This window comes from Marmota flaviventris, chromosome 10 (assembly GCF_047511675.1).
Source record: "Marmota flaviventris isolate mMarFla1 chromosome 10, mMarFla1.hap1, whole genome shotgun sequence".
In the NCBI taxonomy this organism is placed as follows: domain Eukaryota; kingdom Metazoa; phylum Chordata; class Mammalia; order Rodentia; family Sciuridae; genus Marmota; species Marmota flaviventris.
Window position 1 is genome coordinate 18,041,573 of NC_092507.1, and position 143,726 is coordinate 18,185,298.

Here is a 143,726-nt window from a genome sequence, read left to right on the forward strand (position 1 = left end):
GCAAATTTTAAATGGGAAACGAAATTTAATGAATTCAAGGATGTTTTTCCTATCCAAGGAGAACCAAGACCTAGTAAACTTTAGATTCTAATTACATATTTACAGGAAACCTCAATCCTATCCTAAGCAAATAAATTAAGAACTAATTATTTGAACTATTTTGTATATGTGAACTAACCAAAAGAAGACAAATTGGCTTGGAATATATTTTAATGTCTTTTGTAAGGCAGCAAGGCTTTATTCTAATTTTTCATATGTGTTGGTTAAGTGTGCAACAGAGCTCAAAATTAAGGTTTATGTGATCCTCAACTGCATTTTAACCACATAAATCTAAAATTTTGGATCTTAACCCAGTATAGCTTTAGTAGTTGGACAGTTTTTGTCTTTGGGATAGTGCTGTTAGATAACAGTGTACAAGTGGATATGTATTCTTACAAATTAAGAACTAGGAGCAGTGATACCCGAATCTGGGTCTTAAGCCAAGTCTGTATTGGAGAGTTGTAAAGCAGTAGTTCCTAACAAGGAACCAAAATCACCTGAAGATTTTTTTCAGCAAACACCTGACTATATTTAGCCCATACCCGGTGAGCATAAATCTCACAGTTGTATTTTTCCAAATGATTATTTTTTGCATTCCAATTATAAAGGAGCACTCTGAAACAATCTTTTGCAAACTTTATTTCAACCTGTGTCATGTTAAGAATATTCTTTGTTGTAACCTAGAGCACCTCTTTTATGCCTGCAGCATATTTCACCAAACAATATTTATCCTTACCACAAATGAAACATTGGTTTTTGAAGAGCACTGCTCTAGAACATGTATAACCAAGTGCTGTCCCTTGGGCTAATGAAAACTGAAAGTTAGGTCTTCTGGGCACTTCATTATAAATGCCACTGACTCCAAACAACTTAAATTCTTCTTTGCTTTAGTGGTAGACGGAGGAGAAGTCCCTCCCCACCACCCGCCCGAAGGCGACGCTCTCCTTCTCCCGCTCCTCCTCCTCGGCGGCGCAGATCTCCCACACCACCACCACGGCGAAGGTACTTTGTCAGATATTTGTATGAAAAGCCCAGAACTCACAATCACAGAAAATAAAACGGTGTAAGGGGTAGGGTACAACTTTATGAATAAACTGAAACCATTAAATTGTATACTTTAAATGGGTGAAATTTTACAGCATGTAAATCACACATCAATAAAGATATTAGTTTAAAGGTGGTATGAAATTATTACAAAAAGAAAATACTAACTTTAGAATATAGAATCTGAGCAGATGCCTCTTTAATCAAAGCATCCTCACTAATACATATTGGCAGTATGTGCTTTCCAAATATACCTGTAATATTATTTACCAGTTATGCCAGACCATAGTCTAATTTATTAGCAAATGTGATACAAACTCAAATTGAAGGTCAATTCTACAAAGTAAGTAACCAGCCATGGGTGGTGTCGCACACCTGTGATCCCAGCAAGTTGGAAGGCTAAGGCAGGAGGATTACAAGTTCAAGGGCAGCCTTGGCAACTTACAAATAAAAAAGGCTGGGGTTGGGATGTGGCTCAAGTGGTAGCACGCTTGCCTAGCATGCATGAGGCACTGGGTTCGATTCTCGGCACCACATACAAAATTAAAAAAATAAAGATATTGTGTCCACCTAAAACTGAAAACTAAACATTTTTAAAAGGGGGGGGGGCTGAGGATGTAGCTCAGTGGTAGAGTGCCCCTGGGTTCACTTTCTTGTAACACATAAACACACACCAGAGTTATGTCAGTCATGAATTACTGAGGAACCATTGTAGACTGGTTGCAACTAAGGAGATCTAGGATCCTGGAACAGAAAAAAGGATGTGTATTAGTAGTAAACACGGAGAATATTGATACTTTAATTACTATAAAGTTAATGTTGATGTAGTACTATGGTTTGGGTAATTTTTATAGTTCCATAAGTTGTTAACATAGTAGCAGGTTTTCACTTGTTTTGTGACTCTTTAAAATCACTTAAAATAAAAATTAGAGGGGGAAAACATGGTTTATTGGTATAAAACACTAACAGGCAGTATAATGGCTGACTACCACTCTTTAGTACCTGTTATGTGCCAGGTAAAGTGTTAGATGCTTTTTATGTAGCTTACCTGTAGTCCTCAATGTAATCTTGCTTGGTAAGTGGTATTCTTTTTTAGGTGAGAAAGTGGAATAGGTCAGAATTACTATACCAAGTGCTGCTCTGTCACATTGCCCCCAAACTGGCTAATTGTAAATCTGATTTTGGATGAGAATTCCTCAGTGTTCAGTCTTACAAGTGTAATTCCTAAGAAGCACATAAGGATTGTATGGAAGTGAAGCATCAAGAGGAAGGCCAGGATGGGTGTTTGTTTACAGACATGCATGTCCACTTACAAATATATTTTCTGCCCGCTGCTAACTATAGGGTGCTAGTAACTTCTGGTTACTCTGGCCCCATGCATTTGATTTCCTGATCTGTTGGACGTTTTAGCTTATACTGGTGATGTATGTTTCTCCTAGGACTCCTTCTCCTCCCCCTCGTCGGCGCTCACCTTCCCCAAGAAGATACTCTCCTCCAATACAGAGGAGATACTCTCCTTCTCCACCTCCAAAGAGAAGAACAGCCTCTCCTCCACCTCCTCCTAAACGAAGGGCATCTCCATCTCCACCACCAAAGCGCCGGGTCTCCCATTCTCCTCCTCCCAAACAGAGGAGCTCTCCAGTCGCCAAGAGACGTTCGCCTTCTTTATCATCAAAGCATAGGAAAGGGTCTTCCCCAAGCCGCTCTACCCGGGAGGCTCGGTCGCCACAACCAAACAAACGGCATTCTCCCTCGCCACGGCCTCGAGCTCCTCAGACATCCTCAAGTCCTCCACCTGTTCGACGAGGAGCATCAGCATCACCCCAAAGAAGGCAGTCCCCATCTCCAAGTACTAGGCCCATTAGGAGAGTCTCCAGGACTCCAGAACCTAAAAAGACAAAAAAGTAAAAATATTCTGTACTTTTTGGTTAGGAATAATTAGTTGCATAGCTGTGTATATATGGAAATTCTCCCCCTGGCCCCCAAATCAAGAAGTTTTAGAAAGGAATAAGCTGTGAATATAAACTATTAAGGCATATTTTGGGTACTGGTGCTATTCACAAATCCTTTTTAATTTCAGGATAGTTTCTTACAGTGTAAATTAAATGCCACAGGATTTTGTTTGGTTCTTAATATATTGGGGGTTTGAGCAGTGTGCTTCCAAAAGCAAGCTCTGAAGTGTTACATAGAACATTTCTTCTGTGTGCATATAACATGGGTGAAGGCAGTCTTAACCCTAAGGAATGTGCGTTACTCATTTCCTATAGGAAGGATCGTTAATGAGGGAGGATTGTGGGGCTTGAGACCTAGATTATGTAAATTTGATGTGCTAGTAGACTCAACTAGTGCTGCAAAATGTTTGTAATCTAACCTGATTATATGTTGTAGTTGATTATTTTCTCTTAGAAGTAGATGTTTGTTGTCGGTGCTAAGCACTTTGTTTTGTCTTCCTCATGTAGGGCTGCCTCACCAAGCCCACAGTCCGTAAGAAGGGTCTCATCCTCCCGATCTGTCTCTGGATCTCCTGAACCAGCAGCTAAAAAGCCCCCAGCACCTCCATCCCCTGTCCAGTCTCAGTCACCCTCAACAAACTGGTCACCAGCGGTACCGGTCAAAAAGGCTAAAAGCCCAACACCGAGCCCATCGCCAGCCAGGGTTTGTGTCTGCCTTGTTTTGAACATCTTTTGCAAATTTTAGGTCTGGTCACTGAGAAGTAGAGAAAATATCAGTATTAAAATATTGGAGTTCAAACTCTTTCTCCTTTGTGAATCAAACCTAATCTTGGACAGATTTCTATATTAAATAAAGTCAGTGGTTAGAATTTATTGAATTGTATAAGCCAATTGGATTGTGAAGTATTTTATGTAATTGCTTTAAAACATGAAATTACAATTTATAGAGGCGGAACTGTAGCTTAATGCCCTGGAGTCAATCCCAGCACCAAAGAAAAAAAAATAGATTCAATTATAGCAGGAGCTTTTTTTTTTTCCCTTCATAAATTAATTTGATACACAGATAGTAAGTGACTTTTGATGAGTCAGCCTCTGATTTTGAGTTCACAATGGTGTGAAACTGCATTCAGTAGAGACTTTGAATTTTGAATGTTGATCTTTTCCTAGGTTAGTGATCAGAACAGTCATTCTATTTTTCACTTTCATATTATTCAGTAAGTTACATGAGATACTAAACAGTTGATTATAAAATAGACTTTGTATTTGGATGATTTTGCCGAGCTATAGGCCATTGTAAGTGTTCTGAGTTTACTCAAGGTATTGGCTAAGCTTAAGCCATAATGTTCAGTGGGTTAAGTGTATTAAGTGCCTTTTCAACTTCAATGCTTTCAACTTACAATGGGATCACAAAGTTTATTAGGACATAAACCCATCATAAATTGAGAAGTATCTGCAGTTAAGAGGAACAAATCATTCTTATTCTAATGATAGGCAAGGTCAAATAGTGACTAGAGATAATGACATTTCACACAGATGTGTTAATAGTCTATAGCTGTGCATTTATTAAAAAACCTGCTACATCTTAGGCAAGGGTTGTGGATAATTTACAGATATTTCTTACTTCTGTTTTCTTTCTGTAGTCGTATGGATCAAACCCACAGCCTCGTGGATGCTAGGCAAGTGCTCTACCACTGAGCCACATTTCTAGTCCCCTGACATTCCTATTTAATCTTCAAGTTCAGGAGCTGGAAATGAACTCAACTGTAGTTAGGCCCTGACTCGTTCTAGTCTTGGAGACCTTAAATTCTAAAGTTTGGAATCCTGGCTTAAAGTTAGTTAGGGAAAATTTGTAAGAATCAGTTACCTTCAAGGACATTCGCTATTAGAATTTGTGAAGTTCACCTTTGCTGTAACCGTGAGGCCCCTGAAGTCTGGAGATTGTCCATTTAGGTGTTCCCTTGAGGAAATAAAATGTTCAGTGGACACAATTTTTAATTAGATTGATTATCTTGCTGTCATTTTTCTGGATTTCTAGAATTCAGATCAAGAAGGAGGTGGAAAGAAAAAGAAGAAAAAGAAGGACAAGAAACACAAAAAGGATAAGAAACACAAGAAGCACAAAAAACACAAGAAGGAAAAGGCAATGGCCGCAGCTGCTGCTGCGCCTGTGACCCCTGCAGCCATTGCCGCCGCCACAACCACGTCAGCACAGGAGGAACCTGAGGCAGCACCGGAGCCCAAGAAGGTATCTACTGACTGTTCCGCCTTGTGGACAGATGAGAAGAAATCATTCGATTTTTTTATTTTTATTTTTTTTTTTTTAAGAAATAGCTAACTTATTTTTTCCTCTAATAATTGGCTCCCTAGCTGTTATTCATATTTTTGGTGACCTGCCAAGAATATGAACATAAATGGCTGCCCAAAAATCTTATTATTTTTTAAAATACTTTCTTTTGGGGGGCTGGGGATGTGGCTCAAGCGGTAGCGCGCTCGCCTGGCATGCGTGCGGCCCGGGTGCGATCCTCAGCACCACATACAAAGATGTTGTGTCCGCCAAAAACTGAAAAGTAAATATTAAAAATATCTCTCTATCTCTCTCTCTCTCTCAAAAAAAAAAAAAAAAAAAAAAACTTTCTTTTAATTTTAAACAAAATTTATATATCATACAGCTGGCCCATTAATTAAAGTGCATAGCTCATGGTGTTTAGCATATCCAGAGTTGTGCAGCCATCATCACAATGTAATTCTTTACTCAGCATTTCTCCCTCGTGTCTCAATACTTAATAGTGTGACTTTCTGGATTTTCAGGAGACTGAAAGTGAAGCTGAAGATAACCTTGATGACTTAGAAAAGCACCTGCGAGAAAAAGCCCTGAGGTCCATGCGGAAGGCTCAAGTGTCCCCTCAGTCTTAGGTGGAAATGTTTGTTACGATGTAAATTTTATTTGGTTTGTACTCAATTCAATTTCAAAATTGCTAAAATGTGTTTGAGCTTTAGACTATAACATTTGTTGTAATAATTGCTAGGTTGAAGTTCACCATGTTTAAAAAAAAAGGGCATGGATTTACATTGCAAAAGGTGTCCACAGTGTATTAGTGACATTCTTTCATTGACAGCTGACATAAATTCATTTAGAGTGAAATATTTTAAGCCAAAAATAATCCCTTTTTTAAAAAAGGGGGTTTAAGTATTGTTGGCATTCTCATGGTTCCTCTACACTCTCCTGGCTGTTCCCACAGGTTTGTTTTTTGTTTTGTTTTTCTTTTTTTTTTTCGCCCTCTCTTTTTCTTTACTTTTTCTCATTTGACTATTACCACCATTTAAGTTATGCTGCCAACCTTGTATGGTTTGTAAGCTTTCCCAGAAATAAGACCACTGCTGAACTACCACAAAAGTATAAATGAACATTTTAATGCCACAATCTTTCCTGTTGCCTGTGGAGCTTTTGCTGAAATGAATCAGGATTCGAGCTCTAGAATGAGACAGAAAAATGAACACATGCTGTTCGCCAGGACACTGGGTTTATAGTAATGTTACAAGTTGATTCGGAACACTGGAATTTCATCCTACTCTGTTCTTTTTGATTTTTCTCTTTTCATCTCCCCCGCCCCTTTTGTAAAGGCAGTTAAATAGTCCCAGGAAGGATCCTTCAGTTAACCTAAAATTTTGTTTTATAAAATGTCACAGCTCCATTCATATTTTTGTCTTGTTCTTCCAATTGGTATATACAGCTTTCAGAGCTCTTGTATTTGGAAGGCTGGAAGGGCCCAGACTTTGAAAATAGTGTCTTGGTTTCACTGTTTTTGTTTCTCTCTCTCTCTCTCTTTTTTTTTTTTTTTTTTTTTTTAAACTAAAGCTATATAAAGCTCGTGGATTAAACAGAATAAATTTCTAAATTTAAAAATGTTTGCCGCTTCCTCTTTCTTGTCTCAGTACTGCAAGAAAATTATCTTTCTTAGAAATCTCTTTACCCTTTTAATGGGGAAACAGTTGGGCAGGAAAAATAATGGCAATGAAACAAAGGTTTATCATCTTTATTTTAATGATTACTATAAAGACTATAAAATACAGGGTGTGGTTGGAACATAAAATGCTGGAGGGACAAGTTCACCAGGCAAAGAGAAGAATTTCAGGCAGACACATGGGTGTACCCCCTGAGACATCCTGGCTTGTTCCCTGAGTGAATGAGGTGTAGGAATGACTGGAGCATACTCTGGCCATCCACAGACATTTTTGCATTTAAAATTTAGCCGAGAAGCTGGGCACAGTAGTATACTCCTGTAATCCCAGTGACTTGGGAGGCTGAGGCAGGAGGGTCTCAAATTCACAGCCAGCCTCAGCAACTTAGTGAGGCCCTAAGCAACCCGTTCCCCCAAAATAATATTTAACAGAGCAAAATAATTTTGAGAAAAATTTGGAATTGGTAACAGCATAAGGTAAAGGAGCAACATGCATATTGAAAGAAGTAGGGAAATGTTGACACCAGGAACCTAAGCCAAACCTGTTGACATTTGGGTAGTTAATTTTATCATAATTTCTGACAGTTGAAGCAAAAAATGAAAAGAAAATGCTAACAATTTTTAGTTTCAGGAAAACTTTTTTTTTTAACCTAAAATACATGGATTGTAAATGTACCTTCACCACTGAGGAGAGATTTCTACGCTGGTTGTTTAAATGATTTGCTTGATGAAAGTCCTGTGGGCTAAAGTAGTACAGCAGCTTCATGGTGGAGGATAGAATTTTATATGTATAGGAGTTTGACCTCTTTTGAGGCTGTTGCACAGGGCTTCCTCTTAATTGTGTAATTTTCTGACTGAGGGAAGATATAAAATGCCAGTTTCTAAAATGGTGGTTGCTGACTTGCCCTTTCCACTATGAACAAACCAGTTAACACTGGAGTGTTTGCATCTTCTTCAGCCTTTCCTTCACTTATCCACTTGTTCTGATTATGCCCTAGGCTTACATTCTTCCCCTTGACAGCTCGAGTTACAGTCCCAAGCAACTTCCATTTTGCCAAATTGAGCAGTCTCAGTTGTTGTATTAGCCCCCAGCCTCTTGGTTCAGTGATGTATTAAATCTCTGTTGAGTTCTGAGAGGCAGCTCTGGCTTACAGGTTCACCTTTTTTGATGAACTAGTTGTCCTATCTCACTAGCTGCTATTTTGTCTCTAATGGATTCTTTTGAGGGGGGCGGTACTTGGGATGAAGCCAGGGCTTCACACATGGCTGGGCAAGGGCTCTACCACTGAGCTACATCCTCAGCCCCACCCAACCCTTTTTGTTTTTTTTACTTTGAGACAGGGTCTCACTAAGTTCCCCAGGCTGATCTTGCAAACTTGAAATCCTTTTGCCTCAACCTCCCAAGTAGCTGTGATTGTAGGTGTGTGCCACCATGCCTAGCTCTACTGGATCCTTTCAAATAATTTACTGTTTGTCCTTGGTGGCCTTTCTTAACTTCATCTCTAGTTCTTGATTTTTAGGAGTGTGGGGAGACTATTGGTTGGTTATTACTATACCATGGGCCAGGAGAAGGTGGCATAGAAGGGTAAGGCATGCTTTCGGCCCAAGAAGGTGGATCTCCTCTCCTTTTTGATCCCAGTGGGTAAGTTTCTTCAGAAAACCCCCAGAAGCAGTGAGCCCCAAGGTGAAGTGGACTGGGAAGGCCTGGTCACAGTTGCTCCATTCTTGCAGGCTGGGGTGCAGGTTGAAAGTGGCTATGACATACCAGACTCTCCATCTGACTCCAGGGAGGTCTGGTGGGACAGCAAACTCAAACCGGCCTCTGCCAGGAAGCCAGTGGTGTTATACAGTGTGGCAGGATGGGAGGCTAAGCCAGGAACAGGAGCAGGGACACCCTCAGCCCCAGCCGTGAGGCACTTTGGGCCTGAACACTGCTCTGCTGAACACCTGCAGCACAAGCAGGGTGCCCTGGCTACTGGCCATAACCCACAGCATGATAGGAGACACTCCGCATAGGCTGGCCTCCTGGTAAGGCAAGGTTATGGGAGGAGATGGCATTGAAGCCAGCCTCCTAAAAAGTTCATTGGTCTTCACGAAGTTCACATTTGTCTACTTGGAAGCTTCTTTAGAAGGCCAACCATGACTGGATTTTTAAGTCCCAGATTTCTTGTGTCACCCAGCTAGTCTACAGCAACCAGGCCAGGCTCACATCAGTGTCCGCAGAGCTTCTGTCAGACTAATCCAAGACTGAGAGTGGAGAGAAGGTGCTGAAAGAGTTTTATAAGAGCCTGGGCATTTACAATCCCTGCTAGAGAGTTCCCTTCACTGTCCACTGGCAGATCTGCCTGGCTCTGGGCCACTTTGGTGCTGGTGCCAGGTGAGGGCAACAGATGATCCACCAGGGCTCAGTCCTACAGCAGCTCCTCATGAACACATCTAGCAAAGATCCCGCTAGACTGTGGGGGCCCAGAGAAGGGTGTCTTTGTCCACCATTCCTTTGTGAGCACAGCTCACCATACCCTCTTGTGCTGGGCAGAGGTGCTGTTCAGCAAGCCTGTCCCCAGAGGCAGCTGAGCCGACCTATGCAAAAACATGAGTTGGAACCTATAATCTCGAAGGACTGCATCCAGGTAACCTCTTTCCCAATCCCAGCCAGGCCAAGAATTCCCAGGATCTTCTCATGAACTTGCACTTCCATTTGCCATCTTTCATTGTAGCTCTCTCCTGGAGATTCTGTCTGGCCAGACACATGGACATCCCACAGGTGAGCTCTGCAGCCCTGAGGATGTTCCCATTGGTGGTGTTTGTGACCAGGATGACCTTCCTTGTTGTAGCTTCAAGATCTGTATTATCCATGCCTATACCAGCCCTACCCACAGCCTGGAGCTTCTTAACATCAGTGGTCACCATGGTGGCCAAGTGGACAATAGGCCTTTGCAGTTCTACAGCTCCTTGTTATCTTTATACTAATGCATTAAATCTCCCAAACTCCTATCCAGCTACCAACTCCATAATGCTATCTGATATCTAAAAGGCATACCAAAATTAACATGTCCAAAGCAGAGTTTATTTAGACCATCCTCCATCTCCTAATCTCATCTCCCATTTCATACCCACCACCATCATTTATTGAAAATTGAGTAATTAGTATTGTCAGGTTGGTGATACTGACCACCGCCCAATACCCATCATGCACATGTGTTCAATTCCCTACAGCCCATGGCAGATCACATGTCCATTCAAAACCCTCAAATAGGGTCTGGGGTTGTGGCTCAGCGGTAGAGCGCTTGCCTAGCACATGCAGGGCCCTGGGTTCCATCTTCAGCACCACATATGAATCAATTAAAAAAAAAAAAGTACTGTGTCCAACTATAACTAAAAAGTAAATATTAAAAAAAGCCAAGCACAGTGGTGTGCTTGTCGTCCCAGCTACTCAGAAGGTGGAGGAGGGAGGATCGCTTGAATCCAGAAGTTCAAGACAAGCTTGGACAACACAGACTCCATCTCAAAAACAAAACTGAACAACAATAACAACAACAAAACATCTAATAGGATTGAGCTGAATCTGCTTTGGAATTTCATTGCCACTTAATCTGCTCAAGCCTCACTAGCTGCCTTGCTGTTCCTTTAATCCCAACAAAACTAATTTCTCCTTCAAGGCCTTCAAGCTGTGCCCACTGTTCCTTCATCCTGGAAGGTGCTCCATTGTCTTATGGTGTGTTTCCTTATTTGTTTTTTTTTTTTCAGACACTTCTCTAATTCCCTCTTCTTCATTTCTATTATTACCACCTAAAATGATACAGTTTTGGGGCTGGGGATATAGCTCAGTTGGTAGAGTGCTTGCCTTGCATTCACAAGGCCCTGGGTTCAATCCCCAGCACCACACATACAAACACACACACACACACACAAAAAAAAAATGATACAGTTTTGGTCCCCAGAAACTCAGTATTGTTCATAGATAAGGCACAAATATTTGTGAACAGATGAGTCAAGGAACTTAATTGATTGTCATTGCCTCTGGACTTGCCAGACACCACTAGGGTTTGAGATAAAGCACATGAAAGGGCAAAATAACTGCTTCCCTCAAGGAACAGTCACCTTCTGAGGATAGAGGCATGCAAACCCTTTACAGATTGGACAATGTAGAGTCTAGTAGGCCAGGATTTCTACTGTGTGACCTTGGGCAAGTTATTTTACCTTGAAGTGCTGCACTTTCCCTTGAACTTGGGATCTTCCTGCCTCAGCCTCCCGAGTCCCGGGGATCACAGGTGTGCACCACTGCAGCTGGCATGCTGTTTCCTTTTCTATAAAATAGAAATGGAATCACCTCAGTAGTTCATGAGGATTTATTTTTATTTACCTATGTATTTGTTTGGTACTGGGGATTGAACCCAGGACACTTTACCCTGAGTTATATCCCCAACTTTGTTTTTTTTGTGTTTTTTGAGACAGGGTCTCTCTAAGTTGCCAGAGCTGGACTTTGTGGTGCTGGGGATTAGAACCCAGGGCCTTGTGCATGCAAGGCAAGCACTTTGTCAACTGAGCTATATCCCCAGCCTGCCAAGGCTGGACTTGAACTTGCAACTCTCCTGCCTCAGTCTCTCCAGTCATTGGGATTACAGGTGTGTGCACCTCTGCCTGGCTTTTTTTTTTTCTTTCTGTTTTTGAAGATTTAAATGTGCTGGTTAATACATAAAAAGCAAAGACACCAGGCTGGGGATCTAGCTCAGTTGGTAGAGTGCTTGCTTCACATGCACAAGGTGCTGGGTTCAATCCTCAGCACCATGGGGGACTGGAGGGGAGGCAAGGATACCATGAAGAAGTTCCTCTTTTAACTGACATGACATTTATCCATTCCAGTAATTATAGAAATTTTCTGTTTAGATGATCAAGGATTTTAGATCATAGCCCTATTTGATGCCATTTCTGTCTCTTTTTTTTAGATCATGCAGTTTAGTCGTCTTTTTTGTCACTGTGACAAAATACCTGAGAAAAGCAAAGGAGAAAATGATTACTTTGGTTCACAATTTCGGTGGTTTCAGTCCAGGGTTGGTTGCCTCCATTTCTTTAGGCCTGAAGCGAGGCAGAGCATCATGGCGGAAGGATGTGGTGGAGGAACACTGCTCAGCTCACAGCAGCCAGGAAACAGAGAGAGAGGGGAAGGGGCTGGGGACGAGATGTTGTTCCCAAAGGCACACCACCAAGGACCCACTCCCTTCAAGCAGGTCCCAGCAACTCCAGTTTCCACCACCTCCCTGCAGTCGAGGCAGAGCCCTCGTGATCCAATCTCCTGAAAGCCTCGTGCCTCTCAACATTGCTGCACTGGGGACCAAACCTTTATCCCATGAGCCTTTGGGGAACATTCCTGATTCAAACCCTAACACATGCCATAAAAGTCACCAATTTAAAGTGCACAGTTCAGTGGTCGTCAGGGTTATGCAACCATCACACTCTGCCAGAACATTTTCATCACCCCAAAGAAACCTTCCCACTAGCAGTCACTTCCAGTTCCGACAGTCCCCCAGCCCCAGCCCTCAGCATCCACTATTTGTCTACTGAGGACATTTCATTGGAATTGTACAATCTGTGACCTTTTGTGTTTGACTTCTTTCACTAGCATAATGTGCTCAAGGGTCATCCGTGTTGTGCCTTGTCTCAACACTTATTGCATTTCTTTCTGTTGCTAAATAGTATTCTCCTTTGATCAGACCATGATTTATTTATCTACTTATCAGTGGATGGATACTTGAGCTATTTCCGCTTTCTAGCTGTTATGAATAAAACTACTAAGAACATTTGTGTCCAGGCTTTGTGTGGACGTATGTTTTAGATCCTCTCAGGACATATGTCTAGGAGTGGAATTGCTGGGTCCTATGGTAACTTATGTTTAACCTGTTTTTAGGAATTGACAGACTATTTTCCAAAATGACTGCACCATTTTCCAATTCTAGCAGCAGTATAAGAAGGTTCCAGTTTCCCAATGTTGTCGCCAATGCTTGTTATTATCTCATTTTGACTTCCAATCATCCTGGTGGATGTGAATCACTCTTCACTATGGTTTGACATAAGAAGGCTTGTTGAATCTTCTGGCATGGGCTGATAGATTCTGTTTTAAGCTCATTTGTGTCTACATGCAAATGTTCCTGAAGATGTAGCTCTAGTTTTGGGTCCAGGGTTGTGTCTCCCTGTCCACAGAGTAGAATGGATGGCGGTCTGTAAGGTGCTTTGTAGTGCAGTTCTCACTTGTTTGCTTCTGGGGGAGGGGGGAACCCTGTAGGTACCAGAATCTGAGGTATACATTGGAATTGTATGAAACAGCATAGTATTTGCATATAACCTACACAATCTTCCCATGTTCCTTAAATAAGCTCTAGATTACTTGTAATACCTAACACAATGTCAATGCTATGCAAATAGTCATTAGGAATAATGACAAGAAAAAGTCTACAATGTTTGGTGCAATTTCTTTTCCGTTTGCTTTTCACCCATGCTTGGTTCAATCTGTAATGAGAGACCACTGCTATAGGGATTTGATCCTCATACCTACTTGGGAAGATTGGGATTGGGGTGGGGGGAGACTATGGTCAAGCAAAACTTGGCCCCCATTTTATGAAGAGGATCAGGAGACTTTGGGAGAAGGTGACTTAGGGTCCAGTTAAGATGGTCCCTCCCACCATCTAATAAAGAACCCAATATTTTCCTCAATGTGCCTATCTAATGTCTAGTATTATGATAATCATACCAGATGACGAGAGTCGAAACGGCCCAAAGGGTTATCAGAAGAGCAGTGGGAGTCAGGGACTCCCTAAATTGCTTAGGGCCCACTCAATTGTTGAGGCTGGCTTTGGACTTGCAATCCTCCTGCCTCAGCCTCCCAAGCCGCTGGAATTACGAGCAGGAGCCGCCTCTCATTCTCTCTATCCCTCTGCTTCTACCGCCCTCGGGCCCTCTCCTGTCTAAGCAGCTTTCTCAGATTCTTCCACGAGGTGGCGCCTGGTCCCCAGGTGGCAGTCCATCCTACCTTCCCTTGGGATTCCTTTCTCTTTTTCCTCTTTCCCTTTCCCCCATTCCTCCTTTTCCCTGGAAGTGGGAGGCTTGATTCAGTTGGCAGAGGTTTGCTGTGGGATTTTTGAGCTGGAAGAACAGCCACAGGCCTCTTGCAGGCTACAGGCCCCGCGCTGTCCCAAGCTGGAATTCCTTCACGTCCACAGATGGCTCTGTTCTCACTTAACCCCTCAGGGCCAGGAAGGAAGCTCTGGAGGATCTGGTCTGAAGGGAGTGCCTGGGTCTGACTCCAGAACCCACAGCTCAGCCTCTCGTCAGAGAGAGTGCTCGGGATGGGGGAACCTCTGTCCCTGGGCATTCCGCCACCACACCTCCATGGCTTGGCCATTATGTGGCTTCCCAGCTGACCCGGGCCAAGCAGTGCAGCCCCCCTCTCCAGTCACAGAAGGGACTCATCCCTAACAGAGCCAGTGATTTACCAAGAGAGGTCAGAGGGGGTTTTGAAGGACAGAGTTGCTTCTCGCTTCTGCAGGAGCGTTTGGAAGAGATTCTCTCTTCCCCTGGACAGCAGGTCGAGGGGATGTGGGAGCTGGAAGGGCAGGGGCTCTTCTGCCAGAAGGGATTCCTTTTGAGGATGAAGTCAACAAACAGATGAAGGGAGGGAGAGAAGAAATAAAACTAGTCTGTGGTGGTGTTAGTTTCCCATTGATGTGTAACAAGTCACCCCTAATTAGGTAGCTAAAAATACTTATCAGGTGAGCATGGTGGCTGTAATCCCAGCCATTCAGGAGGCTGAGGCAGGAGGATGGCAAATTTGAGGCCAGCCTTGGGAACTTAGCAAGACCCTGTTTCAAAGTAAAATAGAAAGAGCTGAGATTGTGGCTCAGTGATAGAGTGCTTGCCTAGCATGTGCAAGGCCCCGGGTTTGATTCCCAGTTACCACAAAGAAAAACAGAAATCATTTCACACAGCTGAGGGTTGGGAATTGGAAGAGGCCTAGGTGGCTAGTTCTGGCCTGGGGTCTCTAATGAGTCTATGGTAAGATGTTAGGAGCTGGAATGGGGCTGGAGGATCCACTAGCAAGATGGCACACTCACGTGACAATTGGCAGGAGCCTCACTTCCTCACAAGTGGGCTCTCTCTAGCAGATGGCTTCCGCCAGAATGAGGACGAAGATGATGACTGGCCGAGCCGGAAGGAAGCCACGGTGCCTTTTATGACCCAACCTCTGCCATTGCACGCTGTCATTTCTACTCTTGTCTGGTCATTAGAAGAAGTCCCTAAGTCCAGCCCACATGAAAGAGACAGTAGTGTCAAAGAACTGGTGGAGCAGTTTCCAGCCACCACTGTGGTGACATGTGAACGGCTGGATCAGCCCACACTCAAGGACCCGTCTCTGAACTTTTAGACCCACAAACTACTGAGTCCCCTTGTTGCTTAAGCCACTTTGGGTGGAGTTTTCTGTTCCCTGCCCTTCAAGGAGCTCGCCGGAAGTGCTTCCATGTCCCTCGGCTCACCCTCCAGACCTGCCATGTGTCACCTTGTCCTTCTCCTCAGTGTGTTGGTGACAGCTGAGGTCCCAGGACCTGGGTCCCAGGTCCAGAGGGGAAGAATGGGCCATCCTCAGCCGTGGGTCCCCTTTCCCCCCTAGGTTTTTAGTGGTGCATCGTCATCACACACAATAGCAGGGGTCCCTGTCGCGTACTGGCTCCTGCACAGGATAGAACAGTGTAACTTGTGTCATCCCCAGGTTCCCCTCCCTCCTTCCCTCGTTTCCTCTGGTTTTTACTGGTCTCTCTTCAGTCTCCATGAGCGTCCACACCATCTTTCTTTTCTATTTTCCCCTCTGGTTTCCATGAGTGAGAGAAAACACGACCCTTGGCTTTCTGAGTCTGATTTATTTTGCTTAACCTCATGCTCTCAAGTTCATCCATTTTCCTGCAAGTGGCATGATTTCATTTTCTTCATGGCTGAATAAACACCCCACATTTTCTTATCCATTCATCCACTGTGGACCCCCAGGCTGGCTCCATAGTGTGGTTCCTGTGAATGGTTCAGCCTTTGGTCATTTACCTCACAACAAAGTACTGGCCACCCTTCCATGCCACTGTGCGGCCCACTATGGGAGACCACATTGCTCTGCTGACTCGGGGCCCATCGTGGTCAGCCTTCATCTGTTTACTCCGAAGACATGACTTTTCATCAAGGATTTGTCCGCAAATATTTGGCAACCATTTCCAAGTCTCTCCAGCCAATCCCCTTTGAGGTGTGGGGGACAGAGGAATCATGTGGCCAAATGGGAAGAGGTCGGGTTGGTTTCCACCCTGCCTTGCTGTGTGACCTTGAGCGAGTCCCTGCTCCTCTTTGGGCCTTGTCCTCCCTTGTGGATGCAGAAGGTTGTATCAGCGTTCCTGAGGATGTTTTAGGATTTTGGGGGGTCACTTCTGTCCAGAAGAGACGTGAAATCTGAGGAGCAGCCTCACTTTGGACAAACTGGGCCTGGCGTGGTCATTCATACCTTTACAAGATAAATCCACCTTCTTCACAGTCTTGGCCATTCACCATCTCACTGGGCCTTCCCAGCAGTCAATGAGGACCCGGGGGCCAGGCACCGGGGACAGAGAGGCTCAGCCGCAGTAGCCGGATGTGCAGAGCCACAGGACAGACGTGAACTCACCCTCAGGACCCTTGAGTAAGGTGCAGTCGTCATTTGCTGAGTGACTTCTGCTCACTCTGTGCCAAGTACTTTAGGTGTGGTCATCTCCTTCCACTCTCACGTCCACCCTGAGGGGTGGTTACTATAATTATCCCCCTTCACAGATAAGGAAGCTGAAGCCCAGAGGGAAGTAAAGAGGCCAGCAAAACTCAACAGCGGAGCTGAGACTCGGCCCGTGGGCAGTCTCCAGCCTGCTTCCCATCAGGCAACACTCCCGCTCGGCACGTCAGGAGGTCAGCATAGGAGTCGGATGGGAAAGAGCTCAGAGTCCAGAGACTTGCATTTGTGAACTGACTTTACACTTGCTCATTCTGTGGCCGGGCCAAAATGCCCTGCTCCCCGAGCCTCAGTTTCCTCATCTGTAAGTTGGACATAATGATTCCCACCTGAACCGTGGTGAGGTTAGAGGAAAGACAATTTTAGTGAGGGAACATCTGTGAGCCTCCCTGTGGGCTGCCAGAGCTATCTAAATGTAAGAGGTGGTTGTTTTTCTTAACCCCAGAGCAGGAGCAAGGGCAGGAAGTGGGCAGGCTGACCAAGCAGCCAAGTGTCCCAGAGCAATTGTTCCGCCCTTGGCGTTTGTGAAGTCCCTGGGAAAGGAGCTGGCAGGGCGAGAGGAAAGACCAAAGCTCTGGGTCCTTATCTAGAATAATTCCCTCCATGCCAGAGCCCTCCAGGGAGACAGAAACTTCTGGACTGTCACCACTGAGTTCCAAGCATTCCAGAGGGCTCAGCGGGGAGGAGGCCTGTCATCGCCTGACCCAGCATCTGCCAGAGAGAGGCCTGGATGGGCTGGCCCTCCTCCACCCTCAGCCTCTGTCTAGCCCTGGCCCGGCCTCTTGTCTGAGCCCCAGCCCCAGTCCAGCCCCCAGAGCAGGTCCAACCAAGAATCCCAGGCTCCAGCAGTGACAAGCACCAGCCAAAGCTGAGGGGCAGCTTTGGAGAGGAACTGGAGCCTGCAGTCAGGAGGCCGGGCTCCGCTCGGGTTCCATTCTCTGGGCCTCTCTGCCTCGCCGGATGACGGAACGTTATGAGCCAGGAGGCACAAGGGTTCTGGTGCAGGAGGCTCAATCTGAGCTAAGTCACAGTCTCCGAGGTGCCTGTCACGGCTATTGCTCATTCCTTCTTCCTGGCTGCCTCTTCCTGAATTCCAGCTCCCCGAAGACCAGGGACTTGGGCCTGCTTCCCCATCTGACCACGTCAGAGCTTCGCCAGGGGCTTGGGAAGGGTGACTGTCATTAGTGCTGCCGGGCCATCCCTGGGGCCCCAATAAACAGTCATGCGTCACCAGTGCCCCAGGAGAGGGTTCTGGCCACACGGAGAGGAAGCCCTGCCTCTGCTCTGGGCTGTTACACCTGGTCGGAGGCCCGGAGGCTCTGGAAGGCCGCTGCCGTTTTCCAAATGTGCTCGGTGGAGGCCCAGCGGGCTCTGGACATTCCTCAGTGGACAACCTGCAGGGCGAGGGCGAGGGCAGGAGCTGCTGTCCACCCTCCCGCTGCTGCCCAGACTGCTCCCTCCGACCTTCCGACTTGTACACATGGATTCCACACGACATTCTTATTTGTGACTGCAGCTTTACAGTGGGAAAAATGATGTACGACCAAGTGGCATATTTAACACGTACAATCTGAGTTTTGACACGTCTATATCCCAGTGAGTCCGGCAACGCAAGGTCACGAACAGATCCCTCCGCCTGGCTTAGCCTTCATCCTCTGCAGTTCTCCTCCCCCTCCGTGGTCCAGGAGCCACATTAGGGACACATTTTTTTTTTTTTTAAATACTGAGGATTGAACCCAAGGGTGCTTTACCACTGAGCTACATCCTCAGCCCCATTTATTTATTTATTTTAAAATTTTGAGACAGGGTCCCTCCAAGTAGCTGAGGCTAGCCTCCTGCCTCAGCCTCCTGAGTCTTTGGGATTACACACTTGGCTCAGCACGATTATTTTGAGATCCGTCTACACCGGCACATGTATCAATAGTTCATGCCTCTTTAACACCGAGTGGTATTCTATTGTGTGGGTTTTCCTCAGTTGGTTTATCCACGGACTTGTTGATGGGCATTTGGGTTGTTTCTAGTTTTTAGCTATTACAAGTAAAGCTGCTATGAACATTTGTTCACACAGATTTTTATCTGAAGAAGTTGAAATACTGGGGGGGGGGAGAGAACTGGACATGACAGTCCCCAAAGCTGCAGGTTCATAAGGGCCTAGCAGCTATGTGGATCAACGTGGAGAGTCCAGGACTGAGGGAACACCTTTGAGCTCCTACAGGTGCCAAGCACGTGACGGCGTTAGCTCACAGCACGTCTGTGAAGCAGGTGCCAGTCAGTGTTAGTCCCAGCTTATAGGCAAAGCAGACATGCATGGAAAGGTGCACACAGCTGTTCCATGACACACACCTGGGCCCTGACGGAGCCCTGACTCAGCCGGCTCATGACTGTCTTGTGAAGACAGCTCTGGCTCCCTCTGACTCACGGGTGGCTGAGTTACTCTGCACTGGCTCTTTGTGCCTCACCACAGGAGACACCCACCAAGCCTGGGAGGATGAGGAGCAGGGACAGAGGCGCAGCAGGAAGTGAGTGGGTCTGACCCCTGGCTGAGCAGAGAAAGCCAGGAGGTGGTCCCTTCTTACACAGAGGGCCCAGGGCTTGGGCTTGGCACAGGCACACATGCTCTCCCCTGGCTGTTGACAGTGACCCTGAGACAGAGGATTATCATCTCCACATTAGGGATGAGCCTCTGGAGCACAGGAGGTTCTATCAGATTTGGTCGGATTCAAGGAATGGAAAAGCCCACTGACAGCGGGTTAAATGATAAAGACAAGAAAAGCAAAGTTCTACGTGTAGGAGGTTCCAGAATGTTGATCCAGGGCCTCTACAGGCCTTTGGGATTCCAGCTCCAGAAGCTGAGGCAGGAGGGTTGGGAGTTCAAAGCCAGCCTCAGCAACTTAGCAAGGCCTTGAGCAACTCAGTGAGATCCTGTCTCTAAATAAAATATATAAAAGGCTGGGGATGTGGCTCAGCAGTTGAGCACCTCTGGTTCCATCCCCAGACAGCGCAGGCTGGTTGGGGCCAGGGAGGAGAGAACTGATGGGCTGAGGATGTGGCTCAGTGGCAGCACATTTGACTAGTATGCCTGAAGCCCTGGATCCCATCCCAGCAGAGGGGAAAAAAAAAGAAGGAGAAGAGAATCTTCTAGCAGCCGCATAACACTTCCCCTCACTTGCTATTGGCCAGGATCAGCTAAACCAATCTTGGGAGGGACATGAGACCACTGGCCTGGCTGTCCTGAGCTGAAGGCCTGGGGTACTGAGAGTAGGGCAAACAACATCCTGGTTTTGCTCATAAAGAAGAAGAGTTTGGCATCAGAGGACACGAGACTTGCTCAAGGACACTCGGAGACAGAGCGGGGCACTAGCACACACTGAGCTGCAGCGGGTCTGCCTGGCTGTTTCCCAACATCATTTTTTAAAATTTTTTTGGTGTTGGGGATGGAACCCGCAGCCTTGTGCATGCAAGGCAAGTGCTCTACCACTAAGCCACGTTCCCACCCCCTAATTTTTAAATGTTGAGACTGGGTTCCACTAAGTTGCCACACTGGCCTAGAACAATCCTTCTGCCTCAGCCTCCTAAGTAGATGGGATTAGAGGCTTGCGCCAACCCAACATCTTTATTACCTTCATTCCATGGAGAGGAAAATTAAGGCTCCTGTTATGGCACCCAGGAGCCTCCTTGGCCAGTCCCAATGCTCATTAGGAGTCTATGTGTAATAACAGAATTTGTCCTTCCTAGGTCAGATGCTCAAAGGGCCAGCCATCTATTATCCCACCACCAGTCAGATAAAATGCTACCATCATCCCCATTGTACAGAGGAAGAAATGGAGGCACAGAGAAGAAACTCGCCTGAGGTCATGAAGTTGGACGGCAGTGACACTGGTATTTGAACCCTGCTTGGTATTCCAGGGTTCATCACACCTAGAGGTCAAGCGGGAGGCCCAGACCAATGAGTCAGAGGCTCGGTGAGACAGCCTCCAGACCACATAGGGAAAGCAAGCAGGAGCAGGCCCGCTGGATGTTTGGGAGGCCCTGTGGTCTGGAACGGAGTTGGGGCCAAACCAGCTGGCAGGCCCAGCAGAGCCTGCAACATGAGCCCAGCAGCCATGGCCACCCAGCCGCCCGCTGCCTCTTGGCGCTCAGGTTCCAGGACTCTGCCCAGCCCCCTCCAGGAGCCTGAAGTAGGGAATCAGTTTTGATGGACAAATGCTCACAGGACATGAAATGGAAGCTGCTTCCAGTCAAAGGAACCTCAAGGTTCCCAGACAGGGACACTGAGGCCACTTAGGCATTAAGGATTTTGTTTGTTTTGTCTATTTTACTCCCTGCCTCCTCCGCCATTAGAACAATGTTTGGCACATAGTGCTCAAAAAACATTTGTAGGGTGCCTGGGTCACTGGATGCGCGTCGTTCTTCTGAAGCATTTAGCAGGCGGAGGCTCACAAGACAGAAAGCTGGCTGTCAGAGCAGTCTCCAAACCCTCACACCAAGCACCAAGCGGGAAGACCAGCAGCCAGAGGAAGACGCTTGTCCAGTCAAGGACATGCCCTCCCAGGGAGAATAGTCTCCTACAGACATACAACATTTAATCCATCTTCCCCCAAACTAGGACATGTGTGTGTGTGTGGGGGGGTGATGCCCGGTGCTTCACTTCAGTTAAAAGGACGGGATCCAGGCGGCCCAGCGCAGGTATGAACTGGGGAGTCGGGTCACTAGCATGATCCTTGTGCAACCCAAGGGGAGAAACTCAGGAAAAAAAAAAAAAAGCATTGCGGTCCACACCCAGTCCCTCTGTCTGCGCGCCCACGCGGTCCACCTCTTCCCTGCTCAGAGCTTTCCCAGGGCTCCTGGCTGCCTCGGGCCCTGCTTTCTGGGTCCTCCCGGTTCAGACGCCCAGCAAGAGGGGACTGAGTGGCCAGCTGGTGTGGGGAGTCACCACCGTCCAGGGCCCACGGCCCACTGCCCTGGAACGTGGGGGCGGCCTGGGTGGGTGTGGAGGGCGAGGAGAAACGGGGCCTGGCAGGACCCAGGGCTGGCCGAAGCCCTCCGGCCCCATCTTCCCGGGCAGGAAGCCTGGACGTCGTCCTCGGATGGAGTCCCCACTGCCCACTAGCGCACAGCCTCATCCACTGTCCCTCTCTACTCATTGTCGTTTGAGGGTTCTTAAGTCATCCTTTCTCCTTCTGAACCAGCTCATTCCTCACGTCTGTGGCCGCAGCTGTTACGCAAGTTCCCGCCACCGCCACCCACACGCCCCATCCTTCTGCTGCTTGGGCGGGAACAAACCCTTTTCACACGTGGTCAATCCGAACCCCATAAAAGAGAGGACCTGATTGGTCCTCCTACTCACCGACTTGTCAGGGCTGCTCCTATTGGCCAGATCATTCACACTAGGACCTCCCATTGGCTGACAGCCAACCTATAGACAGGCTGCTTGAGGGTCAGCCCGTCCCTGGGCAGCAACCCTTGGGACCATTTTTGGGTTTGGCTCTCGTTTTGCAAAGTGTTTTGTTTGCTCACCCTGGTTTTTCTGTGGGCCCGGGCCAGTTCCCTGCGCTCCTACCCCAGCCCAGTTCTTTGTTCATTGTTTACTGAGGCTTAATTCTTCTCCTTCCTCCCGTTTCCCCACCTTTTTCCTGCTGATTGCTCCTTTTGGACGCAGCTCTGCTAATTTAAAGCCATGGCCACCTAGATCGTTAGGGCGAGTCTCTGTTGAAGTCTCAGTGTCCCCTTGTGTATACTGGGGCTACTGATTCCCACCTCACCGGGTCACAGAGGGTCAGCTTTGTGTGAGATCCTGCCGCAGCAAACAGTAAACAAACTTAGGGGTCTGTCCTTTTGTGACTTCAGTCCTTACTTAAAACTGTCAAAGCCCGGCATGGTGATATACGCCTGCAATCCTAGGAATGGGAAGCTGAGGCAGGAGGATGCAAATTCAGAGCCAGCCTCAGAAACTTAGAACTGTTTTAAAAAAATAAAAAGGGGCTGGGGATGTAACTCGGCGAAGCCCTCCTGGGTTCAATCCCTAGTACCATAAAAATAAATAAATAAATAAGAATAAAAGAAGGAGGAGGAGGAGGAGGAGGAGGAGACTGTGAAAAGATCCCAGAAGCAGAGCTGGACTAGGAGAAGAGACTTAAGTCTGAGCCTCAGCTGGGTACCTAGCTTGTTGTATGATCTTGAGTAAGTCTCTTTCCCTCTCTGAGACTCAGTTTCCCCATCTTTCAAATGAGGATTGGACTAGAGGAGCAATTCTGGAGCTGAAAAATAGAGGTCATTAGCACACCATGAAGAGAGAGAAAGAATATTTTGGTCCAACATTTTGGGAAAGGTCACTAAACTCCTATGGTATATTGGCTCAGGCTGTGCGTCCACTATGTAGCCACTAGCTACATAAAACTTATTTAAATAAAAGTTAAAACCCATCTCCTTGTCTCACCAACCACATTTCCGGTGCTCTGCCGACATGTGCTGCTGATGGCTACAAAACTGCCCAGAACTTTATCTCTGAAAGTGCTACTTGGTGGTGCTACAGTTGGAAGAGGCCTGTGTCACTTTAATCCAGCATTTCTCTACCACTTGTGACCACCTGCTACTTCCACAGAACGCCTATGTCAGCGTAAGCAATGATGCTGTTCCCAGGAACATGGTCTGAAGAGGGTTGTGCTCCAGGATCTCGGGACACTTCAATCCTGAGAGTGGAGAGGGGGAACGTTCTAGCAGCAAATTCCTCTGTTCAGCAGGGGAGGGAGTTGGCCAGAAGGACATGATAATTGTGGGAAAAGAGCCCCTGGGATTGGGAAGGAGAGAAGACAGCGGAGGTGGAGAGAGGGTTGAAGGTCTAAGAGGGGCGGGCAACCTGGTGGGCAGATGGAGGTGGGCAGCAGAGAGGACCAGGGCCGGGAGGGATGAAGAACCCTCATTTTTAAATCATCTGCACACAGCCGCACTGCAGCGCCACTCCCCTCACCCTCACCCACCACCAATCTGCCCTTCTTGACCAGGACTTGGGGAAATGGAGAACAAAGGACTGGAGCGTCAGCTGAGGCAGGTTGTGTGGGAGGAAGCGAGGCAGAGGTCGGCTAGGAGAAAGGACCCTTCCCCACAAAGTGTCCGGAGGGACTGGGAGGTGTGGACGTACTAAAAAGGCCCCCAATTCTCGGACGCGCTCCTCCAATGGAGGTGTGGGGTTTTCATGTCATCCCCTGGAGTGTGGGCTGTGGGGCCACTTGGCCAATAGAACGTGAGGGAAGTGACCCCCATCTTAAGAACTGGTAGGTTCCACTTCCTGTTTCTTGGGATACTGGTTCCTGGAATCGGGCTGCCATGCCGTGCCCAGGGCACACCAAGAGGCCATGTGTAGGTGTCCCGGCCACTGTCCCAGCTGAACTCCCACTTGACAACTGATGTCAACTGCCAGGCACCTCTAGATCCAACCTCCACTGTCCAACTACAACCGCCCGAGACCCTGAGGGGGAGCACCTCTCCAAGCCCAGCCAACCTGTGGAGCCATGAGGATCCATAACTGATCTTGATTCAGCAATAGTTTATCTTGGAACAGGAGAGAACCAAGAAGCCAGTCACGGAGCAATGAGACATGGGAGCCAGTTGTTACCGGAGTCTCGCAGCACAAAGGCGCCTCAGCAAGCAGGACACCTGGAGAGTAACCGAGGCCAGCACCCGGATAGCCTTGGTGTCAGACAGAGTTCCTGCTGGGACCCTAAGGAGCTGGCCCAGATGCCATCCAGATCAAAGAGAAAAATGTCAATGGTGACTTGGAAATTTCTAGCAACTGTCTTCAGTGAAAACATGAGCTACTCATGGGAGGAGAGGAGGAGGAACGGTCTTGAGGATGATAGGGAGATTTGGACACACTGTTGCACTTGCCAAGTGTCTTTGCAAATCCCAGAACTTGCTGATAGATTAATAGAGGAGAAGCCTTCTTTCTGGAAGCATCCTCCTATGTTCTGAAGCAAAGCAGGAGGCTGAGCCTCCTTCGGCCATACCCTCATTCATTTCCTCTCCTTTAGTAAGTCCTGAAAGCGGGTGCGGTTACTGATCAGCACAGACTGCCTGGGTAGGGTCCAGCTCTACCTCCTACGAGCTTCGTGGCCTCAGGCAGGTGATTTAATCTCTTTGTCCTCAGTTTCCTTTTCTCTAAAATGGGGATAACAACAGTGCCTGTATCACTGGAAAGATCACAAGAGGACATACACGGGAGACTTACAACAGGGCTCGGAACACAAGACGCGTTATTTCTTTTCCTTTTCCTTTTCTTTTTTTGCACTGGTGATTGAACCCACCGGTGCTTAACCACTGAGCCACATCCCGAGCCCTTTTTATATTTTGTTTTGAGACAAGGAGTCACTAAGTTGCTGAGACTGGCCTCAAACTTGTGATCCTCCTGCCCCAGGCTCCTGAGCTGCTGGGATCACAGGTGTGCGCTGCACGTCTAGCTCACGAGACCTGCTTCATGCTATTCTTACTCAACAAGTAACTTCTGAGCACCGACTAGGTGCTGGACCCATGCTGCACTGAGGCTAGAGCAGAAAGAGGACAGTCACAAGCCCTGTCCCAGGAAGCCAGCCTTGCTTAGAAACCTGGCCTTGAGTTTCCCCAGGTCTTCTTCATGGGTCCTGTCCCCTTTGTTCCTCATGAAGTTGGCATGACAGTGACCTTATCCCCGTTGGGCAGAGGTGGAAACCCAGGCCTAAAGAGGAGAATTGATGTCCACTTTGCACAGTACCTCAGTGGCTGTCATAAATCAGTATGCCCCTTCAGCAGAGGGACATGAGTGGTCCAGAGGCTCTGTGTCTCTTATAGGCCTGGGACCCTTCTAGAGAATGAAATCTTTCTTTCTTTCTTTTTTTTTTGTACTGGGGATTGAACCCAGGGGTGCTTAACCATTGAGCCACACCCCCAGCCCTTTTTATTTCTTAATTTTGAGACAGGGTCTTGCTAAGTTGCTCACAGCCTCACTAACTTGCTGAGGCTGGCCTCAAACCTGCCATCCTCCTGCCTCAGCCTCCCCAGCTGCTGGGATTACAGGTGTGAGCCACCATGGTCGGCTGAGAATGTGATCCACCACTTGTTCCCCCAGCAGAATCTCCATGGCTGTCTTTTTCGCAGCGGTGACTCTGGAGGTGGGAGGGTGGGACATTGGGCCTGGGCTGGCTGTCTCCCTGCTCGTCTCCTGGAAGGAAGAAGTGGGTGTTTTTCCACTTGGCCCCACCACACAGCACCCCACCCAGCACCATCTTCATGGATGCCTGAAATTCCACTGTCCGTGATTCATTCTTTCGGGTTGAGCAATTGCTCCCGGGAATGTCCTTAGAGTTCCCTGGAGTGGGTCACCAACACCCCACACACCTTCAGGAGCCGAGAAGGAGCCCTAAAGCCTTCCTTCCAAGGGGGTGGGGGGGGACACGGGTCCTGGAGATGTGACATCAGCAAAGGAGCTGGGCCCTGAGACTGGCCCCGCTGCTCCTGTGTGTCCTGGGCCTCCGGGGACCTCCTGTGAGCCTCCCCACGTGGAGATCTCTCTGTCTCTGTCTCTGTCTCTCTCTCTCTCTCTCTCTCACCTGGGATTGAACCCAGGGGCCATTTACCACTGAGCCAGATCCAAAGCCCTTCTATTTTTTGAGACAGGACCTAAGTTACTGGGGGGCTTGCTCAGCCTCCGAGGCTGGCCTCCAACTGGTAGTACTCCTGACTCGGCCTCTGGAGTCCCTGGGACGGACGACAGGCGTGCTCCATAGCACGTGGCCCGCATGGAGCTCTCCGGATTCAGCCATCCCCGGGAGCTTTGCAGGGTCCCCTCCCACATCGGAATGTCTGCCACGGCCACTCCTCTTCTTCTGGCAGCAGGGCCTGGTCTGTAGTTCAGGGAACTAGCCCAGAGGTGCCCGTTCACTGGTCTCTGCTGCTGGATCCCTGGGGGTGGGGCTCCCGGAATTTCCAAGGCCTGTTTTAGCTCCTCTGTCCCTCTGTGGGCTGCTCCACACACTCCTTCCAGGACATTCCTTTTTTCCCTCAGCCAGAGTCACTTTTTCTTGCTTGCTTTAAAGAGCTGTGATTGAAACACTCACTTCACAGACCAGGAGACCCAGGGGTGACGAGGAGATGTGACGTGAAGCGGCAGGACCGGGTCTTCAAGCCAGGGCTCCTACCTCCCAGCCCAGGCCACCGCCTCAAGCCACACGCCCACTGTGAGCCTTGGGGTCCCGAGGAAACAGAAAAGCAAAGCCAGGCACAGTGGCACATGCCTGTGACCCAAGCGACTGGGGAGGCTGAGGCAGGAGGATCGCACATTCAAAAGCCAGCCTCAGCAACTTTGCAGGACCCTGCCTGGAAATAAAAAATAAAAAGGGCTGGGGATGTGGCTCAGTGGTAGAGCACCCTGGGTTCAATCCCCAGGACCCCCCAAAAAAAAACAACAAAAAAGGAGAGAGCAAAGCAGAGAGGAGTGCGGGGGGACAAGCCCGGATGTAGAGGGTGTGGAGGGGACTGAGAAGTTTTGGAATCAGCGGACCTTTGTTTGAATCCCAAATCTGTTACTTATTAGATGTGAAATCTTGGACAAGAGATTGCATCTCCTAGAGCCCAACTTCCCTCAACAATAACATAAGGTAGATAGGACCTCTGTATAGAAACAGAACGGCAGGAACACCACTGGTAAGTAGAGCGCTGGGTGGGTTTTAGCCTTCACATGCCCCACCCTGGCTGAATTCCTTTGTGCCACGAACAACCTGGGCAACTGTACATGGCAGCCGTGAGGCTAATGATAATATCTGCCTTCTATGGATATTCTGACTAAATATGGTCTATAAAGTTCTTGGCCCAGTAACCAAACACTTTATAAATCCTCAATTAACAGTATCTATGTTGGATGACACCATCACCACAGGCTCGTCTGGAAGGTTCTGGCAGGCTGTGGTGAAAGAGCGTGTCCCAAGCGCCTCCCTTTCTTACCACCCACGTCCAAACTTCATAACCTTTCCTGGGCGGCCTAGGCGCCGGCCTCTCCTCTTGTGCCGCTCCAGCCTTTCAGTCTGGTGGAAGCCCCAGGTATGCCAGCCCCCAGCCTCCTCAAGAGGAAGTCTCCTGAGCAGATGGAACCAGGGTGCAGCATTGCGGCAGCTGGAGCCCCTCGGCCTGCCCCCTCCTCTCCGGCAGGCCCAGGCAGCCTCAACCAGGAATGAGTGGCCTCTGGAAGAGCCACGTGGGCTGGCCCAGCGCCTGCAGCTCTCAGGCTGAGCTCACAAAGGCTCCATTCACCAGGGAGAGGGGCCTGCCTGCCCCACGGGGCGGTGCTTAGGCCCCAGGAAGACGGGTTCAGAAATGAAGGCAGGGGCTGCTGAGGCCCAGGGGCAAAGGGATCAGCTCCCCCTGTGGCCGCCACCTGATGCAGAGGTGACCACCCACAGTGGGGGACAGAGGAGACTTCCTGGGGCCCACGGGGGTTAAGTGTGGGAACAGATAGAGGAAAAAGTTAGTCATGGGGTTCTGGGGAGAAGGGAGGCTGGGCCCGCACCCACGCGCCCGCTGGCGTCTGTGGGACCATAGGCAGGGGGTGACGTGGCCTTCCCAATAACAACCAGGGCATTTCCACCAGACAGACGGCCTCGGGGTCTCCCCTCCTCTCTGCTCCCCTTGCCCTGGGCCTCCAGCAGCCCCTCCAAGGACATGCATCTTCCTACAGGTGTCCCTGCCCACCCTCCCCCCACCACTCCCAAACCCCAAATCTAGTCCCAGCTGCTCACAGGACCGGGACCCTCTGGCATCTGTTCCCTTCAGTGTCTGTGGTCTGGCTGGGGCTCGGGCAGCGGGAGAGGCATGTGACCCCAACCCGGCCAATCAGAGCACTCCACGACCCTCCTCACAGAGACCTGGTGGCCTGAACCAGTCCAGGGAGGTTTAATTCTAGAACCCGGGTATGAAATCTGGAGGGAGGAATCCCCCTCTGCACTGAGCTTGGGGCTGGGAGTGCATCAGCCCGGAGCCACCTGCCTTTGGAAAGGGCCTTCTCCAGGGTGGAGCCCACCCAGGGCCGAGGCGGAGATGGCAAGACCAAGTCCTGGTGGCGTCTTTGCACGGCTGGATCCACCTGTGCCTGAAGGCGAGGCACTGAGATTTTCTGTTTCTTGAGTTGATAAGTTTCCTTTCCATCTTAGCCTCTTGGAATGGGTTTTCTTGTGACTCGGGGACTCTGACCAACACAGAGGCCCTCCCTGTACTGGCCTTGAACTACACGTGGAACTCGCCATTGTCCTGAAGATCCCACGTGCCCTCTGTCCCCTTGCCCGGCTCCTGCCAGGCCCTCGGTCTTTTTTTCTTTTGTCCTTACTCAGTTTCCCTCCTCCCCGTCCTCCTCCTTTCTCTCCTTCTTCCCTTCTCCTCCCCTCTGTGCTCCTTCTTTACAGGGTCGGGACGCAGCCCAGGGCCTCTTGCAGGCCCAGCAAGCGCTCTACCGCTGAGCCACACCCCCAGTCTGGTCAGCACTTAAAGGTCCAGCTCCAAAGCCAGTTCTTCCACGGAGCTGACCGCTAGCCAGGGAGACGGCTTTTGGCTCCACCACTGCAGAGCCACCGTTTGGCCTGACAGTGATTTGCTTGCACATCCGTCTCCCCCACCAGATTGAACCACCGTATTACCATCGGGTGGGGGGCCTGGCTGGCGCTTCGCTGTCGGGGTGAGGCGCCAACTCTGGAACGACGGCAGTCACAGTGCCCCCCCATTCCCACCTGGCGCGTGCTGTCTTCTCAGCTGAAATGACCGTCTCCCTTCAATAGAACAACCCACTCACCCACCCGGGAACGTGGGTCCTGAGCGTGCAGAGGGGCTGCTCTGCAGCTGGAAGACTTGAGCTCAAGTCCCAGCTGTTCACGTGGTACCAGTGCCACGTGGGGCAAGTCTCAGGGCTTCCTTGGACCTGAACTTCCTTGGGTGTCCTGACTTCGCAAACACTTGGTGCTGTTTATGTGCAGCGCCACCAGGTCTTTCATGCACCCTCGGAGGTGCAGGGACCGCTATTATCCTCGCCCCAGTGACAGGCAGACTGAGGCTTCGTGCTGAAGACTCTGCAGGCCACGGCAGGGGCACAGCCTGGCTCTCGGGTGCATGCTCTCACCGCCCTCCTGTCCTGCCTCCCGGCGGCGGAGGGCACTACTAGAACCTTCCTCGGGGGTCCTTTGAAGACCCCTTCAGCTCAGGTGCGCGGGGGTCCCCGGGGAGCCGACTCCTCTTCTCCCTGAGTCCTAGGTTTCAGGGTGGAGCCGGAGGAGGCCCAGCTAGGCCAGGATGGATGTGTCCACTGGCTCGGCTGCTGGGCAGAGGGCCTGCTCATAATGCTCATCTGTCCAGTCGGTGCCTCCAGGACTTCTCATTCTCCACACGCACACCCCAGAGGGGACGGGGCAGGGTCGGCGGCTAGGGGGGCCAGCGGCTGGGGGGGGCAGCCCAGTTGGGGATTAGAGGTCTGGGGTGGCAGGGTAGCCTCGTGTCAAGGTCCCCTGGCTCCATCGATGCCTGGGCAAGACCCTGGGAAAATCACACACAAATCTCTGGACCTTGAGTCCCTCACCTCACCTTGGGACCCTCACCTGGTGGGCGTCAGGATGAAGAGGATGTCATGTGCAGGGTGTTGTGGGTCCTTAGTAAATGACAGCTCATTATCCGCCTGTGGTCAGCTCAGCCACGCTGTCTGGGGTTCCATCCCACCTCCCCCACGTTCCAGCAGTGTGACCTCAAGCCCATTACTTAACCTCTCTGTGCTGAGCTCCTCTATCACAGATTAGAGACCACGACAAAAGAGTGACAAGAGAGTCCCATGCCTGGCACACGGACAGTGCGCCCCAAGTTCAGCGAGTGTCATTCCTCTCAAGGGCGAGACCCCAGGGGCCCTGCTCCTCCTGGTTTTCCTTTTGCTAAGTGAGATGTCACTTCACTGTGAGTGCCACTGGCCCACACACCCCCGGGCCCCGCCTGGCCCTGCCCAGCAGGTTCCTCTGCAGGGAGAGGCCAGCATGGCCTTCCTCCAGGACAGCTGCTGTCCCTCCTGCTCACCGCCTGGCACATGATGGGCCCTCGGGAAACACTTATGGGGTCTGTGCCTCTCACGTGACGGGCCCTGACGAGGTGCTCGCTGTGCGCCAGGCGCTCTTCTGGGTCCCCCCGGGCCCTCTGGCAGGGGTGACCCCTCTCTGCCCATTTTCCTGACAGACAGGCGTTTGAGGCAGAGCATTGAAGGCCTGTGCCTGGGGACCCTGGGCCGGGCTCTGGGGCTCACCCTCTGGCCTCCTGGAACCCTGTCCCCTCTGTCCAGGACTTGGGGCACACCGTGTGCCTGTCCGTCCACTGACGGCCCCTGCTCATCGCCCGAGATGGGCCTGCCCATCCTGTGGGCAGCGGCAGGGCTGGCGGCAGGGCGTGGGCAGCCGAGCCTGGGCCCATGGCTCAGCTCCCGGGGACAGCTTGCCAACACCTGCCACTCCAAGTCCCCAAGTGGCCTGGGCGCAGCTTACATCCTGCTGTTCTCGGGAGCTGGAGCCAGAGAAGGGGACAGGAAGAGGCCAGGAGGCCGGGCTCAAGGCTGAGTCACGAGGGCGGAGGGCGAGGGCCGCAGGAAGGGCGAGGGGCTGGGAGGCAGCAGCCTTCCTCCTCAGACACCCGCTGGGTTGTGCCTGCGCCCTCCCAGCCCAGAGCCCCAGGATGCTCCAGGGCTGTGGGTGGGGGGTCGTCCCCTTAAAACCCAGGACAGAGCTTGCCTCTGGGAAGGAGGGGTCTGGGTCCAGCCTGAGACAATGATGGCTTCTGTGCTTCTGTGGCTGGGGAGGGCCTCCCTGTGGCTGGAGGCCGGCGGAGGAAGGGCTCAGAGTCAGGAAGCCGTGGGGAGTGGGAGGCTTCGGGCGAGGCCGGGAGCAGAGACAGGAGCCCGGGAAGCAGTGGGCTGCCTGGAGCCCCGGGAAGGGGCCCAAGAGAAGTTTCTGGACAGAGGTGTGGGCCCGATGTTCACCAAGGACATTTAATGTGGGATTTCACTTACTTAGCGGCGGCTCCCTTCAGTATCTCCACGACCTTCCTCTGCCACCCCTCACTGTGACGGTGGATCAGGAGGCTGGGACCTCCCTGGTTTGGGAGTTGATGGATTCAGGGGCTCCGTGAGGCACAAGGGCCCAGGATCTTCCCGCCTCCTCCTCTGCCTCCCTCCACATTGTCCTCCACCCTCTGGGTGTCAAAATGGCTGCTAGCACCTGGGGGACCAGGGGACCTGGCAGTTCCCCCTCAAGGAAAAGAGGCCGGCCCCCTAAGGCAGACAGTCAGGACCTCTTTTCCAGTCTGATTGGGTGACCGTGTCATGGTCACCCCTGGGCCAACAGGAGCACCCGTTGTTGGCTTGGACTCCCCTGGACCCAGCCTGAATCTGAGACGGGGTGACCTCTCCCAGAAGCAGGGGCTGGCGGGAGGAGGGTTCCGTTGGGAAGGCCTAGGGGACTGTGGGTGGGACTTTAGAGAAGCAGTGACCCCTGTCTGCTGGGACCTGTGCGGGCAGGAACCCCTGGGTCACAGAAATAAGTTCCACACCACATGCCACCGGGCATCCAGTGGCCAGATGCAGAGGAGGAAGCGGTTTGTTTGGACTGAGGGTGGAGGTGTGTTGCAGGAGATCCCTGGAGATTTGTCTCTGAATCCTGAAATATGAGAACGATTTCTTCAGCCAAAGAAGCCTGGGAAGAGGGTCAGAGGGTTCAGCCTGAGCTCCTGGGGCCGGGCAGAGGGCTGGCCAGTGTGGAGACCAGAGCTCACTGTCCCCACACCTCCACCTCCAGGCTGGAAGGACAGCCGCCTCGCTAGGTGTGTGCATGTCACAAGTGTGGAGGCCTCATGACGGCTCTGTCTATGGAGAAAGTACTGTTACTCCCCCACTTTACAGATGGGGAAAGTGAGACTCAGAGAGGTAAAGCGATTTGCCCTAGGTCACACAGCCGACAAGGGCAGAACAGCACCATGAGCCAGGCTGTCTGACTATAAACCCAAGGCTCTCAACCTGCCCTCTACTGCCCTGGTCAAGCCCCCACTCCAACAGGGGGAGGGCAGCAGGAGGAGAGAGAGAGACCAGTGTGTCATGCCATGAGTCACTGTAGCTGGTGGTGGCCTCCATGGGGGACACACATCTGGCAGACAAAGGCGGGAAGCTGGGTTTGTCCCCGGTGAGCAGGGAGGGGGTCACTGTTGAAGCCTGGCCCCTTCCTGAGGCCTGGGAGCTGGAGAGGTGGGCAAGTGACGGGCAGAGGGGATCCAAGAGCCGGGAGAGCTTGCCTCACAGGCCGAGGTCGCCAGGTCTCATTTTGAAGTCATAACAGCTCTCATTATTTCAAATTCCACGCCATCGGGAGGGGACGGGTGGATCGCACGGCAGAACACAAAGCTGCTTTCTACCACGTCATTCAAAGGTTCCTTGTGTCCCTTATTAAATCACGGTCGGGCATATAAGCCGCCTTGCCTTACAGTTGAATTTCTGTCCTGCTTCCCCCGCTTCGCAGTCTCCCCAAGATATTTTACTTTTTAACAGACTCCGCCCTCAAAGAAGGAACAATACGGCTCATTATCAAAATCCCTCCATGCAACACATCTGCATGAATCTATGCATAGGACATCTTTGGAAAGCCACCAGGAAAATGACTTAAGCCTGGTGGCCTTGGGGGAGGGGCTTGAAGGACAGGGAGGTGGCCGGTCACGCTGCCCTGTGCTGTAGGCTCTGGGGCTCGCTTGAAGAAGAATAACCGGACTAGAGCCCGAAGTTCCCACTGGGTCCCTCCTTGTCACCCTGGGGATCTGTCTCTGGGGTCCTTTCTCTTTAAGTGACACCTCTTTTGGGGAGTCCTTGGCTGGCCTGGAAGGCTGAGCCAAGGCTGGCTTGCCCTGGGCAGTCCAGGGGCTGTTCCCATGGAAGTGGGCGCCTGGCAGTCCCTTGCCAGCAGAGTGACCAAGTCTCCACCCCCTCATCACTTGGGAGGCAAGCGCTCTACCAACTGAGCTATGGCCCCAGCCCCTCTTGTTCTGTTTTTTAAATGTGTTTTCAGTCGAGGGACAGGGCTGGGTGTAGCTCCTGGTAGAGAGCTCACCTAGCAGGCAGGGGACCTGGGAGGTCAGGACGGTGACATTCCCTAGGGTGGCACAGGCCCTCCATGCTCCCTGGCCTGTGTGGCTTCACCTCTCCCCTCCTTGATCTCGGAGCCACGCCTGCCGCCCACTGGTCCACTCCCCCCTCTTCAGGCCTTGGCAGAGCCGTTTCCAGGGTCATCTTTGTTCTCCACCTGCGCAGCTCGCGTCCTCTAATCAGGCAAAGCTCCTCCGGGAAGCCCTCCTGCTCAGTCCTGCTGGGGCCCCCACCCTGAGGAGCACGAAACCCCAGGCTGCCTTAGTGCAGAAGTCTGTCACTTAGGGGGTTTTGTTGTTGTTAGTTTTTGTTTGTTTGATTGAATCCAGGGGCGCTTTACCACTGAGCTCCATTCCTAATCCTTTCTATTTTGGGATAGGGTCTCACTAAGTTGCAGAGTTTGGCCTTGAACTTGTGATCCTCCTGCCTCAGTCTCCCGAGCTGTTTGCAGGTGTGCACCACCACGTCCAGCTAGCTCTGCCACGTTTACGCTTACTGTGTAGCTCTGGGCTCGCAACCTAATTTCTCTGTGCCTCAGTTTCCTCATCTATAAAACAGTGCTTAGGGTCTGGGATTGTGGCTCAGCGGCAGAGCACTCGCCTAGCGTGGGCGAGACTCGGGTCGGATCCTCAGCACCACATAAAAATAAAGGCATTGTGTTGTGTCCATCTACACCTAAAAAATAAATATTAAAAAAAAACAGTGCTTATCTTACTAAGTTGTAATGGTCACATGATGCTATAGACAAGAGGCTCAGGTCACAGCTAGTATATTGTAAGCACAAGGAGAACACTCTGGATTCTTATCACAGTGGTTGGTATCACCTGTCCGTCTCCCCCAGCACTCAGCACTCAGCTTCACAGCTGGGTCGTGGCGTCTCCATGTGCACTCCAGGCCTGGTTCGTATTAGGCTCTCAGCAAATTATCGTCATCACTTTTTCCGTTGTACTGGGGATTGAACCCAGGGCCTCACACCAACTAGGCAAGCGCTCTACCACTAGCTTACAGCCCCAGCCCTGAAATTCTTGTTAAATAAATGAAACCATGAATTTAAATTGGGAGGGTGGGGCGCAGGGTTAATAGTAATAATAACCAGCATTTTTTAGTATGTGCCATGCATGTGCTAGCTTTTTTTTTTTTTTTGGCAGGGGGTGGGTACCAGGGATTGAACTCGGAGCACTGAACCACATCCCAGCCCTGGGACAGGGTCTCACCGAGTTGCTTCACTTTTGCTGAGGCTGGCTTTGAACTTTCGATCCTCCTGTCATAGCCTCCCGATCCACTGGGATTACAGGCGTGCACCACCGCGCCCAGCTGTGCCTCCTGTTTCTGAGCTGGCCAGCCTGGGAGACCCAGCCCTGATGGCCAGATTTAGCCAGTGTCCCAGGGAGGATGATGGCAGAGGGCTGGAGTGTCCTCCTGGCTATCAGCAGGAGGGAAAGTGGCCAGCCCTCACACAGTCCAGAAAAAGAAATAAGTCAGACCTTGAGCTCCACCTCTCACTCAAACCCCCAGGGAAATTCCCTGGGTATTAGTTGGGAATCAGCTTTTCCCTTCTTTTGAACCTCCCTGATGTTTATTTTAACTTGAAATAATTTCCAACTAACTGAAAAGTTGCAAGAATAATACAGAGAACTCTTAAACAGCCCTTACCAAGTTCACCATTTTATTTTAGTGCACTTTGCTACATTGTTTTCCTATTTAGAAGATATAGGAAAAGCGATGCAGAGGAATATAGATAGATAGACACGTAAAATTATTTTTTTCTGAGAAGAGATTGCAAACATCATGCTCTGCTTTTTTTCTGTGCTGGGGATTGAACCCAAGGCTTCACTCCTGCTGAGTAATGTCCTACCACTGAGCTGCACCCCACACCGGTCAGATTATGCTTCTACCCCTTAACACTTCAGCACATATTTTCTAATAACAAGGATACCCCCCTTACATAATCCAAGTACAGGTATTAGATTTAGGAAACTTAATATTGATCTGATACTTTACTCTTCACATTCTAATTCTGCCAATGAGTATTTATTTATTTATTCATTCATTCATTTTGCTGTTGTTTTGGTTTTTTTGTGGTACCAGGGACTGAACCCAGGGGCATTCTACCACTGAGCTTCCATCCCCAGCTCTTTTTATTTTATTTTGACCCAGGCTCTTGCTAACTTACCTAGGTTGGCCTTGAACTTGCCATCTTTCTGCCTCAGGCCTCCCAAGTAGCTGCGATGTCAGGCATGATCACTGTGCCTGGTTTCGCAATGTGCTTTTATGAGATTCTTTTCCCACTGGTGCAGGATCCCGTCTGCTGATATACGGCATCTAATTAAAGAGGCGTAAGCCTTTTTACTCTGATCTGGAACAGGAACTCTGTCTTTTATGACATTGAACTTTAGAATACAGACCAGTTCTTTTACACACTCTTCCTTGAGTGGGGTGTGTCTGGCATCTCCTCACCATCAGATGCGGCCACGCACCCTCAAGCTGGAATATGACAAAAGTGACATTGTGTGCCTCTCAGGGCTTTGTTTCCAGGAGCGCCTGACATGTGTCGGCCTGGGCAGGGTGATGTCAATTTTGGTCACCTGGTTAGAGTGGTCTGTTTTTACCACCAAATTACCATTTCCCCCTCACAAGTATAGGAGCAATCTGCAGGGACTCCCCTGGGCCGTGTAAATACCCTGTTCCTGCAGATTCTTGCAGTGTTTATTTCTGACCAGCAGGAATGGATGTTCTGTCCCTGTTCACCTTCTTTGTCCTTATCCTCACCTCCTGGGGGGACTGGGACCGGCCTCTCTTAGCATGATCTATCAGCCTCCTGCTAGGAGAGGCCATTGATGCTAGCAGAGGATAGGGGTTGGTTGTGGGGGTGTGGACCTTCTCCACTCCTCAGGAGCCTTCCTGAGTAAACCCAGGGTCTCTGGTCCCTGCACTGGTAGGGTGGACCTAGCAGCTGACCAGGGTGGGCAGGTTCAGGGGAACAAAAACTTCTTCTAGAACCTCACCTAAAAACTAAAGCCAATCAGGGGGTGCAGCTCAGTGACAGAGCACTCACCTAGCATGCACGGGGCCCTGGGTTCCACACCCAGCCCTGTGAAAAATAAAATAAACAAATAAACCCACAAACCAAACAAAAAACTAAGAGGCTAGCCAGATGGGGAAAGCCAATAAATGCTGGGCTCGCTCGACCCTCAAGCCCCTGGCCACATCTGCCATCAGCTCAGACAAGGCTGTTGTTCTGTCTCGGGCTGCTCCCGGTGGGCTGTCAGACACAGCAGGGCACGGCTCCGCGGAACACAGTGTTCTGCACAGAGAGCGCCAGTGCTGGTCCCCATACAGGGGTTGCAGTGGGAAGCGTGACTCTGGGAGGAGATTAGTGACGGCTTCACGGCTTCACGCAGGAAGCAAACAAACACACCAAGCCCGAGCCCTCCAAGTGTCACACAAGCCACCAGCGGGAGAGTGGGGTGGGCCGCCAGGCGGGCGTGGGATGCAGCTGGAAAAACATGAGATGGGCTGCCATTCCCGGGCCGAGCTTGCTGGGCCCCGCTGGCTGCCTAGGAGCGCAGCGGGTTCTTTTGAAGCGTGAAGGGCACTTGTCAGCCCTGAGAAACACGTTGCCTGTTGAATTCCAAATAGCTTCACACCCCCTCTGCTACCTAGCTGTGATTTAAAGCTCTAATTGTTCAGGACTCAAAGTACCCAATAAATGAACTGGGAGTGTTCAAGGATGGAGAAGAACTGTTCTTATTCAAACCACATTTTATGCCTGGGAGAGCACAGTCCTATTTGCTCTGACTTTGTGGGGAAGCAATCGTGGCCTGGGCCACCCCTTGGCATTCTCCCGGGACTGGAGCTGGCTGTTCCTGCACCCTCAGGCAGTAGGAAGTGGGCACCTCATCTGAGCCAGGGCCACCAACTCTGTGGTGAGAACCATTTCTCTATGTTAAGGTCATATTCACAGTCTGAGCTCAAAGGACAAGCAGACAGGCGGGAATCTGGAGGGAATGCTGGACACAGTTCACTGCCCACGTGGTGGCTAAGGGTGATGGGAGAAGGACGGGGCTGTGGAGTGCACCATTGGGACTGAGAGCAGACTTGGGTTCAAATCCCACCCCTGCCTCTTGCTTACCAGCTGTTTCGCTTGGGCAATCAACTTAGCCCAATTTCTGCCTCTGTAGTGTGAAAACAATTATGATGCTCAACTTGAGGACAGATGTTGAATGAGATGGCACAGCCAATGCATACAATATAGAGCATACAACAGGCACTTATTTATTTATTTATTTTGTACTAGGCATTGAACCCAGAGATGCTCTACCATGCAGCCATATCCTCCACCCTTTTTATTTTGAGACAGGATCTTGCTAAGTCGCTCAGGCTGGCCTCTAACTTGAGATCCTCCTGCTTTGCCCTCCAGAGTTGCTGGAATTACAGACACCTTGCCTGGAGCAACAGGCACATATTAAGTGTCCGATATGCCTCTAATAATAGCGTATGTTCTGATAGTAGTTGGCGTGGGGATGGGGGCCCATGGAGCCATGAGAACTCTGCTGAGGTCCCTGAACACAGAATGTTTGTCCCGAGGCTGACTCTATCAGTGCCTGTCCCTATCAGTAGCTCCGTCTTCAGCAGATTTCAACATTATTACTATTATTTTTTGGTGGCATAGGGATTGGACTCATGCGAGTTATGCGCTCTACCAATGAGCTGCATTCCCAGACCTTTTTATTTTGAGACAGGGTCTCACTAAATATCTCAGGCTAATCTCCAATTTGTGATCCTCCTCCCTGAGACTCCCAAATAGCTGGGATGACAGGTATGTATCACCACGCCCAGCTCAACATCATCATTTTTATTTTGGTACTAGGGATTGAACCAACCCAGGGACCATTTACCACCAAACCACATTCCCAGACCTTGTTATTTTGAGTCACGGTCTCTCCAAGTTTGGGCCTCACTAAGTTGCTGAGGCTGGCCCCGAACTTGCAATCCTCCCGCCTCAGCCACCCGAGTTGCTGGGATTACAGGTGTGCACCACTGTGCCCAGCAGGGATTATAATTTTTAACAGCTATAGAATATTCCAATGACAGTGTGATCCATACTTTGATAGGGACACAAAGTGGTGTATTCGAATCAGAACAGGCTTTGACGACAGACATGTTCAATCACTTAGTTGGGCCTGGTGTGTGCTACACCACCACTGAGCTGCACCCCTGGCTTAGGCAACATTTTCTGAGCACCAACTTTGGACCAGGTGGGGAGCTCTGTGCTGGCCACACAGATGGAGAAGATAAAAGCAGGCCTGACCTTATAGAGCTGTACCTGGAGGGGAGGTAGTCAAGAACTAGACCTGAGTTGAAGTCCCTAATTGTATGATTTAAAACAAATCACCTAGCTCTCTTGAGCCATACTTTCTTCAAATATGGAAGGTCCTTGTGGAGTATTGTAAGTACAGTCTATAGCCAACACACATTAGTTTTCTCTTCCAAGCACTGCTAGTTTGCTTAATCCGTGTTCTATTGTTCTAACTGAATGCCTGAGGCCTGGAATTTTATAAAGAATGAAGGTTTATGTAGCTCATGGTTCTGGAGACCGGGAAGTCCTAGGTTGAGGGACTACATCTGCTAAAGGCCTTCTTGCCGATGGGGACTCTGCAGAGTCCCAAGGTGGCAAAGGGCCTCACGTGGAGAGAGAGGTTTGCAAGAGACAGAACCAAACTGGCTTTGATGAAGATCCACTCTCAAGATAACTCATTAATCCATTAATCCATGGATGGATTAAGTCACTCCCCAGGGCAGAGTTCTTATGACTAATCACTTCTTAAGAGTTCCGCCTCATCCTACCTCTTAATTCCTGACAATGGGGATTAAATTTCATCGGAAGTTTGGGTGGGGACCTTCAAACAATAGCAGTTTCAAATCATTTTTTATATTCTCCTTTGCCTTTATGGATATTATAACCCTGAATATCTCCCTAAATGTCATCTTTTTCTTCTTTTGGGAGATGGAATGATTTATTCCTCGTGGGGTGAGTTATATGCTGCAGCTAAATAAATTTTCCTAAATCTTCTGCTATTCTTCGGTGTCCACCGGTCAGGGTGGTGGAAAGAGCCTCTGAATTGGTGGCCAGAGGTCTGAACAAACAAGCCACCCAAACTCTGCAGACCTGGGTCCCTCCTGGGGGTCTGTGCTGTTGGGCAGACACACCTGGGAAGAGCTGCCTCGCGTGACCTCCAGGCTCAGTGTTTGTTTATTATTCTTCTTCCCAAAGAGCCCTCAGTATGTGAGAGCCAAGGTGATGTCTGCTTGGGGCCTGGGACAGTGCCTAGCACATAGTAGGCTCTCAAAAAAATTCGCAGCATCAGTGATAGAGACAGGACAAGACCATTCACATACTTACCATATTTGCTGGTGTCTAGAGACAGCCACAAGCTCGTCTAATTAAGGAGAGTAATAACATTTGGAAACTTTATACCGCACCTTATTTGGGAGGTAGGCCATCCAGGACCTTGGCTGGGCTGCCTGCCGGTGGGGGCTGGGGCGGGGGAGGAAGTATTTCCTCTCTGCCAAGCTGCAGCAAGAGGCTAATGGCCTCCCCGGGAATCCAATCCAATTAAGAGCCTGGCTTCAAGTCAACTCGGGTTCCCTTCCTGGCTGGAGCAGCTTCCCAGTGACCAAATGTAACTTCCCCAAGATGAGACGGTCTCACAGGGAGCAGGGTCAACAGGGGCCCAGGGTAGGGTTTCTGCTTCCAGGGGATCAGACCTGCCTGGCTTCCAAATGCTTTTAATGCTGCGGGGCTGGGGGTGGTGGGGAGACAGACCTGGGGGACAAGGGCAGGCACACTGGGTGCAGAAGCTGGATCTTGGCGCTGCCCGTGAGGACAGCAGGGCAGGAAGCTGCCGGGTAGCGTGAAGGTGTCCCAGGCAGAGTCAGGAGCTCTGCTTCTGTCCTACAGGGAAGGACACCAAGTGGGTGGGGAGGATGATGGTGTGTGCTAGGCACGGGCTCTGGTGCTCTGTCACTGAGCTACACCCTTGACCTCTTTTCTTTTTTAAACCAATTTTTAGGTAGATATTACATACACGTGCCAAAAGTTACCAGTGACCTAGTTCCCCTTTCTGGGTGTAAGCACTGTTACCAATTTCTCTCTCCTCCAGAGAAATGCGGATTTGATATGCAGTTATTCCAAGGTGATATATACATATGTCAATGGCTGGGGTTGTGGCTCAGGGGTAGAGTACTCACCTGGCATTCGATCCTCAGCATCACATAAAAATAAATATGTGATGTATCCATCTATGCCTAAATTAAAAAAAAATTTAGATGAACAATAAAAGACCTAACATCGTTATATTTTTGAATTTCCCTGTCCAAGAATAGAAAATGGCTTTATGTATTTGTGTGTGTGTGTGTGTGTGTGTGCGCACGTGCAGGGTGCAGTGGCCCACGCCTGTAATCCAGCTGCTTAGGAGGCTTAGGCAGGATCGAGTTCAAAGCCAGCCTCAGCAATTTAGTGAGGCCCTACACAACTCAGTGAGACCTTGTCTCTAAATAAAATATAAAAAGGTCTGGGGATGTGGCTCAGTGGTTAAGTAACCCTGAGTTCAATCCCTGGTACAAAAGAAAAAAAAAATCTCCAAATTGTTATATTGTTATAAAGTTGTTTTTTTCTCCAAGTGAAACATACACATATTAATATATTTTCATATTTCTTAGATTTTATATATTCTTGATTGTTCTTAATAAATGAGATCTTCCATTATAATTGTTTTGTTTTGTTTTGACCGGTAGTTGGTTTTTTTTTTCCCCAAGATAAATTCAAAAGGTTTATGGCACCAAATGCCACAGAAAAACTGATCCAACTAATACATGAACAAGTTTTTCAGAAAAATTTTCCACATGTTGACATTGGAATCTATTCAGCTCATCAAAATTATAAAGTCCTATCAATCTCTCTTAACGGACTTTCAATAACAACCCTCAGAATTTTCTCCTTATCTACCTCAAATTTAAGCATATTGCAATCTCACTTCCTAGATCTATGGTTCATCACATTTCGACATTTAAAAGTTAACATTCAGGGGCTGGGGCTGTAGCTAAGTGGTAAGGTGCTTGCCTCGCATGCGTGAGGCACACATTAAGGTAAATAAGTAAAAATAAAGATATTGCACCCATCTATAGCTAAAAATATATTTTTTAAAAAAGTTAACATTCAGAGGGGATGTTTGATTTAAGCAGAAATTATATTAAAATATCCCCTCAAGTAGAATTAAACAAAACAAATGGTTCACATTAAGTAAGAGAAGCAAAGACTTTTTTCATTTAATGGTGAAAATATGCAAGAATGAAATGCTCCCCAAAGTACAAATTAGTGGAAAGATTCAGACATTTAAAAGAACTTGGGGGTCACTTTATATACAAGTAACTAGTGAAGAGAAAATACGGGGGTTGTGGCTCAGTGGTAGAGCGCTTGCCTAGCATGTGTGAGGCACTGGATTCGATTCTCAGCACCACATACAAATAAATAAAATAAAGGTCCATCAACAACTAACACAAATTAAAAAAAAAAAGAGAGAGAGAGAGAGAACATATGGGACTCTTCATGAATTTGCATGTCTTCCTTGCACAGGGGCCATGGTAACCTTTGTTATGCTCCAATTCGGGACCCCCGAAGACTACCAGAGACCCAAGATCGATGTAAGCAGCAAAGAGGTGTTTATTGCGAGCTAGCTCGGTCCTCCGCACGCACACACAGCAACTGGTGACGCTGAGAGGCCCCGAGCCCAGGGTTTGCAGCATTTTTATACATTCTTTGGAGAGGGCAGGGACTTCACATACATCATAGCAAATCATCACACACTGCGGGAAAATCAAATAACAACTCTAAAACATGATTAGCACATTCACTGGCGGGAACAAGTTGGATAGGGGTGATTGGTCAGTACAAAAGGGGTATTCGTTTGAACTGATTGGTTTGAGCCAAGAGGGGTATATGTGCTGAACTACATGGTTTCCCAACATGTTATCAACCACCATAAACTACTGGGGGGTCATCTGGCATCCCAGGTATTTCCCTGTCTCATGCTGATTGGTGGCTGCTAGGGGGCTACTATGGATCCCCACCTAGCCTGACTGAGTCAGGGACACCTGGCGCAGCAGATCTCTCCTGTTATTTGTAGATCAACAACTTAGCAGGGTGGGAATGTGCCTAGGAGTGCTCTGTGGGTTTTTCCAAGGACAAAGGTCATGTCCCTTCCTTGGACAGGCTTTGCTCTGAGGTAGAGGCTGGTTTTTCACCTTCTCTGTGTCATTCCAATTTTAGTATAAGGGCTGCCAAAGCAAGCACTGGTGGGGATTGACCCCATGGGTGGTTTACCACGGAGCTATACCCCCCAGAACTTTTCATTTTTTATTTTGAGGTAGGATCATGCTAAGTTACTGAGGCTGGCCTCCAAATTGAGTTCCTCTTGCCTTGGCCTCCCGAATTGCTGGGATCATAGGTGGGTGCCACTGTTGCCAAAAGCTCAGTCCTTGTCCCCAATGCCAATCCGATAATGAGGACATGGTTTTGAGAAAAAGGAAAAAGAAGGTTTATTGCTTGGCTAGCAAAGGAGAAACACAGCCCAAGCTGAGATTGGCCTTGGACATGAGATCCTCCTGACTCAGCCTCCTGAGCCACTGGGATTACAGGTGCGTGCACCACCAGGCCTGCCTGTACCGTCTTTTTAAATGCTTGTAAGAACTCTGTGAAGCTTGAATTACGAGCAAATGGCTAGCCAAGAGAAGGGCAATAAGGACAAAGAGATTCGGTTTTAATTATAGGTTCTGCCACTTACCAGCTGTGTGACCCTCAGCAAACCACTTAACTTCTCTGAACCTCAGTTTTCTCTATTCTACCCTTGTTATAAATGGTACCCAGATGGTCTTTCCCTCCATGAAATTTCATCTACAGGGGCTGGTGGCCAGAAGAGCATCTCTGTCCATGGGCACTCTATGTCTAGGGCCGAGGAAAGCAGAACTGAAACGTGTCTCCAGTTCTTGTGTTTGTTCAGTGACTCGTGTCTTCCAGGGGAGCCCAGATCTATAGGGAAGCTGGACAGGCTGATGCTTCTGTAAATAGCACAGCACGTTCAGGTTAAGCTTTAGCCAAACTTACAGGTGTGTCAATTAACAGAATTTTATAGGACCAAATTCATGTCACAAGCACACGGTTGGAATTCAAAGCCACATTGAATTTTCCACAGCCAAGTTGATGGCCATCACTAAAGATGAACCAAGCCCTGATTTCGTGATAGGTGTAGTGAGTGAGGGAAACCCCATCTGGAACCTAGGAGTGGGAGGCTAAGAGGCAGCGCTTGGGATCTATTCGTTTATTCCTTCAATCAGTCTGATTAGATGGAGCAGGAAGCTTCTTGGAGCAGGGGACTGTCCGGGTTGGGCCTTGAAGGATATGTGCGAGATTCCCTTCTCTATACCCACTTAGCATGCAGTACGGTGGAGAGCGGCAGGGCTCCCAGAGGGTCCTGGGTTTGAATCTGACTCCACCTCTGCCCAGCTGAATGACTGGGGTAAGTTTACCTGAAGTTTCCTTATTTGTAAAATGAGAACAGTGAACACTATGCTTGTGAAACACCATGACGAACAGACATGATTGGATATGAAAGCACCCGGCAAGGTGTCCGCCAGGCAGTGGGGCAGCGCAGAGACTGGTGGACAGGAGGGTATAATACCCACAGCGAGTGCTGATGAAGCTCTCCCTTCAGCCAGGGTCCTCACACACTTGACATTGATTTATCAATGATCCTATTAAATAGGTACTAATCTTAAACCCATTTTACAGATGAGAAACTGAAGCTCAGAGGATAAAATAACAGGCCCATGGCAGACGCAGGACTGGAATCCGAGCAGTTTGACCCTAGAGTCCACGAGCATAGCGCCTCCCTCCTCTGCTGAAATCACTGACACTGGGGTTGGTACCGTCAGTGCGAGGGACCACCTAGTCAGAGGAGGGAGCTGGGGGGTGTGTCACAATGGGAGGCTTATGGGAGGGGTCCTCTGTCTTTGGAGAACCTGGTCCCTCGTGAAGTGCTAATCATGAAGAAATACAACCTGTAATACAGCTTCTTGAGAGGCTGAGGCTGGAGGATTTCAAGTTGGAGGCCAGTCTGGGCAACTGAGTGAGACCTTGACTCAAAAATAACTGAAAAGGGCTGGGGATGTAGCTCAGCAGTAGAGCACTTGCCTGGCATGCGTGAGGTCCTGGGTTCAATCCTCAGCACCACAGATAAAAACAACACACAAACCGCCCTGGTTTCCCACGCTGCTGGGGGAGCAGGACTGTCCTCCCGTAAGCCAGGGGCAAATGAAACCAAAGCTCAACACGGCACAATCATTCATTTCTAAATTCGAGCTGTTCTATGAGCCAGGAACATAGAACATAACCCAACAAAATTCTCTGCCCTAAAGGAGTTTATATTCCTGTGTGTGGGGGAAGGCAGATAAGAAGCAGGCAAATAAGCAGAATATATATTAGAGGATGTAAATGTTAAGGAGAGAAAGAAAAGGGAGAGAGGAGTAAGAGAGAGCAGTTTGCAATGTTGCATAGGGTGGGATTTGGGAAGATCACTCTGAAAAAGGCAATATTTGGGCAAAAACCTGAAGGAGGCTACGAAGAGCAAACGCAAAGGCCCTTGCTTGGTAGGTTCAAGGAATAGCAAAGAGGCAGGTGTGGCTGGTGTGGAGAGCAAAGGGGACAGAGTAGAGATGAGGTAAGAGGGGTGTGTGGGGAAGAGAAAGCACCTCCACCCATCTTTGAAATTTCTGTGTTATAAAAACAAACAGGAGCATAAGATGCAAACTAGGCTTGCATTTCAAAGCCAGAGGGAGATGTGAATGCAGTGTTCTGGGAGCCTCCCTGCATCAACATCCCTTCAACTCTTCCCCAGACCAGCTTTCCCCATCTATCTGAGACACATGGGGGTGGAAATTGGAAGCCAAGTTGTGACTGTGATCAGTTTTCTAACAGGCTCTGAGCCTGAGTCTTTGCTCCTCCTGCTAGGTCATCTGCCCACCAGATGCCGTGAGGCCAGCCTGGGGCTGCAGACACAGACAGGTGGAGAGTCACTGGTCCAAGCTGCATTTGACAAACACTCAGCACACCTGAAGCCAGGCCAGCTGGGGTCTTCTTTGAGGTTCCAGAGGGATCCTTCCTTTTAGGCTTGGACCAACTTTGAACTGGTTCTCACTTTTCAGGCAGAGCTGAAGGGGAAGACAGGACAGAACTTTAAGGCAGTTCACGACTCCATGACAAATTAACACCAAGTTCAGTTCAGAGTCCAGCAGTCACTTCAGTTTGTTTTTCAAGCCCAGACCTAAGGGGTGGCCTCCTGGCATTTATTACTTTTTGACAAACAAGCTGATCATAGAGAGAGTCGATATGATGCCACACTAGTCCACAGGGGTGGATAGGGACAGCAGCACAAGGACCAGCGCAGGTAACAACTATTCCGGACAGCACGGGACACATGGGAAGGCGAAGTAACTCACCTACCATCTACTGGATAATGAAAACAAACTTAGGGATTTTAATGACATTTCTGTGTCAAGATGTGAATGTAAATAGTCCGATTTTAGAGGTGGTTTTTTTTTTCCCAATTACCTGGATATATCATCTCTTTAAGAGAGTCCTTCAAGGACATCTGGGCAACTTGCTTTGGGCTGGCAGAGGGGAAAGTTGGAAGGTTTCACTGTATTTTCGTGCACATATTCAATTTGTTCAAAGATTCTAATATGTGCTGTGAGCTAGGAATGTGGAGAGCCCCCACCTGCACCCCGTGTTTGGCCCTTCTGGAACTCACTGATCAACCTAACCTGGGATGTCGGGTACAAGAGCTGTGAGTCAAGCCTTATGGAAAGTCAGAAGAGAGCCCAAGTTTCCAGAGGAGGTGACATTTGCCCCAGGGGTTCAATAGCAGCAAACCAAGGCCAAGTGCCTATCACGTGCCTGTTTCAAAGAATTCTGGCCCTTGCCCTCAAGGCCTTAAGACCCAGTGCAGTTTTTCAGTTTGAAGACCACTTACTTCAGAATTGTTCAGGTGCTTATAAAAATGTTAATTTCTCTCCTCTCCTGAGAATCTGAGAATCAGATAAAGCAGGGCTGAGTGTCGTTCGCAGGTGTTTCTGATGTACACTCAAGTTTGCCAGGTGAAAGTGGGAAAGCAATGGGGTCTGGTCGGGGGTAAATAGGAGTCCTGGCTCCCGCACCAAGGGTGCAGTTCGACTGGAAGCTCTGGCAGGAGAGGGATCCTGTTCCACTGTCTATCCCCCCTCAGAGCCTGAACACCCTGCGACCTCACAATGCCTGTGAATATGCTGATTTCCAATACAGAAGCGACCCGAAAGTCAAAAAGGAAAAAAAGAAGTCGAAGGAAGAAAAAAGTATTTCTAAGGAGATGAAAACTCCGAAAAGTTTTCGTAGAAAAGGCAGCTCCACCTAACACTGGGAACAGGGGGGTGGCCGCTCCGGGAAAGGGCGATGAGTAGTGGAGTGCAGCGGGGGAGAGGCTGGCAGGCGCCTCCTCGCTGCCCCAGGCCGGCCGAGGCATGAGGTCACCTGGAACCGTCCCAGCAGCAGCTGCTCAGGACGCGCTGGCGCTCCGGAGGGAGGCGGTGTCAGGCTCCGACCCCGGGTGGAATTTCCCTCCCGCCCCTCAGGAGGCGTGGCTTGAAGGCCCGCCCACCGCCGGACTCAGCCAGCGCTGAGGACGGCTTCACCAAGGCCACACCCCGAGTCTAGGCCACGCCCCCTAGCCGCCTCCCAGCCTCCGAGTGGTCCCTTCGCCTCAGCTCGGATGAGGCCACGCCCCGCGAGCTCCGGCCGCCCCCATTTCCCTCGGAGAGTCCCGCGGCGCCGGGCCTTGGCCCCGCCCCCGACCTAGGCCCCGCCCCCGGAGCCCCGCCCCGTGGTTTGAAGCTGCCGGGGCAGCCGCCGCCTCCGAGTCGCGCGCGGGGCGTGGGGCGGTGCTGAGGAGCTGAGGCCGCGGCCAGCTCGACGCCGGGACTGTCCAGCGAGTGCAGCGCGGCGGGAGCCGGCAGTCAGAGTAGCCTCGGAGCAGGACCGCAGCCGCGCCGCCGTTCGCGGAGCCCAGCCGAGCCGGCCATGGCGTTGTCGATGCCGCTGAATGGGCTGAAGGAGGAGGACAAAGAGCCCCTCATCGAGCTCTTCGTTAAGGTGAGCGCTCGCCCGCCGTCCCGCCCCGCAGCAGCGGCGCCCGAGGCCCCCGAGGCCCCCGCCCCCGGCCGAGGCAGCTCTGCGGGTCCCGCGCCCTCGCCCATTGTCTCGGCACCGAGCCTTCCCGCCTCCGGGGGCCGTCGAGGGGGCCGGGCCCGGGGCGCGCGCGGGGCCGCGCGGGGCGAGCGGGCGCAGCCAGCGCCCAGCATCCCGGCGGTGGAGGACCCGCGGTGGTCCCGGCCTCCCGGGCGGGCGAGCGACCTGTCACCCGCCCCGCCCCGCCCCGCCCGGAGCCCCCGCTCCAGCCCCCGTCGGGTGGTAAACTTCCCTGGGCGCGTTTGCAAGGAACCTTTGCGCGCAGCTGGTGGGAAACTGAAACTTCCCAGTGTTCGGTGCAGTCTTTAAAAAAACAAAAATGATAAAGGGGACAGACGCTCCAGGGCCTCGGGAAGAGACCAAGATTCCCAACTTTGTTTTCCTGCCGTAGGTATTTTACCACCATCTGCTTTTCTTGTTTCTTAAGCGTAGAGTGTTCCGAATGATGCAACATTTTGGCTGCTCCCCTTGGTGTTGCTGCCTTGGGAAAGAGTGTGTGTGCCCTTTTGTCTTGAAAGAAAAATTGAGTCCATAACTTCTTTGGGGGCTTCAAAGGCTCGATTCCCCTCCCTCCCGGCTTGTCTCTTCCGCTTGTGTATCCTGGAACTACCATTTTTTGCTTATGAATAATATCCGTGCCCTTTCTTCCTTTGTTGTGTTTTTCAGTTTAGCCAAGGGGTATCCAGCTGCTTTTCCTAACAGTCCTTTAAAATCTTTTGAGATTCTCTCAATCACTTTAGAAGCCGGTGTCATTTGGAGCTAGGCAACATGCTGGAAAGTTAGCAGGAATCTAGAACTATTCTGTCCCTTTTTTCTTCATATTTTTTAAAGAAAAGACAATGAAGGGTGTGTTTAAGAGATGGGGAGAATACATGATCTGTTAGTGAGCAGAAGCAATGTTTGTTTTAGGATTTTCTTTCAATTATCGGCTTTAGGAATGTTTTGGGCCAGAGAACTGAAAGAACATCTGGGCATAGAACTCCCAGAATATCACAGTCTCAGTTACTTTGAGTGGCAGACAGTACTTTGAGGTGCAGACAATGTAGGAAGAAGCCTGGAGCAAGGGAAGAGAAGAGAGGGGTGTGGAAAGCAGCCCAGAGAAGGGAAGGTCAGATTAGTAATTTTTTTTTTTTAACTGAGCTAGGAATAGAAAGGAATTTCTATAAACTCAAAAAAAGTGTATCTACTTATAATGGTGAAAAACATAATACTTAATGGTGAAGCTTTAGAAGCATTATTAAATTTAGAATTGTATAAGGATAATATCAGTTGTGGCTTGTATTCAGTATTGTACTAGAGATCCTAGCCAATAAAATAAGCCAGGAAAGTATAGGAATTAGAAAGGGGTTGGAGGTGTAACTCAGTGGTAGAGCACTTGCCCAGCATTCTAGAGTACTAGGGAAAACAAAACAAACAAAAAATTGGGAAGAGACCAGTGCTTAATACTCTGCTCACTGCTGATTTAATCCTTCAGTCAGAAGGAGATGGGTGTGGCAAACTGTTTCCCAAACTTTGGTCACTTGCCTACCCATTCCCAGTTTTCCATATGTATGCTGTGAGCCACCTGCTTATTTATCTTAAGTCTTTCTCACTGGGTTTGCAGGTAGAGAAACAGGATTCAAGGCATAGTTGAGTGCTTATTGGCTGGATTACGCTGGGCAATTTGTTTTCCCTCATCAAACTTATTTTATTTTTGGTACTGGGGATTGAACTCAGAGGCACTCAACCACTGAGCCACAACCCCAGCCCTATTTTGTATTTTATTTAGAGACAGGGTCTCACTGGGTTGCTTAGCACCTACTTGTTGCTGAGGCTGGCTTTGAACTCCAGATGGTCTTGTCTCAGCCCCCCTAGCCAGTGGGATTACAGGTATGAGCCACTGTACAAGGCACCAAACTTTTATTAATGTGAAATGAGAAGTGAAATGCTTTTTGCTGGCCTGTGATTCACCATAGGCCAACTTTGCACTGATACAGACCTGGTTTGTTGTTTGAAAGGAAGGAGAACAACAAAAAAAGACAAGTAATGTGGTAAAGTTATTCTCAATTTCTTAAGAACTATGTGTGGGAAATGCAAATGAGGGAAAATACCCTAATAAATATAGTTGTTTTTCAAAGCAACAAGGCAGTCAGAGGCTGTGATTGTCCAGAGTAGTGTGTTAAACAGTGTTGATTATTCTGCCAAGAGGTATCCAGTTAGTAACAGAAAACTATCATTTTTTTAAACAGGAAAAACACACAAAATTTGTTCACATGTCTAAGGCATGAGACTATGGATTCTGTATTTGTATCTGAAGCATATAGTATGTGAAATAATGAGAAATCTGATGGTGAGTGGTATTAATGGAGAATTGACTCTACCTGTCTAGGACTCAGCTTGTGTAAGAGGAATGGCCTAGGTCCTTAAAGGGTATGAGTGGACTCGTCTACCTTTTCTTCATGAATATTATTTTTGGAGTTGTCTGCCTGTGAGCCCAGTAATTCTCCATCACCTATATAACAACATTCCTTTTTTTTTTTTTTTTTAAGAGAGAGAGAGAGAGAGAATTTTTTTTTAATATTTATTTTTTAGTTTTCGGCAGACACAACATCTTTGTTTGTATGTGGTGCTGAGGATTGAACCCGGGCCCCATGCATTCCAGGTGAGCGCGCTACCGCTTGAGCCACATCCCCAGCCCACCTTTTTTTTTTTAACCCTAACACCTAAAGGGTAGGAACCCTCCTAATAGTTTACCTTAATTTTTTTTTTTTTTTACCTGTTTATTTTTGAAGCGGGGTATCTCTTTATTGCCCAGGCTGACCTGAAACTGTGGGATTTAGGGCTTACATGATTCTTAGCCTTCTGAGTATCTGGGACTACAGGCATGCAGCTCAGCCCTCCCAGCAGTAAAAGGGGCTTATAGTGGCAGTCATCCTCAACAGTGGAGATGTACTCTCTGCCATTTTAGTTGGGAACTACTGTCCAGTAAGGTAAAAAGCAGACCCTTTAGCAAGGGCATAAAGCCCTTTATAATCTGACTACTCCGGGTTTCTAATCCAGTTTGTCCACTTAACTAATCTTGTGTCCCAAGATACATTACTTCAACCTCTCTGTGCCCTATCCCCGAGAGTTGGCCTATTAATAGACCAACCTCAGGGGAACAAATTAATACATGTAGATTGTAGTGATCTTAGAACAGTGTCTGGTACACAGTAAGCAGAGGCTAGCTGTGTCATTTTGGTATATTGCAGCAGATCTTTCCTACATGAATGCGCCTAGAGCGTAGGGTCTGTGTATTGTTGAGAGTGGCTGGAACTGAAGAGGGTACCAAATGTGTGAAAGGAGATTGCTTCCTCCTTTTAGAGTATTTTATGTCAATGTGTGTGTTTATCAGTCCTTGGAATTGGAAACCATTACTTAGATCCTGATGTTCTGAGTCACAAACCATAGTCCTTTGTCCTGATTTCTCTAGTCTCTGGTCTGCCACACCTCGTGTGACTTTTATCTCTTCACCTCTTCTGTTCTTTTTATTTAGTACTTTTAGTGTTTTCTACCATATTTTCCACCAATATTTCTTCTTGGTTATATCCAGAATTTGGGATTTTTTTTTTTTTTTTTTTTTTTTTTTTGATGGGGAGGTACCAGGGATTTAACTCGGGAGCACTCAACCACTGGAGCCACATCCCCAGCCCTATTTTTTATATTTTATTTAGAGACAGGGTCTCAGTAAGTTTCTTAACATCTCGCTTTTTACTGAGTCTGGCTTTGAACTTGTGATCCTCCTGTCTCGGCCTCCCCAGTCACTGGATTTACAGGGGTATGCCATGCTGCCCGGCTGTATCCAGAATTTGAGAATCGAATTTCTGTTTGGGTAAAGATACATATTAACTATTAAATCACAAAAATGAGAGAAGTTGAGGAGACTGGCTTTTTAAATTTTTCTTTTGCTTGTATAAGCCCAGCTCCTGTTGACATTGCTACCCCTTCTACCCTTACTGGTAGCTTTGGTATGATGTGATCTCCAGTCTTTGACTAGTTTAGTTTTAAGGACTGGAATTTACACTTCATGTACTTTTATGAATTTGGACAGTCACTGTCTACAGCATTCAGTAAGCTGCTGGGTTTTGGGGGTTGGTTGTAAGAAATTAATCTGGTTTTAGGGTGGCATAACATGTGAGAATAACTTCCTTTTGATACATTTGGAAGGGATTTCTAATATGCAGGGACCCAGGAGCCAAGACTGCTTTGCTTGTATCTGGCTTTTTATAATATGTCTGACAAGTTTCTTAACCTCTCAATGCTTAAGTTTCGTTACTGTCCCCCGCCCCTCCCCGCCCCCGCCTGGGGTGGTGGTGGTGGTGGTGGTGGTAATGGCACAAGGGAGTACTGGAGATTGAAGTCTGGGGAACTTAACCTCTGAGCCACATCCCCAGCTGTTTTTAAAAATTTTAAATTTTGAAACAGGGTCTTGCTAAGTTGCTGAGGCTGGCCTTGGATTTGCAATCCTCTTGCCTCAGCCTCCTGAATCTCTGGGATTACAGAATGCACCATCATGCCACCTACCTTACTTTTAATATTAGGATAATAGTAATTATAATATCAATTTTATCGGGTTGCTGAAGGATTAAATGGTAGTTTGTGTGGATTAATTAAGGTATTCTAAACTGCTGTAATAAGTAATACTCCTTCCTGTCCCCAAACAATGGTTCAAACCAGATGGAAGTTTCTTTTTTACTCAAGTAGCAGTCTGGGAGGGTATTGTAGATGTTGGAGTGGCTTTACTCCTCTGAGTCATTTAGGGACCAAGCCCCTGCTCTCCCAGCACCATCCTCTTCTGACTTGACAAAGCTGGTGACCAAAGTTCTGGTTACCATCAGTGAGAGATGGAGAATATGGAGGAAGCACATCTTAAGTGCCCCAGCCAGAAGTCTTTATTTGTAATTTCCTGTCATACGCTGGAGGAAACTTAAATCACATGGCTTTATCTAATTGCAAAGGAGGCTGGGAAGTGTGGTGGCCATGTACCTACCACACACTAGGGAAAGAATTAAGAAGAGTGCTCCGCACATAGTAAAGTTTTTGTCACTGATTATACTATATTGTTATTTTGGGCACTGGGGATTGAACTCAGGGGGCACTTGACCCCTGAGCCACATCCTCAGCCCTATTTTGTATTTTATTTAGAGACAGGGTCTTGCTGAGTTGCTTAGCACCTTGCTTTTGCTGAGGCTGGCTTTGAACAAATGATCTTCCTGCCTCAGCCTCCTGAGCTGCTGGGATTACAGGCATGCGCCACTGTGCCCGGCTACAATAATAGTTTACTCTTATTAAATGTAGATCTCATTAATAGGATTCAGGGGATGCTATGCTTGAAATTACATAAAAAAATTTGATGTGATTCCTAACCCAAGGGTACAGTTATTGAGTATTAAAAACAATTCACATAAACAAGGTATGAAAAGAGGGGATGGGCTAGATTCTGTTAGTTCTGATTAGCTGTGACTTCACAAATCAACTGGTATGAACCAAGTGCATATACTTTGGGAGATTTAAGAAATTATATTTAGGTTTATAAATTTTTTTGGCAGGAAAATTATACAAGAGGTTACATACTTAAAGAGTCAAGTGTGATTCACATTAAGTTGGGCTAAGAGAAATGAGGAAATATGAAAGTAGACTTGAACTTGGCCTTGAAAAAATAGGTGAATAGGCGGATTGGGAATAATCAAGAATGAAAATGTTAGTTTTGACATCATTTGTAAACTCCTTATACAGGAAACAGTTGACAGGTTGATATTTTTGAAAGAAGGAACCAGGAATGATTCAAATCTATAGTGCCAATTAGATCAGTTTTTAAAAAGTTGGATGAGATCATTAAAATGAACCTAGGTTTTTGTAAAGACATACGTTTTTCCAGCCTTGTTTGTTCTCCTTGTATTTCCTCATTTCCTGGATTGCTGTCTATTCAACTTCCCATTGGCATTTGGGAAGGTGTAAATGGATCCTGCAGATGGCAAACTCTCAGCTGTATGCTAGTGTGAACTGGGAGCTCTTTGTGTTTTCCTTCAGGGCCAACTTCATTCAGCCCCACTCCTGTGGCCCCCCCCCCCCTTTTTCTCTCAAACAGAACAAAAGAAATTTTCTATAGGAAGTGATGCCGAGAACTTTGTTCTAATAATTGAACAAAAACTAACTCAACATCTAGAGAATGTTACCTTGTATCTCGTGGGTTTGCCTTCTTTTGTGGACTCTAGAGGGGGAAATTCAGGAAATAGAAATGAGCGTAAAATGTGAAGTTAATAGAAACTGTTCTTGTTACTTTTTGCTGCAGCTGTTCCTGAAGAACTAATAATGCTATTTTGGCAAAGACCAAGGCAATGGTTTTGTTTCAGTATAAAATTCTGAGAGAAAGTGGTCCAGAGTGGGGAAGAGAGAGGCAGCTGTTGAGCCAGCAGGACTGAGGAACGCAGGGGAGACCCTCGGCCACGTGAATAGCGATAGGAAAGAGGCCCGTGGAAGACCTGCCGCCACTAAAAGTCAAGTTGGTTTGGAAAGGTGCTTACAGAGGTGCCTTGAAACAATCAGTTAAAGGATGGTGAGCAAGACTTTCCCACTTCCTGTTTCACTAGAACAGTGGAGCCTCAGTTTTCCGATATCTCCTGAATAGGGAATTTAGTCTATAAGAAGGAAACATGTTAGGCAGATGAGAAATGTGATTAAACTTTTAGTTAAGTTTTGATCAGGTAGGAGCTTAATTGAGGATGGATTTGCTCATTTTAGAGGGTGATATAGGGAATGGAAAGGGAGTTTCTGAAGGAAAAATAACATTTTGGTCATGATTACAAACCATCCAAGTATTTGGTTGTTTATAGTTTAACAGATATCTAATTTTAATTCATATAGTTTAACAGATATCTAATTTTAATTCAGGGCATTAGTTTGTGAATTTTCTTGGAACTTTTAATCCTGTTATCTTTTTTTGAGACTTGGTTTCTCTTCCTCAGTTGTCAAGTATTGGAAGCCAGGCAATGTTTGGCATGCCTGTAGTCCCAGCAACTATGGAGGCTGAGGCAGGAGGATTACAAGTTGAGGCCAGCCTCAGCAATTTAGCAAGGCCCTAAGCAACTTAGTGAGACCCTGTCTCAAAGAATAAAAAGGGATGGGGATGGGGATGTGGCTCAGTGGTTAAGCACCTCTGAATTTAATCCACAGTACCCACTGCCCCCTCCCTAAGAAATAAGGAATATCAATTAGTCTTAATTTGGTTTCTGTTTTTTCCTTATTTAAAACATAAAACTAGGAGACTCTATTAATCTAATTATAAGTTTGCAAAAGTGACAATGTGGATAAATAAGATCGTATTTGAGAATGGTGTTAAAAGATAGACTAGGAGTATCTTAAATTTGACCATTGTTTTAGATAAGTAGCAATAATAGAACTAGGGCTAGGTATTGACCTTAGAGTTCATTATGCTTACAGTTTGTACTTCTAAGCTTCCTTTCATAGGATTTTTTTTATCTTTCTTTTCTTAAAGCTGAAATATGGTGTCTAACTGTAAGCTGGTAATAGGTTTTCTTCTTGTTTTTGGCAATAAAATTATTACTTCCACTTCATATGTGAAGTAATTCATTCTTATGAAAAGGATTTCATTATAATAGAGTTGTAAAAATGTCAGTTACCTTTTATAATGCAAGTATTGACTCTTACCACTGTGCAAGCAGCATAGCTGTTTACTTGTATGTGTGGGAGAAGAATAAAAGAAAATTTGAACAAACTTTGAGTACAAAGCCAAATAATTAGAAGAAAGTTGTAGTAATTAAGAAGTTCTAAGCATTTGTGAATTCTCTGAATGTCTTTTTTCCCTCTGCTGACTACTGGTTACTTGACTTTGGAGATGGAGACCAGGTGGTAGATTACTAGAGTGAACATTCATTAAAAACTAAAGAGGAATCAAATTAGGTTATTGTGTCACTTAGGAAAGCTGGCTGAGTGGTGGCTGTGAGACCAGACGATACAGACTCACTGGGGAAAACAAAGGTGATTCAACTTAAGAAACTAAGCTTTGGCCTTGAATACAACACATATCCAAGACTGAGTTGACATTTTTGTAAAGATGAGGAGTGTATAGTTTCATATTTCTTGATGGTCTAGGTTACAGCATGTTTTAGTTAACACAGGAATCCAAAATTCTAGGTTGAAAGTTTAAGACTTGTTGATTCTTCATTAAGTTGTGTAAAAACTGTTGGTAGCCATCAGTAGCACAGATGTTATTTATACTTTGTAATTGTCAATAAGGCCCTTCTTTGCAAATATATCTTAGTCTTTTTCCTAAATTTGCATGAATCATTGATGAAAATTTATGTGTGGTATTTTTGTGTTCTTTTATGAGATCCGTGAATAACGAGGTTCATTTAAATGTAACATGTATTGAGTTGACTAAGTTGACTTAAAGACAATTTATTTATGCTTTGTAAAAGAAACTTAGACTGTGCCAGTATGTATCTTCCTAACAGCACTAAAAGAACATTTGTCCTGTTTGCTCTTTGCTGGAGGAAAGTAAGGTTTGATGTTGTAAAATTTGCCAACACCTAGAATTGCTCAAAGAGTAGATATTGATTAAATGGTTTGAAGGTAGGCTCTTCTGTGCGCTCTTTAATCTTTTCTAAGAATCCAAGTTATTTTTCAGAATTAATTTCTCCCTTCCATATCTGCATAAGTAAGATATGACTATTTTATAGTTGGAGGATATAAGATACAAGAAATTCTTGCCTAGGAATAATTGAGCACAGTATAGGGATCATAATAGTAGCAAATATAAATCGAATAATTTCCATGCAATTACTGCTGAAGAGATAAAGAAATAAGAACAGGCCCCTTGTCTGCAAGGAGCTCACAGTGGAGCTGAAGGGGACAGTCAGATGAGGAGTGAGTCCCCCAAGGTTGATGATAGTAGTCAGGCACTTAGCACCACCTTTTTCCTATGTAATACAGTGACTTTTTGTTTCATTCACTTATTAAAAATCCAGTTTTTAATAAGTTTAATAAGTTTTAGAGTTTAAGGGATTATTTATATGTGGGTTGAGAAATTGACTTAGAAATGAGTAAAATATTTATGTTGTATTCTGACAGTTGGAAGGTAGTTAGTATTAGTCAATTAAGTGGTTTAAAGAAGCTTTTATCTTTTCCCTCAATAATTGTGTTATGCTTTGTAATTTTTTGATTTATTTAAAATAAAACTGATAACTTCTTGCCTTAAATCTTTTTTTCCTTTTCTAATTCAGGTATTGTAATTATATACAGTACAGGAATTCGTTATGCTGTATTCACACAAGCACATAACACAGTTTGATCAGTCTCATTCCAAAGTACCTTCCCTTTTACTTCTCTCCTTCCTCCCTCTTCCCTCTCAAATCTTGAATAAATCTTACTTTTGCTATTTGTTTATCAGATATAAATTACTTGATCAGGCATTTATGATCCAACTTGTATTTCCGCTCTTAGCTCCCACTCTGGCTGCATGTATATTTTATATCCTAATTATATTGGTCTTGAATATGTCTTGTATTTCTTTGCCTTCCGGGGGAAAAAAAATAATTTTTTTTCTCCAGTACTCGGGATTAAACCCAGAAGCACTGTATCATTGAGTTACATCCCCAGCCCTTTTACAAGAAATATTTTAAATTTTTTAAAAAAAATATTTTTAGTTGTAGATGGACACACAATACCTTTATTTTGTTTACTTATATGTGGTGCTAGAATTAGACCCAGTGCCTCACACGTGCTAGGTGAGCACTCTACCACTGAGCCACAACCCCAGCCCAATATTTTTTTTAAACATTTATTTTTTAGTTGTAATTGGACACAATACCTTTATTCTGTTCATTTATTTTTATGTGGTGTTGAGGATCAAACCCAGGGCCTTGCACATGCTAAGCTAGTGCTTTACCGCTGAACCACAACCCCAGCCCCCACCCAATATTTAAAAAAAAATTTTTTTTTAAAAAGAGAGAGAGAGAGAGAATGAATCTTTTTTGTAGATGGACACAACATAATGCCTTTATTTTTATGTGGTGCTGAGAATTGAACCCGGTCCCACCCGTGCTAAGTGAGCTCTCTACCGCTGAGCTACAATCCCAGCCCATTTTTAAAAAAATTTTGAGACCGATCTCATCAAGTTGCCAAGGCTGGCCTCAAACTTGTGATCCTTCTGCCTCAACCTCCAGATTACTATAGATATGTGATTACTATAGGTGTGTGCCACTGTGCCCAGCACCTTGGAACATTTTTGTTGATATTCAAATCTCTTGAGATAGGTTTGGCTTCTGCAACCTTTCCCCTATCCCAAATTTCTGCCTGCCCAAATGATATCTTCTCTCTTTATTTTTTTAATAGATATCAAGGCAGTGCTGGGGTTGTGGCTCAGTGGTAGACACTTGCCTAGCATGGGTGAGACACTGGGTTCAATCCCAGTGAGCACTCTACCACTGAGCCACAACCCCAGCCCAATATTTTATAAATAAAAATAAACAAATAAAATAAAGGTATAAAAAATTAAAAAAATAAAAATAAATATCAAGGCACATTCCAGGTGCTTGGATATACACCAATGGATACATCATTTCAGTTGGGGGAGGAAATTAAACACAAATCTACTAATGATTTAGTGCTATGAAGAAAAGTAAAGTAGGGTAGAAAGTAGAGTGAACGATGGGGGGTTACTGCTTTCTGACTTGAGGGGACATTGGGCAACACTGTGGAGGACAGCAAATAGGGCGGCAAAGGCAGAGACTACCTAGAGGAGCCTTTTTCAGTAATTTGGGCATGAGATGTAATGGTTGGACAATGGTGGGAAGTAACCTAATTCTAGATATAGTTCCAACATGGAGATAGCAGGAGTTTGGATGGATTGGATGTGGGATATGAGAGAAAGAGGGTCAAAGATGATTTTGAGGATTTTGTTCTGAACAACTAAGTGATGGGATTGCCATTATTTGGTGTGAGGGGGGCGGGGAAGGTCTAGGTCTGATGAGGAGATTATCGAGATTTTTTTGAACTGGTGATTGAACTCAGGGATGCTTTACCATTGAGCTACATTCCCAGCTCTTTTTTATTTTTGACTGTGAGACAGGGTATTGCTAAGTTGCTTAGGGTCTCATGAAGTTGCTGAACTTGGCCTTGAACTTGCTATTTCTCTGCCTCAGTCTCCCAAGTGACTGGGATTACAGGTTTGTGCCACCACATCTGGCTGGGGTTTGTTTAAGATGGGAGGATCTTACTACAGTTTCCAGGCTGGCCTTGAATTCATGATCCCCCTGCCTCAGCCTCCTGAATAGCTGGAATTACAGGCGTGTGCCACAGTGCCGGGTAGGAGTTTAATTTTTGACATGTTGAATTCGAATATGTCAACACCTTATAGGATCTATTGTCTAGTGGAGAGGCTTATATTAAAGAAATACATAAATAGATAACTATGTAATTGAGGAAGAGAACAGAGCATCTTAAGAAAAGATGACAGGAAGCTCATTGTAGGTGGAGGTTCAATGAAAATTTATTTGAGAACCTGATTTATAGGATGAGTAGTAATTAGAGGAATAAGGGGGAGAGAGCCTTCCAGGCTGGAGGAATCAGCATATGTCAAGCCTGGAAATAGTCGAGAAATTGAGAACGTGATTAGAACACGGAGGGTATAACTGAGGAGTGGAGGGAGGAATAGGATGGGGTCAGGTCGTTGAGGTCCTCGTAACAGTGACAGTTCCCAGAAGGGTTCAGGTGAGGGGGCGTCAGGGTTGGGGTTGCAGTTCAAGTTGAGAATCCTGGCTGTCTGTGGGAAATGCACTGAGTGGAGGCAAGAGCGGAACAGAGGGAGACTCTTGGGGGGTCACTGCAGTCAGTGATCAGGGTGCCTGGGTTAGGCAGGAGGTGGCAGAAGAGAAGAGAATGGGTTTGGCGTATCTTTTAGTCAGCTTTCTTGCTGCTGTGATTAAAGGATCTGAACAGAACAATTATTTAAAAATATTTTTTAGTTCTACATGGACTCAACATCTTTATTTTGTTTATTTATTTTTATGTGGTGCTGAGGCTCGAACCCAGCACCTCACATATCGAGGCAAGTGCTCTGCCACTGAGCCGTAACCCTAGCTCTGACCAGAACAATTTTAAAGAAGGAAAGGTTTATTTGAGGGCTCTCAATCCACCAGAGGCAGGCATGCCTCAGGGCTCGAGGTGAGGCAGGATGTTATGGAGGAAGAGTGTGCTGAGGGAAATAGCTCACATATTGATCAGGAAGCAGAGAGAGATCCACTCTCCAGACACAGGTAGGCACCCCAAAGCCACGGCCCAACTCCCACCTCTAGCCATACGCCATCACTTCAGTTACCACTCCATTAATCCCTATCAGGGGATTAAATCACTGGTTGGGTCAAGACTTTCACAACCCAATCATTTCTCCTTTGAACCTTCTTGCATTGTCTCATATGTGAGTTTTTGGGGGACACCTGACATCCAAACCTTACCAGTGTAGATTTTGGAAGTGGAGTAAATAGGAAGACATTGAAGAAGGAGGTGTGTGTGAGAAACTGTGAGAAATGATGGGTCTCTGGTTGGACTCACTGGCCCAGAGGTGCCTTTTATGGAGACGGAAGAGGAGCAGACAGTTGAATTTTTGATTTGTTGAATTTGAGGTGGCTGAAATGTCAACTTGAGATGTCTACAGATATACAGATTTGTTCAGAAAGAAGTCTGGGAAGGGTGGAGAAATCTGGGTCTTGGGGACACATATGCATATATGCTATTTATGTGGTATTTAAAATGGATCTGTTCATTCTGTGGATGAGGGAAGAGTTGGGAAATGCCAAGTTCTTAGGAACTCTCAACACTGAGGCCTGGGTTATGGAGAAGCTAGAAAAGGAGAACAAAGAGGAGTTGTGAAACTGCCAAGTGAGGGGAATTAGAAGAGGTTTTTAAGAAGGAAGGAGTGACCACTTGTATCAAGTGGAATGTCTTTTGGATTCGTCAGCGTGGAAGTCGTGGATAACCTTAGCATTGTCAGCCTGGGAGGGGGAGGAGTGGTGAGGGGCTGAGATGATGGTGGAAGAGTGCGCAGGAAAGGCGGTAAGGGAGGGGGTCCTGGACAGTCAACTCTGTCAGTAAACTTGGTACAGGAGAGACAGGTTGATAGCTGGAAGGGGACAGACGGGTAGATGTCAAAGGAAAGCTTTTAAAATGTGTGAGCCTAAAGAGTTGGATTGAATGCTGATCTATTAGAGGAAGAGATGAAAGATTAAATGGAGACATGGTTTAATAGATACTATCAAGGAACCTCTCAAGTGCCATCTATTCCATGAAGTCCCTCACATGAACCTTCCTTTTTCGTGAACCTCCGTGCAATCCCTTTCCCCCTTTTTTCTTTGACCTCAAAGAAGGAGAGATTTTGTTGAGATTTGATGAGGGAGAGATTTTGTTCCTCATCTTTGTATACTCCAGAGGATCCAACACCGTATTTTCTTGAAGGACCAACCTAAGGTGGGTTCCTCTACTTCTTACCTCTAAATGCAAAAATTATTTTGTTGCTCTCAACTAAATAATCAAGTTCAAATCCTTACTCTGGCACTCAAGTCTCTGGCCTTCATAGTCTAGCTCCAGTTAATTGAACAAATCTATCTCCTACTTCCTGTGTCTTATATTCCAGCCAAATTGAACTCTTTGTTTCCTCTTCCATATGGGCTGTAATTTTTCTGAAGCAACCTTTATTATTCCATTACCATTTGTTTCAAACCTATATTGTATTTTAAGTCTCAATTTTAATGTTTCTTCATTTGTTGATCTTTTGGGGTTTGTTTTTTTAACTCTTTTATGGCTCTTCTATTATCTACTTTGTGGATAGTTTTGCGTGAGTCTTTGCTATAATAAAGGAAGCCCCGTGCAGTAGGATCCCTGTCCTAGTCATCTCTGTACCCACCCAATATTTAGTACATTGCTTGTCTCACAATAGATACTCAATAAGTCTTTTTTTTAATAGAGTAAGTGCACTTAAGTATGATTAATAGAACTTCCTTCTGCTACTGATTATAGTTGGCCAAAAGCTAAAAATATTCTTTAAAATATGCTGCCTTTGGAAAAGGAACATCTACTTAACAGCAGTATTTGATGGATAGTTGACAGAAAATAAAGCAAATACTAGCTGAAATTTCTGGCAGAAATTCTACCAAATTTGGCTACGCCACTGAAACACTGATGATTTAAAGTAGATTTGGAGGGGGAATTTTACATGATCAATTATCAGCCCAGTATTTCTCAGAAGCCTTCACTCACTTTTTCTGGTATCATAGTGCCTAGTTTGAAAAAGATTCCAATTCATGGGGACATAACCTTATTTGACTCTAGCTTTTTAATATGGCAGAGCACTTCTTACAAGTTTGTTGTTTTTGGCTTTGAAGATTCAAAGCCAAAAGCAGAGTATTAAGAGTTTTCTCCTAAAGCAGGTTCCCAGTTAGGCTTTGTAAGGTAAAAAAAAAAAATAAAAAGATACATCTTTTCTCTATTGCTGTAATTAACAGCATCTTCCCCTTAAATAAAGTGAAGTTCAAGCTTGAATAAAATCTGGCTTTCAACATTTATTTTGACCTCTTAAAATTTCCCCTATGCTTCTTGTATCCTCTGTCACGTCACAGAATTGGTAACATGGCTTCCTCCCTTTATTTCTGGCAGATATTCCTTTAACCGTGGTGTCGGAAGAAGACGATGATGCTGGGGCATCTGGATTCTGCCAAAACCTATTCCTTTGTCTTGTTAAAAATGATACCTTAAGCAAATTTAGGACTCACCAATAAAGCCCTAAATTCCTTTGTATTTATTTTGTATTTGGGTCCCCTCTCACTGTCTCCTCCTCCTTCTTTTGTTCCGTAAATTCGGAGAGTACAAATTAGTACCAGTTTAAGCAGTCATCCATTAAACAAGCCTGTACTTCAGTGTCTACTAAGTACCAGAAACTGCTCTAGGCCCTGGGGAAACAGAGAAAATATGCTCTCAAGCTCCAGCAGCCCAGATAGGAGCCATAATGTAGGAAGGAACACTGTACCATCACTGCAGCTGGGAAAATATTTTCCAGGGACTCATCGCAACTCTCTGCCTGGGAAGCTTTTTTACTTCTACCAAGATCTGATGTGTGTGTATAGATGACTGCTTATTCCCTCTGACTTATTTTTATGTTGCATTTCCCAAGTGCATGTTGCAAGAAATATATAGAACTAACATAAACATTTGTGGAGTACTTTCCATGTCTCAGATGCTGTGGTAACTGCATTATGTGTATTATCCCATTCAGTTGTCAGTAAAATGTTTGCTGAAGGAATGTACAGAAGCTTTCTTTCCCCCGTGCACAAGCTTAATTCCAGAAGAGGTTACTGGGAAAAGAAGAAATAAAAGATCATGCGATTGGAAAAGCAAATGCCTATTAAATTCACAGAAATACTAATACAAGAAGCCAGAGAAATAGGCCATGAGGGTCATGCAACTCCCTGGACTCAGTTCATATTTGCTGTTATGGTGCAGTGCCTCAAAAGGACTCTTATTTTAGATTGAAATGAACAGATTTTTCTTCCTTGTAAAGTAAAAAAGATTGACAGGAGAGTCCATGACTGTGCGCCTGCGACCTGCCCACCATTGGGATTTAGATCAGTGGTGGCATTTACTGTCTTGATAACTCAACAGGGACCCTGACTTGGGTTTATAGTGTTGCCTAGGTGTAGCTTGTAAAAAGGTTCTTTCCATCTTTGTGATGTTTGAGATCTAAGATCTCAAAGTCAAAGCCAGAGGATAGTTGTTGACCTGAAAGATTACTTATATTCTCCATGTAGACACTGAAATGGTTCATTTTAGAGTTCAAATCATTAGAATTACTATTTCAGGTTTGCAGATGAGCTGACATATAGAACACTGGATCCAGTGTTTTGCTGTTGGAGTGTAGTGGTGAATTTTCCAGCCAGACAGCTTGTTTGATCCTGGTTCTTTATACCCTTCATTTAGTGCCTTAGTGTCTCCATTGGGGTAATAGTGTCTTATCTCTTGGGTTTTTGTGGAGTTCAAAAGAGTTAATAAAAGAGAAGCACTTAGAGTCTGACACAGCCTTGTTTGTGTATGTTATTCCGCCTTTGGGAATGTGGCGCCAAGGCTGTGCTGGCCCTGGTTAGTTTATGTCTTCAATATATGTACTTTCAACCTCCAGGATGTTATGAAGTGCAGTATCTGCCAGGCTGCCGCCACACGATGTGGGGAACTTGCTACGCTTTCTCAGATACAGGGTTAGTACAAAAAAAGTCCAAGATTAGACTTGAACTTATTCCTGAGTTAATTTCAGTGGCCGTGATCCTGTTTATGCTTACCGGGTTGCTAAAGGACAGTCCAACTGAATCACTGTTTCACTCCATTTGCTTCAGCAGCTCTTTGTGGACTTGTAACCAAAGTAGAGGCCATTATTTTCTTTCCTTTCTTTTTTCTTTTCTTTTCTTTCTTTCTGAAAGCACAAAAGAAGTAAGCAGGAGTAATGTATGATATAGCAATAGCAACATATGATCTAGTGGTTCTGAAGAAGTATCTTTGAGTTATGGATTTTGGCTTCTTGTGCTGCTGAATTTCATTCTTCCTTGATTTTTGTGGTATTCATTTATAAAATTAAACGGGTCACATTTATCTGATTTTTTTTTTTGGGCGGGGGGCAGTATTGGGGATTGAACCCAGACTTGAACTATTTTTTTTTTGACTATTAAAAATAAATCTTTATTTCTCAGCAGAAGCATATGCTTATAGAAATTACTGCATATCTGAAAGACTTGAACTATTGCTAAGCTATGTTCAAGCTTAAATGTTTTTGTTTTAAGACAGGGTCTACGTTGCCCAGACTGACTTCCAATTTAGGATCCTCCTGCCTTAGTTTTCCCAGCCCCACTACTCTGGCTTATCTGATTATTTCTTTAGGGCAAATGTAACATGAATAGATATTTAAAATCTTCATTATCCCAGAAAGGGAGGAAGACTTTACTTTGTAACTGTGGTAATTGAAACAGTGTAGATTTATAGGTTCCAGAGCCAATTGATATAGTACAGATTTACAAGGTTTTATATTTGATGGTTTTAAGGGGTAAAAGTAGAGTCGAAGTCTCCTAATTCATGTATTTCTTGACCCTAAATTTATTGTTTTGTATGGTGCTGGAATTTGAACCTAGGGCCTTGCACATGGTAGACAAATGCTCTACTGCTGAGCTACATCCCAGCCCCTTTTTATTTTCTGATTTCAGACAAGTTTTCACAGAGTTTGCCCAAGTTGGCTTCACACTTGTGATCCTCCTTCCTCACCTCCAGAGTGGGGATTACAGGTGTGTGCCACTGCATGTGGCTTAATTTTTTTTTTTAACCTTATACCATGGTTACAATGGTGATAGAGCTTTAAAATGTTAGCATGGCTGTAATTGATAGATGAGATAAGTAAGGGTCATAAAGTGACTTTAAAAATCTTTATTTATTATATATATTAAGTTATAAACTTCTTAAAACTACATAATTTTGTCCCTAAATAGGATATAGTGAACTGATACCTAAAAAACGAACAGTAGTTGTTAATTTCCCTGTTAAAGCTAGGATAATAATCAAAAGATTATCCATAGCATTGGGTACTATTATGGGTCCGGTACAATATGCCAACTTTTTACATGTTAGCTAATTCGATCCTCACATAAACTCTGAAATAGGTGCTGTCGATTCTACTATATACAAGAGGTTTAGAGAGGCCATTGCTTGTGTATGGTCAGGGCCAGTAAGTAACAAATTGTGATTCCAGGCCTGAATCTTCTTTTTTGTGGTGCTGGGGTTGAATCCAGGGCCTTTGAGTGTGCCAGGCAATTGCTCTACCACGGAGCTGCCCCGCTTAGCCTCACTTGGTAAAATTTTAAAGGAAACTAAAATTTTATCATCTCACTTCTTTGCATTTTGGAGGCCTAGTTAATTAATATTTTAAAGCATTTATTTATATACTTGTTGAAGAAACCTGACTTGAATACCACATATTTTGATTTTAAAGTTGTTTTCCAATTTAGAAATGTCAGAGTAGTCCAAGTTCAGCAAAAATCACATATTAATTTGTTAATATTTTCCTCTGAGTTCTTTCTTCCTAAGCTCCTTCCCCTTCAGAGGAGCCTACACTTTCCATTGTTGATAGAAAAAAAAAATAGTAAGGAAGTTTCTTTTTGTGGAGAGAGGAAATGGCTGTTAGTTCAGGACTTCATCCATATTAGGTATAAACTAAATTTAGAGTTTTAATCCAAGAGTGAAGTCACATCTATAAAGTTTTTTAGGCCGAGCTAATGAGATCAGCCAGTACTTTTGAATTGGTCTTTTATCCCTCCTACTTTTGGCTTACTTAAAAAGTTACCAAACTGATTGTCCTGTGGTCAGCCTGCCTTTGCCCCTTTAAAAAAAATAAAAGCCAAACCATTTACAAGGAATCATTCTGTAAGGCAAATAATTAAAATTTCTTTTAGTTTCTTGACCCTGTTATTTTGCCCTCACTAATTTTTTTTAAAGTAGTCTTATCCTTCAGCTTTTGTTACAGGAATTTTTACCAGGAGGCTGGACTCATGTAAGAAACATGCTTCACTTAATGCTTTCTTGAGTTATTCAGCTTTTGACCATTTAAGTTAGATCCCATTGTGGCTAAGTGGTAAACAGGATTTCTTCTGATTGGCTGGTTTTAAAGATTGTAGTAGAAACAGAATGATGGATTAAATCTCCTGTTTCTGGCCAGAGCACATGTTGTTCTCAATAAGGACTTTTGAAAGCTCCCCAAAGCATTCTTACTCACAATAACGGTTTTCAGCTCTTGTGGTCCTCCTTAGAGCTCTTTGCGAGCTTGCCAGGGTTCTCAGCTACTTATGAATGTGCTGTTTCTGAAGGGAAGAATTCTATATGTTTATGGCAGATTTTATTAAAAGTAGTTTGAAATGCAACGAACAGTACAAAGTTTAGCTTAACGGATTTCAAGAGTTTTTTAGGGAGGCAGTTCATGAACCCAGATATCTTCAGTTTAAATAACTTCCGAGCCCTCAGCAGAGCTGGACCTTCCTGCTGTCTTTCTGAAGCAGTTGTGCGTTTTTGTTTTCTGCTACTCATCTGAATCCTCTTTTATCTTTTTCTCTGGCTAGAATGTGAATTCCAGGAGTTTTGGAATCAGACTGTTTTCTTTATCCTTTATATCCCCCACCTACCACAAACCTTGATAGATGAGATAGTTCATTAATTCAGTAAACATCTGTTAGCATTTTGGGGCAAATTGGTATGCACAGTACAGGAATAGAAGCATGTTAATAAAATAGTACGTCTGTTTCTAGTGTGGTGTTCTATATTACCTCATGGTAAAATACCAGAGGTAGAGGTAGTGTTCAATTTTCAAACTCAAGACATGTTATTTGGGTTTGGCTAGCTGCTCATTTTATAGCCATTGGTCTAAACTTAATAACAGATAGGTAGAGAGGATTAGAATCTTCAAATTACATAACTGGAAGGCCAGGTTCAACCCTGGCATGTACCTGGACCAGTTTGCTGCTGTTTTCCTCAGTAAAGCCTGCATGTTTCTTAGTGGTGGCGTCTGGTCTGGCCCACGTGGATGCCAAGGTTGCTAGCCTTAGGCCTGAGTGTGAGGCCCAGACAGAAAGCTTGAAAGCTTGAGACTTGAAAATTTGAAGTCAGAGCCAGAGAATTAAATCCTCATAGTTAGACGTAGTCTATTAGCAGACACATATAGAGATAGAGCCAATAAATGTTTAGTGATAATGGAGGCGTGTTGCCAGGGAAATGAAACTTGATTTCAAGAGTGAATTCTTTGAATAAAAAGATTATATTTTTCATTAACCAGGCTCAGTGGCCCATGTTTGCAATCCCAGTGGCTTGGGAAGCTGAGGCAGGAGAATAGAACAGCAAGTTCACAGCCAGCTTCAGCAACAGTGAGGTGCTAAGTAACTCAGTGAGGCCCTGTCTCTAAATAAAATATAAAATAGGGTTGGGGATGTGGCTCAGTGGTCAGTGCCCCTAAGTTTAATCCCTGGTACCCCCCACCCCGCCCCAAAAATATATTTTTTCAAATAAACTACTTGGACGATAAAGGGATGATTTTGTTTGTCTTATCTAAACTAAAATTGACACAGAACTATACTGTTTGAATTTGCCTTTATAATATTTAGAGCACTTATGCACTGAAATGATAAGTTAAAAAAAAAAATCTCAGTAGCAGACATGCTGTCTTGTGCTCTTCAGTTATGAGAAGTTTTAGGCCAGGCCAAAGATATACTATTATTCTGAATAATATTTTTTTTCACAGCTGAAATATGTAAGTTTAAAAGAAACTTATTTTGTAATACTTCTAATGAAAAAATTTTAAAAAATACAATACCTGAGAAATATTCTTTTGGTCATATGCTTGTCAAGTGCTAATATTTTACGTTAAAATATTCTGTAGTATTTGCATGATTGTAATCTTTTATTGTCATCATTAATCTACTGTTCTTAGTTATTTAGAGGTCCAAAATTTAGCTATTAAACTCTTGTACATAATTAAAGTCAATTCTCTGTGCATATCCATGTCATGTAGTTCTTTTTCTAAAGTGTATCCTTGCACTTTCATTTATCTCCGAATCCTTTATTTTTGCCTGGAGAATTTAGATTGTTCTACAAAAGGAGAAACTGGAATTTTGACTCCACTGCTGAACTCTTGATGGCATGTCTAGTTAAACTGGTCTGGAGCTCGGTGAGGGACCTAGCTGTTGCTCACTGTGTTTGGGTAGCTGCTGGTAGCACATACAGGGGAAGCGGGGTCTTTCTGGAACAATTCATTATTTTCTTTCATTCTTACGATTTTTTCTGAATCTAGTTTATACTAGGCGGGTGTATTTTTAAACTGCCCTCAGGGAAAACGGGTTGCTGGATTTTTGACTTGACAGAAGAATTTCATCTATCCTTCTAATGCATTTGTTTTTAGTTGATAAACAAAGGAAAACACCAGCAGTTAGTGAATTGATCTTAGGCCAGAAGATATGTTAAAAATGTGGCTTAGAAGCTGGGTGTGGTGGCAAATGCCCGTACTCCCAGGGGCTAGGGAGTCTGAGATAGGAGTATTGCAAGTTCAAAGCCAGCCTCAGCAATTTAGCAAGGCCCTGAGCACTTAGCAAGACCCTGTCTCAGAATAAAAAAAATAAAAAGAGCTAGGCGTGTGGCTCTATGATAAAGCCCCTTGGGTTAAAATCCCCAAAACAAAACCAAACAAAGAAGTTTAGACCATGGAAAAGTTTGGGATGCACTTTTTTTTGAATGTGACCAAAGTGAAGAATAACTAGTTATAAACGGAGTATGTTTCTTTATTAAAAACAAAACAATAATAATAAATACAAATTAATGTTCTGTATTCCTGAAAGTTACTTATCTAAATCCTGAACATTGACATTCTGAATCATTACCTGAAAATATCTTGACTTCACTTCTGTTCTTTAAAGAAGTTTATATAGGATGTGGGGTTTTGACTTTTTATGTTTTCTGGCTTTCATTCTTTTCTTTTTTTTTTTTTTTTGGTGTGGGAGGGTACCAGGGATTGAACTCAGGGGCTCTTAACCACTGAGCCACATCCCCAGCCCTATTTTGTATTTTATTTAGAGACAGGGGCTCACTGAGTTGCTCAGTGCCTCGCTTTTCCTGAGGTTGGCTTTGAAGTCGATCCTCCTGCCTCAGCCTCCCCACCATGCCCGTCTTGGCCTTCATTATTTCTGATGAGAATTCAGCTGTCATTCAAACCATTATCCTCTTGTGTGTAGTGTGTAATTTTTTTCCTAGATATTTTAAAGATTTCTTTTTCCTTTGCTTTTTACCTTGTTCCCCCTTTTTGGTTCTAGCAGTTGAACCCATTGGGCTCTACTACTGAACTACATCCCTAGTACTTTCTATTTTTTGGTACAGTTCTCCCTAAATTGCTGAGGCTGGCCTGGAACTTGAGATTCTCCTGCCCAACCTTCTATGTCGCTGAGATTAAAGGTATTTGCTGCTATGTCTGGCTGCTTTTAGCATTTTATTACATTAAACCTGGGTGATTATTTTAACCTTTTTTAATGTTCAGGAGAGTTTTTAAAAATTTTTTTTAGTTATAGTTGGGCACAATACGTTTAATTTGTTTTTTTGTTTTTATGTGGTGCTGAGGATTGAACCCAGCTCCTTGCACGTGCTAGGCGAGCGCTCTGCAGCTGAGCCACAACCCCAGCCCTTCAGGAGACTTCTTGAGTCTGTAACTTTGTCCTTATTTGGAAAAACTGGGCTGCCTGCCTGCCTGTCTCTTCCTTCCTCATCGTCTTCACCATCTTCTTTTAAAAATCTTTATTATTATTATTTTTTATTTTGCAGAACTGAATATTGAATCCAAGGGCACTTTATCACTGAGCTCCATCTCCAACCTTTTGTTTTTATTTTGAGATGTAATCTCACTAAATTGTGAGGCTAATGTTAAACCTCCTGCGTCACTGGGATAACGGGCATGTGCCACCTTGCCTGGCTTCCATAGATATTTTCTATCTTTAGTATAAGCGTATTTTTGTTTTTGTTTCTGAGCATAGTTGTGATAACTGCTTTATATTCTGTAGACTCTTGGTCATCTTAGGGTATGTCTCTGATTTTTTTGTTTGTTTGAGAATGGGTAATGTTTTCTTGCTTCTATGAGGAATAATTTTTATTGTTTCTGATAACAATAAGTAACAAGTTGTAGAAACTTTGGATTTTGTTATGTTCCTCTGAAGAGTACTGATTTTTTTCCTTCTTTTTTGGGAATACTGGGGATTGAACTCAGCCCTATTTTGTATTTTATTTAGAGTCAGGGTCTCACTGAGTTGCTTAGCACTTTGCCATTGCTGAGGCTGGCTTTGAACTTGTGCTTCTCCTGCCTCAGCCCCCCAAGCTGCTAGGATTATAGATGTGTACCATGCCAGCTCTTTTTTTTTTTTTTTTAAAGTAGGCAGTTAACTGAATTGAAAATGCAAAATGCTATTCCTTTGATAGATGGTAACTTAGATTTCATTTTCTTTTAGCTGAGCTACATGGAGTCTGCTGTGTGTGTGTGTGTGTGTGTGTGTGTGTGTGTGTGTGTGTGTGTGGTTTTTCAGAGATCAGCCAGAGATTTGGACAGAGTTTTATGCAGACTAGAGTTTTATGCAGACTTTAGGGTTCCCCTTCTTTGGCTTTCTTTTTATTTATGGCGCTCTTATTTTTCAGTGCCGTTGGCAGTTCTGGACTATTCTTTGGTTTTGCATGCCAGCGAGACTATGAGTTTCCCATTAGCTGCCCTGTGTGGCATAAGGGTAAAAGATGAAAATAGGAAACCTGATCAGTACAGCTCCTTCTTCAAAGTGTCAACTCCCTTCCAACATCTGCCTGCTCTTGTTCAATCTCCAGGACCTTCAAGTGGTCATTTTTATATAGACATTAAGCTGTTTTGAGAGGTAGAGGGTTAGTCCTTTAGTAACTGGTTGGCCATACCAGAAGTCTCAAAATAATTTTTAAATAAATTTTTAAATTTTAGATTTATAAAAAATTGCAAAATAGTATGGTTCTTAAATTGGTTTTAAGTAAAAATATTTCTAAAATATGTCAGTGCTTCACTGGCTTCTTAAAATGCTGAGTTTAACTGTTAATTAATGTCAGCATTCTGAATATAAATTCAGTAATGCACTAATAGTCTTAGTATGTGAGATTATTTTCCTTCCTCCTCAAAGGCCTCAGCCATAACACTTTAAACCTCTTTTTGTAAGAGCATCTCTGTGTGTATGTTTTTCTTTGCTAAATTAGCTCTGTTGATGTACTCTCTTTCCTTTAATTTTCTATTGCAACTTGTTGTGTTCAATAAAACAGCTAAATAAACTTGTTAAAATTTGTTTGAAGTAAGAGTAAGTATTTCCGAGAGCTTGAGTGTTGGTTTAGTGAGTCAGGCACCTGATCCTTTGTGTGTGGTTGTGTGACGGTTGTGCGTGAGGGGTGTGAGTTGCCCTGAGGCTGGTTCTCTAGACTGTGCCGGCCACCACAGTGAGCACCACCTGTATGTGGCCACTGAGTGCTTCAAAGTGTCTAGTCTGAATTGTGTAATCATACCATATACATCAGTTTTGAAGACTTAGTACAAAGAAAAGAATGTAATAACTTTTATGTTGATTACATGTTGAAATGATATTGTAGATGTATTGTGTTAAAAAATACTACTTTAATTACACTACCTACCTTTCTTTCATTTTCTTCCTCCCTCCCCCTCCCTCCCTCCCTCCCTCCCTCCTTCCTCCCTCTCTGTTTCTCTCTCTCTCTTTCTTTTTCTCTCTTTCTTTAAATTGAATACAGTGGCATTCTATCACTGAGCCACATCCTCAATCCTTTTTATTTTCTGTTTTGAGACAGGGTCTCACTAAATTGTCCAGACTGGCCCCAAATTTGGAATCCTCCTGCCTTGGCCGCCTTAGTAGCTGGGATTTACAGGTGTGAACTACCATGCCTAAACTTTTTTTTTTTTTTTAATGTGGGCTGTTTCATGAATTTGTGTCATTTTTGTACAGGGGCCATGATAATCTTCTCTGTATCATTTCGATTTTAGCGTATGTGCTGCTGAAGGGAGCACTCTTTTTACATTTTCAATGTGACTACTAGAAAAATTAAAATAACATTTGTGACCCCCATTATATTGAATATAGTTTAGGAAATTTATCTTGCTGATAATGATGTGAGTTATGCCATAAGAACTGTGAGACCAACCAGGTGTGATTCTTGCATCTCCTGAGCCTCAGGATAAGAACCCACATCTTGGCAGCTAATACTGTGGAACTTGGAGTTCAGACACTCAGTTCTGCCCTCCTCAGTTGTGTGACTTATGGCAGATTAATTGGCCTCACTAACTGCAGTTCCTTCATCTGAGCATGAGGAAAACAATACCCAACTTCATATGGCTATTGTGGGGTGAAATATATGTGGACAGTGAATATGGGGCATAGCAAGTGAGAAATAAACTGCTACCTGTCTTATTTTCACAAAGTTTTGGCAACATTTTGATTCATTCTGATTGGTATTTTGTAGGGAGTACAATCAAGGTCGATCCAGACAGGGACAATGACTGTATTCTTGTTCAACCCCCTCCCACTTTCTTCATGTCAGTCAGGTTTTGTTTTGTACCCCCCACTGATCCCCCCACTTTTTGGTGGTATTAGGGATTAAATCTAGGGCCTTGTGCATTGCTAGGCAAGTGCTCTACCACTGAGCTGTATCCCCAGACTAACAGTATCTGTACTGAAGAATTTGGAAGAAAAAAAATGTGCATCCTCTGTGAAAGGAGGAGATGTTACCTTTAAAGATCAAGTCTTTTAATTATATGTTTTATAATTTGTTCTGAAGAAATAGTAGACTTTGCTCCTCCTGGCTCAGGCTTTTGATACGAGCATGCCAAAAGCAGAACTGAGAGTTTTCATCCCGGTTCTGTTGTGCGTAGATGGGAAGTGCGCTCCTTGCACACCTACACTTTGGTTTTAAAAATGATTCCATCCGAGACATTTCAGATTCGGTTTAGTACAGATTAAAGCCTTCATTTTCATCTTTAGCATTTGCTTTAAATAAGAAATAAAAATACTTAAAATTTTCTTTTCTCAACTGACATTAATTTCTTCCATTATTTTCAGTTAGTAGTTTTTCATCAACTACATTCATTTTTTATTCAAGAAATTATATTTTATTTAAGAATTTTAATATTTTGGCAGCTATTAGGGACAGAATTGAGATCAAACATCTGCAGTATTTTCTTAAATCTTAAATAAAAACAAAATATGTTCATTTTAAAAAGGAAACAAATAAAAAAACCCCACAAGTGACGGAATTTCCCTTTCCACCCTTCAGCATCTCACAGGCACCTTGCTCCCATTTTGAGGCTTTCCTGGACTCAGTTGCTCAAAGCAGACGTTTAGGAGACATTGAATTTCTCCCCCGCCACCCCTCCTGTTCTGGGGACTGAACCCAGGGGCTTGTGCATGCTAGGCAGGCGCTCTACCACTGGGGTACGTCACTCGCCACCCCCCCCCCCCTTTTTTTTAAGACTTTAACCTTTATTTATTTGTTTTTATGTGGTACTGAGGATGAACCCAGGGCCACCTGTCCTAGGCTAGTGCTCTACCACTGAGCCACACCCCCAGCCTCCCCAGCACTTTTTACCTTTTATTTTGAGGCAAGGTCTTGCTGAGTTGGGGGGGGGGTGGTCTTGACCTTGCCCCAGGCCACAGCTTCCTGAGTAGCTGGGGTTACAGGTGTGAACTGCTTGGCCCAGCTTGGTTTCTTTCTCTCTACTTTCTTATCCAAACAATCCACAGTCTCTAGGATTGTACCCTCTTCATTTGAAGCCATGTTTCTCTCTCTCTCTTGCGTCTCCTAATCCAGCCCACGTTTCGGTGACAGCTGGCAGTAGGGCTTCCAGCCTCTACTCGAAGCAGCTCCACGTGCCTGGCCTGCCTGTCGTCTGAACGCAGAACAGTGTTTCCTGTCCTCACGTCCTTGTCCTTCAGTGGAAAGCTCTCGTCCTGTTCACTGGCCTTCTTCACCCTTCTCTCTACCGGGAGTTCTTGAAGTTGGAAGTGTTTTCCTGTGGCTCATTTTACTGAGAGCTCATCACATACTGGAAGTATTTTAAGAACTTTCCACATTCTTATTTAATATTCATAATAACTCTAGGAAGTAGGTATTCTTCCTCTGTTATAAGGAAACAGGCCCAGAGAGGTGAAATAACTTGCCCAGTACCCAGTACCACAGATGGGTAAGTAGAAGAACTTCCATGTCAAACCAGGCACTCTGCTTTCAGTCCTTGCTGTTAAACACATATTAAATGCTTATTTAAAAGTAGGCTTTGGTAAACATTTTCAAATGAATGAATAAATCGTTGTATCTGTGAGTGTAAAATTTGCTCTTTAATTTGATCTAGACAGTCTTTCAGGATCTGGCCCCTGCCAGTACCATTTCCTGTTGTACTCACAACAGTCTAGTCTCAGACTAGATTGGCATGGTGAAAAGGATTGTCTATGACCATCTTTTTTCTTGGCGGGGTGTGTGTGTGTGTGTGTGGTTACTGGGTACTCAGCCCAGGGGTGCTTTACCACTGAGCTGAATCCCCAACTCTTTTTATATTTTATTTTGAGGCAGTCTTGCTGAGTTGCTTGGGCCTCCCTAAATTGCTGAGAGTGGCATTGAATTTGTGATCCTCCTCCCTCAGCCTCCTAGTAACTGGGATTACAGTGCGCCAACACACCCAGCTGTGACATTTTATCTAAAGTAGGTGCTCCTGTCCTTCCTGTGAGTACTTTGTTTCCTTTAGACACTTAACCACAGTTTACAGTTTTTAACTTGATATGCTATTTTTTTTCCCACAAAAATCTTAAGTTTCATGAGTCCAGATCTTATCTTTCTCACTCCCAGTAGTTTCTTGTGGGCCAACTACAGTGCTTCGAAGATAGTGGACCTTCAGTAAATATATGTTGGATGTGGAGTATCCCTATCTGGGGCCTAGGTAAGGAGGTTTCTGTAAGGTGCTATGTGACTGAGGAAAGAAAGCCCATACTGTGAACTTCAGAGGAAAATACTGTCTTAAAATTGAAATCTATGGAGAATAGAATTAGTTATAGACAAATCAAGAGTCCTGGAATGCCGTTATTTCCCCTTTACTCATATAAAGAGTTTTCTTTTTTAGCCAAGCACAGTAGCACATACCTATAATCCCAGCAACTCAGGAGGCTGAGGCAGGAGGATGGCAAGTTTTATAACTTAGTGAGGCCCTAAGTAACTTAGGGAGGCAGATCCTTTCTCCAAAAAAGTGGGTGGGGCTGGGGATATGGCTCAGTGGTAAGGCATTTTAATCCCCAGTACCTGCTCCCACTTAAAAAAAAAAAAAAAGTTTGTTTTTTTTTTTTTAAAAAGAGAGAGAGAAAATTTTTTTAATTTATTTTTTTAGTTTTCGGCGGACACAACATCTTTGTTTGTATGTGGTGCTGAGGATCGAACCTGGGCCGCACGCATGCCAGGCGAGCGTGCTACCGCTTGAGCCACATCCCCAGCCCAGTTTTAGTTTTTTTTTTTTTTTGGTGGTGCTGGGGAATTGAACCCAAGGCCTTGTGCATGTAAGGCAAGCACTTTACCAACTGAGTGATATCCCCAGCCCCTCTTTTTTCATTCTTTACCACATTTAAATATTTTCATTCTTACTGCTTGATTTTCTTTTGTTTGTTTTTTTAAATGGTACTAGGGATGGAATGCAGGGCCTGGTGCATGCTATCTAAGCCAGCACTCTACCACGGAGCTACTGCCCAGCCCTTCCTGCTAATCTTAATTAGAGATAAATGACAACATTGGTTTGGATACTTAGGATTGTTAATAACAGAAAACCCCAATTCAGATCAGCTCTAATGACGAAAGAAGTCTAGGAAGAGCTCCATGTGCATGTTGCCTGCCAGGGTCCACTTGCTTGTGATTCTCTTGGCTCTGTCTTCTGGTGTTGGTTTTGTCCTCAAGCCACTGTCAAGTCTGCACAGGTTTCACATCCAAGGTTTTCCTCTGCTAGAATCCTTAAGAGTTAGAATTTTTTCCTGGGAGACTCTGTGTCTTAATAGCTAGAACTGGGTCCCATGATTATGTCTAAATCAGTCAATGGCAAGGCGAATGGAATTATCAAAACCGACTTAGAATCAGTCAGGAACTGCCCTAGGGTTGGGGTTTGGATCATAATCGCCTGCAGTCCTGGGAAGAGGGAGGAATGGATGCTGATCAAAAATAGGTGTCCTATCATCAAAAAATGATAAGAATGCATGGGTGTTGGGCAGGCAACTATCAATTTGCTGTAGTGCCTTCTGTGCTCTGTTAGTTCCCAGATGATTTGGGGACTTATGTATTTGAGAAAGATGATGGCTTAATTTTTTTAAATTATGTTTTTAGTTGTCAATGAATCTTTATTTATTTGTATGCGGTGCTGAGAATCAAACCCAGTGCCTCACACATGATAGGCAAGCGCTGTACCACTGAGCCACAACCCCAGCCCTCAATTTATTTTTGAGAAAAATTATTAATCAGGAAAATCAGGAGATAATATTTCAGTGGTACAATTAAAGTGAGCTCTAATATAGTTAGAAGCTATTAGGGCTAATGTAGAAACTAGATTAATAATTTAAAAAACACTTTATTTTGAGATAAATTCAAATTTACAGACAAGTTGCAAGAATAACAATTCAAAGAACACCCTTTACCTTTGTTTACATATTGTTAACATTTTACCACATTTGCCCTTATTATTGTTTCCCTGTCAGTTGCATACCCCATGGCTTTTTTCCCCCAAGTACTCCAGTAAGTAGGATGTGTCCTGTATATACAATGTTTTTACATTACAGTTATCAACTTCAATAAATCAGTCTCCCACCCCCCTCCTGGAATAAGAAACCAAGACCCAAAAAGATTAAGTAACTTACCCATGGTTAGTAGCTTCTAGATGGAAAGTTTAGCCTGTTTTGCAACAAGTCAGGTATTGGTTCCACCCCTATTACAACAGAATCCTTTCTCTTCCTGACCAGCTACAACATTTAGCAGTGTACATTATAGTATAAAATTTGTGATTGTTCTTTTAAACTGGATAGAACTATCCCACAGCACTTGATCTATAAAGAATTCTGGGTCCCCAAAATTGTCCTTGACACTATATTTAGTTTTTAAGCCAAAATTCTTAGAAACATTAATGTCATACTGGTTTGCATTAAAAAGTTCTCACTTTTGCTTTTTAGTTCATGTGAAATAAAAATGTTTTTGAATTTGACTGTCTGAATCTTACAGGGTACTAAGCTGGCTTGGTTTAGGTTTGGGTTTGTCCAAGTTTAAGGCAAAGGTAGGTTGACATTCCTTTAGCAGCAGGGAGGGAACTGTTATTTACCAAGCATGACAATGTCAAACAGCGATCAGGTTACTGGTCTATGAAGAGCAGAGTCCAAAAGACATCGAGAGGGATTCAAAGTTTAACCATGGAGCAAACCCTTTCCAGTTTTTTTTTTTTTTTGCATGTTTCCCTGTCAGTGTTTATGAAATATGGTGTTCCCACCAAATGCATCAGAATTAGAATTGTGTGAAGGGCTTGTTAGATTGCAGGTTCCTAGGCCCCCCCTCAGCCTACTGAAAGCAGGCATCTGAAGGGAGATCTGGTAGTCTCCATTTAAACCTGCTGCTTGAGGATTCTTCCATGTCCTATATAATTCTGTTACATAGATGCCCTTTATCTTTAGAGCTTTCCCATAGTCATTCTGTGACTTGTGTTTTCCTTCATTTTAATATGTTTGGGGTAGAAAGGTTTTTGTTTGCTTGCTTTTTTAAAATGAAAGATGCATGTCCATATTATAAATATCGGAAAGAATGAAAGAGTATGTGTACAGTGAGCTACACCCTCATCTTTGGAGCCTTGCGTTCTTCTAAGCCCTTGGTGTGTATTAGCTCCTTTATTCCCATACAATCCACTGAGGAAGGTACTGATATAGTCCCTGTTTTATAAGAAGAAAACAGCCCAGAGAGGCCAAATTACTTCTTAGAGGACTTAGCTAGGAAATGGTGGAGTTGTCTGAGTGGCTGGCTCTAGATCAGTGCTCTTAACTACCATTCCCCGCTGAGTGAGTGGAAATAAGGATTAACCAGATTAGTGCATGTGGGGAGCTTGTTGTGGTAGAGTGGAGAGTTCGTTAAGGTGAATATTCTACGTGGACTCCAAGAGACCCTCCAGAGCTGCCGCTCCCCCTGGTAGGTGGGATCCTTGGGTCACTTCACACTCATCTGTTCCTCTCTCAATTGCACAGGCTCTTATTTGGAGAGTAGATTTTATGAGTTGGTAATGCTGAACAACGAAATGGTAGCAACCCAAGTCTTTCCGTTGTCTTGTCCTGGACTGGGTTTTATTTACATGGTAAGAGCTTGGGAGGGTCATAATTCTTCTATTTCCTATCATTTGACTTTATTGAATTTTAATTCTTTGATATGGTTATGGTCAGGAAATATTGGTACAGTCTGTGCAGGATCAGAGATTTTTGACATCCTACATAAATAATATCTTTGCTCACTCCATTCAGTGGATGAAACTTTATGGACACTGTTTCTTAAAGCACAGGGTCACAACATACTTCATCAGCTAAGGGAGTTAAGTGTGGAATATACTTAGATCTTTCCCCTTGTTGTTTTCTGAAAGCTAAAGTAATGTAGGGATTCTAATGACCAGGGGTTTGAACTAACAAAACTGTTGATAGGCCCTGGGTTCCATACCTGAAGCATCTTTAAAGCCAAGCAACTTTTTTTTTTTTTTCCCCAAGCAACATTTTTTAAACTCTTACCATGTGCCAGGAGCTGTGTGTACCCTAACCCATGTGATCCCCATAATGATTGTATAGTGGTTTCATAGACGTTAAGTAACTTCTTAAAGGTGACATAACTAAGTTGTGAGGTCAGGATTCAAACTCAGAAATTTGATTCGAAACCTTGTTACTTCCTGCACACTCTGCAGACATTATAGAAAGACAACAGCTTATTAAATCTTTAGGCTCTACATGTTGGCTTCAGCATGTGTTTAACACAGATCCTAAAGAAATCAGTAATAGAGGCCAGATGAATTTTCCATTTACCCTGTTGGTTTGTGACTTGTAAGTTAATTAAGCCATTTTGATGATTCTTCTCACTTAAATCAACAGAATCCACATTAAGCGTAAATGGGGTATTGCAGTTTTTAGGTTATTCTTTAGCAACACTTTGCTCTGCATATTCCCTAGCAAATGTGTGCAGTTAAATAATTTAGTGGTCAGGAGCCCACTCTTACCTTTAGGTCCCAGCTTTTCTCTCTCTTTCCCCAGCCATCATCACCCCTCACCCCAGTCCCATGGGTGCAAAGAAAGAGATGAGCAAAGTTAAAACTCTCCCTCTTAGGTATGTTAAAGTCTCACTTGTCTGAAGACTGATTAAACTAGGTTTTCTAAGTGAGCAGTTCTTTAATCTTGACTTAGTAAAACATTAAAATATTTATGGCATTTGCCATTGACCTTGATTCTGTAATGTAGGAGTTAATCTAGCAGCTTCTCATTGAATACCAGAATTATGCAATTCCATGGGTAACAACAGAGGTCTGGAGCAAGGAGGATGAAGCTGGTGGTGAGGAGTAGTGAGTGTGTGAGAGGAGCCTCAGACAAAGCTGACAAAACGTTGCTTTCATCAGAACAAACCCACATGAATGCTAAGATTCAGTCTTTTTTTTATTTTTATTTTTTGGTGCTGGGGATTAAACCCAGGGCCTTGTGCATGCAAGGCAAACACTCTACCAACTGAGCTGTATCCCCAGCCCAAGATTCATTCTTGATCTGGAAATCTGTGGTTATATCTATAACAGTGAGAGTATTCATGTTTTCTCTGATTATTTGGATTTTCTATTTTTGGAGAATATATAGAAATGTATATTTTTCTAAATTACAATTTTAGAACTATTTATATTCTTCAAATTAAAATCTTCTCCAGCGTGTATTTATACTTATAATATGCCTGTACTTTTTTTGCTTGTTTGTTTTTGGTATTGGGAATTGAACCCAGGGGTGCTTAGCCACTGAACTAAAGCCACAAACCTTTTTATTTTTATTTTGACACAGTGCCTTGCTAGGTTGCTGAGGCTGGCCTCATTTTCCTGAGTTGCTGGGATTGCAGGTGTGGGCTACCACATCTGGCTACACATTTCAAAAACAGTTTTATTAAAGATATTATTTATATATCATACAATTCACCTATTTAAAAAAGGTAAAAATCAGTGGTTTTTAATACATGCAAGAAGTTAGCATCCATCATCAGACAATTTTAAAACATTTCTCCCACCCTCTCTAAAGAAACTGTGTACCCTTTAGTAGTTACTTCCCAACCCCTTACCCTCAAACCCTAGGCAACAAGTAATCTACTTTTTTTTTTTTTGTAGTTGCAAGTGGATATGATGCCTTTATTTTATTTATTTATTTTTATGTGGTGCTGGTCCAGTGCCTCACACATGCTGGACAGGTGCTGTGTCACGGAGCTACAGTCCCAGCTCCTAATCTACTTTTTGTCTCTATGAATTTGCCCATTTTGGACACTGGACATTTCATATAAATGTAATTATACAATATATCGTCTTTTGTGATGGGCTCCTTTTATTTAACATGTTTGTAAAGTTCATCGAAGTTATAGAGCATGTATCAATGCTTCATTGCATTTCTTTTTTAATATTTATTTTTTAGCTGTAGTTGGACATAATACCTTTATTCTAATGTGGTACTGAGGATCCCACCCAAGGCCTCACATGTACTGGGTGAGCGCTCTCCGCCGAGCCCCCACCCAGCCCCGGCTTCATTGCTTTTTGTTGTTGAGTCAAGTTCACTATATAGATGTACATTTTATATATTTTTGTTTTGCTTCTTAATTTTAATACTTCTTAGAGATTTTGCTTCTGGGATAATAGAGGAGATGGTAGTGAGTTTCTTGGCAGTTTTTTTTTTTTTTTTTTTTTTTGCCTTATATATTCCAAGCTTGGAAGCAGGCAGTTTGGGGGGAAAAAATAGGCTCAGACAAAAAAAAAAAAAAAAAGAAAGAAAGAGTTCCAAAAACTCCTGGTCCTGCTAGACAAAGATTCAAGAAAGGGAAAACCTAGCTGCTGGGGTTGTGGCTCAGTGCTGGAGTGCTTGCCTAGCACGTGTGAGGCACTGGGTTTGATCCTCAGCACCGCATAAAAATAAAGGTGTTATGTCCATCTACCACTAAAGAAAGGGAAAACCTAAGTGAGGCCGAAGTTTTAGACCATGATCACGGTGCTCCAGACTCCACAGTGGGATGTGGTGGCTCAATCCTCACCCATATGCCGAAGGCTGAACCAGTGGCCTAGGTGCCGCCTTGGGTGCTGGTCTGTTTGAGCAGAGCCTTTCCTGATGATCTTGGGGGGTCTCTAAGGCTTTCTGTTAGAAACATGCTTCAGTCACAAGAGACAAGTATCTTTGGATATCAGTGTAAGTGTTTCCACTAGGTTAAATTTCTAGATGTCTAATTGTTGGGCCAGCGGCATACAAGGAAAGGTTCACAAGTGACAGTTAGATGGATGACATCAAAACATGGGAATAATGGGGCATGGTGGCACACGCCTGTAATCCCAGCGGGGCTCGGGAACCTGAAGTAGGAGGATCGCAAGGTCAAAGCCAGCCTCAGCAACTTAGTGAGGTGCTAAGCAGTGAGACCCTGTCTCTAAATGAAATACAAAATAGGGCTGGGGATGTGGCTCAGTGGTCAAGAGTTCCTGAGTCCAATCCCCCCAGTACACCTCCTCAAAAAACAAACAAACAAAACATGGGAATATATAAGAAGTATTCAATTTTCAGCCTACTTTTTTTCTGTTGTTTACACTGAGTAAAGAATTTTTTTGTACTGGGGATTGAACTCAAGAATGCTTTTCCATTTAGTTACATCCCCAGTCCTCTTTATTTTGAGACAGATTCTCACTAAGTTGCTGATATTTTGAGACATATTCTCACTAAGAAGCTGGTCTCAAACTTGAAATCCTCTTCCCTCAGCCTCCTGAGTTGTTGGGATTACTGTTGTGTGCCACTGCACCTGGCTACGCTGGGTAATTTTTAAAAATGTATTTATTAGTGTGTTTTAATTATAGATAATAGTGGGGTTCATTGTGACATATATGTACATAACATAATTATTCCAGTCCATTCCCTAGTGTTTCTCCATTCCCTCCCCCTTCCCTCCTCTGGTTCTCCTTCCTCTATTCCTCTGGTCCTCCCTCTGTTTACTCACACGCACTTCCCCACCTTGGTACGTTGCGTTTACACATGAAAGAGGATGCATAATGGCTGTCGTACATGCATGTATAGTTTGGTTGATTTTATTCCTCAGTTCTTTCCCTTTCTCTCCCTCCCCTTGATGTCCTTCCTGTCCTCTCTACTTTCCCTTCTATTTCTTTTCTCTCTCTCTAGCTTCTGCACATGAGGGAAAACATTCCACCCTTGACTTTTGAGCCTGACTTCTTTCACTCAGCATGATGTTCTCCGGTTCTGTCCCTTTTCCTGAGATGACGTCACTTCCTTCTTGTTTATGGATGAGTGCTGCTCACTGGGTGATTCTCCAGCTCCTTGATTCTCCCTCTCTCCCTCCACTGGGCTCTGAGTCTATGTTATGAACTTTTCATCACTGCAACAAAATACCTGGAGTGATTGACTTATAAAAAGAGAATTTTTATTTTGGATCAGAGTTTGGAGGTTCTAGTCCAGGATCAGGCAGACCCGTTGCTTTGGGAATCTGGTGGGCCTGCTGGGTGGCACTTGCTGGAAGTGACCAAACATACTGCTCAGGGCCAGGGAGCAGCGGAGAAAGTGGGAGGTCAGGAGTCCCCTGGTCACCCTTTTATTTCAGCTACTGCATTTTTTCCATCTTCTGTTTCTCCGCTTGTGGTTTTTTTCAAGCTCAAGCTGCTGATAATTGCTCATTGAAATATTTTTTATCACACCACTTCAGAGAGACGCTTTGTCGGATGATCTGACATCTCTGTCATCTTGGTGCTGGCAGCTGCTGATTGCCTTTTCTCACTCAGAGATGGTGTTTGGTGTTTGGCTTTTTAGGTGACTTTCAGTGGAAACCCTGGCAGTTTCATAGTACAAGACCCTGGGTTTTGTTTAACCCTCGTGTTTCATCTTTTCTGATGGAGAGAGGTATAGGGTGAGGGGGGTGGGGACACCATTGCCTTGTTACAGACAGATGAAGGTGGAAATCCAGGTGTCCCCGTGGGTCTCCACTGATGCCCAAAGTGGAGGCACCTCATTACTGCTGGGCACGGGTGAGAGTCCACTTCCCCACGAGGCCTCCCTGATACTGCAGCAGAGGTGGCCTCACTACTGCTGCTTGGTGATCAAAGTCTCCTGTGACCCCACCCAGCAGGGAGGGAGGAAGCGGGAGGGGCCCCTGTTACTGGTCAGCAGGATTTCTGCTTCTAAAGGTCCTGTGTCCTTCCCATCTGAGATGATCATGGCCCCGGGCATAAGCCTCCAGAAGGTTGATACACTAAGTTGGAAACAAAGTACTCCATTCCCATTAAAGAATTAATGGCTTATTGTGGATGGAGCATTTTACTGAAATGCTTCTGAATTTTTTGAGCTCGATTTAAGTAGGATAGTAAGAAGTACTTTTTTAAAAATATTTATTTTCTAGTTATAGCTGGTCATTATATCTTTACTTCATTTTTATGTGGTGCTGAGGATCGAACCCAGTGCCTCATGCATGCTAGGTGAGCGTACTACCACTGAGCCGCATCCCCAGCCGTGCCCCCATCCCGCCCCCCGTAATATTTTATCTAGACACAGGGTCTCCCTGAGTTGCTTGGGGCCTTGCAGTTGCTGAGGCTGCCTCAGGCTCAGGCCCCTGGGATTACAGGCTGGCATCACCTCCTGACTTACCAGCGTCTTTGAATGACTTGTTGAAGAGTTATTTTTGGAACTCTTTATAGACTTCATAATAAAGAGGCTGTGTTGATTCCTAGCAAATGTCAGAATGTTTTCTTGTCTCCTTTTCAAGTTGGGGCAAACCTGATGAAATGAGGGAAATATGTCCCACTCAGATTTTTGGGAAAATTCTACCTCATTCTTGAGCTTAGAAAAGTCAGCTGCTCCATCCATTAAAAAGTTTATAAATAGCTTATTACAAAGGCATCTTTTGTTATTTTCTTGCTTCCTGAAGGAATGTGTAAGAGAGTATATAGGATTTTTATAATGAAAAAAAAAATTTTTTTTGTACCGGGGATTAAACCCAAGGGCACTTTACATTCTCAGTCTTTTTTATTTTTTTATTTGAGACTGGATCTCTAAGTTGCTGAGGCTGGCCTCGAAACTGCAGTGCTCCCACCTCAGCCTCCTGAGTCACTGGGATTCAGGTGTGTGCCATGTGCCCTGCTGGGCTGCTCTTTCTCATAAGAGAAGGAGGCAAATGAATGCCCCGAGTAATCTTTCTTTCTAGAACGCACCTTGCCCTGTCTTCTGGTAGCTTTGATGGAAATCCACAGACAGCCCTGTCATTCTGCGAATCCTCATGCTGACCTCCTTTTTAATGTTTCTTTCTGCTTTCAGGCCGGCAGTGATGGGGAAAGCATAGGAAACTGCCCCTTTTCCCAGAGGCTCTTCATGATTCTTTGGCTCAAAGGAGTTGTATTTAGCGTCACAACTGTTGACCTGAAAAGGTAAGACATGGTCGTAGTCTGGGATCAATTTAAATTGAGAGTATGTTACTGTCTTTCAGTTTCATCCTTTCCCATCCTTCACTTTGATTGCATTTCAAGGAAGTGTACTTTATTAAAGTCCTGCTGGTTTGTGGACAGCTTTACCGTGTGTCGTATCATGGACAACCTACGGTCAGGGAATTGCCGTGGCCGCTCAGTCTGTTTGCAGCCTCTTGTACACCTTAAGTTTCTCAGGAGCTGCATTTTAGCGCGATTACAGAGGAATCCTTGCACTTCGCTGGAAGCCTGGAGCAATGGAGAAGGGTCTCCGCACACATATTCTTCGTCTAAAATGTGCTAAACATGAAGATCAGAATGGCACTTTAGAATGCTGAATACTGTTCATTTAATTTTTTCTATTTCATTTTCTACTTTTCAGAGAATAAAAAGAAGTTTTCTATAATAACAATTTTAATCATATTTTGTTAAATGGAATTATAAAACAAGAGCAATTACCCATGACCCTATGATTGTTCTTGCTGAGTTTTTTTTTTGGTGGGGAGGAAAGGGGACTCATTGGGGACTGAATCCTTGGGTGTTTTACCACTGAGCTACATCTCCAGCCCCCCATTCCCTTTTTGTAGTTGTAGATGGACAGCATGCCTTTATTTTACTTGTTTATTTTTAAGTGGTGTTGAGGATCAAACTCAGTGCCTCACACATGCTAGGCAAGCACTTTGCCACTGAGTCACAGCTGCAGCCCTCCAGCCCCTTTTTATTTATTTTTATTTTGAGCCGGGGTCTCACTAAGTTATCGAGGCTGGCCTCAAGCTTGTGATCCTCCTGCCTCAGCCTCCCCAGTACCTGTGATACACACATGTGCCACCGTGCCCAGCTTGTTCTTGCCAGATGAAGAATTGTTTCTAGCTTTCTCTTCATAGGCCAGATTGAAGAAGATCCCTGACAAATAGAAAGCTATTTTTTATTCAGGAACTCTCTTCTTACTAGCAAATTCATACCCCTCTCCTCCCCAAGAGATTTAAATCAAGGGTTAAGAATACTTGCATCTGTGGTGAATTTAGAATTTGGCACTAGACATTTATTCCTCTGACATAAATGCCACAGCATCGTTTGCTGTTTATTTTTTAAGCATATCAAAGTCATGAACAATGTCCGGGGGAAATGTGGATAAACTGTCACTTGTGGTAGGTGGCAGAATTGATGTATGTTATCCCTCTGAACAGCACATCCTGGGAGTTATCTGAAAGCTGGAATCCCCTTCCCAGGGTAGGGTAGCAGACTTGGGGTCTGTCCATGCCTTAAATTTATTCTTTATTTGCTCCCAGTGCAGTTTCTTGAAATGGTGCAGACTTAATATTTATGAATCAAAAATAAGCCATAAAATCTTCTAGGAAACTTTTTAGTTAGGGGTATGAATGTGGAAGTAAGCCTTTGAGAGCTAAAACTCCAGGTTCTTGAAGACATTCCCCACTTCAGGTTGGAGAGTTATTTTAAGAATGAAGTAAGTCATGTAGTTACCCTTCCATTATTCCCCCCCCCCTCCACACACTCAGAGAGGAAGTTTCCCAATATAACTCCTAAAAATAGACCATGCCACTAGGCACACACCCTCACTCTGTCCTAAAATACATGGATTTTTCCTTTTCCATTTTTGGCTTTGAGCGAGTAAGTTGCCTGCCACGCTTTGAAAAGCCCTTGCTCCACACAGCCCTTGGTTGTGCCAGAGTCCAGCCACAGTGGGCCTGGTTCAGAAAGTGAGGGGAATTCCAGGGCTGTTTCAAAGTCATCTGTTTTTTCTCTTTTACAGGTTTTTTATGGCATTATTATTGTTAGTTGATTGATGCTTGAGGGTTTGTTTATGTGTCAGTAACATATGAAAGGCGAAGGCATCCAGGGCCTCAGGACCAGAAATACCCAGGAGGACATGTGTCTCCTAGGGCTTGTGTGAGATCAGAACCCAGAGGCCTGAAGTTGAAACCTGTATTTTTTTTGTTTTCTTCATAAATTTGAGGTCTCCAGTAAAAGCTGTTCCTTAAGGACAACTTTGGTGTACAAGTTGTACATGATACTGAGTCCTTTCCACCCCATCCCTGGGGGTGGATACTAGCTTCCCCTTCACAGAGATTATTAGCTTTTCAGTTTGGTCTTTGTCTTTCCAGAACTTTTCCATGAGTTTACTTACATAGAATCTTGAACCAAGCCAGGCCCCAAGCCTGTAACCCAGTGACTGAGGAGGCTGAGGCAGGAGGATCATGAGTTCAAATGACAGTAACTTAGTGAGCCCCTAAGCAACTCCGTGAAACCCTGTCTCGAAACATAAAAAGGGCTGGGGATGTGAGTTAAGTGCCCCAGGTTCAATTCCTGGTTTAAAAAAAAAAAAAAAAAAAAATCAAAGAATCTTGAACAGAATTTCAAAGAGAAAGTACCCCAAGAGAGTAAATAAATAAATGTAAAATAAAGTCACAGAGAAATGAAACAGTAAAAGGGAGCTTTCATAATAAGTTATTAATTCCAAGCATTAAATGTGACTCTAGAGCTCTGTGGGGGAGAAACTACCTGTAAGTGCTTATTTTACTGCCTTTCTTGGTAATTGCCCAATTCTTCTGTGAAAAGTACTGATCCCAGAACAAACCAGTGGTGAGCAATGGAACTCCGCTGAGCGCTATTTAGAAGCCCACTCTCTGCTCTGAAAAAAACAATTGTCCATGACATTTCATCCCTAAGAACAACCCATTGCCAGTTCTGGCACTGATGCCCATCTCTTTCAGCCTCTGTTGGTGCTGATGACGGTGCTGGGGGATTTGCGAGTCCGTTGTGAGGCTTTGAACAGTCTCCCATTACTTGCTTTTAGTGCAGCCTTTCTGCTTTAGTGGGAGTTATTTCCAAACCTAATTTTCTGTTCATGCTGCATAGTATTAAAGAAATTTTAGATAAAAAAGTACCCAGGCTTCAGAATTTACTTTTACATAAAGTTTGATTTGAACAGAAGCTGCGGACAAACATGCAAAAATATTAAAATTGGGGGCACAATTACAGGTGTCATCACATGTCATTCAGTGGGGACCAACCATGGTACAGGGGAAAGTCCCAGGCATTAAAGTTGGCTCTGTAGAAAGTGCCCTGCCACTGACATCTGTGGGATCCCAGGCAAGCTGCCTCGGCCCCGTGAGGTCCGCTACTTCATATTTAAGCTTAGGAAGAAGGAGGGGAACACAAACTAACATGTCTTCAGTCTTGTGTGTGTGCTTGGGACTATTGAGGGTGCTTTTTCTATTTTCAAACCTAAAAAATATATTTTACTTAGAGATAGGGTCTCTCTGAGTTGCTGAGGACCTTGTTGAGTTGCTGAGGCTGGCTTTGAACTTGTGATCCTCCTGCTTCAGCCTCCCAAGCTGCTGGGATTATGGGCATGCGCCACTGTGCCTGGCAACTTTCAAACCATTTTTCAACCTTGATATACTCTCTGACAGAATAAAGGCCACTTTTTAGAAGTCTGGGAAATGGGTGTTTCTCTTTGTCCAGTTTCACTTTAAACACCGAAACATCATCAGTAACGATTTCCTTCTGTTTCAAGTGCAAGTACACCATTTGTAACAGGTTGTGTGACTCTGACTAGGGTTCTAGTCACCATAGTAGCAACATAAAGTTTTTCAATATTGTGATACTTTAAATTTTAACAATTTCATAATAATAAAAAAAATGTTACAATGGAACTATGAAACTGTATATCTTAAAAGCGGTTATAAACTCAGAACAAAATCTGATTTCCAAATTCCACAAATAGTTTTACTTTCATTATCATGTTCCGTAGTTCCACTCTCCTGAAAAAAAAGTCTGCAGTAAGTTGATAAAAGAGTTCAGTAGATCTTCAGTAAAAGCAGCATTAGTGCCACATGCAAAGAGACAAAGTGGCACAGAACAGGCCGGCTGTTAGAGGAGTCATCCATCTCCTGCTGCTGGCCATTGGGGAAAGCAGACTCCACTCTTCCCCAGAACAGTTCGAGAAGCTTGAGTTTTCTGGATGCATTCTTAATCCCGTATATGCTCTGTGTGCTGTGTGTGTGTGTGTGTGTGTGTCTGTCTGTCTGTCTTTGTGTTTCTGTTTCTCCCACACACATTGGGACAGGGAGAGCTTTGCTGCCACAAGTTTTTATGTTCTTTTCAAGATGATTTCAATGATCATAAATCCTGTTGAGATGCTAAGAGCTGAATTAGAAAAATTATTAGCAGAAGTTCTTCTAAATTCTGTTTATAAATTGCATTATTAAAACACTTTAAGAATTATAAAAGTTGTATTTGGAATCTTTTAATGTATGCTATTTTGTTTTTTAAATATTATTCCACAAAGAGATACTGAAGTAGATCACCATTAGTAGTGTACTACATTCAGAGAAATCTGTAAAATCCTTTTACTGCTTGAACTGGGACACATAGAAAGAAGTTTCATTACTAGGAGTCTAGGTGTCTTGCTGTGTGTGTTTTGGTGACTCCATTAAGTTCCTTCAGTGACCTTAATATTGTCAATCCAAAACATATCAAATCTAGTAAGGAATAATTAGTAGGAATAATGTGTACAGAAGCAAAGGATTCGGTGGTCTTCACTTTTATGGGGAGGGATCAATTATTTATTTAAATGTAGTGCCCAATATTTTCTTTTTTTTGAGAGAGAGAGAGAGAGAGATTTTTTAATATTTATTTTTTAGTTTTCGGCGGACACAACATCTTTGTATGTGGTGTTGAGGATCGAACCCGGGCCGCACGCATGCCAGGCGAGTGCGCTACTGCTTGAGCCACATCCCCAGCCCCCAATATTTTCTTGATGTGTGTGAATTTATTTTGTGCCTTGAAAATTGGCACCTGTAAAAGGGAGTGCAGCTTGGGGGACTGGGGAGATAGCTCAGTTGGTAGAATGCCTGCCTCGAATGCACAAGGCCCTGGGTTCAATCCCCAGCACCACCAAAAAGAAAAGGGAATGCAACTTAAAAGATAAGTTCTACATCCTGAGACTTATTTCTTCATTTGGCCAGTCAGCTGGCTACAGACAGGTTAATCCTCACGAGCCAGCTCCAGTGTCATATAGCTACGCCGACCTCACTTCCCACCAAGCAGCTGGGACTGAGCCACCAGCCCAGGCCTCCAGTTGGTCCATGTGCACTGCATTAAATCCTAATTGGAGGCACTTAAGTTGCTGAGAGTATTAGCTTCTGTAGAGTCCTCCTTTTTGTTCCCTCATTTCCCTCTCTTGGTTTCCTGTTTTCGTTTCTCTTCATTCCTTTCTTCATCTAGAAATAAAATGAGAGAGAACAAAATAATTTGTTTTATGCAAAAAGAAATGGGGTAGTAGGGAAAACCCCACAACACACAACACCAAAGAATAACCACGCCTTTATTTCAAGGCATGAGCTTCGGGCCCTTTGCTTTTTCTAGATTATCACCCAAGGGAAGCACTTGAATGAGTTTGAATGAATTGCTGAGTATTTGTTGGAAGGCCTTTTATGAAATAAACCGAAGATGTCCTGTTTTTAGCTGTTACTTATCAGTTCACTTCCACATATCTCAAACTGCAATTCCTGCAATGTTAAGTTTCTGTGAAGCATCTGTGAAATGAGCCCTTGTGAGTCAACTGGAATGCCTGAGGCCCTGAGCACCAGCTGAGGGCTAGAAGTCAGGATCTTCATTCTGTTTGGTTGATGGTGCAGCTTGTGAGAGAGTCACCCCACTGCCTAGGACTTGGCCCTTCAGTTTTGGTCTACTAATCCATTAAGTGGGACCAGTTTCTTCTCAGATCTTGCTTGGAATAAGGACCTGACATGGTTGTCATGCATCTGTCTCAACACTTAATCCTGGAAAGAGTTTCATTACCTTTGTTTTTATAGCTTTTCAGAAATATGATGGACTAATCAGTAACACAACTGGGAAACTGGTTGTCCTGTGCCTGGTTTCATTTCCTTGGTTGAATATGTCCTCTAAATCAGGTTTTATTATTATAAACTGGCTAATGCTGGACAACTAGCCATGAAATACTAGCTGTATTCAAGTTAAATCTGCTGATCCCATCATCTGTGTGACGCCCTGTTAATGTGATGTGGAAGGAAGCAATGACTTCTGTTTGTGTACTTTTTTTGAGTTCACGTTCACATGCGTTATTTGATGATAAATCAAATGTCTATACACCCAGAGAGGCCGGGGCTTCCTTAGGGAAGCAGTGAGTGAATGACAGAGTTTAGGACTTTAATCCAGCCCATCTTATTCCAACTTTGGTTCTTTCTTCTCTGCCATGCCACCTCAGTCCCTCCTCTAATAAATAGTTTTGCTTGGAGAGTTCAAAAGCTGTCACGATTAATTATAGAAGTAATAGTTGTTATTTATTTTGGTTCCTTCATGGGCTATTTTAAAGCATGGTGTTCTTCTCCTTTATCCAACTGTACACCATTCATGAAAAAATTATTAGTAAAAAAACTTGTGGGGCTGGGGTTGTGGCTCAGTGGCAGAGCTCTTGCCTAGCATGTGTGAGGCACTGGGTTCGATCTTCAGCACCACATAAAAATAAACAAATTAAATAAAGGTATGCTGTCCATCTCTAACTACAAAAAAATTTTTAAAAAAGACAAACTTGTATTATTACTTTATACTTAGGCACATAATTTACTATGTATTGTAAAAATGTTGATGATTATGTTTTATGACTTTAGAATAAGAAAATTGTTTTCAGGTGATCACAATTTGTACATGAAGAGAGGAAAGAATGTTCTTACTCACCCAGCATCATTCCCTGGGAGATGTGTGTTGGGGTGTGTGTGTGTGTGTGTGTGTGTTCTGCAGTGCTGGGAATGGAACCCAGGCCTTGTGCATAAAAGGCAAGCTCTTCCACTACACTGAGCTAACCCCAAGCCCCTCTTTTGTGTACTGTATACAAGTTTTATTTTTTTAGCCTTCTTGCTTTGGTGAGATGATTTTTCTTACCTTTGTGCTATTTTTTTTTTTTTTTTGTTTAACTTTCTAAAACATTTTCCCAGTATTAAAAAATAATACTGGGAATAGAACCTAGGGTACTTCACCACTGAGCTACATCTCTAGTGTCTTTTACTTTCTATTTTGAGATAGGGTGTTGCTAAGTTGCCCAGGCTGGCCTTAAACTTGCAATCCTTTAGCCTCAGCCTCCTGAGTCACTGGGATTATAGGCATGCGTCACCAGACCCAGCCTGTTTAACTTTTTTAACTTGAAAAATATTAAGATTTGAAAAAGAAGTATATGAACCCTGAACTTTTAGGGTTTCAGGACTTTTGATTATGTACAAGATCTTCTTGAATTGAAGAGGAAGTAAATTATCAGTGGGAACAAATGAGTCTGTCAGTGAGTGACGTCTAGACTAAAGATGACTGTGGTCTTGAACATATGGGATTCTTTCATGATCAATGAAGAGCAGATGTCTGGATGGGGAGTAAAAAGAAACAACCAAAAGAAGCCAATGAGGGGCAGGTTATAAAAGAATTAGTTCTTCTGGTAGTCTGACCAAAATACCTGATGAACAACTTAAAGGAGGAAAGATTTATCTTGGTTCATGATTTCAGAGTATTCAGTACATGGTTGGCTGACTCCATCACTCTGGGCCTCAGTGAGGCAGAGCGTCTTGGTGGAAGGGTGTGGCAGAGGAAGGTGCTCAGCTTGTGACATTCAAGAAGCAGAGCGAGACAGAGACAGTGCCAGAGAGAAGATAAGTCCTTCCAGGGCATGCTCTTGGTGACCTATAGGTCTCACCTCCAGGAGTCCATTCAGCCATCATGGATTGATGAGCTCAGAGCCCTCAGGACCCAGTCACTTCCCAGAAGCCCCACCTTTGAGCACATGAGACTTGGAGGAACATTCTAGTCCTAAACCATAACAGTTATAATTTGAAGTTAAATACTTATAATCGAATAGTTCAATAAGTCATCGTGTCTTTGCTTGGAATGTGGTCACAGACCCAAGAGGCACTCTCCAACCTGGATTGAAAGATGGAGCTTAAGAGAATGGGAACGAATGAGACCAGGGGACGTGGACAGCTGGGCTAAGTATGGATCTAGGCCCTCTGTTTTGAAAATTCTTTTTTAACAACCAAGTATTCCATTTTCATGATCCACTTAAAGATATCTTTTATTTTATTCAGATTCTGTGCATTTGTGTTCAGGAAGGAAGGAAGAAGGCAGGAAAGCCAGCTCCTCCGCTGTATGGGCTGAGAAGGGGAAGTTCTTTGAAGTGATATATTGTTATGTATTTTTTTAAGTTTAAAGTTTACTTTTTTTTAATTTTGGAAGTTTTCAAACATATACAAGAATAGAATAAACTTCTCCATAACCCCAATATAGTTACCAAATCTTACTACATTTTCTAAAATGCTTAGATTTTACTACATTTTCTTGGCTACAATGTTTTAAAGCAAATCCTGGACATTATGTCATTTCATCCGTGCTAACCTGAATGAGGTCTCCAAACAACAGGGACGTTTTCTTACCTAACCACAATGCCATTGTTATGCCTGGTTCCTAGTTTATAATCCGATTTTCCTGGTTATTGCCAAAGTATCTTTTTTATCTATGGCAGTTCTGTTCAAATCACTGTCTAAACACATGTCACTCATTGTATTTGGTTATGTCCCTCATTATTTGTTTTAAATAGTCTGCTTTAATTGAAGAGTAGACTTCTTGTATCTGTTTCAGGATTAATTACCTCGTCATTTTACACACCAAGTAACCAAAATAAATTTGGAAACTTTGCATACACAAAAAAATGAGAGTGATCAGGCAGATGATGGATGCCCTGGTATCAAGAGGATGGTTTTGACCTCATGGACTACCCTGGGCAAGGGGTTGCCTGGTTCATACTTTGAGAAACACATGCCTCCAAGGCTTGATTAGATTCAGATTTTTTTTTTTTTTTTTTTTGGTAAGAATATTTCATAGTGCTTTATACTTCATGTTTTATCAAGAAACACACCATATCTGGTCATCTCATTTACTCTACTATTCATGGGAGGGGCCTGAGTGAGACATTCTACTTTTTAGCTATTTAGTAACGATATTCTTTGCTATTAGTGGTAGCGTTGAGTATAAAGTTTTGTCATCTTTATTAGTGTTTTATTATATTTTCAGTTTTTCCTATTTAATAAGAGGAAAATAGCTTCATTGTTTAGTTTTTAATTCCTTGGATAATTGTGATATTTGACATATTTCCATGTGTTCACTTTTCTCCTATTAATTTCTTTCAACCCATTCTAATTTGATCTTTTAATGACTCTAAAAAAATAAATGTATGGGCTGGCGTTGTGGCTCAGTGGTAGCGCGCTCGCCTAGCAAGCGCGAGGCCCTGGGTTTGATCCTCAGCACCATATAAAAACAAATAATAGTTGTGTCCAACTACAACTAAAAAATAAATAAAAATAAAAATAAATGTGGACAAAACTCCTTATAGATTTTCTTTTTCACTATAGTGTTTATCTACTGCCTTTTACCATTGATTTTGCTATCTCTTGTGTATTGAAGTAATTTTATTTTTACTTTTTGGTACCAGGATTGAACCCAGGGGTGCTCAACTACAGTGCCACATCCCCAGCCCTTTTTATATTTTAATTAGAGACAGGGTCTTGCTGAGTTGCTTAGGGCCTTGCTAAGTTTCTGAAGCTGGCTTTGAACTCATGGTCCTCCTGCCTCAGCCTCTGGAACTGCTAGTATTACAGACGTGCGCCACCATGTCTGGTTACTGAAGTAATTTTGATAATTTATTATATAATCTGGTGATCTTTTTCCTTGTTAAATCTGAACTTCTATAAAAAACGAGGAGAGGTAGCGCCAAGAGTTGAAAATGGCTGCAGGATCAGCTGCTCCCCTGTATTTTTTTCCTGCTCCCCTCAAAAAAGGCCTACGTAGTTTCTGTCTTAGGCACAGTTGCTACCAGAGTCAAAAATCGGAGACTGACTTTCCCAAGTCTTTCTGCCCCTCATTCTACCACCATCTCTCATAAGCACCTTAGTTAAATTTGGAATAATGGAAGACACTTAATGGTCTTACCATAGAATATGTGCTTTGTGGAGATCTGCTTTCTATTGGTGTACTTTTGCAGCTCTTAGACTATAAATGCTGTCTCTTATTCATTCTAATATACTTTGAAAATTTAGAACTACTCTTTAAGAATTTAAAGTATTGTTGCTTTTTTTTTTTTTTTTTTGTACTGGGGATTGAAACCAGGGGCACCTTCCCACTGAGCCACATCCCTATCCTTTTAAATTTTTTATTTTGAGGGAAGGTCTTGCTAAATTGCTTGGGGTCTTGCCAACTTGCTTGGGGCCTTGCTAACTTGCTGAGGCTGGCTTCCAGTTTGTAATCCTCCTGCCTCAGCTTCCTGAATGGGCTAAAGTATTTTTGCTTTACTAGAGTGAAAAAAAAAAAAATCTCATTTTGACTACTATTTTGCCTAACAGGAAGCCTGCAGACCTGCAGAACTTGGCTCCTGGGACACACCCACCATTTATAACTTTCAACAGTGAAGTCAAAACGGATGTAAATAAGATTGAGGAATTTCTTGAAGAAGTCTTGTGTCCTCCCAAGTGAGTATCAAATAAAATGTACATGGAGACATTTCTACCTCTTTGTAGCTTTGTGTGATTTGTCCTCAGAGATCCTTTACCTGCTTACTTAAATTCTCATAGCATTGATTTGGAAATGGCTGGTGTCTTTTCTAAGTTACTTATAATTAATGCTACATAGATGTCAGAAATGACTTCTTGCTAGGCTAGTAAGCCATACTGAGAAAGAAGGGATTGGGTCTAAGCTCTCGGGAACATGGAGAAAGCGGGTTTGGAACATATCAGAAAAGACTCTTGTGGGCTTTGGGTTCCACTGACCCTAGGCAGAAGGTCTGAGCAGGTGCTTGGTGCAGGGTGCTGTTGAATTTGCTCTCACTCACTTTTAAAGGTCACTTTCGGAACCTATAGCTAGGGAAAGTGATTTTTCACACTGTTGGGATTCATTTTTACTTATTTCTTTGAGGTACTCCAGATTTCCAGGTTGTACATGTACTAGGTTAACTCAATTGCAGATGTGCAGTTTTGGATCCTTCTGTAATTTTGGCATAGGTTCAAAACATTATTAGTTTCTTTGAGATTTTTCCAGTTTCATTATCCCAAAAGTTGATGGGTTTTTTTCCCTTTAACCCAAGCTTTTCTTGTTAGTAACTTGACTTTTACCCTCCATGTCCAGATAAATTCCCCAGGAAGGGAATTATTAGGTCAGAGGGTTTTAAAATGAATTGCTCATTATCTATCCATTCATTTGTTCCTTCCTTCATTCATTCTGCAGTTACCAGGCAACAAAACAGTCTAGATACACTAGCAAGTGTGACACGGTCCCTGCCTTCATCTGGTGCCCTCAGTAGGAGTGGGAGGGGTTGGGTGAGGGTGGTGAGTGGCAGCAAGAAAGGCTTTGGAAAAGGGGCAGTGCCCGCACTAAGCCTGATTTATATGGAAAAAAATGACAGCTAGCAGATGAATGAAGAGTGGCAGGCATTTTAAGGTACAAGACTCATTTTGAGGAAACAGTGTTTCTTTTGGGGAACTAGAGGCTGGCGGGAGCTGGCGGTGAGGCTTGGTGGAGAAGGAAGGCTGCCCTAGTGGAGTAATGAGCCTCCTCGGCAGCCAGCTCTCTGTCCCCTGGGAGCAGAGTGGCCCTGCTTGGCAATCCCGTGCCAACCCTCAGATTGTGTTCTCTTAATCCTTTTTATATAATTCCAAAAGCCTGTCCCCCGCCTGCCTGCCTTCTTTCTAAGAGCTTCAGGCTTCTTTTATCTCTTTTCCCCAGACTTTCTAACTGCCTTGATCCTCCAATAAAGTGTCTCCAGACCAATGTTAATAAAACTGTCTTAATTTCTCCTCCAGGCCGTGCTGTGATTAGAATACCGGTACATCAAAACTGAGATCTTTGTAAAATGTGAAGGAAAGCTTTATACACATCAATTGGGAAACATTAGGAACTTTTTTTTTTTTTTTAATATTTTCTTTTTAGTTTTAGGTGGACACAATATCTTTTTTTTTTAATGTGGTGCTGAGAATCGAATCCAGTGCCTCATGCATGCCAGGCGAGCACGCTACCACTTGAGCCACATCCCCAGCCCCACATTAGGAACTTTTGAAAGCCTGTTGCAACATGGAACATAGTAGATTAGATCCCTTTTTATTCTTGAAAAGTACCATGTTTGCCAACTTGTCCTCAGACTTTGATTGAAAGTGATCTTCCTCTCATACCTGTGGATCATTGTGTGGACATTAAATATAAGTAGAGAAGCTGTTTGAATGACATACTCATTCTCTATGAAGAAAACTATATTTTGTTTTAAAGCACTGTATGAAATACTTATTGTTTAAATTCCTCCAAGTTTAAGTTTTTAAAATCATTGTGTTGATAATATATACATCACTTAGTCAAATGGACATTTTCCCATATTCCTTTCTAGTCTTCTTCACCCACCAAAAATCAAGAATGTTTATCATTCTTACTTCTTACTTCTCCCAGAGGACATTGACATTAAGAGAAATGGTAGCACTGGTATCAACATATTATGGTTTCTTGGTATCCATTGTTCTGTAAGACATCAGAGCTTTGAATTGGACCATGGAAACAAACATTTTCATTTTGCTTTGTTTTGTATGGAAATTTCAGTCCCATGTCGGGGGTGGGGGCAGATTTGAAGAGATATTATAAACAGAAATGGTCTTTTCTTTCAGTTTAAATGCATGGAAATCTTTCTGTTTCGAGTATTCTTAAGGTGCCATACTCTCTCTAGGATATTTTTCTTGTTTATGTGTTGTAGTTTATATTCTGAAGAGAGTTTCTGAGTAAAGTTATAAAGTTTTACTTTATATAGAAGAAATTACTTTTAATGCTGCTAATGCTTCTGGTGTTACTAATATGCATGTGCTAATGTGTACCATGTATTGTGCTTTGAAGATTATTTTATGGGTGATCTCAATTCCCACATAGACTTGAAAAAGAAACTGAAAAATGAATAATTCAAATACTTTGTCCAGCCTCTCCCAGTTAGTGGTGTCAGAGCTGGGCCACCTTTAAAGCCAGGTTGATAACGGTATTAAAAACGTGTCTCCTCTGTTCTCTGCTTTGTCCTCTCATTTCATTGGGTTTAGCTTTTATAAAAGAGGCAAAATGTGAGTCTTTGATCAGAATCGTGCTTCACGAGTACAAAATTGAAGTCCAACTTGAAGTTTAGAGGAAAGGTAGGCTAGAAACCCAGGCGGGTCATTACCAGGCTGCTCTAGTGAGACCCACCGTGGTTGGCAGCAAGTCATGAACGCTCTGCTGCCGGTGAGCTGCCGGTGAGCTACGGTGAGATGTGACTTTGGCTGTCCCTACGGCAGCATGCTGGGGTGGCGAATGCCTTCTCTGAGTGGACTCTGTCGCCTACAGTGCGGAGCGCTGTCCACGGGACCCAGCTGTGGGTGCAGGAGCGGTGGAAGACGCGCTGCTGGGCGCCGCCTGCGCTCCTCTGTGGCTTGCACCAGGAGCGCCCTTTCTCTCCAGGTGCTTTGCTGTGAGCGGCCTTTTCTGGATAGGATGAGAAGAGGCAGGAGAGCGGTGCAGGCCGGGGTGCGGGGTGGGGGCGCGGAGGGGCTGGGGCCCAGCATTTCTAATGACACGGCTTTGGCGCTGGTGATGCCGAGCACAGCGTTTCCATGTGAACGCTTCCTGGTTTAGTCACAGCGAAATACCGGCACCGGGCAGTGTCTCCTCTGGAGTGTTTGAAATTTAGGGACTGATGGAAAGCTTGACTCAAAGAGCTTTCGTCTGGTGTGTGAGACTACAGGTTCCACAGTGCGCTCCCTTCCTGCTCTTGCGAAAGTGGTTCTGTAATTTTTAAGTCCCTCTTGCTTGAACTACTCTGCCTTTGAAACTTGGGTTTTTTAACTCAACTATACTTGACCAAAGTACTTATAAAAAGATAGAAGGATAAGAGAAGGATAATAGGATAAATTTGGAGGAGAATTCTATAAAAGTCAAGCTAATTTTTTTTTTTTTTTTTTTTTTTTGGTGCTGGCTATCGAACCCAGGGCCTTCTACATGCAAGGCAAGCACTCTACCAGCTGAGCTATATCCCAGCCCAAGATTAAGCTCTTACTCTTTTTGTTCAGTGAGAAACTACGTCATTAAGCCAATTTTAAAAAATGAGAAACACAAGGAAAGAATTTACAAGGATAATTCAATAGGCAGTATATAACCAGTTTTTTTCTTATATTACTACAAGAATGGAGAAAATATTGATTTTTTTTTCTTTCCCCTAAAAGGTTATAATATTCTTAGCTAGTCCACCATGAGTTGAAGGGCTGGCTGGTTTGAGACTCAGTCTGATGCCCTGGGTGCTCATATCTGTTCTGTTGTTGAAACATAGTTCATGAATTATTTGCTTCCTTTTTGTACAATTTTAAAATGAATGCTTGAAATAATTGAAAATCATTGCTTGACTAAGCTTTTTGCTAAAACTAATAATGGAGGAATTAAAATCTAGTGTTTTGTGAAGGTACAAGAAAAATTGGCAAATGATTTTGGACCCACTAGTTTAGAATTTCATTTATCTGTTAGAATCTAATCTAATAGAAGCAAACAAAAAAATCCCCACTGATCCTGAAGATAGGAAATTTGAGTTTTTGTTTGTGGTTACTTTTAACTTGTTCAGTGTTTTTTGGGACCAAATATGTAAACTTGAGGAATGTAATTTTCTTTTAGGCTAACTATGATTTGAGGTGAATGATCTCGTGTAGCTATACTATTTTATTCATTAAACTAATAGTACACATTTAGTACTTTATCACAGTAGGAGGAGATCTTATAGTTAGGGGAAAAAATTCATACACATGCATAAATTCAGGTGAAAATCCTTTACTCTGTTCATTGAGAAACTACGTCATTGTGTCTATAAGGGAAATATTTAAGATTAAAAATTGAGAGCTACTTAGAGACTGTGTAAATCTATTGAGAAGGAGGTTAACTGGAGCATAGAGGTGTTCAACAGGTATTGTTTATCTCCCTTACCAGTGTATAGTATTGTGCACAATTTTTAGAAGATACAGCTCTTCCTAAATTAAAAATTGTGAACAGAAGAAATGTGATTTAAAACCTGCACTGAAACACAGCTTGCAACTGAGCTCAGTTTCTTAAAGACTGCCTCGCCTGTGTCTTTGATGGCGGGACAGCATCTTCCAGTGTACGAATGATTGAAATAGCTAGTTCAGTATAAAATATTTTTTCCCCAGAGTTTTTCTGCTTTTTGGTCCATTTTCCAGTGGCGTTTTACAGGGCTTCTGGCTGATTCATCGTCCCTGAAATGGGGTGGAGGTTGCATTCCTCCAGCCCTGACTCTGGAGTGTGCTGGCCCTGAAGGGAACATGTCCGGTTGGGCCTTTTCATATGTGTTTTCCAATTTGAGAAATGTGCACTGAGTATGTGGGTTTGCGATCTAAATATGTAAAATACACACGTTTCAAAAGGCTGCTGTCATGTCTGTTCTCAGAGTTGAAAACTTTATAACAGTGCCCCAGAGCGCTCAGATTCATTTCCAACATTTATTTTTTTTGCTGCTCACTGATGCCCTTATAAATGTAGTAGGAATATGTAACATGGAGGTTTGAGTAAGTATGGGTGAGGGTGTGCAGTGGACGGCCTACCTGCCGTAGGTGATCAGAGCGCCAGATCAGCCTAGGTTCTCTTCCTGCTGTCAGCATCTCTGGTACCTGTGCAGGCCTGGTTCAGTGCGTGGACTACTAAAGATGTATGAGAAGGCGCCTGAGCTGTGCTATCTCGTAACTACTGAGTGCTTGAAATGTGACTAGTGCAACTGAGGAAGTGAATTTTTAATTTCATTTTATTGTGATTCATTTAAATTTGTATTCAGTCACTGGCACTGATGACATCCACACTGGACCGTGAAAATGTGGAATATCTTCATCATCACAGAAAGTTCTCTTGGACAGTGCTCTCCAGAGGTCTCATTCTCTGATGCCTCTTGGCTTGGCAGGAATCACGTAACAAGTCTACTGTCTCCATAGTGTTCTAATTTATCAAATAGAGGTGGCATGTGGTTGGCCTTTGTTTGCCAGGAATATTAATATGTGAACAAAAACACAGTGCAGAGCTTTGTTTCCTAAGGAAAAAACATTTTAAAAATATCATAGCAAATGATGGATTTTCTTATAGTAATAACTGTTATAGGAGAGCTGGCACAGTTCTTTGTTGATAGACAGAACTTATGCTAATGCATCTTTGAAGGCTCTGTAACATACTGTCACCTTTTCTATTTAGGTACTTAAAGCTTTCACCAAAACACCCAGAATCAAATACTGCTGGAATGGACATCTTTGCCAAATTCTCTGCGTATATCAAGAATTCAAGGCCAGAGGCTAATGAAGGTAAAAAACAAAACAAAATTGAATCATCACAGCAAATAAATAAATAAACAAAAGCTAGTGTTGTGACAGTGATTATAAATGAACACTTGGAATTCCCATAAGCATTAAGAGTATCTTTTAGAGTTGACCAGAGATTTGATGATAAACTGGAATAGTCCTTAAGTTGCTGTTTTTCTGTGTTTTTTACCTAATGCCCCAGCACCCTGGGCAGAATAGATATATGACAAGATACATATTGAATGAAATTGTTCTTATATTCTTTTGAGAAGTTTTTGTGAAGGGAAATATGTAAAGAATAAAGATGAATAGAAAATAATGGATTATGTGGTTGTGATGGTTTGAAATGGATTGATATATATATATATATATATATATATATATATATATATATATTTATAATATATATTTATTGTATATTTATGATATATATTTATTTATACTTGTATTTGTGGTGCTGTGGATTAAACCCAGGGCCTTGTGCATGCAAGGCAAGCACTCTACCAATTAAGCTGTATACCCATCCCTGAAATGAATTGATTTAGCTTTACTTAAACTATTGCTAAATCTTTTATTTTGGGGTACCAGTAGCCTAAAATCAGCCTGGATGATTTTTTTTTTTAATGCTTATTACCCCTAAAAAATAGTTTTCAAGAATTGCTTTAAAAATAAACAAACAAACAAATAAATAAATAAAAGAGTTGCTTTTAGAGCATAATTAGATTCAACAGCCTTCCAAATTTCTCTGCAACATAAAACTAGAAGTTTTGTTTCAAGTGATATTTTCATAGTGAGAATTATTTAGGTAGTACAGAGGCAGTTTTTAAATTTTTATTTAAAAGATACTTCTGTTGTTTCATTTACCAAACTTACATATAGTGAAAGGAAGTATCTTTGAAAGAGGCCCCTTCTAACGAGCATTGTCTGACATATACCATTTGGTAATTTCTCATTTTCCTGTCTTTGCAATGTGAAGCATCGTTCTCTCTGTAGAAAACCATATAGAGGGAATGCTAGTGTTTACTTAAAAGTTGTAGTGATAACCGGAAAAACTAGCTTCTAAAGATGCTTTACTTCATCATAGTTTAGTTTGGTAGCGAAGGTGGGGTTCTGGGTGTATATGGCGGAGTACCAAGTGGGGGACACATCCGTGCTGGTGACAGAACAAAACATCTTTTTAAAGATTGAAACACTGCTAATTTCCTTATGTTATTTTAATAGGCAGTTCCAAACTTTTTGGGCTATATTTTAAAATTAAGTTTTAATATTATAGCATTTTTATAATTTAGTATTGAATTTCAATTGTTTTCTTCTCTTGGTTTCTGGAATAATACTCCCTGTATGAAATGTTTTTCTCCAGTAAAGGGAAAAAGGGGGGATTTTAGTGCCTAGGCCTGGATTGTGTCTATTTATAACGTGTTCCAGTGGCTGCCTTGGCTTGGGAGCAATTTTCTTTAGTAATTGGCTCTTTGTTTTTAACTGACTAAGCACATGTGTGTGGGAACCCCTCCTCCTGCCTGCGGTGTCTTCCTGCTGTCCAGGGTTTTTTCATCAGACTGTCCTTTTATACCCAGATCCTCTTGCTGAACAGTTCTTTGAGCTCTTAAAGTTTATGATGTTTTTATTTCTGGGTGTGGCTTTTGAGGGCTGGAGGGTGGCTGAATTTCTTCTGACACTTGGGAGAAAGGGGATTAAAATGAGTTTGCTTTTTCTTTGAGGGATAAGGTTAGGGAAGAAAAAGTGACTCACTTAAGTATAACTCTGTATTCTATTTTTTCCTATCAATTTGTACTGCCTCAAGTAGCCACCTACACTCAGCTGCCTTCAGAGTGCTGTAATCAGTAAGGATAAACAGCAGTGGATCACACCATTCAGAACTGCCAAGGCTTTGTATTAAATCACCTATTGGTAAATGAGAACTCCTGTTGCCAAGCAACTCCTCCCTACAGGGACTTGTCACTACCATAAGACTTTAAAAAACAGTATTCTAAGTCACTCTGGAGCTCAGTGGGTGTCCTTATGTATGTTGTTGAATGCCTCTTTTCTGTTTAGTGCAATCAAATGCCTTTAATAAGCCTAGGAAATTCGTGATCCATCTCTCTGTTCCCCCATACATATACCCCATACATCTCTCTATTCCCCCAAATACCGGTAATCCATGCAAAGATGGGTTTGTCATTTTTACATGAAAAATCACGAGTAGACAAGTTTTTGATTAGTTTTATCATCTTATTAAATATTTTATAAAATCCAATATGTTTGGACAATTTTAAGACCTTTGAGAACCTACTTCTAAGTAAGGGATTAGATTCCTGGGTGCCCCAGCTTTGCAGAGCAGGGGCCAGTGCTGAGATTGGGGTACAGAGTAAACAAATAAGATTTAAAGAATAGGATAAAGGGAAGCTGTTAGCTAGCTAGCTAGCTAGATGATAGACAAAGTATGTAATTCTTTTGGTGACAGACCCAAGTTGATTAGTAGTAAAAGTTTGTGTGACCTTTTAAGCATTAAAAGAGAAATGAATGGTAATTTCTTTTATAGGAATGGATTAGGTATGACCTGTCTCAAATCTCCCAAGTTCTTTTCAGTCCTGTGATTGCATTAATTTAGGTAATTTACTAAGCTCCCAAATAGAACTAGTTTGTGGGTAGTTATACTATTCTTAAGAGAGAAATGAATTTATCATTGTTGAAATCTGCCATTATGTGTTCTGAGGTGTATTTCATGGTGTCCAAATTCCTGTTTTTAAATGGAGACAAGGAATCTGGAGATTCTTATGAGTTTCCTTTTTATTTCAAGATCCACGCCTTCCCTTACTTTCTACTGCCCCCAAGACCACTCCCACCCTTGTCTGCCTGCTGCTTTCTCCCTCCCTCCCTTCCTCCTTCCCTCCCTCCCTCTCTCTCTTCCTCTCTGGTGAAGTGGGAGTGAGGATGGCCATTCATTATTCTATATTTAATCATCAGTAAATACTCATTATTCCTCTGTTTCCTGTCAGTGCATAACCTAGCCTTTAAAAATTGTGCAAGAGTTCCCTCTATTAAAACTAGCAGTAGTTTATCAAAAACTACACTGAGATTTCATCTCACTCCAGTTAGAATGGCAGCCATCAAGACCTCAAACAGTAACAAATGCTGATGAGAAGGAAGGAAAGGGAGCACTTTGACACTGATGTGGGATTGTAAATTAGTACAGCCGCTGTGGAAGTCAGCATAGAGAATCCTCAAAAGAGGAGGAATGGAACCACCATATGACCCAGCTATAGCACTCCTGAATTAACGTCATCATACTGCAGTGACACATGCACACCCATGCTTATGACGGCCCAGTTCACAATAGCCAAACTATGGAATCAGCCTACGTGTCCATCGGTAGAGGAATGGGTAAAGAAAATGTGGTATATACACACAGTGCAGTTCTATTCAGCCATAAAGAAGAATGAAATTCTGTCATTTGCAGGAAAATGGACATTATGTTTATTGAAATAAGCCAAACTCCGAAAGTCAAAGGTTATGTTTTCTCTCATGTGCAAGCTAAAGAAGAAAAAGGAAAAGAAAGGTGGTAGCAACCTATTAATTTCAAAAGATAAGGAGCTACTTTCTGGTGGCCTGCTACTGCCTTCTAGTGGTTAATCTTGACATTTTCTTTATCTGAACTACATACTCTTTTGTGATAGTCTCTAAAACTTTTCTGCTCATCCAGTGATGGTGTTGGTACCTATTGGTGGTTGCTTTTGTTTGTTTTGTTGGCCATATATTATGTAGATACATAAAATTGTATCAGACTAATTCATCTGTTTCCATTTGGCTCTTGAAAGTCTTGGGAGCCTACCCTGTCTCCTCTTTCTTTCTTCCTTTTAAGAACAACAACTGTGAAAAATTCTCCATCATGCCCTGGATTCCTTACTGAACCTAGCTATTTCTCACCTGCATTCTTCTGTTAATTTATGAACTTCACATTTCAGCTAGATGTGTGTGTTATCATTAGCTTGCATGCAATTCATAATAGGTTAGATCCATTGCTTTGCATTTTGATCTCTTATTTTTAAATGGCTAGAATCCCAGTTACTTCTCCAGTTCCAGTTGAGCTCTCCTAGTTCTTCACCTTTATTTTTTCTGGGTTCCAGTGCCCTCTGCTGCTTATCTATTTTCTCTATTAAATAAGCTAATTGATCATGGCTATTACCTTTTATTAATAAAATGTGTAGACCTGTGAACTTGTCACATCACTTGAGATAATAAGTTACAATTTGGTATTTACCTAAGCACCTATCAATTACCTATCAATTTTTCTTTTACATTTTAAGAGGGTGGTTTTGTGTTTATAGCAATATGCAGCATGTACCTTATTCCCATTTTCCTGGAAATATATAACAGTCAAGTACAAATATCTTCACTTATCTGACTTTATTTAATGGTGGTGCTGGAGATCAAATCTAGATCATGTATGTTAGGCAAGTGCTGTTCCCCTGAGCTTTTTCTCCAACCCTTATTTATATAACTTTAAAAGTTATATAAAAGACAGCTAAAAGAAGGCAAATCAAAATTCTGTGAATGGTGAGTTATGGTGAGTTTCCTTTTTATTCAAGATCCATAACTTTCCTTACTTTCTGCAAATAAGTGGAAGCAAATACATCCAAATATTGTATCTATCTTCAAAATGTGTAGCCTCAGAGTCCCGTGTTTGCTGAACCAGGCGGCTTTCTCTTACTGCCTTGTCTGTGAATCTCTGGAACTCAGCACTCAGTTGATAATTCCAAGTCTTACCAAGTCAGATTCCAAAATTTTGAATCTCTTTTCTTTGATGCTAAAAATAATATGAAATCGCTACTCCTTTATTTCTTCATCTATAAAATAGTTTAGTATCTACCCTTCCTAGGCAATGAGAATCAGCTCCTTTAGTATTTAAAAGTTCAAGGTTTTTAGCTGAAAATACTGTAAGAATGCAATGATTAAGACATTAGTTTTTTATTTATGGATTTTAAAAAGTGAAGGCAAAATAGACATTTTAAGTAAGCAAAAGCTGGATATTCATTCACCTTGGCAGAGCCACACTAAAAAGATACTAAAAGTAGATTTCCCATAGAGAGAAAATAATTTCAGGTTCAAACACGTAGGAAAAAAGGAAAAACAAGAAATAGTGTAAATATAAATGAGTACTGTCCATACAAAATAGTAATGCCTTCTAGAAATTAAAATGCATGTGTAGTTTTAAAAACTGACAATGTTGCCTACAGATCAGGAAGTCAGGTAGTGGGGTTAATTGTCCTAAGGTTCTTGCCTGGAAGTCCTAATAGTTATTAAATTTTAATAAGTCAAAGAAACAGTGGCTGGTAAAGAAATGTATAATTACCTAATAGAGGGGGAAATGGGGCAATAATGTGAACAATCTTAATCCTAAAAAAGGCAAAAGAAAAACAAAACAAAACAAACAAACAAAAAAAAAACCGGAACAGGTGGCATGTAGGAAACAGAATGTAGGCTGGGATTTAGCTTAGTTGGTAGGATATCTACCTAGCATGTTTAAGGCCAGGGTTTAATCTCTAGCAAGCACATTAAAAAAAGAAGAAGAAAAGAAAGAAAACAACAGTAAAAATGTGTTGACATATTTAAACCAGATTTTTTAATGATTACTTTAAGTATAAATGGTTTAAATATTCCAAATACAAAATTTATGGGATAAACAAAAATGAATATATTTATTTGTGAAGCATACAGAATATTGATCCAGGAAAATTGAATATGAAATAGTAGAATGCTAACCAAAAGAAAATGCAAATTTACACCAATATTGGACAAAGTAGTTGATTGTTTTTTTGTTGTTGCTGTTTGTTTGTTTTTGACAGAGTAGAATTTAAGGAAAGAAGCATTATAAGTAATGAAGCATGTTTCAAACTGTCTTAAATTTACCAGGAAGATAAAATACCTCTGTACATTAATAAATAACTAACATATACATTTTGAAATTTACATATAAAGCAAATTGACGAAGCTAAAAGAGAACTCAAAATCATAGACATTTTAACTCACCCCCTTTGTAACTATTAGAATTGCCCAAAAGAAAAAAGTCAGTGAGAAATTGAAAGAACTGAACAGCACATAAACAAATTTAACTCTTTGAGTGTGTGTTAGTGTTTTATCCAACAACTTAGGAATATTCTTTTGTTTTCCAAATGTACATGGCATACTTATCAAGAGTGACAGTAAAGCTCTGTCAAAAAGCAAATCTAAAAAGCTTTCAAAAAATGTTGAAATTGGTGGTAAGGTGGCACGTGCCTATAATCCCAGCGGTGTAGGAGGCTGAGGCAGGAGGACTGAGAGTTTAAAGCTAGCATCTCAGCAATTTAGTGAGGTCCTAAGCAACCTAGCGAGACCCTGTCTCTAAAACATAAAAAGAGCTGAGGTGTGGCTCAGTGGTTAAGCACCCCTGGGTTCAATCCCTGGTAAAAAGTTGAAATTATAAAGCATGTTTTCCCTGGCCAAAGAAAATAACAAAAGTATAGCTAGAAAGTTTTTACTTGAAAATTAAGTAGTACATTTTAAAATATCCCACAGATGAAAAAAGAATGAAAATATATCTAAATTTGTCAGATGTGTGTGGTGAAAGCTGTGTAGAGAGGGATTTTGTGGCTCTAAAGTGCGTATATTAGAAAAGAAGAAGAGCTAAATATTGGTAATCTAAAAATATCCACCTCGAAATTTAGTTGGGGGGTGGGAAGAGATTAGCAAATTAAACCCAGTAAGGCAGAGGAAGGAAATGATAAAGGGCAGAATGTAATGAAATAGAAACAAAATTGATAATCCTTCACAAGCAGTCCCCAAATTAGAAATGAGACGATAACTAAGTTGCTAAGTCTGTCTTTGAACTTGTGATCCTTCTGCCTCAGCCTCCTGAGCTGCTGGGATTACAGGCGTGCGCCACCACGCCCAGCAAGTTGTAGCATCCTCATCTATTTGACTCTTAAAGACACTCTTGATTCAGTATTATAAATCCAACTCTTTAATCTGACCCTTGTGCTTTTTATGTAAGATAGTGCTATTCTTGGCTTCTTGTGTATTATAACACTGCAAAATCCCTAGGTTTTCTGCTTGAATTGTTTGTGCAGGTGTTGATGTTTCTCAACACATTTCTTTGTGATAAATCCAAATATTTCTGGTGGAACAGGATTTAAATTTGAGAACTATAATCTCTGTCTCTGCAAGAGTTTCTTATCTAGATTTACGTTAATACACTTCCCCTTCCCCCCTCATGTTTTGCAGTTTAGGCATCCACCGTGTTGGGCCGCAGTGTGTCCATGTGTGGGCATTTGGTGATGAACAAGACTTTACAGGGACCACTGCCCGACACTCTGGAGCTTGTTTGTCTCTTTACTTGAACATCGTGTAAACAAGCTCCAGGAGAGCGGAGCCTCGCCCACCTAGCTCTGCAGAAGAGGTGTCAGAGCGAGCGTTTCTCCTTAGGCGTAGGTCTTTTTTTTCTTACACTGTCTGGTCTTTCTTTCAGCACTGGAGAGGGGACTCTTGAAAACACTGCAGAAACTGGACGAGTATCTGAATTCTCCCCTCCCTGATGAAATTGACGAGAACAGCATGGAGGACATTAAGTTTTCTACGCGTAAATTCCTGGATGGCAATGAAATGACACTAGCTGATTGCAACCTGCTGCCCAAACTGCACATCGTCAAGGTGGGCCTATTGGGGGTGGTGTCGCCGCCCTTAGGCCCAACGTCGGTTTACCGGGCTAGCACTTCCTTTATGCCTAAAGCTTTTCTGGTGGTCTTCCATACAAGTAGGAAGTCCCCAAATAGTGTCACTCATTGCGGCTTAGGCATAGCTGAAATACCCAGAGATAATGAAATGGAAAACATGTCTTAAAATTGAGGCATATGATAAAGAGGAATATTTTGCTTATTCTTTTCTCTGAGTAAATATTCAAAAACATAATAGGTAAGTCTGACTGGAGTTTGCTACACTGGCTTCCCTTGTCAAATTCCGCTCTGTGATCACCTGGCTTTTTCTATTCCAGTCAAAAAATACTGAGTGTGTCTGATGGGAGACACTGTGCTAGACAGAACAGTGAGGAGCGCTGGTTGTGTATAAAGCTCTAAGATAGAAGAACAAATCTAAGTAGCACGTGTTTTAAAAGCATTTACCCAGTGGGTTAGACTTAGCTCTGTCTCTGGGGGCCCTAGTGCTCATTTATAGTCGCTATTACATTTCTGAGTCCCTGGTGTAGCTTGCCGTCTTAGTCATTATTTAAAAGTCTAATTAGAATGATCGTGGCAGAGACTTAATAATGTGCTCTAAAATCAGACGTGTCTACTTTATGAGACATGGAAAATGTATGTTAACTTCGGATCTCTTTGTATTTCAGGTGGTGGCCAAAAAATATCGCAACTTTGATATTCCAAAAGGAATGACTGGCATCTGGAGATACCTAACTAATGCCTATAGTCGGGATGAGTTTACCAATACCTGTCCCAGTGATAAGGAGGTTGAAATAGCATACAGTGATGTTGCCAAAAGACTTACCAAATAAAATAGCACTTACGAGAGAGATGTCTTCAGATCTTCCCCTAAGAATACGCTTTTCCTAACAGACTGCTCATCTTCCTATAAAGTAGAAATGTGTTTTGCATGAACATGCAGTTATTCAAGATTAGGGTCAAGGATAGACAAGGTATAGTAGTTATCTTAAAGTATACACTCCTAAGCAGTATTATTTTACAATCCTCCCACCCTGCCTGCCTTCCCTACCAGTGGTGTCCTCCTGTCCTCTAACTTGGAGACACTCCATCACAACCCTCCACATGAGAGGCAGTGTGCCATCTCTCTGGAGTCCTCACCATTCTGTGCATAGATGGCAGAACTTTTGAGGTGCAGTGTGTAACTGTTAAGATAGTAGCCGTGACATCGGTCAGCCGCAAGCTGGTGCATAATACGTGGTACATTAAGTATTTATGTATTTTTTGGAATTTTGTAATATTTAGTAAGAGTATATGAAAGGATTGCTACTGTATCAGAAATACTTTCAGTTGAGTCTATCCTAGATACATCCTGAAAGACACCACCACCAGAGAAGAGCGCCTGCTACAGAAAGTCACTACAAATCCTGCTGTTCTTTTGTAGACAGATTTTTAGTTTTGTCTAAAATCATTTATCCTTCATACAAATTTTAACATCTGACACTATGTGGAAGGTGAATGTTTAGAGGGAGGGATGGTATTCTCAAGATCGCAAGCATTTTTGTCCTTAGAAGAGAAACTGATGGGCACCTGACACTCTAAATGTGTTGTTGGTTGTGTGTGTTTTGCCCAGTGCCATTCATTTGGAAGAGTATCACCTTCTTTATTTTAAAAAGCTCCTTTTTAGGTAACCATACGCCCTGCTGTCTGTAGATATTTTTGAGCACTACATACACTGACACATAGCTGACATAGCTCTAGCCGTGCAGTGATTAGAAATGTAAAAGTTAACGAGTACAGAAGTTAGTCTAAAGAATGTAGAGTGGGTTTGTCAAAATGTCAAATATATTTTGTTTCTAAAGCATATTTAATGTAGATTAAATCTGGAGAGTGCATTACCCATTCTGTTTTGAGACCCATAAAGCACACATTACCAACTCTCGCACCACCCATTTACTGTGGGGCTTTACACAGAAGGTGGTTTGCTCTGTGTAGACAGGTTGAGTGTTAGGGTGAGGGTGTGTTCACCCACTTGGCCTGATCTCAGTCTCTGTGCTTCCTTGAGTTAGATTTTTATGCAGTTGCATTAATTGAGGAATAGCACTCTAGGTGTGGGCTTTTGACTTTGTTATTTAAATTGGAAGTCCTAAATTAGAAATTATTTGTGCTCTAACAAGAATGAACTTGGTGAAAGTGGAACAAAAGTTTGCTATGTGTTTTATTCATTTATTCAAAGCAAAACAAAACCAAGGTGGACTTTATTAGTACTGCTCCAAAGACTGTGGCTGTGACTGTAATAACATTTGTGTACCTAACTTGTTTAAGATGTGCTATTCCCATGGGCTCTTCTTTCTTTCTTTTTATTTTTATTTTTTAATTTGCTTTAAGGATTTTAAGAATATTGCTTTAAGATGGCAATGTTTTCTCCCCTTTGATACGGTGACATTTAGTAAGCACTGGTTTTATGGAAGCAGCCTGACTTTTATAAGCACAACTGCATTCTTTAACCTGTCAGTAATTAGCTTAGTATAGGAAGATAAGAAAAAGCTCCATATTATATCCATTTGGCTCAGGGAGATTCCTTTACCTTACCTTTCGCAGTGCTCCTATTGCTGATCAAAAGTCTAAGCCCCCGTCTTGGATGATTTACCTGGTTCCAGAAAGAAGTACTGTCCAGCTCCCATCGAGAGTCTGGGTTGCAGTGGCTTTGGTGGGTGCAGGTGTCCCATCTGCACCAGGGCACAACAGGCCTCAGCACCCTGCAGTCTTCACGTTTTAAACATGACAATGTGGCCTCCGGGTGATGAACCACACCTATTAGCTTAAAGCGCGAGGGAGATTTAAGAGAAGGGTGTCTGTTCTTTCAGAGAATGGTGGGCCAGGCAGACAGAGTCGGGTGCCTAGAGGACAGCACTGCCGTCCTGAGACAGAGGTGACCAAGAGCCCCTCAGAAACAGCTCCCTGTGGGCATCTGTTCTCTCCGTTGTTTTTATTCCCCAGTGATTCCACTCGGCTCTCTCCGCCTGTCCAAGAAAGGCCAGTCTTCTCTGACTTTGATGAAGGCAGAATTATTTTTCTCTGTAGAAAGACTGATTTTATTTTTCTACCAAGGAAGTTAGTCAGACATGATTGAGTGGCAACTACATCACGGCTGGTAAGAGCCCGCACAAGTTTTTACTCCATCCTGTGTCTGGGGAGGGAGCCTAGCTCAGTCTTGAGAGACTTGGGACATAACAATGTTCTTGGCAATTCATGTAGTATTTGGCTTGATGTATGGAAATCATCTGATTTTATTTCTACAGCTAAAAAGTAATTCCTCTTCATTTTGTTATACTTCTTTGAGGAGATTGCAGTCTGAATGACAGTCTCACTATTTTCCAAGGGACACTGAGAAATTTATTAAACAGTTGGGAAGCTCTGTACTATTCCAGTTATAGACTTCCTTTTTTTAAAATTTAGATTCAAATTTTCAGTAAAATTCAGATAAGGTCTTATTTTTTTGGTAACTTTGGCTTTCACAACTCTAACCCTTTGAACAATCCGTGTACAATTAAGAGATTTCTGATGTTTATTCTTACACTGAGTGGATCAGTTCTAGAATTTAGACATTTTTATTTCTGTTGAGTTTTGAGCCTCTCCAGAGTTGCATGCAGATAGTTTTAAAATTTCTGTGCATTAAAGAAAAACCCATTTAGAAAGTATCTACAAAGTAAAAATGAGAGGAAATAGAAATTATTTTTTTCATGAACATTTTGATACACATTTCATCAACCTAATTGATTCACCAATTTCTTACACTGGTTATAATCAATATTTAATTCAAAGAGAGGGAAGCATTCATTGTTGATATTTATAGGCTTTAAAAATTCCATCCTTTACAGATTATCAAGGTTGGGGCATCCAAAATTATATTTTTATCAAGGGAGAAAAACAAAACTCCCCAAGTCATAATGTTAAACAGAATTTGGAGTATTTTCTTTAGAATTTCCTGAGTAGGCAAATGAAAGCTTTTTATTGAGTGCTTGTATTTTCTTTTCTCTCTCTGGAACATCAACACCAGTATATTGCTGGCAGCTATTATATTCAAAAAATAAAATATATTTTCACTATCATACAGTATTCTTTTTTTCTCCCTCATGAGAATATTTAAAAACTTGGGGTAGAAGTATTTTTGAGACTATTTTTTTCTATGAATGTGCAATTCAGCACATTTAATAAGTTAAAGGAAAATAAAATCCATATGATCAACTCAGTAGGTGTGGAAAATAATTCGTTAAAAACTTTCATGAGGGGCTGGAGTTGTGGCTCAGCGGTAGAGCGCTCGCCTCGCATGTGAGAGGCCCTGGGTTCTATCCTCAGCACCACATAAAAATAAATAAAATAAGTATATTTAAAAATGTTTAAAAAAGCTGTCATGATACTTGATTATCAAAATAGGACCAGTATTTTAACAAGATGACGACTCCAACCAAGAACCTACCGCAAATGTCATGTAAAAGAAGATTTCTCATTAAAGTTAGGGATAAGAGTTGCCCCATGTCAATTACAGCTACGCTAAACTACATTTCATAGCTATTTCATCTAGAAACATCTTAGCCAGCACAATAAGACAGTAACAGAATAAGGAATGAGAAAGAAGTGACAAAATGACTCCTCTATGCAGGCATATGTGTGTATGTGTAAAACCCAAAATGACCTACAGATTGTTAGGTTAGGAATACTAAGAATTCAACTGGATTTTTATATGCAATACTGAGGAACAAAAGTCCTATTACATACAGTAATAGAGTCACTATATACTAATGTTAGCCACATTAACAGTTAAAGTTGGTAACACTGATTTCTTCTGAAGGAAACCTAGATGATGGAGAAAAAACAGCATGTGAGTGCCTCTTAGAGCTTTTAGAGATTTGTGAATTTATTACTTGTTCTGAAAAACAAAGTGCTTCAAAGGATTGAAAAAACACTAAACCCTAAGCTATTTAGGATCAAATCTGACAAAGGATGTACACTTCCTTTATGGAGAAAATCACCAAATATTGAAAGGCCTAACAGAACTCTGCTTCCTGGACAGGTATACCATGTCCATGGTTGGAGAACTCAAAAAGCAAAAGAATCTCAGTTCGCTTTCCATCACGGGGACAAAATGTAACATAAACAACTCATAAATGAAAGGCTTATTTTGGCGCATGATTTCAGTGCTTTCAGCCTGTGATTGCTTGACCCTGTTGCTTTGGGCCTGTGGCAGCATGTGGCAAAGGAGGCCTCTTCACCTTATGGCGCCTGGTGAGCAAGGAGAGGAAGGGGCTGGGGGCCCCAGTGTCCCCTTTAAGGGCATATGTCCTAAGGTTTCCATCACCTCCCACAGGCTTGCAACCACGCCTTTAACGCATGGTCTTTGGGGAGACATTTCAAACCTAAACTATTTTCCAACAAAACCTCAACAATGTTTTGCCCCCAGGTAGCCCACACGTGGGAGTGGGTGAGAAAGGAAGCCCGTCCGATAAGATGCAAGGATTTATTAAAGAATAAATTGATGGGCAGGACATGGGAGGCCACAGCAGCACAGTGTACTGCAACACAGCGCAGGGGGCCTGGGTTCAGACAACACAATAACATGCACCAGAACACCACCTAAGCAGGGGAGACTCCCTGGGTCCAAATGCAGAAAGGCAGGCCCTCCTTGTGGCCGGGCTGGTTTCTCCCCAGTGGATTCTGGGCCCAGAACTGGGTTTTGGCCCACCCAGAAGGGCACATTGGAAACCCAGGACACCCGGATGTAAAGCTGATTTTCTTACAGTTGTGCAGTTTTCTGTTTTTTTTTTTTTTTTTTTTCCTGAACTCCAGAGCTGCACATGACAGACTAGAAGCTAAGCCGAGGGCTTCTAAAAGGCAGAGGAACATCTCCTGTGATCTCATAATATTAGATGACAAGTTTTCATTAGGGAAAAGGACATGTCCAAAACACACAACACATTTTAGTGATCTAGTGCTGGGGGCAAAAGGAATTGATGCAAACAGGATCTTTTGGGGATGATGGAATTGTTCTAAATAGTGTGGATTATTGATTAGGATCTTGTATCCAGAATATATGAAGAATTCTTACAACTCAAAAAGATAACCCAATTAAAAAATGGGCAAAGAATCTGAATGGACATTTCTTCAAAGAAGTCACACCTCTCTCTCTCTCTGTCTCTCTCTCTCTCTCCCCCCCCCCCCCCCCCGTCTCTCTCTTTAAAAAAAAAAAAAAAAAAAGTCACACAAATGACTCATAAAACATCTGTTCATTTTCCATGGCTGTAACAAAATACTCAAGGTTGGATATTTGGTAAAGAAAAGAAGAGATTCGCTTAGCACTCGGTTTTGGAGGTTCAGAACACAGCACTGTCCTCAGTTTGGCTCAGGTGAGGATCTTCTGGCAGATGGCGTCACAGTAGCAGGTGTGCTTGAAGCAGAGCCATCGCCTAGCAAGACAGGAAGCCAGGCAGAGGGAGGGGCCAGTCCTGCTCTTTTCTAATAACCTTATTTTAAGAACTAATGAGGGTGCCAAGAGAACATGAAATTAATTCAATTCCTTCCAAGGGCAGTGGCTCCAATGACCTAAGTGACCTGTACTAGGCATCATCTCTTAATGGTTCCTCCATCCACCAGTATCGCCAAACTGGGGACCAAGCCTCCAACCAGGGACACACTGGAAGCATATGCAAACCATGTCACGCACAAAGAAAAATTGTTACCATTTTTAATCATTAGGGGAATGTAAACCAAACCCATGATGAGATCCTTCACCCCACTAGGATGGCTGGACTTGAGAAGGTGGACACCAGTGTGTTGACAAGTGTGTGGAGAAATGACAACTCAACACTGCTGGTGGCAAACGTGACATGGAGCCATTTTGGAGAACAGCTTGGGAGCGCTTCATATCTACCCAGCACGTCCACACCCAGAAGATTGAAACATGTCCCCATGTCACACACATGGATGCTCCTAGCAGGATACTGAGCAAGATGGCCCAGTAATGGAAACAACCAAGGTCCATCTGATGGATGGATAAACGCAGGTGGAATAGCACATGGTGAACACTAGCGAATCATACAGAGGTGTGGCGTCCACACGGCCGCAGCGTGGAGGAGCCCGGAAATGCCACGGGCTGCATGAGTTCACTTATTAAAGTGTCCTCAACAGGCAAATCTCCCGAGGCCATGGGTTAATGATGGCTAGGAGCTGGAGGAGATGGGGAAAGCCTGCTACTGGGTACGGGGGTTTATTTTTTGGAGATAAAAATGTTCTGGAATTAGATGATTGTGGAGGCTGCACATTTTGTGAATATACTAAAAATGACTGGATCGTTCAATTTAAAAATACAAACTTTCTGATTCCTGAATTATAACAAAAGTATGGCAAGGGGACAATTTGCCTTGTTAAAATTTTGAACAATTAGTATATTGACAGGTTGAGTGGCAGTTAGTAATGTGGTTTCCTTCCTTGTATTTGAATTACAAAGTTTGATTCAGATATCATCTAAAATATATTTTTAAGAAATAAATGAATTGTGCTGATGGAGGTTCAACTCCATAAATTTATTAAAAGTCATTTAACTTTTCATCTAAAATTTAGGGTGAATTGTGAATTCTGTAGTTTGTAATAACCTCAATACATTAAAAAAAAACAACTTGAAAACAATACTAAGGAACTCACTGGATGGCTTAACAGCAGAAGTCAGGGTTAGTGCTTGAAGAATGGTCAATAGAAACCATTCCAACTAAAGCCAAGAGAATAAAAAGAATGTGAAATGCTGGGTGCAGTGGCAACACCTGTAATCCTAGAGACTCAGGAGGCTGAGGCAGGAGGATCACAAGTTTGAGGACAGCCTCAGCAACTTATTGAGGCCCTAAGCAACTTAGTAAGGCCCTATCTCTAAATAAAATATAAAAAGTTATGGGGATGTGGCTCAGTGGTTAAGTGCACCTGGATTCAATCCCCAGTACAAAAAAAGAAAAGAAACTAAAAACAAAGAAAGCCAGAGCAGAGCCTGAGAGACACGTGGGACCCAGTCTAAAAACACACATATGGAAGCCTCAGAAGGCAGGGGAGTGGCAAGAAGCCATATTTAATGAAATAATGGCTGAGAATTTTCCAAAACTGATGAAAGACACCAACCCACAAATCTTAGCACACTCCACATGGAGTCAAAACAAAAAAGACACTTAAAAAACCAAACTGTTGAAAACCCTCAAGACAGCCGGGGGAAAAGGAGTTATGTGTAAACTTTGAAGGAGCCGCAATAAAACCAGGGCCTGATTTTCCAGTGGGGACTGTGGAAACGGAAGACAGCGGGATAAAGCTCTAATGGGCTAAAACATCCCCCCCTCCCACTAACCTAAAATTCCCGCCTCAGGGGAATGAATCTCAACCATGAGGGCAAAATAAATCCTTTTAGACAAAAGCTGAAGAGAATTTGGCACCAACACACTGTGGTACCAAAAATATTAAAGGAAGTACTTCCAGACAGAAGAAAAATGCCCCAGATAGAAACGTAGAACCCAAGTAAGGACAAAAGTAACAGGTAGGGGCTGGGCTGTGGCTCGGTGGCGGTGGAGCGCTTGCCTGGCATGTGTGAGGTCCTGGGTTCGATTCTCAGCACCACATATAAATAAATAAAATAATGGTCCATTGACAAAAAACAAAACCAAAAAAAGTAACAGGTAAATATGGAGACAGATATAAAAGAATGCTCTCTAAACAACAGTAATAATGTGCTGATGACGTACACTCATCTGTTATATGAAATACGTCTCGCTGGTGGAAGGAAGTGGAATTATGTACAATTTGTAGATGTTTACATGGAAAGTGGTAAAAGTACTAATTTAACAAAAGTAGATTAAGTCATGGGTAAATAGTGTATAGTACAAATGAGGTTATCTTAAAAGTCCAAGATTCGTGGAGGACATGAAAATTTTAAGAAGTTCAATTTAAAGAAAGCAGGGCAAGAGGACTAAAGGAACTAGGAGGAGAGCAAACTGGAAAGAAGCAAAAGGTCAGCTGTAAAGTCAACATCCTCAGTGATTCCATGAAGTGTCGACCAGGGCCACAAGCCAACCCCGGGAGCCTCCCCACCGCTTAAAGAAAGCAGGGCCCAGTACTGTATGTGCCACATGCAAGAGCCCTGGCACATGGGACGTTGTATTCAGCTCAAGAATGCACATTCTTTTCAAATGCACATGGACCTTTTAGCAAAATGGGCCACATGGTGACCTCTAATGCCAGCTTCAGCCAATTTCAAAGAAAGGAAATCATAGGAAGTATGTTCACTTATCGTGGTAGAATTAAACTAGAAACCAATAAGTGAAAGATAGCAAGAAAATCCCCAGGATAAGGAGACAAGCACTTTCCCCATCCTGGAATTAATTCTTTTTTAATTTGACAAACACGGGTGCTTATTATGTAGCAATAACTCTTCCAAGCATTTTATATATATCATCGACTCAGTCTCCTTAACAATCAATCCAATTAGATGGAGACTGTCATTCCCATTTTGAGGCTGAGGAAACAGGCACCTGGAGGTGGAATTTGCTTAAGGTCTTTAGGGAAGGTAGCAATATCCGGGTGGTGCTCTGCAATCTTGAGATGGGTGCCTGCTTTTCTCATTAGTCATCTTGGTTCCCACCTCTGACAGCCAAGGTAACTAGGCTGCCAGGTGAGCAGAGGTCTAGCAGGAGCGCACATCTTGCGTTTGCTCTCTGGGGCGAGTCTCCTGCAAACGAGCAGAAGGCAGAGGCCCCAGGCCCAGACAAGCCCTGCAGCCCCCAAGACCACCACCTTCTGCTGAACCCCCCTGGCTCGCTTTCACGCCACCAGACGGTGCCGTTTTAAAACGACCAGCAGGGGGCGCAGGCTCTCCTCCTTAAGGCGCCACTTCTGCAAACAGGGCTGGGCCAGCTGCAGGACCTCGGCAGTTTGCGGAGCTGTCAGCTCCGATCAGCAGCGTCGCCTGCTTCCTTCCTCTTTATCAGATCTGTCAGGGCTGCTGTGTGTTGTGAAGGCACCTCCGGCCTCCTTCCCTCCTTCCTGTGTCGAACGGACGCTCGTCGGCGCTGCCACTCCTCGACACCTCCGCGCCTCGGGCAGGGACTGGGCGGGACGCCGATCGCACCCTGGGGGAGGGCTGCGCCGCGCTCGGAGGTCAGGTCGCCCGCGGGCTTTGGCTGCCGCAGCCCCGGATCCTTCGCGCTTCTGCACACCCCGCGCTCGCGGCCTGCGGCGCACAGCTGGAGAAAGCGCTTCGCTGGCAAAACTACCAGGTCTGGGTGGCAGCTGGGTCGCCGCCGGGCCAGGGAGGCCGCGGCGGCTCAGTTCCGAAGGGCTCCTCGCGCGCCTCCCCTAGCGCTCCCGGGGGCCCCGAGCGCCGGTTCCCACACAGGTGGAAAGTGCACCCGCAGAGCAGGTGACTCCAGATAGCCAGCAGTGTCCCCCGGAAAGGAGGCAGACAGGGGCCCAAGGGGGACAGGCAGGCCCCGCCCCGGGAAGAGGCCACTGCGCAGAGAGAGGATGGCGACATTAGGCTGCCGACTGGGAAAACTTCCCCGCCAGGCTGAGTCGCATCCCTAGGAAAGAGGTGGCCTTGGAGCATCATTTAGGGGAAAGAAGGGACAACCGATGACACATCGCTCATCTCATGTCATAAAGTAAGAAATGAGTAAACCTCAGTTTCTTCAAGCGTTCCTGGGTCAAATAACAAAAATAAATTATTTTCATTAAATGCCACGTTCCAGCTACTGTGCTGAGTTTTTTTTTAAAGCATATTTCAGTATTTTAACGTTCTTAACCATCTATTGGAGGATGGACGATCATTATCCCTCTTCTTTTTTAATTTAGGAAACTGATGTATAGGGAGGTTAAATAATTTGCCAAGGTCTCACAGCCAGGAATGGGGCTGAGGTCATCTGGCTCTTGAGCTTGCCTTGGGCACTGAGTTCAGTGCTGTCACCTCCCCTGTGTTGGGAGCGGCTCCTGTGGCCACTGGCCTGTAGAGGAGCCGCCTGCGGCTCCCACATGGACTTTCCTAGCAGGGGTTCAGGAGCCTGTGGGGGGTGCAGGAAGGACTGCAGTTTTCATACCACTGCCAAGTGCAGAAGAAGGGGCCCCGTTTGGTTGTGAGGGGACTTTGCCAGGCCAGGGAGAGCAGACTCCCTGTCCCCCTTTTCCCCAAAGCTCAGAGATGGCCTTTCAATCCCCAGTTATCTGCAGAGGTCACTCTAACCCAGCAAAATCCTAATCATGGAAGGGACAGGGGAAGAGAAGCCTGGGGCCCTTTTTACGTCCTTTTTTCTTTGAAAACACTTAAAAAAAAAAAAAAAACTAGTTTCATTTCATTCTCTTAAATATTTAACTGTAAAAAAAAAAAAATTATTCCTAAATTCTACAGATTCTTCAAGAGCTCCGTGGCCCTTACAAGAACCTTGAGGTTGCCTACTGTGTGTTTATTTTTGATCAGGAAATGTGCATAAATCTAAACGAAGTGGAGCCCAAGTCCCTGACCCACACTACAGAGCTGATAGTCAATGGTTTTACTTTTTAATGGAATATTTCTGCAATGTTCTAGAGTCACCTTTCTATTTCATTTTGGACATCACCTCTCATTATCTGATGCTTAGACATTCTGGTGACAGCAAGCTGGGTGTACTGCCACATCCTTGTCCCATGAACAACCTAAGGATGGACGACCTGCTCACGGCTCTGTAGTTGGTTAAGTGCAGAGTGGGGGCTCCTAGGATATGTTCTCAGGAAAGGCAACGTATTGGCACAAACGTGACAGCCATCCAGTGAGGACAGAGTTGCCACTGGAACCACATCTGTATCTTTGTCCTCTCTTGTTGGCTTTCAGGTGGTTCCCAGACTTCATAAGGATTGGGTTTAACAAATAATCTGTGTGTGCGCGCATGGGTGCACGCAGGTGTGCACATAGGCTCACAGTGCGGGAGACAAGCCCAGGGCTTGACAGTCGGGAAGCCCACATTCCCCAGCCACCCAACCATCCTGGTGCCCAGGATCTTGATCTCATGTTTAAAAGTATTTTCGTCTGGGGCTGGGGATGTGGCTCAAGCGGCAGCACGCTCGCCTGGCATGCGCGGGGTGCTGGGTTCGATTCTCAGCACCACAAAAAATCAAATAAAAGATGTTGTGTCCACCAAAAACTGAAAAATAAATATTAAAAAATTTTTTAAAAAGTATTTTCGTCTAATGTTAAAATACACACAATAACTACATGGGATGCTCCAGTGTTTAAAGGTAACACAGTTGTTGCATGCATCCCGGGTGCCAGGCACCGGCAAGGCAAGCTGTGCCTCCGGAGGCACGTGACATCTGCTTTCCAGGAGCTCAGAGGATCACTTGGGGGAAGAGACATAAACACAAATAACCAGGCGACTAAAAGCAGAGGGTGAGACAGGGTCCCAGGAGAGGTGAAATGCTCCTCCTTCATTCACCCACAAATACTTGTGGACAGATCTTGGCGGATTCATAGAGGAAACTTTTTGTTAGGAAAATCAGAACACCAAGGAGCCTTTTTGTTTTGTTACAGGTTTTTAAATGTCGAAGGGATTATCAAAGTCATTCTGCTCTTTGGAGAAGTTCTGGAAAGTACAGAACAAAGTAAAAGAAATGGAGCATATTTCTCCCCAATTCACCTCTCAGAGGTAACCAATTCATATGGAGCACATTTTCCAGTCTTATTGGTTACAGTTTTTTTTTTAATAGCTTATTTTCTTACTAGGCATGGTGGCACGCACACCTGTAATCCCAATGGTTTGGGAGGTTGAGGTAGGAAGATCTCAAGTTCGAAGCCAGCCTCAGACACTTAGCAAAGCCCTAAGTAACTCAGCGAGACCCTGTCTCTAAGTAAAATATAAAAAAGGGCTGGGGATGTGGCTCAGTGGTTAAGTGCCTCTGGATTCTACTTCTGGTACCAGAAAAAAAGAAAAAAAAAAAAAAAACAGAGAACTGTAGCTTACTTTCTATCATGAATCTAAAAGATTATAAGCATTTCCCTGAATCATCTGGGACACTTGATTTTGTTTTCTTTCTTAGACAACTCAAAGTTATATTACCTTGAGTTACAATTGTCTGCTTAATGTAATTGTACAATTTAAAGAAAGGCACAGTCAAGAGATATTTAAGAGGACACATCTAGGTTGAGCTGAATTTAAATCATTCTCCAAATACTACATTCTGTCTTTGCATTGCAATCACTTTGTCTAAAGGCACACAAAAATTAATTAATTGCTTTTAATATGTGACTATGAAATATCAATCCTAGTGTCTCCAATAAAGAATAAAAAATGTTTTCATAGCATCAAGGTAATTAAAGTCATTTGTCAAGACAGTACCCATTGAGACTTATTAGCACTTACAACTAATCCATTATAAACAGAAGCTAATCTTAAAACACAATTCTAGAAAAGTGCAGTCATGCTAAGAACAGATAGGAAGGTAGAAGCCAGTCAGGTGGCACACGCCTGTAATCCCAGCGGCTCAGGAGGCTGAGGCAAGAGGATTGGGAGTTCAAAGCCAGCCTCAGCAACTTAGCAAGGTGCTAAGCAACTCAGTGAGACCCTGTCTCTAAATAAAACACACACACAAAAATGGGCTGGGGATGTGGCTCAGTGGTTAATTGCTCCTGGATTCCATCCTTCGTACCAAAAAAAAAAAAAAAAAAAAAAAAAAAAAAGTACAAAGACCTCACAGCAAACACCTGCTAAGCAACACTGATTTTATACCATAGATCTATACAAATAAATAAATAAATAGATGAAATCCTGTCTTTTCTTCTTGTATGGATGCTTAGATTTCTTCCACAAATAATGAAATGCTTTATTTCATGCACTTCAGTAGAATGAATTCCTTAGAAAAAGACTAGAAAAAGTTGATAATCAACTCGAAGGTTTTAGATCTTTTTTTTTTTTTTTCCTTTTTCTACTTCTATCAATTTCTTGATGTGTTTAACCTAAGGAGGAAAATTTTGTCGGGAAATTGAGCACCCGAGTCTAGGAGTGGCTTGGAGAACTCTGACAAATGACGCGTAGCTCGTACTGTGTTCTGTTCCCACCTCTCCTTGGTTTCAACCTCCCAGGGCAAGTTACTTCTTTATTGGAGCAGTCTAGAAGTTTTCAGCCTCCTTTTTGGCTCTCACCAACTTGTGGCAGGCAATGGCTCTGATGACGTTTATACCAACCCTCTAGTAGCAAGCTGGTTGCTGGGTTCCTCCGCTTTCCCAACAGCCCGCCTCTCAGCATCCTTGTCTCTTTTCAAGGTCTGACTTGTCAACCTTCTCACTTATTATTATTGTGTTTCGCACTGTGCAATTGAACCCAGAGGTACTTTAGCACTGAGCCACATCCCCAGCCCTTTTAATTTTTTTTTTTTTATTTTGAGATAGGGTTTCACTAAGTTGCTTAGGGCCTCTCTAAATTGCTGAGGCTGGCCTCAAATTTATGATCCTCCTGCCTCAGCCTCCTGAGTTGCTGGGATTACAGGTGTGCACTCACCCTTTTTCTGTTTAACAGGGAGTTCAACTCTATCTTTGACTCCAAAGTGCTGGGTGAGCTTCTTCCAGTGGGTTTCGTTGAAGGACTATTCACTCTGAGATCCTTTTTCATTCTTCAATTTATCTTTTCTGGAGCATTTTCTCTTTTTCCCTCTGAATCTTGAGGTTTTCTGTTCAGAATGGTTTTGTATGCAATTCGTGAAATTTCTTCCACAAATTTAAGAGCATTCTGAAGGGCACTCTTCAGAGGCATCTGCACCGGCCTCTGTCTCCATTTCTGGTCTATCTGCTGGGAGACTGGAGATCTCTGCTTCTCTCCGGGTCCCGCCCTCTTCATCTTCCTCCAAGTTAAGGCCCGGCTTCTCCAGGGTGGCTTCATCTTCAGAATTCACCAGTCACTTCCGTGTTGGCTGGGAGGCAGTCCTCTGCACACCTTTGCCTTGGTTGGGAAGTGACCTCCCAGGGTCCCTCTCATGCAGGACTTCCGATGGCCATAGGTTGTTTACCCAGGGCTTCCAGTCACAGGGATCCCCAGGATCCTCGCTCTCTCCTGACGCAGGACGTTGGGGCTATTGCTGGCTTCCCCTACACATGTAACCCCAGTGGTCATCTTTGGGCATTTATCATTGGCCGTATTTCAACATCTGGGCTTCAGAGGAAATCAGCAGAAACATGAATCAAAAGTGTGAACAGAGGCTGGGGCTCAGTGGCAGAGCGCCTGCCTCGCTTGTGTGAGGCACTGGGTTCAGTCCTCAGTACCACAGAAAAATAAAGACATTGTGTCCCTCTACAACTAAAAAACTTAAAAAAAATTAAAAAGTGAGCATTTGAAATACATTTATAAGTATCACCAAATTATTTTCCAAAAAAAGTTTCCTATGCAATGTTTTTTAAGTGCACAGAAACTTGGATTCATTTATTTATTTTTTTAAGCACTTTGATAAATATTGCCAGTGGCTTGCAGACATATTTCCCAGTATACATACCCCTGGCACCTGGGCACATGCCATCTTTCTGTGCTTTGGCTACGGAAGAGGGGTATCTTTTCTGACTTAATGTTATTATTATTGCACTTTGTTGACTCTTAGAGAGATTGCAGCTTCTCCCTCTCCCAGATGTTTGCTGGTCATTTATATGTGTATTTGTTTTTAGTGGTGCTTGATTCGAACCCAGAACCTCACAAAGGCCAATAGTCTTTGCTTTTCCCCCTGAGTTACATCCCCAATCCCAGCCATTACATTACATTACTTTAGACACCTTTGGCTTTTTTATTGATAGATCTGGGTTCTGTATAAAGTAAGGATTCCAGCCATCTGCTTTTGCTATCTGCCGCAAACATGTGCCCAGTTGTTTGCTCTTGAGTTCTGCTTCTGTGTTTTAATCACACCGGAATTTTTTATTTTTATGTGGCACAGCTCTGTCAAACATTTCCTCTGTGGTTTCTTCCACAGCTTTGAAGCTTAGAGAGCCCTTGGCCATGTGAAGATCAGTGGGTGAGGGGAGTTCCCAGGTGAAGAATGCCATGGGGACTTGGCCCCGGGGGCCAGAGGTGACAATGTATCCAGGAGCATGAAGGCTTGGACTTGTGCTGGGGACCCCTCAGGGACACTGTGTAAGGCTGCACTGTGGGGTCATGAGCAGAGGGGGAGGTGCGGAAGAGTCTGAGCCAGGGGATGGAGCTGGGAAGGGCTGGAAAACAGAGGTGGTGGCTTCACGAGGAAACCTGACCCAGAGGCCACCATGAAACCCGAAATTACTCATTGCAACTTGACAGATCTCCCCAGTCTCCCGAGGGTGCAGCTGGTTTGGGGAATGGAGGGTGAGGTTTCTGTTCAGATTCAGCACCAGGAAGGATCCTCCAACCCGCAAATTTCCTTCTTCCTTCTCAGCAAATTGATGCCCACTGCTTGCCGATCACTCCCTGTGGTTGCCACCGTCGCCCCCTGCTGGGCGTGGCTTCCCCCTGCTGGGCGTGGCTTCCCCTGCTGGGCGTGGCTTCCCTCCCAGCCTGGCTGCCTGGGGCACGTTGCCAACAGACCTCCACTTTTCTGCCCTAATGAAAACGGTAGTTTCAATGAGGGGCTCTGCTGGAGAAACCGCGCTTGAACAATCAGTAAAATCTCTGGGAAGGACGTCTTCTGGGTGGCCGCGTTTTGGGTGAATAAATAGCTTCCTCCTTTGAGGTCACCTTGTGGAAAAGTATTATGCTTCCTGGTCCTTTTTCATTCTCTTTGACAAGACAGTAGGATTCGTTCTTCAACGATATACTTAAATGTTTTAAAACTACCCTTAATCCCTGCCTCCCAACACAAACATTCCCCTTTCCTCCGCCTTCCCTGGGCCTGCGGTTTGCAGGGCTGCAAATCATTTGTCCTGACTTTCCTGAGCGCGGCCCCTTCCCTGAGCACAGCCCGGGCCTGTGCCTCTAGATTTTCCTAGGGTGAGAGTGAAACGATCACTTTAAAACATTTGAAAGTTGAAACAAACTTTTCTTTTCTATTGAAATATACAATATTTAAATATTGAGACCCAATAATCTGTATGGCGGGAGCGCACCCATCAGAAACAGGATGGATTTTGGCAAACTAAGCACAGCCATTGCCAGCCCCCAGACCAGATGAGGGGACGTTACCAGCCCCCCCACACACACACACACATAACTTTCCTGCTGCAAAAGTAGCCACCGCCATCATGACTTCAACATCACACATTAATTTCGAGTGTTTTTGACCTTTGCATCAATAAAATCCTGACCCGTGTCGCTGGGTGTCTGCTGTGTGTGCCCCACAGCATGTCACTCTGCTAAGCAGTAGCTATGACCCTCACTGCCATGGCGTACTCCCTTGGATGAGGCGTCTATTTTACCCATCACTGTGAACAAATCACCCCCAACCTGGTGACTCTCTCAGGTGTCCCTGGGTAAGGAATGCCAGGGGGCTTAGCTGGGCAGCTCTGGCTAAGAGTCCCCCACGAGGTTGCAGTTGAGAAGTCACCCAGGGCTGCGGCCACCTGGTTGGGGCTTGAGGATGTCCATCCCCAAGATGCATGGCCGTGGGCAGGAAGCCACTCGTCTCCACAGGGCTCCCTCCAGAGCCACTTGACATGGCAGCGGGCTTCCCCAGAGTAAGTGACAAAGAGACCAAGGAAGAAGTGGCCACATCCTTTATAAGCTGCCCTTGGAAGTCATACCTGGTCACTTCCATAATCTCCTCTTAGTCACCAAGCCAGCCCATTCAGGATGAGAGGGGACTTCACCAGTGTACCAGGAGGTGGGGACCTTGCAGGCTTTTTGGAAGCTGGCTGCCACTTTTTATCTGTTGTTAGAGAATCACATCCAGTACCTCCCTTCACACTGCCCCGTGTAAGTCATTCACTACTGTAGTTGACGGCGATGTGAACGTCTCAGCACGTGGCTCCCGGTTAGTGTGTGGTTCTGAGAAGTCCGCCTGCGCCTGGAATTCCTGCGTCAAAGGACCTTGACCTGTTTGTGATCAGTGCTGCCCAGAGGACAATCAATGTTCAGTGCTACCCGCAAGGACCTGGTAGACCAAGTCACTTCAGCCACTAATGCCACCAGACAAAACATTGTACAGGGAACTTGAGTGGCCCTCACTCTTGAGCACAGACCCCATGGGCACAGTCACCGTCTGGGCTGCCCTGCAGGACACCTGGGAGCACGGCTGTGGGGGACCTGGAGACTCTTCTCAAGAGGCCCCGAGTCGTCGGTCCTCTGGACGTTTTGAAACCAAACTGGCCTTAAAGTCACACTTCGGTCACCTCATGGAAAGGTAGCGAGGAGAGGCGAAGAGAACGGGAATCTGTCAGAAGCAGGGCTTGGGTTCAGTTTTAGCTCAACCTCAAACCTGCTGGCACAGCGAGGACCAGACCGCCAAACTCCAGGCAGTCATGAGGGTTAAAGTGACAGTGGATGAAGCTCTGGGGCCACCTGAGCTCTGTCCTCTCCCATCTCCTCTTTCTTCTTGGTAAATGAGGTTGGCACAACTGGCACTCACTGGATGGACTATGACACTGTGTTCTGTTCTTGGTTTCTCCTGGAGGAAAAAGAGGAAAAGTGCAGAGTTTTGGGTTTTTGTTTTGTTTTGTTTTGCAATTATAACAGTGATGCCTAGAAAAATTTGGAAACTGTGGGAAAGTACGAAGAAGGAAATAAAGGTTGCCCACAATTTCACGCCTCAGATCTGCCACTGTGAATGTGTGGGTGTGCCCCCTCCAGGGTGTCGGGCCACTTATTTTCAGAATTCTAAGGTGTGGCTCCAGGGTAGTGTGACAACTCTGCCCAGGCCCCCATGGTGTGGGGGATGTGGTGGGCTCTGGCGTCCACCCCATTCCCAGGGGTGATGGGTGCCCCTGAATGGGCCCCACTTCCTGTTGCACAGGTGGGAGGAGATAGGATTTCAGGTCTCAGTCCTCACCATCTGCAGGCGGCAAGACCAAGGGCCTGAGGGACACAGGACTGTTCTTTGTTACCCCCTCCCCCCTTCCTCTGCAAGGTCCTGGCCCTTCCTGTTCTGGCCTCAGTTTCCTCATCTGTTGAGTGAATGTTGGGCCTCCATGTCCAGGTCAACACTGTGACAGAGAAAGGGCTTTGCAGCTTGCAGAGGATTATGCGTGTGTATGTCTTCATTTCTCCTAAGAGGAGAAGAGAGCAAACCTTCTGCCACTGCAGAGCCGTCTCTCTGCCTCGTCAGCTGCCTTGTTGGCCAGCCTTTCCTTACTGTAACAAAAGCCTTCGACACCAGCTTATAAAGACAGAAGGTTATTTTGGTTCACAGTTCTGGAGGTTTCAGTCTGATTCATTGACCTCGTTGCTTTTGGACCTGTGATGCAGCAAGTCACGGCAGCAGCCCATGGCAAAGCAAAACTGAAAACAACAACAACGACAAACATGTCATTTCGTAGCTGGGAAATAGAAAAGAAAGAAGAGACCCGGATCCCACAGTCCTCTTTGAGGGTCAGCTCCCTAGTGACCCGAAACCTCCCACTAGGCCCCACCTCTTCAGTTTTCACCTCCAATAGTGTCACCAGCTGGGGACCAGGCCTCTAGCACATGAGCCTCAGGGAGACATCCCAGACCTAAATGTAGCACTGCTCTGACGGCCCTTGGGTCAGACAAGCTGTAGTGAGCCTGAGAGGCAACCAGGCACCAGCGGCCTGGGAGTCAGTGCAACAGAGTTGTCATGGCATATCACCAGGGGAGGGGACTGCCAGGCTGAACCCCCAGCTCTTCACTCACTGGCTGTGTGACCCTGAGCAACTTAAGTGCTCTGTGCCTCGCTCATCCCAAAACCAAAAAGACAGTGATGATGTGGGGGTTAAACTGTATTCAGATTAAATAAGTTAATGTGCATGAAGCCCTTAGGGCAGTGGTTGGCACATAGTAGATGCTACATAAAGATGATGATGATGATAATAATAATAATAATAATAATAATAATAATAATAATAATTATTATTATTATTATTATTCCTGCACTGCTCTGAGATTCCGCACTACTAGAACTGTAAATGGATTCCCCAAACTCAGGCACGTTTGACATGTGACCATTTCTCCTGCCCCACTCAATCTCCCTGGAGCAAGCCATGGTGGAGTTCGGTCGGCGACCTTCCAGACCATTCTCTAGAAACACACAGAGGGTTGGTTTTCTTTTTGGAGCATCATGGCACAGGTGGCCCTTGCTCCTTCATTCCCAGTGTCATGCCATCAGCTCCTCTTGGTGGGTCAGCAGAGCCAGGGGCTGTTCCTCCATTGTGAGGCGAGGCAGCCTTGGTTCACCTAGACCCAGAGGAGACCAGGCTGGGCTTAAAGACACAACAGCAGACCAAAAAGCCACTTAGCTGTGACTCCTTGGGTCTGTTTGTTTTGGAGGGGAGCCGGTGAGCAGGAATTCTTGGCTTCTGTCACCGGTGGAAGCTCTGGCGCAGGAGGGACGCTGCCGGTGGGGCGGGGACAGGGGGCAGGTGTGTGCCTAGCCTCGGATGGAGCCAAGAGTCCGGGGGACGGAGGAGAGGCAGGCGCACAGTGGTCCCTGGTGTGCCCGGCCCGGGTTCCAGGCGAAGCTTCTGTGCACGCCCACACCTTCCCAGGCCACCTCCTGCCTCCCCTGGTGACAGAACCTGCATCTTCCCTCGGCCAAGCTCAGGGGTGATGCGCTGGCCTCCGCCTCACAGGGTCCCGTTTTCTCTCATCCACCTCCAGTTTTCCTTCCCCGCCACCACCCTGGTGACCAGCTGTGACTCCAGGGCCCCACACCACAGGCAGCGGCCAAACCGCATCCCCTCCTGGGCGCAGGGCGGGCTGGGGCTCGGAGTGTCGCCGGCCCCACGCTCCCCCTCCCCCTGCTCTGGCTCCCGCCTCCTTCCCTCCCTCCCTCCCTCACGCGGGCCCTCCCTAGGGCCCTGCCAGCGGGGACACAGAGGCGACGTCGGGGGCTGCTCCATTTGCTGAGTCCCAGCCAGACAGCGCGCGGACGATTTGCAGGGTCCCGGTGGTGCCGGCAATGGCCTTGGCCGCAGCCCTGGGGCGCCCTGCGGGGACCCGTGGCTGGGATCGGCCCTCCCGGGGGAAACGAAATGAACGTGGTGTGCGCGTGGAAAGGAGCGTGCGTAGGTCTGCGTGTGCATGTGCGTGCGACAGCGACCGTGTCTTGTGCCAGGCCAACCTCCTTCCACCCCGCGCCTGCCCCGTGGGAGGGTTCAGCAGGGACAAGGAGGTGGCCCCAGGTGCTCCCTGCAGATGCGTCCTGGGGCGCCCAGCTGAGCCCCCAGTGTGGCTGCGTCTGTCCCCTGCTGTCCGAGGACCCTGATTGCGAAGGCCCCTCCTGCGTGGCCCGAGACCTTTGCCTCTTAGGTTTTGACCCCCCCACACCCCCACCCCCACCCCCCCTGGGCCACCGCAGTCACCTTTTCTTCTGAGAGCAGCTCTTCCTGTGCGCGTGCCCGTGTGTGCCAGCGCGCGCCTCGCACCCGCGCCGACCCGTTTCCCGCGTCCCCGACGGTTCCCAGACTTTCCGGAGTCGTCCCCGTTAGCGCCCCAGCGCTGCCCATAAAACACCACTTCGCTCTGTTTTCTTTGCCCCGTTCCCCTCGCGGCCCCTCCACCCCGCAGCCCGGCTTTCTCCGCTGCGTTTGGCCAGAAACACAAAATAAACACAGCCACCGCGCAGAGGAAATGACCTTCGGGTTCTGGGGGCCTTTTTAATGGGGTCTGAGCGCTGCTGACAGTTCCTCGCTTCCCGTTTTACCATTTCGCTCTGCTTGGGAGCCGGGGTCCCAGGCCGGGGTGTCTGGGGGCCCCTAGCAAAGCCTCAAGGCAGAGAGCAGGTCCCTGCCGCCACCCAGGTCCTCCTGGCCTGGTCCCAGCTTCCCTCTGCCTGGGGACACCCACTGCGTCTCAGAGGTTTGTCTCTGAAACTAGGAACAGTGTAGACACAGGGCTCCCCCTTGTCCCTGTCCTGAAGGGCTCCCCACCGGAGCAGCTCCTTGGGGCCTGGCAAAGGTGGAATGAATGAACCACCGGACCACAAGCCCTGCAGGGCAGTTTGTGCCTGAGAGGGTGGTGACCCCAGAAGACGGTCCTCGGTCATCTCAGAAGGAGAAGATCAGATGTGGGAGGTGGCCCCTTCTTCCTCCTGTCTCCTTAGGCAGATGCCATTTACCTTTCAAACTTCACTTTTCCATCTGGGAAATGGGGGCATGGCCTGCTCTGTGAAGGTCAGAGCTGTGAAGGTCAGAGCCGAAGGCTGGAGGGAGGGTGCTCTGAGGTGCAAGGTCAAGTTTTGAGCAGAAAAATCAAGCCAGGGCGGAGCCACCCAGGATGAAGGCTTCTCTCCTCCATGTCTCCTGTGAAGTGAAAGGCTGCAAGTCACTCACCAAAGCTCTGGGGTTTCCAGGATCTTGTTGGCTTCATTCTCCATTTTGCTTGTTACCAGACTGTACTGAGGGAGATATTTTAATAAATGCATATAAATAAAATAAGATTAATAATAGCCTCTGTTTATTGGGCTCTTGCCTGTCACAGGCTATGGGGATGATAAGTGTGTCCATTTTGTAGGTGAAGAAACTGAAGCCCAGAGAGGTCAAATGACCCCCTCAAACTCACAAAGAAAGGCTGAGATAGGCTGGGCCCAAGGAAGACTGACCCCAGTGGGGAATATTAGTCCCTAAGTGGACGGTGGTCGTGGCCACACCTGGGCCAGCAGAATAAAGGATTCAGAGCAGCTTCCTCACAAGGGGAGACTCAGCCCAAAGCGCATTGCTGGGGACAGAAATTATGACATCATGTGGAAGAGTAAGGGATTTGCTGTAGGCAAAATCTGGGCTTGCGTCCCAGCTCTGCCACTTGCTGGCTGTGTGTCTTTTGGGAAAATCCTTCCACCTCTCTGGGCCTGAATCTGGTCACCTGCAACAGGAATGAGAACTGGCTTCCTTGTGGGCTTTTGTGGACTGACTGTGTTGCAGCCATAAAAACACCACGTAAACTGTAAAGTGCTGTGAATTTGTTCCTGAATCAAGCATCTAGGGTGCAGCCGCTTCCATGCCACGCTCGGGTTACGTGTGGGGCTTGGGGCCTGACCAGCAACCACATCAAGAGAGGTGGGGCGAGCCCACGGAGCACAGGTACAGGAGGGCGTGACAGCTGGCTTGGCGGTTGGGCTGTTGAGCCAGGTTGCCGGCAGAGGCCTCCCCAAGCAGTGACCTTGGAACTGAGGCCAACAGGGGAGAGGTCAGGTCTTTAGGAAACGCGTGGTGGTTGAGGGACAGCCTCGAGGAAGGGGACAGCTGGAGCAGTTGAGGAACAACAGAAAGCTTTGCCCTCTGTGCAGCGCTTGCCGGGGTGAGGACTTGCACACAGGGCTCGTCCCTGTCCTTCCTGGGCTCTTGTTGGGGATCATAGACGCTCAGGGCAGAAGTTTGCTCAGAGATTAAGGGCTCCATCCCTGTGTTCCGGGACTGAATCCCCTCTGTGGCCTCCCTGCCGGACAGCTTCCAGCCTCAGCAGATCCTCCCTGGTGACGGGGCACTTACTCCCTACCCTTCAAAGTGGTAAAAAGCAAAACCCTTTTTCATCTCTCCCCCTCCCCCAGTCTCCCCCTCGTCAGCTGGGTGCAGTTTCTTCCTTCCCAAGGGAAGCCGCACATGCTGGTGTCCGTGTATCAGGGACCCATCTCCATGCTGACACAGAAAACTCAACTCCATTCTTTCTCCCTTAAAAAATTTTTTTTCTTGGTACCCGGGATATTAACCCAGTACTTCACCACTGAACCACACCCACAGCCCTTTTGTGTTTTATTTAGATTCAGGGTCTTGCTGAGTTGCTTACTGGCCTTGAACTTGCAATCCTCCTGCCTCAACCTCCTGAGCCGCTGGATTACAGGCGTGTGCCACTGTGGCCAGCTTTTCTCATTTTTAAAAATCAAAGATTAAAGACAATTTTATTAAACTCTCAGAATATCTTGGTGCCCAGGGCAGCCACGCAGATATCATCAAGGGTTTGTGATGGAGGGTGAGTCTTTTCAGCTCAGACCCTTGGCCCCACGCCCATGCTGGATGGGTTTTCTGCACACACCTGGACCTGGTCACCTCCACAAGAACATACATAGGGCAGGTGGTGCCACCTTCGTCTCCCTGCTGCTCGGGACCACGAGAGGTGGAGATGCCATGCTCTTCTGCCAACTGCCCACTAAAAGGTGTCTGTCACCCTCAGCATTCCTCTTTGAAATGAGGCAGCAGTGGTCACTGTGGCACAGAGGTCCTTGGGCCTGCAGGGGGAGCATTCCTGGGTGTTGGCACCCCAAGCAAGCCTGTTAAGCCCCAGCAGTCTCCGAGCCCAGCCCAAGGGGCACCTGCCAAGCTGCCCTCCAGAAGCTGGTCCTCATGCCCATTCTGGCCAGTGTGACCCAGAATCTGTTTCCTAAGAGGCTGGGCCAGAGACAGCACAACCCAGAGGGGACAAAGAGCACGGGCCAGGGAGCTGGGGCCTGGATTCCAGCCCAGCTCTGGCGCTCACCTGCTGGGCAGCCTTGAGAAAGTCGCTGGCTGTCTCTGAGCTTCAGTTCTCCACTCTGCTCGAGGGCTGCTGGCCTAGAAGTTCCCAGAGGCGGAGGTCTCTCCTGGCATGTGAGCAGGATGCCAGCCTGCGAAGCTACGGGACAAGGAGCAGCCCCTGCTCTCTGGGCAGTTCTTCCTGCCATTGGCAACTGGGGCTCTGGGTTCTGGAGAACCACAGACAGACTCCTGGGCGTTGCTGGTTTTGGGGGGGTGTTCAGCTTTTGCTCCTGGACTATTTGCAGTTTGGGTGGCACTGGCCTGTCTGCTGCCCCCTCAGAGGGAAGTTGGCACTTGGGTGGGGGTTGGTGGAGGCCTGGGTCACCTAAGGCTGAGCCCAGAGTCTCAAGCTTGCAAGGGACCTCTCTGGAGTGGCTGAACTCCTACCTCGAGGTGCCAGGGAGGACTGGTATCCGCCAGTTCTGACCAAGAAAACGGGAATGTGGGTCCTTCAGACAAGAACTCCCCACAGGGAGTGGGCTTCACAGGTTGTGGGTGAACTCAGAAGTCGCAGAGAGGAGGGTCCACCCTGGAAAAATGTCCCCACCCCGGCATGGAGGGACCAGGGAGGGGTCAACAGAGCCCAAGAGGCTGGGGCCATGTGATGCCAGGCAGAGGCTTGTTGGATGGGAACGAGAATGCCCAGGAGACACAGCCACCACTGGGGACCCCTCCCGAGACAGGAGGGCAGGGGACAGCATGCTGGCTTCTCTCCTCCTGCCTGACGGCTCTTCGTCTCCCCCAGGGCCTTGCCTTGGCAGAACCCACCGGCAAGTGCCTGGCAGGAGAGCCCAGGACACACGGCCTGCAGCCCAGCCCCCACGACACAGGGAGGGGTGCATTTGAGGGGAGAGGCCCCTGCTGGTCTAGAGACGATTTCTGTTGATGCTCTGGGCACCCAGGAGCTCACTCTTCACTCCAGAGGTGACAGCGGGGGCCCATTTTGCAGCCAGTAAAATATAAAAAGTATAAACGTTTGACTTGAAATGAGGAAGAAACTGGTTTTCCTGTGGCCCCCGCACACACCCCTAAAGTCATGGGGTTTGCCTTTGGAGCAGAAGGACCTGTGTGTGGCTTCAAGTTGTCATCTTCCAGGGATGTCCCCACTCTCCGTCACTAGGCTGTTGCCCATCCAAGGAGAGGCAGTGCTCCCGTGAACCTTGCAGCACCCCAGCTGAGTGACAGTCTCTGATGTCCCTCTCTAGCACCCACACCCCCTTCACTCAGCACTAGCCACACTATGCTAGGTGTGCAGTGCCCTGTTTGTGCCACCTGTCAGTGAGCACAGAGCTTGGTGACCTTGACTTTGTTGCCCCTCTGCTACCACCTGCCGGGAGAGTCACCCACAGTGTGCAGGCTACTAGGTGCTCTGCCTGCGTCATCTAAAGTGCCTCTCTCGGGGCCTCGAGTCCTTGGGTCCCCACTGCCCAGCTGAGAATCCGAGGTTCAGAGAGGAGAGTGCCCAAGGCCACTTGGCCAGTGAGGGGCAGAGCGAGGATTTGCACCAGCCTCTTCTGGCTGAGAAGGTCTAGTTCCTCAACCACAGGCACCTGGTCCTGCCTCAGGACAGCTGGGCAGAGGCAGGATCACATGGGGTGGCTCACAGGAATGTTTCCACTTCAGCTTCTGGAGCCCTGTCCCCACGCGCTCTGCCCAGGGCCCATGTCAGCCCCTTGCAGACAAGGAGGCCATTCCCACAGCCACTTCTCCATTCCGAAGTGACAAAGAGGCCAGGCTGAGACGGCAGTCATGACCACAGATGGACAGACGTTCCCACATGTGGAAGCGGGCTTAGCCCTGTTCTGTGGGCCTCTTTCCAATCTGTGTGTGACGTGTCCAGTCACCGTCTGGCAATCGTCCGACGTGTATGGCATTTAGTACACACAGCTCCGTGGATCTGACAACCCAGACCCTTGGATCCATGCAACAGAGGGAGAGTGGGGGAGGAGATGATGATGATGATGATGATTATTGTCCTCATTTTGGAAGTAGAGAAACTGAGGCTCGGAGAGGGCAATTGACTTGTCCAAGGTCACATGGGGGCAAATCGAGACCTAGAATCTGCCTCCTGGGTGGGCCCCTCCTAACTCGGTTTTAGGATCGACTCTTGAGAACACCTGTAAAGCTTAGAAATACACATTATTTTATCTTTGAAAATCTACTATTTTTTACACCCGAAGAAATAAAAATGCTGTCCATGAAATTGACACAATACTTTATCTCTTGGAATTATTTATTTATTTTTACTTATTAAAAGAGTTCTTCAAGATTTATGTACATTGTATGCGGGTGCACAGATGTGTGCAATCTCACTGTTGTCCCCACATAAAAGGAAACTGCATGTGAACATGAATTTATATAAAATAAGGTTCTCCACATTCGAAATCTGGTGCACTAGTCAAGAGGCCTGTATGGTTCCCACAATATCATCGTCAGGGCCATCAAGTGTCGGTGACAAAGGTATCTCTCCCTCTAACCTTTTGTACCCTTGAGCTCCTGTGTGCGTGCAGTTCCCGCAGGCTGCCAGGGCGCGCTGGCCCGCGGGGAACAATTGTTAAGTTGTCAGGCCCTTTGCAAACCCATTTTTTAAATGCTGGTGGCTTAAAACCAGCCCCCACACCGCGGGCTCTGCAAGTGCTTCTCCAACAACGTCACTGCATCTGTCTCCCACCCAGAACCAAGAGAAACTTAGGGGACCTCGGAAGGCTCCCTGTGGCCTCCCAGCCCCCTCCACCTCTCCAGCCCGGGCAGCAGCGTTTCCCGTTTCCCCCGAGGGCGCCCGCCGAGCAGCTGCCGCTGGCTGCGCCCTGGCGGAGGGGCCGCCGAGCTCGCTGCACCTCCTCCGCCCCGTGCCCACAACCTGCGCTTCCCGGAGCTTGAAAGAACACTCCTCCATTGTCTGCTGGGGTTTTTTCCAAGCCGCAGAATGCCCCAGGGACGGCAGGACGTTCAGATTCAGCACCGGGCCCGCCGCTGGCCACTGTAGGCCACACCCTGATTCCAGAGAGGCCAGAGGTGGAGCGCTGCTCCTATTGGTAAGGACACCTCTGGATCAGCTGGGCTGAATCCCTGCTGGCCAGCAGTGTCCTGGTCATCTTGTCTCCTGGAACCAGGGGGCCAGGCTCTCTAACTTCGAGGCTGCTCCTGGACACTGATGAAGACCGAGCTGTCCCCTCCCTGGGCTGTTCAAGGTGGTTTTCTGGGTGGGTCCTTGGACAGCCCAGATGACTGCTGAGGGTCCGAGATGCCTTCCCAGCCTCACTGGAAGCGGACTGGATTTCAGTCACAAATGGGGTTCCCAAAGCCCAGGGCGCCCCTGACCTGGATGAGCTCCCAGCCAGTGTCTGGTGAGGGAAAGAGGGGCCAGGAGGAGGGCCTCACTCTGCAGGCTACCTGCCTGGCTGCCCCTTGGGAAAGCCACTTTCTGTAAAAGCCACAGGAGCAAATGAGGCACTGATCCCAAATGGCTTTGCACTTGGGGTTCACTGTGCGCATCTGTATGACCTCCCTGGAGACCTCAGGGCCATGCCTTCTGCCACGTGGCTCAGGCTGCCCTCCCTTGACCCTCCCCCCACTGGGGCCAAGGCCTGGGTCCCACCCTGGGCAGAGGGTGGCAAGGGGGATCCTGCTTCAGAGAGGGTGGGGGAAGGGAAGTCGCAGGAAGCAGAATCCAGCACTGAGGTAGATGGGAGGTGGGCAGAGCAGGCCTTAGACACAATCCCAGAGGGGGCTGCAGATGAGCAGGGGCTTGTTGAGGATGGGGAGGGGCTGGGCATCTCCCCGCGTCTTTCACTGACTGTGAGAATTTTGAGGAAAGTGAACTTGCTCCAGGTTGGGAAGCGTCTTCAACCTGGAGCTGGAAGACCTGGGCTCAAGACCCAGCTCCACCACATCCAGGGCTTCTCTTGGCCTCAGTTTCCCCAGTCGGGGAGAACCAAGATCATATCCCTGGTCCTCACGCCGGCGGCTGGTTTCTCACCTCCTCCACCTTGTTGGAACGTGCTCACGGGATGCGGAGCCCGTGCTCTGGGGCCAGACACTTTACATGAAATGATTCTCAGCCTGATCCCGGGACCAGCAGCACTTGGGGACTTACCAGAATTGGCAGCTTCTCAGGCTCCCCTCACTGAGTCACCAACTCTGGAGAGGCGGGCAGCAGCTTGTGACTTAGCCAGCCCTCCAGGAGAATCTGCCAGAACCTAGGTTGGAGAACCAAGGCAGGGGCTGGTGGTTCTGCTCAGGGACCGTGAGCATGCAGGGCAAAGTCCCTCATCCCAGTTGGTCCCCAGTGTCTCCAGACTTGAAGACAACTCCGAAAGACAGAATCAACCCTTTTAATGTGTGTGATTCAGTGGTGTTCAGTGTGTTTACCAAAAGGTCATGCAACTGCCTCCATCAGTTCCAGAATATTTTCATTGCTCCCCAAAGGAAACTTGTACCTTGGCGGTTATTCCTACTTACCTTGGCCATTGGTGACCACTAACCCCCCATTTTCTGCCTCTAGATTTGCCTATTCCAGACAGTTCACATACTGGAATTACACAAGGTGTGTGGTCTTTTCTTTTATGTGTTTTCAAGACTCATCCAGGTTATAACATGTATCAGTACACGCACCCATGAAACATATTTCATTCCTTTAAGAAATATATCTTTTTTTCAACACTGAGGACTGAACCCAGGGGTGCTTTACTACTGACTACATCCCCAACCCTTTTGTATTTTGAAGCAGGGCCTCCTGAAATTGCCCAGGTTGGCCTTGAGCTTGCAATCCTCCTGCCTCGGCCTCCTGAGCAGTGTGCCACCTCAGTGCCACCGTGGTGGAGGTGGGGAACAGCCACCCTCGTATGCAAGACCAGGGATAAGATCTTGGTTTTCCCCGACTGGGGAAACTGAGGCTCCCAGAAGGCAGCAACTACCAGGAGGCCAGAGAAGGATGCTCAGCTTTGAATTTTTAAATGTAAAAGAATATTATTCTTTTAAAATAAAAAAATTAGTACATTCAAAGATTTTTAAAGAGCAGTTTAGGTTCAGAGCAACATTGGGAGGAAAATACAGAGACTCCCCGACGTTCCTGCCCCAACACAGGCCTCCCCTTGGGCACTGTCCCTCACTGGGGTGGCAGGATCACTACAGCTGGTGAACCCCTGAGGGCGCATGGCTGCCATGCCAAGCCCATGTTGACATCAGGCTCCCCCGAGTTGTATGTCCTGTGGGTTTTGGATAAATGCATGTGACACGTATTCATCACTGCCGTAAAAACCCTCTGCTCCATCTAGTCGTCCCTCTTCCCCCCTAGACTCATCTTATGTCACAGTGTCACAGAGCGAGATCACATTAGTTAGCCTTTTCAGATTGGCTTTGTCCACATGGGTGTAAGGTCCCCCACTGTCCTCATGACTTGGTGGGGTAAGAGTACGGTGAACTTTGTAAGAAACTGTCAAACTGTCTTCCAAGTGGCTGTGCCCCCTTGACTCGTGCCAAGGGTGAATGAGAGCTCCCGCGGCTCTGCACCACCCCGGTTCTTGGTGAGTGTCCTGGATTTGGGCCATTCTAACGGATTTGCAGTGGCATCTTGTGGATGTTTCTGTTGGCAGGTCCCTGCCGCCCGAGGACGCCGAGCATCTTTTCATCTGTACATCTTCTTGGTGAGACGTCCTCATCGGTGCCTTATTTTTTTAATTTATTTTCTTGTCGTTGACCTTTCAGACTTCAGGATAGATTTGGGCTGATAGTCCTTTATGGGGTGTGTGTTTTGCTAGCATTTTCTCCCAGTCGGTGGCTTGGCTTCTCATTTCCTGACACTGTCTTTCACAGACGTCTTTTTATTTTAAGGTTTAATCATACATTGTTTTGTTTTCCAGGAGTCATGCCTTGGCGTTGTATCTAAAGAGTCGTCGCTGTGCCTGGGGTCATCAAGGTTTTTCTCCTGTGTTGTCTTCTAGAAGTTTTAGTCTTGCATTTTGCATTTAGGTCTATGATACACTGTGAGTTAAATTTTATGACAGGGGTAAGGTCTGTGACTAGGTTCATTTCTTTGCATGTGAATGTTCGGTTGTTCCAGCCACATTTGTTGAAATATCTTTACTTCATTATCCTGCCTTCTCCTTTGTCAAAGATCTCCGTCTGCTTTGGGCTCTGTATTCTGTCTTATTGATCCATCTGTCTATTCTCTTTGGCAAGTGCCACACGGTCTGGTTGAGTACAGCTCATAGGAAGTCTTAAAGTCAATCAATATCTGCTCTTCTCTTTCAATCCTATGTTGTCTATTCTGGGTCTTTTTGATTCTATATAAATGTTAGAATCAGTTTATCAATATGCACAAATTAATCTATTGGGATTCTAATTGCGATTGCCTTGACTCTATCCTGAAAACATGAGTCTTCTTATTCTTTTTTCTTTTTCTTTCTTTCTTTCTTTTTTTTTTTTTTTTTTTTTTTTGGTGCTGGGGTTTGAATCCAAGGCCTTGTGCATGGGAGGCAAGCACTCTACCAACTGAGCTATGTCCCCAGCCCAAGTCTTCTTATTAATGAATAAGGAATATCTGTTCTCCATTCTTCTTTGATTTTGTTCTTCCAGGTTTTGTAGTTTTTCTCATATGGTCTTGTACATTTGTAGATTTATACCTAAGCATTTCATTTGGGTGGATGCTAATGTAAATGGCATTATGTTTTAGATTGAAAATTTTACTTGCTCATTGCTAGTATAGAGGAAATGATTGACTTTTGTATATTAACATTTTACCCTACACCCTGTCAAAATCAAGTATTTGTTTTATGAGTTTCTGTGTCAGTTCATTTGGATTTTCTACATAAATGATGCTGTCGTCCACAAGCAAAAGCAGTTTTATTTCTCCCTTTTCATCTATAAACCTTTTATTTCCCTTTCTTACCTTATCACATTGGCTAGGATTTCTAGTGAGATGCTGAAAAAGAGGGGCGAGAGGGAGCATCCTTACTTTGTTCCTGACCTTAGTGGAGCTTCTAGTTTCTCATCATTAAGGATGATATTAGTTGTAGGTTTTTTTGTAGCTATTCTTCATTAAGTTAAGGAAGTTTTCCTTTATTCCTAGTTTACTGAGACTTTTTTTTTTTAAATCACGAATGAGCATATGATTTGGCAAATGCTTTTTCTTCATCTCTTGATTTGATTAAGTGCATTTTCCTTTATAACCTGTTGATGGGCTACATTAATTCACCTTCAAATGTTGAACCAGCCTTGCACATCCAGGATAAGTTCTACTGAGTCATAGTATAGAATTCTTTTTAAACACTACTGGATTCAATTTACTAATATTTTATTGAGAATTTTTTGCATTTATTTTTTGCATACTCAAAGGAGGTATTGGTCTGTAGTTTTCTTGTAGTGTCTGGTTTTGGCCTCTGGTAATGCTGGCTTTGTAGGATGAGTTAAGAAATGTTTCCTCTGCCTCCAATCCCTGAAAGAGATTGTAGAGAATTGGTAAATTTTTTTCTGGAGATACTTTGAATGTTAGAATTCTCTGGTGAACCCATCTGTACCTCAGATTTTCTGTTTTGGAAGGTTATTAATTATTGATTCAATTTTTTCATGAGTTCAAAGCCAGCCTCAGCAATTTAGCGAGGTACTAAGCAACTCAGTGAGTGAGACCCTGTCTCTAATAAAATACAAAACAGGGCTGGGAATGTGGGCTGTGTATATTTTTCTTTTTATCATTGAGTTTTAAGATATCTATCTATTATCTACTTATCATCTGTCTTCTGGATACTAGACCCATATCAGATCTATGATTTACAAGTATTTTCTCCCATTCTTTAAGTTGTAATTCACTTTCTTTTTGTGGTCCTGGGGGATTGGACCCAGGGGTTTTTCACCACGGAGTGACATCCTCTCCATTTTTATTTTTTATTTCAAGACAGGGTCTTCCTGAGTTGCTGAGGCTGGCCTTCAACTTGGGATCCTCTTGCCTCTGCCTCCTGAGGCACCGGAATCACCCGTGTGTGACATGGCTTATTTTCACTTTCTAGAAAGTGTCTTCTGACAGATGCACTCTTTATTTTTATTTTGATTAATCCATCTTTTCTTTTGGTGCTGTTGCTTTGGTGTCATGTCTAACAATCAGTTGTCAAATCCTTGGTCCTGAGGAGTTACTGCTAAGTTTTCTTCTAGGAGTTCCGTAGCTTTAGTGCTCACTGTAGCCTGTGGTCGGTCCATTTGGAACTCACTTTTGAATGTGGCCTGGGGGAGGGGTTCTTTTACATGTGGAAATGCAGCTGTCCCAGCACTGTTTGTTGAAGGGGCTAGAGAGAGGCCACATTTTAAAGAAAAATGCTTGGTCAAATATTAGTGTGACCGGTACACATGCAGCTGATTCTCGGATGGGGTGACCAGGGTGAAGGTGGACCGTGAGTGATGGTTGGGCAGTGCTGCTTCTGGTGGATTCTTGTTCCCTGAGCGTTTCCCGGGGCCTGGGAAGATGCTTCCCTCAACAGAGGGCGGCAGGCTAAGGAGACAAAGCCTCTGGTCTCCACGCAGGAGGCAACTCGGCAAGACCCCAGCCAGGCCCCCTCCCCTGCATCCATGGACGAGGGTCTCTGAAGCAGAGGAGGGGGACCCCCACCGCCAGGCCACCACCTCTCACCTGGTGCCCCGACACCCCCTCCCCTCCCCCTGCCAGGCCCGGCATCTCTCCGTGAAGCCAGATTCGGTTCCAAAAACAGCCTCAGAAGCCTTGGCACATTGTTTTCCAGCCCAGACTAATGGCTCTGCCGTCCCCCGCCTGGACCTGGGTTCCCTTCCTCTGTGGGGGTCACAGCTCCTCAGGGCCAGGCGGTGGTGAAGGTGTGGTTTCGTCTTCCCAATTGGCTTTTGGAACATACGAGTCTTCCCGAGTCTTTCTGGACAAATGACGATGGTGTGGCCTGTCAGCCTCCCTGTCTATTCTGCCTCAAGCGGGCGGTCCTCCGGTCTCGGCCTCCTGAGTCGCTGGGATTGCAGGTGTGCACTGCACCCCTGGGTGCCTCGAGAGAACGAGAACTCTCTGAAAGTCTACGTGATTTATTCCTCCAGGATTGGAAATGATGCTAACGTGAAACATATGCCAGGGTAAAACCTAGGGATAAGTAGCGCTGGCAATTTAAGATAGCGGTGAAGAGACTTAAAAAAAAAAATCTCTGCCCAACAACAACAGTAACAAAAACTGAAACAGAAAACGTGAGGCATGAGACGTGCAGGTCAGGAACGGCTGTGGGCCTGGCGTTTAAGACGGGCCGCTTTCCCAGTGGGTTTTCACCACCAGGAGCCGCGTTGCCAGCCGATTTCCCCTGGAAACTCCTCCCAGCCAGTGAGTGCCCCGCTGCCCTGCAAACAGCCCAGAGGCACCGGCCCTTCCCCAGAATTTGATTTTCTGCTCCTCTTATGTGGACTCCTTATTTTTATTTATTGTTATTATTATTACTTAGTG

The 143,726-nt window shown here is 45.0% G+C and overlaps 2 protein-coding genes and 1 non-coding gene across 11 annotated transcripts in view; 2 read left to right on the top strand and 1 right to left on the bottom strand.

Annotated features, from left to right (window-relative positions):
* Positions 1-6,941, top strand: part of Srrm1 (serine and arginine repetitive matrix 1) — a 29,186-nt gene extending 22,245 nt beyond the window's left edge. For all 9 annotated transcript variants that reach the window (XM_027937068.2, XM_027937072.2, XM_027937069.2 and 6 more), the window contains 5 exons: positions 931-1,041; positions 2,523-2,987; positions 3,543-3,738; positions 5,071-5,280; positions 5,844-6,941. In XM_027937068.2, the coding sequence (XP_027792869.1) occupies positions 931-1,041; positions 2,523-2,987; positions 3,543-3,738; positions 5,071-5,280; positions 5,844-5,948 (1,087 nt within the window). In that variant the 3' untranslated portion in view covers positions 5,949-6,941. The remainder of the gene's footprint in view (positions 1-930; positions 1,042-2,522; positions 2,988-3,542; positions 3,739-5,070; positions 5,281-5,843) is intronic.
* Positions 6,942-47,927: 40,986 nt separating this feature from the next.
* On the top strand, positions 47,928-113,792 carry Clic4 (chloride intracellular channel 4). Its single transcript, XM_027937485.2, has 6 exons — positions 47,928-48,166; positions 85,450-85,559; positions 96,014-96,139; positions 101,895-102,001; positions 109,500-109,681; positions 110,370-113,792. Exons 1-6 carry the CDS (start codon positions 48,095-48,097, stop codon positions 110,532-110,534), a joined length of 762 nt encoding a protein of 253 aa, XP_027793286.1. The 5' UTR covers positions 47,928-48,094; the 3' UTR covers positions 110,535-113,792.
* LOC114094551 (U6 spliceosomal RNA) lies at positions 72,810-72,914 on the bottom strand. Its single transcript, XR_003583061.1, has one exon. It is a non-coding gene; the product is annotated as a U6 spliceosomal RNA (small nuclear RNA).
* Positions 113,793-143,726: the final 29,934 nt, after the last annotated feature.

Coding starts and splice junctions, on each gene's coding strand:
- Clic4 (XM_027937485.2), top strand. CDS start 48,095: ATGGCGTTGTCGATGCCGCTGAATGGGCTGAAGGAGGAGGACAAAGAG. Junction 85,560..96,013: donor ACAACTGTTGACCTGAAAAG/GTAAGACATGGT, acceptor TTTGCCTAACAG/GAAGCCTGCAGACCTGCAGA. Junction 96,140..101,894: donor GAAGTCTTGTGTCCTCCCAA/GTGAGTATCAAA, acceptor TTTTCTATTTAG/GTACTTAAAGCTTTCACCAA.